The following is a 119,261-nucleotide window of genomic DNA, read 5'->3' as shown; positions in this document are numbered from 1 at the left end:
GGTATGAAAGATTTCTGTCATACTCAGAAAACACATTTTGCACATTGTTTACACACACTAGGCTGTAATTCATTTGAGAATTTACCACATAGCATGGCATGCATATTTTAACAACACTGTGAAAATTCTGTGAAACATCTGTGAAACATTTAGGTCATTTGAACAAAAATAATTGGTTTCAGGTTTCAGTTCCAGAAAGTGTTTTTAGATACTGTAATGTTTAGTTTTGAACATTTTTCCTTCAGTTATGTTTCTTTGAATCTATAAGGACATTTTGTCAAATAGCATGTTTACTTTCACTGAAATAAAACATTGTCAATAGTCGCACAATTTCTTCTTGTGCCCATTTAATGAGTTCATTAAATGCTCAGGATGGTGCCAGTGTTTTACAATGAGTTCCTTTTTGGACCTTTTCATTCATGACACCCACATCATAACTGTGAATGTTTAAATTCCCTCTTTAAACATACTTAGTTTATTACAGCCGTTCTGCATTAAATCTTCATGAAGGCCACTGTTCAACCTGTTAGAGGGCTGTTGATCTAACTACATGGTCTGTAGATTTTGCTACTGGTCTGTGCTGTGTTAGAAGACAGAGTTGTCTTTATTTGCTTCTTTATAAGCCCTGTGATGGACTGGCGATCTGTCCATGGTGGACCCTGCCTCTCACCCATTATCAGCTGAAATTGGCTCCAACCCACCGTGACCTTGAATTGGAATAAGCGGTATAAAGCATGAATGAATGAATATTTCTTTATATATAGTGTGCATCAGGAAAAAGCGGGTATAGAAAATAGATGGGTGGATGGATGGATATAGTGTGCTTACAGCTGACACTATTTCCTCTATACAAAAAAGAAATACAAAGAAAGCAGCAGGGTCTGAAGCAAGAGCTGAAACCTCATAAAGTAAGAAATGACTTAATAAATAAAAAACATGAGTCCAAGTATAGCATTTCAAAAAATAGAGTTTACATTCCATGTAACTTTTATATTAATTGATGGCACATTGTATAAAAGCATGTTTTAAAATATAGTTCTATGAGATGATGGAAGGTTTCTAAACTTATATTCTATGATGTTTTTATTTTATTTTAGTAATATTTCTATTTTTTTCCTTCTCATTTCACAATAATGATTGGGTGAATTGGAACGTAGCCAATTATTCTTTTATTTTTATTTATAACATAAAACATACTACGGAACAAGGAAGAGAAAACGCAAGATATCCATCAAAGAACAGAAGTATAAAAGCTACTAGTGTACAGTTGGTTTCACATGTAGTTGTGCCCATGAGGGTGTGTTGTGTGTGGCTATTAATTTTGGAAATATATATATATATATATATTTAGGGGAGAGGAAGAGACGAAGTAGAGAGGGGTAGATGAGCGAAAGGGTAAATGAATAGTAGAACTTGAGCTCTTCTTTCACAGTGACTGACAAACCATTTCTCATTAAAAGCATTTTTATTTTTCTCTAGTTTGTAATACCCCAGTTCTTAATTGTGAAATGGCAAATTAGTAACTTTCTGCTACACCTGTAATTTAATGTATATGCAAAGACTCAACAGATGAATAAAAAAGTTTTAATAAAATACAATTGGGCGTGAGGAAAAAGCGAGACTACAAACTGCAATTATTAGGAGGAGCAGGACTACCTGTGTTTAAAACACATAGCTTGGATATAAGTAACATTGAACACTGGATGTTGTTTTGAAATGTTCACTGTGGAACAAACACATTTTCAGTTTAACCAATGCTTATGTCAACACAGGCTTCATAACTTGTACGTCACATTTAACTGCAACTTTTTAGCAAGTTTTTTCTTTAATTTTACACCATTACAAATATAATCTACCATTTTACACTGTGAAGTTTGTCACATCCACACAGCAGTGTGCAGTGCTGAAAGGATCACAGGTCCACTGTAGATCTACACTTACAAATATGCTGCGTTTGCTGCAAAGGGTAATGAAAGTAAACATGATGTTCCAATATATGCTGCAAAGAACTGGTGCTGCATTCAGAAACAAATTGAGAACTTAAAATTTATGAATCTTTATTACATGATTAATTCTACTAATACATATTTGATGTGTGGCAGCGTGACAAAGAGAATGCTCTGCACATTCCACTGACTTAAATAATTTCACTTGAACAGCAGAACGAGGCAAATCATACAAAAGGGTAGGTAACAGTTACCATAAAGGTCCATTTTAATTGCTTTATCCCAGTTGTCAAGGTTACAATTATAAAGCAACTTCAGCCAAAGAAAAATAAAATAAATGAAGAACAAAATACTGCTGCGTCAAAGAGTGTCAAGATGTTCCAAGGTGTTCATTAGTTTGCCTCGTCCTTAGAAGCCTCGTCAAAATTTTCAACAAGATCTGAAAATAGAAAGAGGGGTATAGAGAGGTGGAAGACAAAAAACAGCAACAAAAGTAACAAAATAATAATGGAATAAGATATTAAAAATAATTATCAATAAGGATAAAATTAAGTCAACATACAAATAAAACTTAATTACTAAATATGAATTTCCAAAACTATCGAGACTATTCTTAAATACTGATCCAGACACAATGACACTGCATTTATTAGACTAATAAGATCATATATATTTCATGTGATTAGGCATGAAGGCAAACATCCAAGTCACCTAATGTTTCAATAAAGTGATTATTTTAATGTTACAGTATATTACATAATCCATACACATCCTTGTTTAAAAGGAGATGTGTAAATTTGCTTACCTGGAACCTCATCATCCTCCTCTTCAGCAGCAACCATGGGAGCTTTGTCTCCAGCTGGGGAAAGACATACAAACAGCAAATTGTTGACAAACTGCATACAAACCTATACATTGAAACCGATCAGTAAACAGTGTTGTTGGTACCTGGTTTGGGCAGGGTCTCTGCTAGTCTCCTGAGGCTGGTAAGACTGTCAGCACCCAGCTGGTTTAGGATTCCTGGCAGCATCTCTGTGAGTTGCTTGTTCTCAGCATGTCCTGTGATTGTAAATGTGTTGGCAGCCAAGGAAGCCTGAACCTTTGGGTTATTGAAATGGATCACTGTTCCCTGGTTTGTGAACATATTCACCTACAGTGTAACACAAAAGAAGAAAGGAAAGAGAAAGAGAGGCGTTTATGGGTCAAAGAGGATGACGCAACAGCTGGTGAAACTTTTCCCTTTTCACTGAGTAATGGATTGTTTTGGAACTAAAATATTTTTCTAACATTATGATTATTACTCCATTATTAAGTGGAGAACACCCAAACTTGAGCTTCAGTGTCAGAAAGAAGACTTGTCTGCCTTCTTATTGCTGTGCTTTTCAGGAAGAAATTGCTTTACCTCCTCAATGCCAGAGATGTTGTTGACTCCCAGTTTCTTGAGGGAAAACTGCAGCTTCTTGTCATCTGCTGTAGCTGTTCTGTGCACCACCTTCTTCTTCCTACGGGCTGACCCCTACAGAGGGCATCATAGAACAATACATACATCAACTCATAATCCAAGGACTCATGGACAAATGAAAACATTTCCACCATGTTGTTTGCTTGTGTTTACTTCTACTCACCTTGCCACCTATGCGGACCTGCGCCTGCAGTTTGGCGAGCTTTTCCTGGTTCATTATCGACTCCTTCATCTGACACAACACATGATCTTATTCAATACAATTCATTTGGGGAAAAAATGATTTTCACTAGACAAAGATCTGGAAGACATGAACACAACAAAACTGATTTTATTAATGTTGTCACGATACATATATGACGGAGGATTTGAGCCATTTGTGTAAGTCTTGTCTTCTAATTTGACAATCTCCTCTAGATTACTAATAACACTAATAATCTGATTGTGAGGTGAGAATCAGAGAGAAATTTGGAGAATTATTCAAGTCTAAATTTCGTGATAAAAAACAGTCAATTACTGAAACTGTAAGCACCTAATTAGTGCCTTCGATGGAAATGGAAAAGTCCCCCAAATTCCCCGGGTCGTTTTGCACAGCTAACTACCAAGAATTCAATGAAGCTCTAAAATAGCTGCACAGGCTTTAGACTCAGCTTCTTTCTGAAAGGGACACAGGTGGACATCTAACTTAAAGTATGATCAGTTTCTCCAAAGTGAGATCTTCTCCAGACCTTCAGCTTCCAAGTCTGGAAAACTTATTTTTTTTTCAATCCAGCGTCTCAAATTCTGACAGCAGGCTGCTACATAGCCAAACCCAGCTAAACAGCTAACTAACGTTAGCTTAGGCCTCTTCAAACTTATTTCAGGATTCACATTTAACTGGCTATTTCTTAGCAGGTGGCGCGTAGAGTAGCGCATGGAACTGTTGTTTTGTTTACAATATTAAAACAATACGACTCTGACAGGACTTACAAAGGCCACAGGGACGTAAACCCACCTGGGAGTGTGTAAACACGCGGATCACACAGTCGAGAGAGGATCGGAGAAAAGAGTGGGTACCGGAAGTGACGTACTCAGATCGATAATTTTCCGGAAGAGTTCGCCTTTTTAAAAAAATATATAAAACCTTTTTTAAAATGAACCTGGTATCCTCTAATGTTAAACCTGTCCTCTTATGTTTTTAATTTTTTTAATCGCAAATTGAGAAAGTCGTAAACGCAGACATGTTTTAAAAAGATCATCATTTGTAATTTACTTTAGTAATAACTGTTTTAATCGGTCACTTAAATGATTAGTAATAAACTTCTATTTAAGACAGCAGCAAACATAGAAGGCTCGACTCTATTTAAATTCAATGTCAATGACTTCTGTGGACAATAAAGATGTGACGTTCATAACGGAAGTAGTTCCCTAATACTTCATGGTTTGTAGTCATGGCGTCCTCCTGCGCAACGAGAGGCAACGTGATCGCTCATTAACAGGAGCAACTTTTACTTGGATAACCGCTGTCGGTTTTTTATAGTTTCAGAACAACGTAGTGAAAAAATAAGTTTACGCTCCTGGACTTTTCCGCTGAAAGGTGAGACACATCGAGAAGCTGGTTAGCAGAGCAGGCTAACGTTAGCAGGCTAAAGCAAAGAGTTGTGCTGCAGTGAACACGTTGTGTCAGGTATCTGCATTGTAAGCTACATAAGCAACAACGACGTGCACAACTTTAGCTGTAGCGCTGTCTGTTTCTGGATTATTGAGCTCTTTACGGTGAATCAAAACGTCATTAGAGTAATCCGCCTACCTCTAAATAATAAAGTCAACAATATGCTGATGTTGAAGTCAGTTCTGTATGAAAACAGACCGTATCACCCAAGTGCCATGTCTCTTGTTTTGTGTTGAAGGTTATGTTTTTTGTGTTTTTCAGAAATGGCTTCATTTAAACCTACAAAAGTCCAAGTCTACCCTAAACTGGGAGAGAAAGTCACACAAGACACACTGTACTGGAAAAACTATAAGGTAAGTCTCTTCTGTTGTACAGTGCATTCAGAAAGTATTCAGACCCCCTTCGCCTTTTTCTGCTTTATGAAGCAGCCTGATACGTCAACTGTTTAATTATTTTTTTCTCAATCCACCCTCAGTGCCACATAATAACATAGTATGTTAAACAGAATTGTTATAAGACCTGTATGTTGTTTTAACATGTCTGTGGGGAAAATGTCATGTGCTAGACTTGATGTAAGAGCTACGTGAGGCATCTTAGTCTTAATGCATATTTGTCTGTCCTCTCCCAGGCTCCGGTGCAGATAAAAGAATTTGGAGCAATCACAAACATAGACTTCTCCCCTGTGGCTCCACATAACTTTGCTGTGACGGCGTTCACGAGAGTACGTTGGCTTCATTTGTACAAATTCAGATTAATTGTGTTTGCTCAGTTTAGTCAATATTCACTTCATTAATAATTCTGCTTTCAGTCAGTACTTGATGGGTAAGCAATAATAAGTATGCAACATTTGTTGAGATATGTTCTCATTATCATGCTGATTTCTCTGCAGATCCACATTTATGGGCCATTCTCCCAGGAGCCTGTGAAGACGTTTACACGGTTTAAGGACACTGCATATTGTGGGAGATTCAGGTCAGATGGGCAGCTGCTTGTGGCGGGATGTGAGGACTCTGTAGTCCGGCTGTTTGACGTCAGTGGCAAAGTGGCACTCAGGATGTTCAGAGGACACACAAAGTAGGTATTCCACCTGACACTGTGCAATAGTGTTTTTAGCAGTCAGATGCATGTCTTAACACTCAGAAGAGTCACAATTAAGTAGTTTTGGTATCAGCAAATACAGTTGTTTTTATGATACTGTATGAAAACAAAAAAATCACTGTGCATCATTGATCCATCATTACAAGTCGGTGTTCTTTTCAGGGGCACTGTGGGCTTTTGACCCACTGATTTGTACAGTAAAAGACCTTAGGCTGATTTTCATGATGATCCCAGTGATTCTGACAACCTGTGCACTCTCATTCAGGCTTAAAAGCTTCTGGTCATGATGGTGAACTGTTTTTCTTTTCAGGGCTGTACATGTAACAGACTTCACCTCAGACCGTTACCAGATCCTCACAGGATCAGATGACTACACCTGTCGACTTTGGGACATTCCAAATGCCACGGAGCTCACTACCTACCACGAACACACAGATTATATCCGTTGTGGTGTCACAAGCAAACTCAACAGAGATCTCTTCATTACTGGTGAGATAAAAGCTAAATTGGACAAAGGACATTGGTAAGATTTCAGGCAGTTAACTGTTTTTTTTGTTTTTTTAATCCTAGGATCATATGACCACACACTAAAACTGTTTGATGCCAGAGTGGATAAGAGCGTCATAACCATGGACCATGGCCAGCCAGTGGAGAGTGTGCTTCTTTATCCTTCTGAGGGACTCCTGGTCTCTGCAGGTAGTCAGCAGTATGTCATGTTAAACTGGTGGATCGAGGAAATGTGCTTGTTGGAAACTTGTTGCCAGAACAAACAACTATTCGGTTAAGTGTTTAATTAATGATTAGAAATTAATAAAAGGTTTCCTCAGCCTTCCTGGTTGAACCTCTTTAAAATTGAATGGGCAGGGCCATGAATGACAAGTAAGACAGCAGCAGTCCTCTGTGTTCACCTGCGAATTCACTGTTTCACTGTTTTTAGGGGGACGCTATGTGAAAGTGTGGGATCTGCTAAAAGGAGGCCAACCTCTGGTATCACTGAAGAACCATCACAAAACTGTGACCTGTTTGTGTCTGAGCAGCAACGGGCAGAGACTGCTGTCAGCTTCTCTGGACAGGTACAAAATGTTTTAAATTGTTTAATGTATTTGTCATGACAATTGGATATGTACCTCATAAGTAGTTGCATACAAATCTGATCTAACTCATTCTGTTTATTTTTCAGACATGTTAAAGTGTACAGCACAACCAACTATAAAGTGGTCCACAACTTTGACTATGCAGCCTCCATCCTCAGTCTGGCCTTAGCTGTAAGAAATTACATTCCCCCAGTGTCACATTTTATTGTTAGCTTTATTTTTAGTTTTTTTTTAATTTCACATTTTTAAATATAATTACATGCTAGTCAATTCTAGGCACCCAAGATGGGAAAACACCTATAACTGTGAATATGTGTTTCTCTTCAGCCAGATGATGAGTCCATTGTTGTGGGTATGACAAACAGTGTTCTGAGTATCAAGCACAGGAAAAGCCCAGAAGAGTCAAAGGAAATCCCTGGCCAGCAGAGGCAACGGCCATCATATCGTGTTTTTGTGAAGGGCAAGAACTATGTCCCTAAACAGGTAAGCTGTGTTTAATAATTTGCAGTAGCTGAGGTCAAAGGTCAGACTCATGATGTAGTCTGAGTTAGTACTCACTATCAGATGTCCTGACTACTGAATACTACAAAAGTCAAAGTGAGGCTGTCTGACAATGGATAATACCTTATTTCTGACTGTTTTGTTTCTAACTACTGATAATTTACTTCTTGGTTCTGTCTTTTTCTAGGATGATTATCTCGTCAGTAAACCAGTGAAACAGCATTTGGCCAAATACGACAAACAGCTTAAGAAATTTAATGTATCCAAGGCTTTGGATACGGCTCTGGAGGTACATGTTTCTTTTCTTGTCTTCTGAATAGTGTTTCTCATGCACAAGCATTTCAGTTTAGGGGGAATGTTATTTTTGCATTTAGTAATTTACACGTATTTTCTATTTATTTCTAGACATGGCTGAGACAGAGAAAGCCAGAGATCACAGTTGCTGTCATAAAGGAGCTGGATCGAAGAGGAACACTTAAGAATGCTTTGGCAGGAAGAGATGAACAGGGGCTCTCTCAGTTGCTCAACTTTCTCATAGGGTCAGATGCAGATTAAACTTCTTCATTACTCATGTACATTACATTGTACGTTACACAACATCAAGTGTTTCATTGTTCTGTTTCTCCTCCAGGAACTTGGTTGACTCCAGGTTTGCTCCTGTCCTTGTAACAGCAGCTGAGATGATCCTGGACATCTATCAGTCAGTAATCGGCCAGTCAGCAGTCGTGGACCGACAGCTGCTGCGTCTACAGGAGCTGCTGGAGAGAGAAATTGATTACCAGCAGGACCTCCTGGAGGTACTGGGCATGTTGGACACAATGTTTGCCTCCTCCCTCCCTAGAAAGGAGGTGCCATGCTCTGCCCTCAGCAGGTTGAATGGTATGGCTCAGGAAGAAGCAAGTACTTCAAGACCACAGCTTCAAGCCACTTGAGGCTTGTGAAGGGAAAAACTGTTTTAGACTGGACTGAGTGCCTGAAACTTCCATTTGAAACCTCAGACACACATTTCTTGATATGACTACATGTCATAAACTTTACCACTTTGAAACATTTTGGCACAGGTTTTAAGAGAATGACAAACTCACAGCCTGACACTGGGGTTTTTACCCACTGTGACGGGCAACAGGAAGAACATACACTCACTGTATGAACAATCTCTGAATGTGTGAATGTAAAGCAATGTGTTACTTTACATTGGAAGTCTTGTAATTACACTTTAAGTGTAAATGTGTTAAAGGTGTATGTGCGCTTCTCTGTTTGAATGATTTTACTGTGGGTGTCTGCTTATGTGTTTTCATAATATTTGGCATTGAGGAATGTTTTATAAGCAGATAAAAATAAATCTTTAATTTTGCTACAGACTAATCTTTATTGTGCTCAGATAGTTGTTTTGTATTGGTATTGTTGTCTATAATGCTGATATCCACAGAAATACTTCTCATAATTGCTGGAGAGAGAGAATCTGAACAATAAGTTGTTTCTATTTAGTGTAATTCTAGGCAGACATAAGGACAGTGTTTATGCCTCTTATGAAGACATTTATCGCCATTCATTGTTTGTTGATTGCTTGTTTGGTGGAGTAACATTTAGAAACTACATTATAATCTGTTTGACAATTTATGAAGTGTTTATATACTCAATATGAAACATGCGCATTTAAACGTTTTGTTTGTCCTCTGCCTTCCGTCAGAGGTCGCTGTAACCTCAAAGTCTCACATCCCTTTGACTCATAAGGAGGAATTTGCTTTTGGGCAGACGGAAGACAGAAATCACCAGTGGAGACAGGAGGATGCTGTGTCAGTGGAGGCTGCGGCTCAGACTGAAAAGCGACACAGACTCAACGCCATTTCTCAACTTGTAGCTTCAGGCTCAGCTGTTGGCATCAAGAGGATGAGTCCGAGTTAGCGGCTCCTTTTGTGGCTCCATTTAAGCGAACTGTCGTTTTTTCTTTGGCGGAGTTTGCGCTGATCAGGTTGGTACCATCAGTAAATGCATCTTAATTAGCTGCGGAGTTTCTTATATTGACAGTTTGCTGTTAATCCGGCTGCAGCGTTTTAAATATTCTGCAAGTAAATAGGTCGCCCATTAATAATGAATTCAAATCACTTGATTCGCTAAGAAAAGACAAATGATTTCTCTGAAGACAGCCTGGTGTTTGTGGTGTTCAGTATTAATTATCGATAGACTAATTGACCTTTGGTGAAGTTTTCCATATTTTGTCCATATTTTTCTTTGAAAACTGCACAAAGTCCTTTTCCCTTTGTTTGTTCCTTCTTTTCCTTTGTTCACCAGAATATTTGCTTTGATAACATTACAAGGATTTAATAGTAAATATAAATGCCAATAATGCAGTTGCACAATAAACTATTTCTTGAATATGGTTAGGACCGTGCTGTTGTGTCCAGTTTAGGAAGTGGCCATTGATTAAGAACAGATCTGAGCCCTGCAACACTGAAACTCAATCTATTTCCTACTTTAGCACTGACACACATGCAGGAGTGGACTACAGGCTGCCTCTGTTTCAGATCTGGGCATATTTGGAATCTGGGAACTGTCTGTACACACCAGAGCAGAACGCATTAAAATCATTTCTCACATACTTTAGTTTTTGTCTCTCAGGTGTCTGTCTAATGCCTGTGTTTGCAGTTGCTGTGCAGATGCAGCTGAGCAGGAGGAACGTGCCTCTGTATGTGAGTATGTGCTCCATTCTGCAGTCAAGTGCATGAAAAGTGTGTCCTGTTAATCTCAAGAGTTAATTACCCTTCTGGAAAATCTCTGCAAATTGGGTTTGGAATGCAAGTGAGAGATTAGCAGCCTGGTTAATAAAAACTCCAGCAGACAAGTTTCCCATGACCTCACCACTGTTGGTTGAAAATACATGACAAGGACAAAATAAACAGTAAATAATATTCAATATCTGAAATTCAGATTCTTCTCCAGCTTTAATACAATATGTGCACGTTTTTTTTAAAGTTCCCTGAAGTTACTGTATTTGACACTAGGATCAATGAAGCATCATGACAGGTAACTGTCCAATACGGTCCTAACTAACAAGGACTGTACTGGTCTTTGAGTTGAACATTATTGGGTTTTGCTGTTGGATTATTTGAGCATTGAATCAACAGTTTCTTAGAGGAAAAAACAACCTAAGTCAGCAGTGAGAGGAGCCTGGTATTTTATCGTGCTTGTGCTTCTTTGAAGCTCAAAACAGGAATTCATAGCTAACACAGACCTCTACACCTTCAGTCAGTTGTATCATTTCAAATGTTTCGTTTTGCTTTACACTGTTCTGATTTGACATATTTTTAATGCTGTTTTTCTTCTGCTTGTGGTTAAGTAAAGGCAACTAAACTTTAAATGTTGCCACAGACAACACATTATATAATGAAACACCTACTCAGATACTGTTTACTTTATTTATGTAGCAACTTCAATTTAAAATAAGAGGGTGACTTGTAAACTGTAGAAAACTGAGCAATGTTTTAAGAACAGCCCACAGCCATGCCAGAGCAAAATACTGGCTTGCTAAGATAATCACAAAGACAGCGAGTAGTGTTTACTCATGTTCATCATCTCAGCCTGTTAACATGTTTACATTAGCTGACTTCTAATTTCAAAGTCTGTTGGTATCCTTCTTTACTCTGCCTCTGGTAGTCCCCACTGATATGGCCACTATTTCATGGAATGGCCACAGAGTCATTAATGTTCAGCATCTGGTCAGTCTCTCAGAGGCGAGGAGTCTTAATGAGGACAGAGGGGAAGCTGTGTAGACATTAGAACACGTTTGGTAAATCAGATTTTTTCCTCTGTCAAAGGATAGGTGACTAGGGTTAGGGAGAGTGGACCTGAAGGTGGGATTAGCTGAGACAAGGAGACGGGGAGCCAGGGTTACTCACAGTATCTTTGTCTGAGACAGTAAAAAGAAAAGCTGAGCAGTTTTTACAGCCTGTAAAATCAGGCCAGCTGTTGAAGTGCTGCAAGGCTAATAGACTCATGAATAATAAAGAGAGGCTACTTACAAAGACACCCACAACATCACTTAGATTTATGCCATCCAACAATGATCTGAGGTGTTCATTGCATTTCAACTTGAGCCTTTTAATTGACATTTTTGCATTTCTTTCCTTCAACCTGTCTGCTCTACACCTACCTCAGTCAGAAGTTTGATGTTTCCCAGTATAACCCACACAGTGTACCTTGTGTCTGCATTGCTGTCTGGTACAAATTGATATCTTCTACTGTAGATTTCTTCCCCTGAAACTTTTGGATTTTGGTAGAGCACAGTGACTGTAAAAAGCAGGCTAGTGGTCCTGAAGAATGTTTTTTTTTTTTATTAGAGGGGACAATTAAAATCACTGTCCCCAAGTGGCCAAAGGCAATTAATACTGCTTTAAATATTTTAAAGAGAATTTTCACACACCACATTTAGGCAGATCTTTCCGACAGCCTTTGAGTATGTTGATCTTTTTTTCTAAAAGAGACTGTATATTAAAAAAAAGCAGTCATTTTGGTATTTGGTATCAAAACACAGGTACTGCATAGGTGGTAGTATCAACAGGTTTCAGATGATGTCTCTCATTCAGCCATTTATTATCTACCAATTATTTTTGCTGGGGATTGGAGCTGACATATAACATGTTGTACTTTTTTTTTTTTTAAGTCTACCAGTCAGTTTCCATATTGTATTAGTGTGACTGTTTTGCCTTAGATCAGAAGTCTAAAGTGTTCTGGGCTTTTGGGATTGGACAAATCTTTGCAGTAGACACTAAGACATTCCTGTTTTTATTGAGGTGAATGTTTTATTGAAACCTCAAGAGGAATCCTATCAGGTGATTTGGTGTACTTTACAGAACGGTAGAACAATGCATCAACTTAGAGTCTTGCTCTAAATCAAGCTTGTATCTTAGGAATTGAAATGCTTTTGTCATCTAACATCTTTTTTATTTTCCCTCTCAACCTCACCCATCTTTTTTTATCTCAGGGCCAGGCAAAGGTATTTGCTTTGCTGGATGGGTTAGATTCACTGCCGGAGGATGTAGAGGTCTACATTGTTTTGGAAGGATCCACATTGGTCCATATCACCAGGGCTCAGAGTGATGTGATGCTCTGCTTTATAGTGCCAGGTCTGTGCATGTTTCTGTCTGTGTTGGTGTCTTATTGTTTGTATGTTTTCATGTCTTTTGAATAAAATGTTTTTGCATTAAACTGCACATCCTGACTATTCCAGGTTTTCTACTCCTGTCTGTGATGTACCACGGCACAGTATATCACTATTGAATCTTGCCTCAGATACACACACACACACACACACATACACACATACACACACATACATACATATACATATATGTGGTTTGAGGTCTGGCAGGGCGCAGAATCTTATCAGCTTCCTCTCAGGAGGGAAGCAGCTCCATAAACAATATGTCAACATTACTGAGGCTCTGTGTAGGTTGACGCAGGCAGCACAGGATGCAGGCGTGCAAGTACCATTACAATGGTTTTGTATTTTTAGCTTGTTGTTTGAAAGAGTGTATAATATCAATTGTGTTGATTCATATATATCACAGATAGAGGCTTGAAACCCATTTGAGATAGGCACTCACTCACTGCAGACATTCTGTCTGCCTATTTGTTTAATTTTGTAATTGTTTATGCTGCATTGTGTTCCTCTTTAGGACATAACCTGGAGGAAATAGTCTCTGTCCAGGCTTATCTGTGTTCTGAAACCACACCCCTCACCTGGGTGGGTGGAACCTCATTGGAGTATGTCCATGATGATGCTCAGGTACCAAAGATACTGAAATATGCTGCTATACATGACGAAAGTAAAGATTTCATGCTTTTACCAACAATCTTCATGCTATGCAAAATCCTACCAAGACAAATTTAATATTTACTGAAAATATATAGTTTTCCTAAGGGATAAAAATATTTCACTGTTAGGTTATTAGTGTGAAGCAAGTCACTCAACTCATGTGATAAAATTCTCCAGTTCTTGTTTTGTAAAATCAGTCCCACCTCCATTGCATAGTGGCAGTTTTGACCTTATTGTTTTTATGTATTGCTCATTAGATATCACAGATTCTATCTTGTTCATGACCGCCTTATATGCAGGACCTAGCAGAGCACTTGGTAATTCATGGACAATGTCTGACCTCCACGGACCATACGGAGCTAAGAAGCCTCTTCAACCTGGGCAATGAACGCTCATGCTGGGCTATGGATCGTCACGTGGCTCTGGCTATGGCCAACCTGGATATCCCCCAAAACTGGAATGTACTGGGGGGCCTCACTGGAGATGGTGAGAGCAGGATCCTCTTATCTTGCTGAAAGCAGTGTAAAACCAGATACAGTGTTGTCTATAGAAGGACTTATTTTACTTATTTGATTATTTGTATGTCAGTTTATGAACAAATATTCTTGCAGGCACAGTGAGCAAAGTTGACATGTTTTGTCACAACGTCATCTCTCAGCGTTGTGCTGGAAACTTGGAGCCAGTGCTGTCCCCCACTCTACCCCCGTTCTACTTTCTCCACCATCATTCCCATTTTCCATCCTCACTGGGTTGAAATCGGAACTGAACATGGCCACATGTGTGCTCCTGTTTAATTCAACAAAGCCAGTTAAGCAGCATGTAATGTGGTTAATAGAGCCTTTCCATCTGGAAGTAGCCTTAGGCAGAACTCAATAAATCTGAGAGTAAGTGTGTGTTTGCTGCATCTGTGTGCGTGGGTCACCATGTTTACTAGATGCCAATGTCAATTAGTGTAGTGTTAGTGTTTGTGTTGGGCCACCTACATAAATACCAAACTAGATTTAGTGTTAATATAGTTATGGCAGTCTGTTTTATTGCAGTGTCCCCTATAAATGTCGGTAGCTAATTTGATAACACTGGTTATGACATCAGCCCAGCGCTGAACGCTGTATGGGACTTATTTTTCTCTGGTAGTCACGGTGCCTTTGCAGTGCATTCAGCATTTTTAAAGCCACAGCAATAAACATAACAAATTCTCACAAAAATTGATCATGCAGACACATTGATCCACTGTGGTGACCCCAAATGGGAGCAGCTGAAAGGAAAAATTATTTTTACTATTCCTCTTGCTGCATTTTTTTTAGTGTTACAGAGTGATTCGTAAACACTTCAGACATCTCTGTTTTCTTTATACCTCTGTAAGTTGCCTCATGTTGAAAACTGACTGTAAGACCTTTGTGAAAGCTGCCACACAGTGTTTAGTTCAGGGTTGAACTTAACACTGATATATTTATTTTAAGATTATGGTGATTGTATGCTGCATTGTTTCAAATATAAGAGTACCTTTCCAAGCTTACCAGTTTTTGAACGCAGTCCAGTTACCTGGATATAGATTTTGTTGTACTATGTTGAATGGCAGACACAGAAATAAGAAGTTGCCATCAATTTGTTCAAAGGCTTTTATTGCCTTAAAGTGGGTCAGTGGAGCAGAGGGACTCAGTGCTGTGCTAGAGAAGAAATCAGTCACTGACATTTAGGTTAATTATTGAGGAGTGGAGGAGGCGTTCATCAAGGCAGTATTCTCGGTATGTTAGTTTCCTCCTATTTTTCCTCACATTCTGCTGTTGGCTTTTTTTTTTTCTTGCCTCACTGTTGAGCTTCACTACCTCTTCCATTCAGCAGCTGTCTTTGATCCAGCTGCATACTTTTATCCCTGCACGATTACATTTTTTAATGTTACATTTCTCCCTTGATCTATAGAGCACAGCCCTAGAGAGTCTCCCCTCCACCTGGCTGTGCGATGGGGTCTGTGTCACCTTGCAGAGCTGTTGCTTTGCCAGCCAGGGGGGTTGATGGCTGTCAGCCTACCGAACGAAGAGGGAGTCACGCCGCTGCAGCTGGCACAGGCAGCAGGCAACGCCGAGCTCCTGGAGCTGCTCACACAGTAAGAAAATAAGCTCCAACAGGACACTTGAGGGAGAGACACTGACAAATGAATCACTGTTCTGCTGTAACATTATGTGTTTAGTGCAGCACATTCCCACACATAACCAGAAGAGAAAGCTTTCCTTCAAATGTAGAAACAACCCACTTTACACTAGCTGTTACCTCAGATAGTTCATATTCTTTAGAGTTCTTCAATACTGTAAAAATATACACGTAGACCTCATCTCATAGAGTATTTTAAATATTTATTTATATATTTCATTGACTTGGAAAATATTTTATTCCATATTTTTAATGAAAATAAAAATCAATTATTTAAGAATATCAAGTCTATTTTATTTAATTTGTTTTGGGAGTAAATTAACCACCTTGTTGTGATGCAGTCCACCCAATCCTCTAGCAAGTCCTCCAGCAGGTCTGTCCCAGGTGTGGGCAGACCGGTCACGCTTGCTGAGGTTCTGCCATGACACAGGGAACCTGACATTGACCGTTCGACAAAACCTGAGGTGGAACTCAGAGGAAAGCCGGCACGCTGACATCCTTCTGCTCAGAGACCGACTCAGAAATGAGGACTTCCTTAGAGAGGCAAGTGTGTGTGGCCTCTGGATTGTAAATATTTGTTTACATGAGTAATATCTGTAACCATAAAAATGGACAATGTTGTGTTTCTTCAAATTTTTTAATAAATTTGTATTTTACATGAAAAAAAATCCCAGAGGAATCACCTTTTACATAAACAGTTTTTTTAAACTTACAAAAAAAGTTAAAATAAAGTTAAATAAAGCCAAATAGAAATTGTGCAATTAAGAAAGCATGTAGTCAAAATCAGTGAATTTCTTGTCTATATATGTTGGTTTACAACATTTTCTTAGTTAAACATGACCTTTTCTTCCTCAGATCAGAGCCCTTAAGAGAGAACAGGTGGGAACCACCTTAGGGAAAGAAGATCAAATGGATGATCCTGCAGGGAACGGTACCATATCCTTCCTAAACTCTCCTGTTTTGTGGGATTTTGGAGGCCTGATTTAACCAAACAATCCAGTGTTAACTTTTCTCTCTCATGTTATAGTGGTCTGCTCTTGTTTTATCCAGTAGTTTATGAGGTTACTCAGGCTGCAACACTGATAGAAATTGACTGCCCTCCTCTGGACTCTTAGGGTTACTGCAAGTCTATGAAACAGACAAAATAATCAGCAATTGTTGTTTTGCATGTATAATATTTTAGAGAATCACCAGAGTTACTGCATTTTTTTCTGAGGGAGACATTAGGATCAATCATCTGTTCATTCACGAGACAACATGTTGTGTCAGTCTATCCAGATGACGATATGTATGCTGTGCTACTGGGTAAGTAAAAAATTTGACCTGCTGGTGGCACTAGAGATTAAGCCAGCAGATCAACAGTGTTGTTAGGATTCAGCCCTGGAACCTCAGATTGTCTGTACAAAAGTTCATGAAACATCTAACAGTTAGTTGGTTGTTTGGGAATTTCAGGTGGAACCAAAGTGGTGGATCAGCCGAGCTACGCTGCTAGCATGGCTGAACACAAGTTTGCTGGAGGAAATATAAAGATGGTGCCCCCCTCCCTCTCGATCCCTCTAGCTCTTTTCCCCTCGCTGTAGAGCAACACCTTTGCCAGCTGGCACCACTATAACAGACTTGAGTGAATGTGTTTTATGGTGTCATGCTGAGGCACAGAAAGACCTTTGTCAGATTAGAGTTGTTTTCCTATACATTACCACTTCTCAGTGTTGGCCTTCCTTTTTCCCTCTTCCGCTCATGATTTTTACTTGTCTCTCCTTATTTATGCTTCCTATATGGGTTGCTGCCTCTTCCCTCTCCTATATTTCCTGTCTTTATATTTTTATGTGACCCCAGGCTGAGCATCAAACCACCCAAACACTAATTTCTGCGTGTTGCTGCTTTGTTTCTGGTAAACGACCATACACTGCGTCCTTTGATCTGGGACGCACTTGGTAGTTACATGAAAAGAAAGGAGATCAAGACCAAATGGTGAAGATCCCCCCAGGTTATGAAAGGAAAACAAAAAGAAAATTTTACGTCGATATCTTTAAAAACTGACAAACATCTGTGCTCACTTGAGACTCTTTTGAAGTTTAATGGCTGCACCTGAACATGAGCTCTCTTCTCATAGCTCTGTATCCTGTTATCAATGGAGGGAACTCAGCTGCAGAAGAAAATGTAAGTAGTAATGGATTTTCTCAAAATATTTTATATAAACAAATCAATGGTCAAAAATATATCCATGATACATTTATACTCACTTTGTAAAATTTCATTCCACGTTATTTCTTTGCATTTAACAGTTTTGTTCCAGCAGGTGTTAATTAGAAAAATTCCTGGATCTCTTAAGTCCAGAATTGAAAATTCTGCTCCATTCAGAACATCTGCATCAGCCAGTGTCAGGGCAGAAAACAGAGCCATAACAATGACTGCTTCTTAGTGTCCCACGCTGTTTCACTTTTATTGTCAAGGTGTTACAGTTGGCACCTTGCTCGTGCCACTGAATAACTGACTTTGTGAGCGGGGCAAGTGTATTATTTCATGTTTTGAGAGGTGTGGCATGTGCACATGATTCTGGTCATCCAATAGAACCTGTTTTATGAGATACAGATGGTTAGCTAATATTTCTTTGTCTGCCACACACCTAGGTGCTCGCCAAAACACTTGTGTTTTTGTACTTAGCTCAACTTGTTTTTTAGTTTTTGGTGATAAGCTTGCTTGAGGAGAAGGTCTCAGCATGGAAATGTGCATGTGATTTGGTGAAAGGTTTTCTGTTTCTTCACTCAGGACTATGAGGACTCACTGATATTTTGCCTGAATGAGGACGAAGAGGACGATCCATCACAGCCTAATTCTGGTAATGATTTCTTTTAAAACTTCCTCTTTCTAAAAGTTTCTTCCAAGCAGGGCTGCTCTCTCAGAAGCCTGTTCTTGATATTGTTTTATTTTAGAGCTTGTAGTGGGTCAGCTGTAGACCATGTTTTTGTACAGAATGAAACTCATCATTGTTGTTTTAGGTGATGTTACATTCAGAGGACATTATCCAAATAGCTTCCAATCTTTAAGAGAGTCCAAATACAGGAAACATTTCCTTTCCTGGACACAACTTGGAACTGAGCTCTAATCTGTGACTATGGCTGTCTAACATCCCTATGGAGTGTAGGATCACATTTCAGGCCTCCTTGTCTTTCTTGCTCTGTGATCTGTTGGGTTCTTTGGAGTCTTGTCACTGTGAGTTTACAGTGATCGTGGCAGCGAGAGTAAACCTCTTTAATACAACAGCTAGAGAGCTCTCCTGTAGCAGATTCTGAGTCATCCTATTTCTGCCAGGAGTGACAGGAGAAAAGAAATTAGTCCTAACAAAGTGGCTGAAGGTGGATTTACTCTCATCTGCCTCTGGATGGGAAGGGATGGATTTGAGACTGGGAACATCCTGTGGGTTAATTACTGGCTTGTATTGCTGCAGCGCAGACTGATGCCTCAGTGTAAAAATGCTGTGGTTACAGGCTGAGGCTTCAGACTTTATAAGACTTGGCACTGAACAACCACAGTCGTACTGTGGTTGGTGTTGTTTTCCATACTTTTTGGTTTAGCCATTTTGTACTCTGTGTGCGTATGTGTATTTGTTGGCTGGTTAAAGATTTTAACATTTTCGGTGTAGTCTTTGATGGCTACCTGCTTATGACCTCGTTTAATCCCCTCAAGCTCTTTTCGTGGTTCAAATGAATAATATTAGTGAATAATATTAGTCATGTGAATACTTCAGTAATTTAATACCATGTTTGAATAAAAAAATAGCTCGGATTGAAAATGACTCAGGTTTTATTCATGTCATTCTTCCAGGATTACGATGTTTATTTGAGGCTTTAATCATTAGACATTCCAAAGCTGTCAGGTATTACAAGTTACTGGCAGGTTTTTAATTCTTTTACAAAGAAGTGAAGCATATCGTAAATCCAGTCTTTTTTTTTTTTTCCTGTGGTTGCTTGACTTGCACTAATGCATCATCAAATAGACAGACAGAACGTCTGTAAGCCAGAGCTTCAGGAGGAATGAGGAATTTTGAAAGTAGCTGTCATGTTCCCCCTGTCTTCTTGATGTCAGCTCTTTCCTCTTTCCAGTTCAAATTACTGTAACTGCACTGGCATGACTGAAATTAAATCAGCATGTTTTACAGGGTTTTCAATGTAACTATAATTATTCAGAATTTTAAGGAAAAAAGACATTTTGTCTTTCTTTCCATCCTTCCTTCTACCTCCCTTCCCTCCACCTGTGACTCAGACCTGCACCCATACCCCATCAGCATTTTAATGTGAGTTTAGTGAACAAACAGCAAAGATCACTTCATCCCGAGGAGCTATGGAGGTTGTGTTTGTGTGTGTGTGTGTACTTGTGTGTGTTTGCGAGGGAGAATGCAGTAGGGAAGAGCGTTCTGTAGGGGGAAAGGAGTATGGGGATGTGAAAAAAGGGGGTGTTTGTAGTTGAATGGGGGTTGCCAGGGCTTTGCTGAATGCAGTTTTCCAGCAGCTTGTTGAGATCCCGAGGGAGAGGGGAGTGGAAAAGTGTCAGAGTAGGGTATTTGTGTGTAATAGGGAGAAAGGAATAAGAGCAAGAGAATGGGATTTATGAAATAGATAGTTTGGTGGAGTGACGACAGATGACGAGTGAAACATGGAGAACGCTAACAAGAGTCTCTGACCCTGGCTGAAGGATCTAATTGGAGAATGGAAAAAGGATTTAATCTCACACAAACCCTACAAAGGCAGCATTAATGTTCACTAGAACAGTGCCAGCACCCCCATCACCCCTCCCAGTGCGCACACACACACTCTCACTTACACACACAGAAACTACTTTTTATAGTTGCAGTATACCTCTCTTTCCATCCTCTGCATATAATCTGATCTTTTTTTAAATCCTCGTTTATAAACCCATGTTTGGCCTGTCTCCAGAGTGCTATTGTCTGATTTTTCTCTTAAAACCCCTTCACTATCCCATTCTCTCACTCTGTCCCAGCCTACTTGCATTCTTGTTGCTGCAAATGGAGCACTGTACTCATGCAAGTTGGCAAGAGGAGGAAAATGGGGGAAAAATGCATGGAAGAAGAAAACAGCAGCGGCTCTCAGTGCAGTCTCCATGGTGAGGCTGCTGACCTGGCAGCACCCTTTCCCCTGAGCTTGGCTTTGACATGCTAAGATATAGAGAAAACCACAATCGAGTGATCAAGAGGGACGCTCTTCAGACGTGGCATCAGGCATACACGGGCTGAATGGGTTACACTCTAGTGTGTGGATTGTGCAGCTCTTTAGCCCTGGCATATCCATAAGACAGTCATGAACTCGCAGGGTTAATTATTTCACCAGTGTCACCTCCACTAAGCGGTCTGCCCCCATGTTTGTCTTCGCTGTAGGTTCTGAAGTCACTGTATGTCTCTGTTTCTCTCCCTCCTTCAGTCAGTCTTTCCGGCCATCCATACCCTCCTCCCTCCGCTCCTGTCAGCATGTGTTGATCTCTCTCCCTCTCCCTTCGTACTGAGTGTAGTAGCTTAGACACTGAGAGACAGAAAGATTTAGAGACCCAGAGGCTGGCTCAGATTTGACAGACAAGGAAAGAGGATAGTTTGTGATACAACTCAACAAAAGGGACAGAGCCAGAAGACAGGGGTTCGGTTCTGGCTCTGTGGGACAGTTGGTTCAGAGTCATAGAGGGGGAAGGGGAGGTTTTTAGGGGGAGGGGTGGTTGGGGCAGACAGAGGGGAACATGCTGGCTCACTCCTGAAGTGTGAGTGTCTACAGCAGGGCTCTGGAGAAAGAAGAGTGAGTGCTGCAGCTAGTTCGCAGTATGTTCAGCTGTGGGGAAATGAATGTAAACTGAAAAGCTGCTGATTTATTTAAAAAAACATCTTGAAGTGCGTGGATGAAGAGTTTCTTGAAAACAACAAATCATGGATTCTGACTCGGACTCTCCATTCAACTACTCATGGCCTTCTTTTCCAAAGATGAGGATGCGCAGGAAAATGGGGAAAAAAGGTAACAGGTTTATAATTAATACATACAGAAATCCATCTTGCTATTCGGCCATATTGACAGTTACAGTTGTATAGTTGAGTTTTCATAAATATCGACTGGGTCACTTTTCATTTCACATAGAGAAAAATCCTTGAAAGATGTTTTTGACATGTTGACATCTGCAGTGCGTGACACATGGATTCATTTCAGAGAAAATTTCTGGGAAGGCTGCTGGGTGTATACACGCAGCTTAGCACTACATCATGTTGCAGATGGCAAATAGAAAACTTCTCTGCAAACTCCCCTCCTGTGGCAGACACATTTCTCTGTTCACTGTGGAACAATAAAGTTAAAATTAGACTGTTCCCATTACACATTCTTGCTCACAGGCCTCCACTGCAGTGCCGAGTCAGTCAGAGTGAGATAACTGCATGTTTGCCAGTGATGTAACCTGATATCTGACAGTGTGTTGGGGAATGTCAGATGTTCACTCGAGGCTGATTGAGTGGTTTGGGGCTTTTGTCATGGTATGGGCCACACTGTTACACGGATGAATGAACCCCTGCTGAGGAGAAGTAGTCTCATGCAAAAACAAAAAGGGAGGCCCCAGTACTTAATATGTACCTTTATATATCTCTGGGCAGACTCCTGCTGCTGATAATCGATTTTTGTTTAGGTGTCACTTAACAGTCACTGGAGCTGAAGCTCAGTGTTTGTTGTCCGTTAACTTGGCATACAGCTTTGTTGCTTCATTATTAGTCATGGAAGAGTTAAAGTGCATGCTTAAAATAGTGCAAAGTTAAACCAGAGTGGTTTAAACAGTTCATTGCTTGTGTGCAAATGGTGGTCTGTGTATGTTGGGAAGAGAAAGAGAGACAGACAGAGAGGAAGCTCAAGTTACTGCCATGTCTGTGTCATGGCTCGACTCCAGTGATCTTTTCCTCATCTTTCACTATAAACCTCTGCAAGATTATCTCTGTTATTCCTTCGTGATTGAGATTGACACCTGCAAAGTTTATACATGCTGATTGTCCAGGCTGTTGAGCTGAAAAACAGAAATTGCAGCGCTATATAAACCTTTAAACTGACCATGTATTCTCCAAATGGATTTAGATATTTTTAAAAGTCAAAAGCTGAAATGAATCAGCTTCGGTGAAACAGTGCACCTGCAAGGTGAAATGTGATTTCAGGTGTGCAGAGCCACAAGTTTATTTCTTCACTCTGAGGACAGATTGCTGTTCACTCTAGGTTTACCTCTCCCTGGATCTCTCAGGCCGGGTGAAGTACTGAAATATAAACACAATGGGAACTCACGATGTGGTGCTTGGACTGGCTTCTCTGACTGCAGGTGTCATAACTCTGAGCGGGTTTGTAGATTTTGTTAGACAATTGTTTTAATAATTTTAATGGTCTTGGTTGAATACTCAAGTGGAATAATTACCTCTAGCCCTTTTATAAGGTAATAGCAGCAGACTGTTATGTGTAAAATGGTGCTTAGACAGCATTTATATTGTAAAGAAGAAACGGACAAACCTGTTTATACTAATAATAGGCCAGTCAAAATGTTTATACAATTATCAATTTTGTGTTTGTGTTCATGACTTAGTAAACAAATGTTTTTTGTTTTGCTATACAACTTGAGAAAGAACCCTTGTGATAGCCCTGCGTCCCCCCTCTCCATCCTGCTTTCTTCGATCTTTCTGTCCCAGGGGTGTACATGGGTTGAGGGGTCACCCCCTGTGTTTAACTGCCCTGCTCTGGAAACCTGGCCGTGACTGCTGTCTTTGTCTGGGTCTTGTAGAGCTCCAACTCTTTCCGTTTTTCTCTGCTTCTACTCCAGGCGCTGCTACTGTATAGGGTTAGCTCTCACTCAGGGGCATGCTGCGAATCACTTATAATATACCTTCTGTGAACAAAATCCTATACAAATAGCCCCACACACTGTTCTGCATTCCTTAAAAGTCTCTTTGAAATGGCAAGCTGCAGACAGGCCTCTGTGTCTCAGCGATAAAGACAGCTTCACTGGCAAGATTGATTTTGTGCAGCTCTAACTTGTTAGTAATATGAGCTCCCTGCTCCTCTGTTATTCCCCCACTTAACTAATGTTAAACACAGATCGCGGAGCTTGACAGTAATGTTCACTGAGGCGGTGTTTATGTGTCAGAGGTGTGAATGATTAGCCGGTTGCAGCCAGCTGGCTTTGGACCTGGCTCAGAACCTGAATTGTTCAGCTTGTCTGTCAAGGTCTTGATGTGGGTTAGCATGAAACATAATCTGCTTTCAAACAATGGTTTGAGATGCAGGACCTGAGCCCTTTCTGTATTTGATGTTGGATTATGTTGGATGATACATTGTATAAGGCAAATTTAAAGGCAAATTTATTTGTATAGCACCTTTCATACACTATGCAATTCAAAGTGCTTTAAGGTTGAACCTCACTTTGTGCAGGCATTATGGATCTAGAATCCGGTTCACATGCAGTATGAAGTTTTATTGTGGAGCTGAGAGGATCATGAAGAACAGGTTGTAACCCTAATGTCAAGGTGCAATGTTAAGCTACATATGCAGTTTGAAAGCTACAGCAGAATGTCTAGTCCTTTACATTTGATGGAACAGGAATCATCTGGTGTACTCATCAATGCCTGCTTGACTCCCTGTTGCCTCTCAGATTTATTGGACTCACCGCCTACAGGAAGCACAGCCGATTATTGGTCTGATTTATTCTCCTTACCAAATGCTGGACCACTCTTCTCATACTCTGCAGTGCTCGGAGCTTGGAAACTGTGGATAAACTGTGGATTTGTTTTTAAAGAAGACTCTTATTTTAATGTTTGTGTCTGTTTGATGTCTGTTTGAGGAGTTCAAGTGAAAACAGTGACTGCACTGTGATGTTGTATTTTTCATCCAGGTATGACTGGACTTTGGCAGCAAAGGCTACTTTCTAGGCTGGATGGTATCGCCTGTCTATCACAAGACTGACACATCAAGACAGGCAACCAGTCAGTCACATTCACACCTATGGAAAATTTAGGGCCACCAATTTATCTAACCACTAACAGCATGTGTTTGGACTGTGGGCTGGAGTACAAGTAGAAAACCCACCGGGAGAACATGCAAAATCCGCACAAAAGGCCCCAGAATCAAACAGGATTTGAATCCAGTGTTATATTAGTGTGTTTCAGTGTAAACGTACTTTTTTTTCTTGTCATGTCACCTCAGCAGTTTAATTTGCTGTTTTTTTTTTTTTAAGTTTAACTACACTGTGTAGATTAGCATAAATATTACTTTACTGGGTTGCATAAATGTCTCAGCAAAAGTTTGTTGTACTAAGTTTTGTGTTGTGGAGAAGTTCTGCTTTTTACAAAGCAAAATCCCAGAGGGAGCTGTGTGTGTTTTGAGAGCAGGAGTGTTTTCTCCAGTGTAACAGCAGAACCGGGCTACTGCTCACAGTGACTCTACTGTGTTGAAAATGTTCCTGTCAATGCTACTGTGTGCTCACTGGGACATATTTCCACTCACTCACTGCATTTAAAGCAGGGTGGGGAGAAACCATGATTATGGATCCCCAGTAAGAAGTCCATGCACACTCATCTAAGTGTGTGTGGAAAGGGCCGTTCAGACAGACACACATGCAGAGTGCACATATACAGCAAACAAAGACTCGGGTCCAGAACAATGACATGCAACTACCCAGGATGTCTATATCACTTCCTGTGTTTGTGAGGAGTTATTTAGCGTTACTGTAGAAACTGAATGCAATATTGAAAAATTCCCTCTCTCCTTCTCTGAGTGGCTCTGTTCCTCTCGGTAGAGAAGGACCAGTCCATGAAAGAGAGCCAGGCTTCATCACCAACTCTGGCTGCCGCTGCCAGACTGTCAGCCATGATACACGGCAAAGATCGAGTGTATGCCAACGCTATGCTGGTAGACCAGGTGAGTCAGTCTAATGCTGTTTAATGCTGTTTAAATAAAGTAAATACTGTACGTCAGTTATATAGGTTATATAACGTTAATTAGGTAAAAACAGACAGGCTTATATAATATAAAATGTGCCATTACAGGAGCTACAGTCAGCTGGTGGAATGGTTGCTTTTCATTGCTTATATTTCTAACTTTTGTGCTTCAGGTGAATGATGCAGATATTAAATACCATTCTCCAGGGGTGGAGGAGGTTAGCCACGTTCCCCATGTTGGTGGCCCATGCGTGGACTTCTCCATGTTTCCCTCAGGCTCAGCGAACTGCTCCCAGAACAAGCACCTCTCATCACCCCACAGTGGAAAGAGGGAAATCCAAGGCCCTGGCCTGGAGACTCACAGGGAGCCATTCCCTCACACATCTCTCCCTTCTCCCTCTATTGCTTCTCCATCTTTTCCTTGCGTCCCCCAGAGCTCTGCCTTTCGCTTTTTTGAGGGAGCACAGCGACGTCAGGCACAGGCTTGGCTGCCAGATTCTCCTGCTGTGAACCGCAGGGGATGCAGCGTGACAGAGGCGAGCCAGGAACTAAGGTAGTCTGCTGTTGCTTTTAATTATGAAATAAAAAGTCAAACTGCTAACTATTGCATATAATGTTCAGCAAACCTCTGTGCTAATTTGTTGTGTGATCCTGTTGATAAGAATTAACATTCCTATAACTAACCCACAGTAAGAGAATGTGATCTGTTTGGAATTACAGCAGAAGCATTTTCTGACATTTAGTGCAGTGATTGTAGTCATTGAAGGTGCGGACAGTGACAGGAAGCCTAGACACAATTGAGCTGTTTGTGTTGACGTTGGGGAACATTCTTTCCAGTTTCCTGTGCTGCTGTATCTTCTGTATTAGGACAGAAGCTGGGAAAAGGCTACATGGATTTTAAGTCAAATATGTCCTGGGTTTTGCCATGAATATTTGCATTGATCTATCAGAATAATGCAGGTGCATATTGCCTTGTGTTTAAGGATTTTAGGTTGTAAGATTTAAAACTGCCCTCTCCTCTATTTGGAGAAACCATAATCATATCTGACTGAACAAAACTCTGGTTAATGACAAACATTCTGAACACAGTGTGTTTGTCTATAATTAGAAAGTGTGACACCAAGACAGTCAGTAGAATATTTTTCTGTTTTTTCTCAGCTTAGTCCAGTTATGTAGTAGCCATTACTGAATATTTCAGCTGCAGGATCACAAGCTAAGCATGTGTGTGGTTGCATCTTTGTTTGTGTGTAAACAGCCCTAGTCTTGAGTGTGACAGTGGAGAAGAGGACATACTAGGACACTCGTACCCCTGCTTGTCTTTAAAGCAACAGTCCGTCCTGCAGTCCAGCTCAGGAGAGGAGAGAGACTCTTTCGACACTTCACCAGATTTTAACTGCATACACCCTGACAGCATACACAAGTCCACCAAGGTACATCATCATTAAATATGTTATATTCAGTTTTAAGCTGAATTATTTTTCTCCATGTATGTATGTATGTCCTGGATCTCCCCTCGTGTTTATTTAAAAAAAAAAAAAAAAAAAAAAAAAATATATATATATATATATATATATGTGTGTGTGTATGTATATATATATATATATATATATATATATATATATATGTATATAAGGTCAGGAGATTTGAAAGTTTGTCACTGTTCATACTTATTGCATACTTCTATAAATTCATGAAATTACCTTGGATTCAGACAATACAGCAGTTTTCAGATTTCAAACTTCAGTTGACAGATAAACAAGTCCCCTAAGTAAGTTTCCACTGTGTTGTGACGTCTCCACATTTCTTGTTCAAAGGATTAAAGCTGTGAACTTCTACTAACTGAACTGCCTGACCTGGTACTAATTTTTCTGTTTTCTCACCTAGAACCTGGAGGAAGCTGAGATTCGTCTGCGCTCCTATTCCTTCTCCTCCCCCAAGGTGAAGCTTTCACGGCCGCTGCTAAACCGCGATGCAGCCATCACTGACCTAGCAGAAGGTGAGTGAACTTTTACCCGTTTGCCCTGTGACCTCTTTGCTTCCAGGAACCAGCTGAATTGGCGCATGTACCACATGTTTAACAGGGGGAAGACCAGACAGGTGTCATAAATCAAGTGACCTTCCATAAAGTTTGTGTTTAGAGTCAGTTCTGCTTTAACAGAACACCACTAGCCATGTGCATGTTTTGTCCCGTGTAGATGTTGTATTCACCACTTCAGGCTCTATCTCTCGCCAAAACGTTTTTTCATCTCAGCCCAATTACTTCATAGCACATTAACATTAAAAATATTAAATGAGTTTGTGTAGTGAGAAATCAAATTACTGTGCTGTCCATTTTTAAATATATTTGGTCAGAAATTTTAATAACAGTCCTGAGTTATTAAAGATGATTCTTCATTTTAGTCCAAATTGTTCTACCCTGTATCAGTCATTTAGTTCTTGGTGATGAATATGGTCCTGATAGTTTGTGCAGTTTGATGGCAAAATCAATATCCTAGTAATGATTCTTTTTACTGTGGTGAAGGTTTGGAAACTGTTATCTTTGTAACAGCTAGAAAGAGATCATTTTAAGAAACACCTTTCTACTTTGAGGGTCCTGTTTTACTTGCATTCAGGTACTTGTTTTGTTTCCCTCCTGGTTTTTATTTTTTTCTCACCTTGACTTTCATATGTTTTTCCAGGCAAATCAGTTTGTTCTGTCTCTGTAGAAGTTGGCTGGATGTAGACCATTTTGTGGATTCTTGTTTGGTTCTAACTAAATTTTTATTTGGAATGATGGGTTTTAACCACCTTGGCTGATTCAGAATCTATAATAATGTCTTCAGCATTGTAGACATGTGGATCTGGCTTGCTCATTTGCCTGTCGCTATTACTCTACATTACAGAACGGACAGCATTCAGCCTGGCCGAGACACCCAGAGAAAAGAGGTAAAAACCAGTAAATCAGTCCTTGAGCTCAGGAGCTCAGTTCCACTCAGTTGTGTGGATGTTCCCCCCTTTTTAGGCATCAGTGTTGAGCAGGCTCAGATGATTCTGCATATATGTGCATGTGTGTGTGTATGTATCTCTGGTGCTAAACCTATGTTTGGGGTCTGATTATTGCAGTGCTGGGGCCAGAATAGCCCTGAGTAAACAGCAAACTCTGAGCTTCAGACTTCAGAAACATATAGTACTTCACCAGCCAATCATACTGAATTTATATTCTGTATATATTAAAATATGCATTTTGGTTCTAGATTTTAACAGGTGTACTTGATCATCATTTGTGGTGCACGCTTACCATGACATAATTAGCTAATTTTCATTTCATCTCATGAATGCCACAGTCCATATTCATTTTACAGCTTTTCATCTCGCTCTCTCATATGTTTCTCCTGCGTGAATGCATTTTGTTTTGCTAATAAACATGCATTGCTAACAGAGGAACCATTTTAGAAGATCATGCTAGACAATTAGATTATAATGTTAAATCATTAGATTGCTGTATTAAAACATCACATAATACTACAACATTTACAACACCAGTCTAATCAGACTTACAAATCATGTGTTCCTCATAATATGAGTATCCATCTAATGTTAGCAAAATATGGATGTTCTCCTTGCCTTAAGAATGTGCTTGTATTTATATGGTTTACTAAAATATGTTGCAGAAACATCTGTATGACATGTTATGCACTTTAATAGGCCCAGAAATGGTTTCTAATGGACTCTAATCTTAGATGCTCCACATATACATTTTTTTTTCACATTTTAAGTCTCCTGATGAGCTGAAACATAGCAACCTGGTCTGAGGTTTGTTATGTCCATGCAGGATTTTGGGTTTCCGTAAACGGGCCCAGTCAGCAGAAGAGGAGAGCAGCGCATCACTCGAACACCTCACCCTCACAGAGTTCCTCAAAGAGTATGTTTTCACCAAACGATCTCACAGCCATGCATGTGTGGCTTAACTCATTGTGACCGGGTCAGAAAACCATTCCCCAGCTGATCCACTAACCACATGGATTCTTTGCAGCTATATTTGTGTGTATATTTGGAAGTAAATTATATTAACATTTTTAATGTCATATTATAGTATAGGTTTGATGTGATGTTGCATGTATTTGTCTTCTTTCTTTAGGTTCTGTCATTTTTACCTTTCCCTTAGAATGCAACTAGCATAATTAGCTGTAGATAGTTGACACATTATTAATTGCAACTTACAAAGGTCATACTATAAATAGCCTCCAGTAGAGTCCTGAGTAAGTTCCTAGCATGCCAAGCATGTTGTTAAGAATAATAAACTGTACACCAGGGGTCCTGTAAGGCTGTCTTGACATTCTTTCATTCCAGCATGACACCAGTCTGATTATTGAAGTATATCAGAAGTACTAAAATTTGGATTTGTTTTGTAAAGTGTGCATGTTGGACCTGAATGCTGCAGTCTTCCACAGGCCAAAATGAGTTATGGTGACTATTGACTGACATGTTCACACTGAAACAGGATAGAGGATGAGGAGTGGGATAAATACATAATCCCATCTAAGGTTGAGTCAGAGAAGTACAAAGTCAGCCGGACCTTCAGCTTCCTGAAGAGCAGGATGTCCAGCACTCGCAACAAGAGCAAGGTGAGGCCACTGTGTTTCCGGCTAGCTACGATTTCTCCTACATATGTTAAAAGATAATTGAAAATTTTCTATACTTGAACTTTATTTAAAAAGTCAGAGCTAAAAGGCCTGCAGTAAAAGGTTACAGGTCTCTGTTACAAGCTAGGTCTGAATTCCTGTACTGGAGAGCCATTGTCTGTGCATGGTGCCTTTATTTGGTGAAGGAGAAAATTCCCTCTCCTCAGGTCTTAGCAACGGGACACAGTGAAAATATCCTCTTACATAATGCCTAGACCCCACCACACAGCATGAGGAACCAAAACACATTCCATAGTATACGCTTTAATCTTATAAACACATGTGCATGTGTTCAAGAGCATATTTCCATGTAACTACAGACACACGAGGCACATGGACAGTCAAAAAACAAACATGCACTCGTAGACTTCCCTGTAAAGTTTGATTATAAAATAAACACTTCACTGTCAAACATATACACAGAGGAATCCCCCCCCAAATGCCCTTTAAGGATAAAGCGCAGACCTCAACAAAGAAAACAAAACAGCTCACTCAGTCTTCTTATCATCAGCTAACTCCACCATAGGCTTCTGCTACATAACTGTAAATATGTCTCTTTCTGCCTGCTCCTCAGAGGTCTGTTGTTTCTAATCTGGTTTACACATTGTGGCATTAATTGCACTAAACTCAGATAAATGGGTAAATTTAACAGGCGTACTTGCATTTCAGGTCAAGGGGAAAGAGGCGAAGGAGGGAAAGGAGAAGACAGGAGCCGCTAATGGACACCAGTTTGTTCCTGTCTCCCCATCTGGTCCTGCTCTTTGTGTGGCCTGCGATAAGTCTGTTTCTGGGAAGGAACTGTTACAGTGCTCCAGTAAGTATTATGCTGTCAGCACTGTTGTTGTTTTATGTCCTGTGATGGCTGAAATGTTTCTCTTCACTTGTGCTGCCTTGATGTTTTGTTTAGTAGTAGACATAAAATCAGTTTTCTTCCTCCCACAAAGTCAGAATCAGTCGTGAGGAGCGGAGCGGTTTGACAGCCATCTGGAAGCTGAATCCAGAGATGTGGTTATTTTGTTTATTATCAATAAGCTGATGAAATTAACTGGAATGTAATCTGCCTGTGTCTGCAGACTGTTTCCTGAACATCCATAAAAACTGTCGGGAGTCTGTTGCAACCTGTGGAAAGGTAACCAGCGACATCATGCACCTCATTTAATCTCAAAACCATAATGATATTTCAAGTCAAGTCTGAGGAAAAAACTCATAATCATGTTGGTTATCTTACCTGGAGTTTGGAGACTACAAATTAGTTTAAAAAAAAAAGACTATAACTAAAAGATGCTATATTATGGAAAGTCTTAGAGCTTAGCTTATACTGGGAATTAAAAGTCAGGTCAAATCAGGCATAATTCTTGGGTTAGAGGTTACTGACTTGGTGTTTGTGACATCTCCAGTTCAAATCCAGTTTTTGTTGCAGGTCTCTCACTGTGTTTTCTGTCACACTCTGCTGTGCTGCCTGATACAGGCAAAATGCCAAACAAAGAAATAAATCAGTTACTGATGTAGGGGCAGGCTGAGAGGATGTGGATACAGCAGGAAGAGTAAATTCCAACACTTGGTGACAAAGGAACTCGTGGAATGTGTAAAACATCAAAAAACAAATATATAACAAGAGTATATGAGGGGTGGGGGGTTAATATTTTTGCCTAGGCATAAACTGATGCTTGTACTGACTGACGTTATTGTGGTACAATCAAAACAACTTGATGTTTAAAGGACAAACGCTATGATTTACAGCAATTGATGTTAATATGATTATGTCCTTCCCCAGAAGCCGCAGGAGAGGAATGCATTGCTGATGAAAAGCAAAGCCTCGTCTCTCCCACAGAGTGAGTCAGGAATTACAACATGTCCCCTCTCTCCTTTCTCCTCTAGTGTCCTCCCTTGATCTTTGATTCTTTTACTTTTCACCTGTCCTCCCTTGTTTCTCCTGTAGTAGACTAAGTAAACCATTACTCCTCCCCTCCACCCCTTCCCTCTACCCTGTTATTCCTTCCGTAGTAAAAAGTTAAATTTTAATCTGTCTCAGTGGGGGATCTGGACTGGATTGTGTCTGTGTGTATGTTTGTGCATGAATACCAAGGTTGAATGTTTCTGTCTCACTAATGGGATCATTTTATTTTGTATTGTGAACAATCAGCATCAGTTACTACAGTATAGTGTCACAGCTGCAGGCTGCATGCCCAGTTAAAGAGTGAAAGAAAACAAATAAAGACCTCTGCACAGCTTTATAATCCAGTTACTATTGCATCCAATAACTGTGTAGATATAAACAAAACATCTGAATACTAAACAGAGTTTTTAAGTATTTATTTGTAGAATGGGAATGGCTCCAAGGTGTAATGTATCCTCCTTACTGCTCCTCCTAATCCCTTTAGACTCTATGAAAGACAGCTTTCCAGCGTCTGTTTTCTCTTCTTCATCCTCCTCTTCACTTCCAATGCTGGCCAGAGAGAAAAGAGAACCAGTCACCCCTCTGTCCAGATGCCTTTCCATCACCGTAGAAAACAGGTACAGTATGATGGCAGTGTTGTGGGAGCCACACACATCAAAGCTTTAACAACCACAATTTAACTCAACTTCATGTTTTATGTTTTTCTTAATTTATGTGTTTTGTTATTATTGTGTTATTTGTTTTATTTTATTTTTCAATATATGTCCTATAATTGTAACATTCAATAGTTGGGATGTTGGTGGTGGGGGGTGCAGTGGTTAGCACTGTGACCACACAGCACATAGATTCTGGGTTTGAACCTCGTTCGACCCAGGGTCTCGCTGTGTGGAGTTTGCATGTTTTCTCCATGTCTGTGTGGTTTTTCACTAATCTGACTTCCTCCCACAGTCCAAAAACATCTAGGTGAGGGTGGTTGATGCCTGTAGCTGTGAATGTGCGTACGACTGGTTGTCTGTCTCTATATGTCAGTCCCCTGATAGACTGGTGACCTGTCCAGACTGTACCCTGCTTCTTGCCCAAGTCGCCTTATAAAGACACTGAAAACACCAAACTTTACAACACATAACAGCCAAGTGCGACTTCAGCTGTGACTACAAAAACTGCTATCCATTTCACGGTGCTGAAATAAATAAAACCTTAGTTCACATTTGTGCACCCAAAAGGAAGCTGTGTTGTTTGTCTTTGTTAAAAAGTTTCAGATGCACTTCTGGCCTGCTTTGTTTTCCCACAGACAGCTGAGTGATGCATTAGGGGTGGATGGAGAATACAGTGTGACAGCTTGCACTAGCAGCTCATTGTCTGAGGAGGGAACACCAGTCCCAGCGACTCCCCCATCCACTGATCCACCAATCACAGCACAGGGTAAAGAAGAGAGACATACAGGATTTAAATTTCACACATATCACATTAAGAGGCAACCATGGTTCAAAATGAAGATATTGTCTATTCACTGTGTTATCACAGATGCTGTTGATCCCCCTCTACTAAGTGACTTGTCAGCTGCCCTGCTGGGACTTGAAGCAGAGTCATGGAGTCTGGTGGTCAGTCCAGAGTTTTGCAGGCATCATGACAGACGCACCATTAAACGACAGGATGTTATTTATGGTGAAACAATTTGTTCTGGCTAATCATCTATTAAAATTCTGATTATAGTGCTTATAGTTAACTGGAAAAAGTCATGTTATCTAGTGTGGGCTATTTTCAGCCTGTCAGAAATCTTTGTACCCAACTGCCCCCTGCAGAGCTGATGCAGACAGAGCTGCACCACATCCAAACCCTGACGGTCATGTCGGAGGTGTTTAGAAGAGGCATGCTGGAGGAGCTGCAGCTAGACTTGGACTGTGTGGCACGGATCTTCCCCTGCTTGGACCCGCTCCTCCTCTTCCACAGGAACCTGTTTGGAGCGCTGCAGGAACGCCGACAGGCAGCAACCCAACCTGACAACCCTCGGAATTACCTCATCCATCAGATTGGAGATATACTGCTTCAGCAGGTCGGTGAAGATGGATTCATGCACACATATACATACAGATGTATGTGTGTCTATATGTGACGGTCTGACTTTTAGTTCTCAGATGAAAATGCAGAGAAGATGAAGCAGGTGTATGGAGAGTTCTGCAGTCACCACACCGAAGCTGTCAATGTCTTCAAAGAGCTGCAGCAGCAGAACAAAAAACTCCAAAACTTTGTCAGAGTAAGTTCCTGCTCCTAGAGCTCCTCCGCTTTTTAAAACTGGGCTTTTACGGTTTATGTTTTCATTTGACTTTCTTCCTTTATGCTCACAGCAACAGAGCAATAACTCTCTGGTCAGACGGAGAGAGGTGCCAGAATTTATCCTACTGGTCACTCAGCGCATCACTAAGTACCCAGTGCTACTGGAGAGGATATTAAAGTACACTCAGGGTAAGTCACCTCCACTGTGTCCTAAATAAAACTGCAAATCCATGCAACAGTTAAGCTTGATGCAGATTCTTTATGTGATGCACAATGTTGCAACATGGCCTTGATGGTGATTATTACATGAAGGGTAATACGGTTCCACATACTACTGTATTACTACAAAAAAAGAGGTTGTAATTATAATTATGCTATACTAACCACAATGTTTTGAGAATATTATACATTTTTTCTTTTTTTTCTAGACGTCAATTAGTGAAATCATTCATGAAAGCCGTTGTGTGTCAAGCTGCTACGTAAGCAGTGCAGACGTGTTAAACTCTTCTTTCTGTAACTTTGCATGGTACACAATATGGTGTGTAAGGAGCCTTATTTTTACTTTGAGTGCAGCATAATTTCATAATGTACCGTTTTTAATCAACCTCTCTTCCTACAGAGGGAAGCCAGGAGCACTCAGACTTGTCAGGTGCCCTGGCACAGATCCGCAATGTCATCACCGCAGTGGACTTGACTGTGAATAAGTATGAGAGGTGTCAAGAACTACAGGAAGTGCTCTCTCGGCTGGAGAACAAGAGCTTTGCCAAGCTAAAGAATGGCAAGGTGTTTCGCAAACAGGACCTGGACAGCAAACACCGGGATTTGCAGCACAAAGGGCTGGTCTACTGGAAGACTGCCACAGGACGTCTGAAAGGTGTGCACGAGGTCATCTGTGCCACTAGACTTCCTGAGTTTTGAAACAACCAAATAACATGTATTTGTACTTCTCTGTTTTCAGATACTTTAGCTCTTCTTCTCACAGATGTTCTGGTGTTCCTACAAGAGAAAGACCAGCGCTTCATATTTGCTGCTGTGGTAAGCCTTTAACATCATCTCTATCCATTTCTCTCCATCCTTAATCCCATCTTCAACTGGGTTTTATCCACTCCTTCAGGACCAGAAGCCTCCAGTTATCCCACTGCAAAAGCTTATTGTTAGAGAAGTAGCCAATGAGGAGAGAGGGATGTTCCTTATTTCTGCTTCCTCAGTGGGACCAGAGATGTATGAAGTTCATACCACCACCAAAGAGGAGAGGAATGGGTGGATGAGACACATACGACAAGCTGTAGAGAGGTGTGTGTCTGCATATGTGTGTGTGAAGTGAAGTCCTACTTGCTGTATAATCTGTGTGCACCTGTATGCCTTGTTAATGTGTGTGTGTGTGTGTGTGCGTGTGTGTTACTCAATGTCTAACCTACTGGTCTACCTGGCAGGTGTCCTGAGGAAGAGGAGGAGGAGGACCAAAGTTCTGAGACTGAGGAGACCAGGAGAGCTACAGAATTGAGAGTTCAGAAAATCACCAAGTTCCAAGGCAAGAAAATATTTTTTTCATCTGTTAATCCGTCATCATCAAAAACTATAAACAACAGAAAGTCCTAATTTTACTGTGTGTTTTGTGCAGAGACTCTATTGAGTCAGGACCAGCGTATCTGCAACAATCTGGAGGAGAAGTTACAGTTGTATGCTGAGCTTACAAAATTAACCCTCCGCTCACCAGAACCCGTACCACATCGCCATCTGCTGGTACAGGCAGACCCAGACAGTGACACTCCCCGCCAGGCTTCCTCTCTGCTCACAGCTGCACTCAGAGAGGGTGAGAAAGCTGCATGATGTTGCATTCATGCTGTGTATATCAGTTTGAGAATATGTTTTCACAAAGCATGGCTAGCTATTATGACTAGTGACTGCCCTACATAAAAAATAAACACAAATGCGCCATTCTGGCAGACCTTAAGTCGCCAATTTCAACTGCATCTCCTTAATGACTTTTTAATACAAATGTTTTGAATGGGGGTGTATGTTTTTACATGGGACACCCACACACATAGATCTCTTTTCAGGACTGTCTTGCTATGTGCAACATTTACATGTTTTCTGTTATTGTGTATGAATATTAACTGTGTATGGGTTCTTAGGACACTTAAAGTAAATGATGCACTTAATAATTTGTTAGATTTATTAAGCCTTTGCTGCTATGGCAAAGTCACATTATTCATATCTGTGTATTGAGTTTGATTGTGTCACATAATACTTTGCAAAGCTCAGCCCAGTTTCATCATGAGCTCTAATCAGTCAGGAGGAGATAAAACTCCTGTAGGGGGAGTGTAGAAGTCATTGAAATAAATAGATTTTGAACATTTGTTTTAATTAGAATTGTGTACTGCACTTATAAACTTCAGTAAAATTACTATGCAAATATTAATCTGAAAAGGTCTGCCTTTGTCTGCATAGGAAGGAGCATTAAATTGAAACAACAGTGATGGTACACTATATATTGCCATTGTTGGCATTTGGAAAACACTTGTTTTGACATATATTTGATTCTTCTGCAGCGGAGAATCTGATCACCATCCTCCAGGCTTGTGATGGCGTTTCTCTACAGAGTCACAGCTCTCCTGTACAAGGACCGGAGTGCTTCAGATACAACAGCCACGGCAGCAGCATCCAGGAGTCTCCGTCTGAACGTGAGTCACTGATACAGTATATACTGTAATTCTGACTTTGTCCTTTAGTTGACATTGAAGCCCACATGCTTCTTGATCTTTATTGATATGACCAAACTACACCGTGTAATATGTGCTGACTGCCAGTATATATACCATATGTTTTCTCCTTTATTTTGTCTTTAGCGGATTATCTGAGCACACTCAGTATGAGCTCTACCTCTGTCGGGTCAGACAGCGAGTTGACAGGGTTGGACAGTGTGTTGTGCAGCTCTTCGCTCGAGCAGAGAAGAGGAGACACCAGAGCGACACTATTAAAGGTTCAACCGCTGTGGTTCCACCTGAGAAATGTTTATTAATGGATAAGTAATCATTACTGTTCCCCAGTAATAACACATTGTTTCACAGGTGACGGAGAGTGTCCAGAGCCTGACTCAGCTTCTCTATAGTCTGCAGGTGAGAAAAGGTCTCAGTAAAAACCTCAGTGTCTGTGGCTAACTGAATAAGTTAATATCACATTTAACAGGAAATTCTAGGCACAATGTGTGTATATGCATAGTAACTATAGTATTTGGCATTTTATGAAACAAAATTTACTGTAAAATAGTTTAAATCTACTTTTTTTTAACACAAATCTAAATCTAAACAGTTTTGAGAAGATGTATTGAATAAAATGTATGTATAAATGTATTGAATAAATTGGATGCTTTTAAATTCCAACAATTAATATGATAATGCCTGTGGTACTGTACAGGAAGTAATCTGTGTGTTAAGAGTTTTCTTCTCCTTGTGTTTGCAGGCTGCAGTAACCCTCCAGGACAGCTGCTATGAAGTCCAGAAACTCCTTCTCCAGGAGAGAGCCCAGCTGCGAAACTTCCCCTTCCTCCCAAACAGCCTGGTAAAATAAATCTTTAAAAATATACTACAAAAAGGCCCATCCATAACTGTGCATTGGTCGTTTGTCAGCTGGGATTGATTCCAACCTACAGCACGTGGAAGTGGACTGAGTAGTATAGAGAATGGAGGGATGCTAGGAAAGATTCAGCCTGCTTCTGTTGTTATCCAGGAACCAGAGAAGCCGAGGAGTATTGATAAGAAGAAAGAGGGCGTAGAGAGGAAGAAAGAGGAGGTGGACCAGGTGCAGAAACTCCACGTGAAGCTGAAACAGGAGCAGCAGCGCTGGGACAAAGAGTGTCTGACCAGAGACAAACAACAGGTGATCCTCATGCTGCTGTCCAGACTTAAATAACCTGTCTCAACCTGTCTGTCCTCTCTGTCTCTAATAACTACATTTCAGCAACATAAATATCAGCAAAACCAGTTTTTATTCAGATTGAACTTTTCACACATAAGGAGATATGGTTGAAATGCATTGCTGTCCATCACAGCTATAGTTTTCATGTGCTGTTTTTAATATCAGTGTGAAATGGTAGATTTTAAAATAAGCATTTGAATGATTTTATTTAACACCGAAACAGGATATTTTAGATAGCCGTAATATTGAATGGATAATGGATAAATACTTAAACAAGCAAATGTAAAACCTAATTAGCACATCCTAAAGTCCCAAGTCCCCAGTCCCATGGCATGTGCCTTGTGTGTTCACAGACTGAGCAGGAGAGTGTCCTGGAGCAACGAGAGCAACAGTGTCTCCTGGAGGCTGAGCGGCTGCGTTGTGAGCGTGAGGAGCTGGAGGTCCAGCTGCTGGAGTATCAACAAAATCTGGACAGACTGAAGGAGGGCCAGAGAAGTGTGGAGAGGGAGAAGGAGAAGATTGAAGCTCAGCAGAGGCTGCTTCAGAGCTGGAGACACAGTCGCCAGAGCAGCCTGCCTGTTACAATACCACTGGATGGATACGTGGTAAGAGATCTACAGCAAAGTGAGGGCGCAGTAATGAAGAGAAAGACGGGACGCCAACATTGCTAAGCAAATGATTGGTGCTTTTTTTGGTGTTGTTTCAATGTCTCAGGTGTCCAACCACAGCCGCTCAAGCAGCCTGGATGGTAATTGTTCAGTGTACAAGAACGAGGCAGCCTTACTCACGCCCCTTCACCTCCACCAGCCTGACAACAACAATCAGCACCAACGTCTGCTTACTGCACCGAGAAAGAACCATGACGGCCCCGTGCATAGCTCCTGCTATACCACTAACCTTGGCCTCACCGCCAGCCTCTACAACAGCCTCAACACCCTGCTGAGCCAGGCACATGGCAAACAGCGTCCTGACAGTCTGACGTACCCAAGCTACAGTAACAACCACAGCTTCCCTCGGCCTCTGGATGATGCTGTCCACCCATTCAGTAGCAGGGTCACTGCACCGCCACAGAGGACCAACAACAGTAAGACCACTGTTACTGAATATATGAAAATCATACAAGATTGCAAGAAACCATGGTGTGATTATTTTTTTTTAAGTTATTACATTACTGTGAGCTTTTTGTCTTATGTCTTTGTCCAGTCCTCTAAAACATGACTTTTCTGTTGAGTTCCTGTTGTTCCTGTTTTAGCAGATTGCAGCCTGCCACTGAACACACAATCCCTGGGTCCCTGGATGTCAGAGGACAAAGGTCATGGACATTATGAGGACCATCACTCCTCCTCTCCCTCTCTTATGCCCCTCATTCCCCCGCAGGCTTACCTGTCTCTTGAAGGACAGAATGGAGAGGAAGGATGTGAGGAGAACATTGTTTATCTCTGAGAATCATGAGAATCAATAGAGGGAAAGGAACAATGAAGGTTGCCTGACTGACCATTATATACGTTAGTTATTTGTTTGTGTATTTGTGCCTTTGCATCCATCTAAATGTGATGGGTATAATTTAATTTTCTAAGAGCTGAATAATGAAATGAGGGAACAAATGGAAAACGTAAATATTTACAAGGAAATATGTAGTGACTCTGTTCCTGCCACCGTTGCAAGCCATTGTGCCTTTTTGCAAAAAAGCTCTTTGTAAATTGCTTTTGTACTTGTGGTCCCCATGTTTTTACTTCTACCATAACTTTTAGTATCTATTGCACTTGATGGGACCTAATGCAGATAGGACGGACATGTTAATATTATTATTATTACATTATTTTCCCATGAGCACTTAAAAGAAAATGGAAATATTTGAGAAGCCCTTCCCAAACTGTGTATAGAGTACTATTATTTCTCCGTGTGAATTTTAATAATATTTATAAGGGATTGTGAGCATCTAAAAGACGTATAAATATAGACGTTAGTGTATAAATATTAAATCTATGTATATTTTTATGAAAAGGCTACCTATGCACATTATGTTGAAAGAGAAACCTATATTTCTGTCATTTTCTCGCTTTTGTGCCAAAAATCTTGCTGACACTGTAATTGATTTCTGTAAAGAATAGCAGTATGTTTTCTGTTCATCTTTTCTGATAATTTATTGTGTGTAAATTGCTTCATGCACTGTCATAATAATATTTTGTTAAATATTTGTTCTCTTGTAATCTCTGTAATCAGAAGTGTGATCTGCCATAATATTGTGTTGTATATAAAACTATTGTGGCAAGCAGTTAACATTTACACGCCTCTCCTGAGTTTCGGTGTTACGTTATTACGCAATGCTCTTACGGTAATTGTAGGCAGGCAGTCATCAAACCCTCACTCATGAGCTCTCAGTCAGTGTGCACAGTGAGGGACCAGCTTCTCAGTTCGATCAGTTTGTTGTTAGGTTTCAGAATGTCCTTGGTTACCCTGCTTGGGTTCTTTCTGGTATTTTCTGAGGATCACACTGGATGCTGCTTGGACACTGGTGAGTTTGATTCAATAAAATTCTGTCATCTCTCATTTTAAAACACTTCAAATGTTTAACTTTATAAACACTGTGTCGCACTGTGCGCCAGTTTGGCAGCTGCCAAAACCAAGCATCAGTCATTTGCAGGCTGTAAGTGACAAGCAAAGCCTCTTGGTGAGCTGGATAGTAAACCACAGCAGCTTAGTGGGTGACATTAATGAGATCCAGATCAGCCGCACTGAAAACCACATCATTATTTATAGTGTGAGTATGAAAGTTCTCTTGCCTGGAATTTGTGCTATTTAAAGGCTCTATAGTTTCTTACCAATGATTTTGTGGTACTGATTGTTCTACTTTACTATGGTGATGTTATCTGTAATCGGAAACTCCTGTCAAATTGTACATGTACTATTTTCCCTGTCTTGATTAATCTAGGAAAATGTCAGTGCACTGTCTGCAGAGTCAGATGAATACACATGGACATGGACTTCTGATCTGCCCCTGGAGTGTGTTGATCACTCCGTCAGGATTCGCCATATCTACAATCAGTCTGTCGTGAGTCCCTGGAGCGAATGGAAAAATAACTACGGTGAGATTGATGACAATCTGAGCTTTAATTGTCAGTGCCCAAGTAAGACTGAACCACATACGCAGAAGGCAGTGCTGTTTCTTGTGTGTAGTGTTTTACTGATAAGATCATAACATCAAATAAGCAAGTGTTGCTGGTTTCTCAGCATTAGTGAGGCCCCCTGGGCTTTTTTCTTTTTCTCTATTAGTCATAATATATCAGTGTTTCTCATCTACTGCATTGTGAGTGTTGCAGTCATTGTAAATGACTTTGGCAATGAACCCCTATTACATGTATGCCCATTTGGATGGGTACCATTTTATTGTTGACAGTTCTTTGAGGCATTTTTTAGTGTTGTATTTTTACTGCATACTTCACTTGGCTAGTAGTAATTATACATATACTGTAGGCAAAGCCAGCCACTCCTCAATCAGTATGTACTGTAACACTGATCTGTGACCCATAGGAGTCGTGGCAAATGATACGGCCAGGATCTTTCCATTCCAGAGAGTGCTGAGAGAGGGTACCAGTGCTATGTTCTGCTGTGTTCCCCCAGCAGGAGTCAATATCACCAGTATGAACTTCAGTAGCATCAAATACCCTCTTATCAGCATTGGGACCAGAATCAAAGCTATTGCTGTCAGCAACTTGACAATCCCAAAAGCAATCATTAATGCTCGGGTAGTCAGTTGCAGTGGTACAACAGGCGAGGGCACTCATTGCTGGAACTACATCAGTTGTGAGTTTCTGTTATTGTTGTTTTTGTTTATTCTTGATGTTTATTTTTTCCAAAGATTTTATTTTTTTACATTTGTGTGCTGTGTTTCTGCATGCTGCAGTCCCTCCTCACAAACCCAGAAACCTCAGCTGTGCGACCTCAGACATGAAAACCATCACGTGCACCTGGGATCCAGGCAGAAAACGACATTCACATGATCTCACCTTGCAAACACACACTCTTCAGATAGCGTAAGCACATACATTACCAAACATTCAGGATCTCTTTGTAGTTTGACAGATATTTTTTAAAAAATAGGTAAAGTGTTCTTGTAACATGACCAAAAAATGGTTATGTGCAGTGATTAGTGTCTGGGGCTCCACTTGCCATCTATAGTTGAGCAACACTTGGCGCTAGAGTACTATCATGATCTTCAAAGAGTCTAGTGAAGTATTCTGTACTCATACTCATATTTACATGACAGCTTTATAACACTAAGCTAAACAGGGTTACGTGAGAAAAATGATTGTGAAATCCCACTATAGCCAAATCAAACAACTGATATATCACCAAACAACAACATCCTTAAGTTATTAAATTCCAAACAGACAGTTCTGTTGGACGTCTCATGAGTCTCTTCTTATTCCCATCTTTGTTGCTGAAAACAAAGCAACTCAGACCAGGTTCCTGTCAAATGTGAGCCACCATCTTGTACTTTCCCAGCCATCCCACAGCTGGAAGAATACAACATCAGTGTTATGGTGAAGAACAAGCTGGGAGAGGAGACAGAGAGCTACAGCTTCAACATCTCTGACAGAGGTAATAGAAACATAGCCTGTTTAAATGCTCTCAGTATATCTAGACATTGTAGTGACATCTTATTTGAATGTTCATTGCACAAATACTTTTAACAAATGTGTGGATTTCATGTGTGTTTTGATGTTAGTGTCTCCTATTGTGGAAGTGGACCGAGTGATCCCCGGGGTGACAAACACCACTGTGTCCTGGATTGTACAGGGGAACTTGACTCAACTGACCCTGCTCTGTCAGGTCGCTACAGAGCCACACACGACCATTGAAGTGAGTTTAGTTACTGCAGAATGGGAAATTTGACATTTCAGCTTTTATTTGACTTCATTTTACTTCATTTGTGTATTTGTAGGAGCTTATCTGCAAGAGTCTGGATGGTTGCTGCAAAGTCAGACTGGAACATCTGCTCCCCAACACTCGCTACTCTACTCGAGTTCGCTGCTCTGTCAATCGCAGACTGTGGGGAAAATGGACACAGCCTGTGTCCTTCACAACTCGTGAGCACAAAAATGATGTATTATCAGGATAGCACAGTGTGGTGTCTCCAGGTTGTGGTCAAGCCCCTTCCAAATCAAAGTTCACTGAAGTTTGAGAACACACCACACTCATACAAAGTTAAAACCAAAATTTTAACTTTGTTTCATGCCAAGATTAAGTCAGGCAATAAACTGACCTTCAACATTTATGAACCTTGGACATGTGGTTGCATAACATCCAACTTAGCCAACACGACCACTAACAAAGTTTGTTTTACTCTGTTTTTTTTATTTAGTTTTCCTCCTCCCTTTGCTTTTTTACCTTAGTTTAACTCAGACCAGAAACAGCTGAGAAAACAGTACAAGTCCTACACATCACAGAGGTGGTTCAAGCCCAGACTACACCTTCACAGTACAAACAAGTAAACTGGTACTGGATGGTAGTGAATGATAATCTTCATGTGCTTTACAGGTCTGAGTAAAGATCCGTCAGCGATCTTGAACTTATGGAGGACAATTAAGCAGCTGTCCGACCCACACAGTCGTAACGTTACTTTGTTGTGGACTCTGGTGAGACCTGAATCTTGTCTTGTATCTTTATATGTCATAGCACACACACACAGATTGTTTTGGTTTAATTAAGGCAATATATGTTACCATCGCACAATCTTTTTTCCAATTTTCATTTCAGCAAGTTCCTGGTTCAGCAACCACAGTAATCACCCAGGGCTACACAGTTCAGTGGTCACAGGAAGGTGTAAGCAGGACCGAGTGGAAGGACAGTGGCCAGACCCAGGCAGAGGTCTCTATTGGTCAGGGGCAGTATAACTTCACTGTCCAGGCTGTTCTTCACAGTGGCCTCACCATCTCTGATCACATCACAGTCCCAAAGATGGATGACAGAGGTGAGGTTTTATGAGGACATGTGCAGTCATCTGAGAATTATTCAGCTGGACTGTAAAGAACTTTAAAAAAGCTTCTTATGTAAAGTCTTATTGCTGAAAGATTCAGAGGTTGGAGCCAGATGTTTTTTGTTCTTATCCAAAATGTGGCACAATTACACATGAAGTGGTTTAAATTGTGTTTGTGTCCAGAGAACCTCCCAGTAGTGAGACGATTGACCAGCAGCGCATCTGGTGGTTTCAATCTGTCCTGGGCTGAGCAGGTCACTGCCACCTGTGGCTATACAGTAGAGTGGTGCATTCTGGGACCTGCAGTGCCTTTTACTCTGCAATGGATGAAGACATCAAAGGGAGTCAACACTTTATTTCTACATGGGAGTGAGTTACTGTTTGGCTCTTTTCCTCTTGTGGTCACATTAAGTGCATTGTTTTAAGTCTTTCCTATTAATCATTTATTGTCATACAACTTTTATTTTGCAGGACATTTCAAAGCAGGTTGTAGGTATGAGTTTAATATCTCTGAATGCACAGAAAATGGACACAGACTACTGGAGATACAGACTGGATATTCACAAGAGCTCAGTGAGTGTTAGTAATGACGTGTGTGTGTGTGTGTGTGTGTGTGTGTGTGTGTGTGTGTGTCAAAGCCATATATCTTCATGAAGCCAGTTAGGGTGGTAGGGTGGCTTATATTATGTCTCAGAACTGGTGTCTGAGCAGACAGGATGGCGGGACATAGTACAGGAGAACATGGTTAAAAATAAAACTTTTAACAAGATGTGGCAGCTAAGGTTTTGACACAGGATGTTTTCATCAGAAGCTCTAATATCATTCAGATGTCATCTACACACAAGACAGCATCTTTCCTGTTTGTCAGATACCCAAATTCTATTCTTTTTGATGTGAAGATATGTGAATAGAACACTTTCTGTCAGATTAAAACTTTTTCTGTAGATTCTGACGTCAGTAAATTGAATCAGATAGAACATTCTCAAGGGTTCATATCTTTTTAGTTGATTGTATCTGTCTTCCTGTCTAAAAACCACCTTTTTCTTCTCAGAATCTGTACAGTCCCCAAGTCTAGTTGGACCTGCTCAGAGTACTTCCTCATCGGTGACACTGGAGTGGCATTACAATGAGGATAATCCAGCTCATTCAGCGTTCATCACTGGGTACTTGGTTACCGTGCAGGAAGTAGGATCTGAAATACTGCCAGGCCAAGCTGCAAGTGGGTACAGAGGAAAGCGGGCAGTTTTAATAACTCCTGATCTCTTCCAATGTTTAGGAGAGAAATATGCAAACAACTGTTGTGAAAGATGAAATAACGTATCTAAAAACACGTTTAAAGTTAGTCATTAAAATCAATCTCAGATAAACACTTGAGTTATGATGCTGCTCAACACCATGATCCTTTGTACATTTAGATATGTTCAATGTGTCGGTGGAAGACCCTCGCAGGAAGACTGTGACCATAGAGGGTCTGCAGCCGAGCCATGAGTATGCTCTCTTTGTGAGTGCTCTCACCAGTAAGGGGCCTGGACAGCCAGCCAGTATCACCATCAGAACCAGAACCAACTGTGAGCCCAGTAACATCCAGCACAATTATGGAAATTCAACATCATTAACTGATTCAATTAGTTTTCTCTCTTAGACTCTTGAATAAAAAGTTCTCAAATTCCAGTACACAGACTTGAATGTCTTATTTGATTGTAGAGCCTGTTCTTCTTCTGTTTCCTCTGGTAGACTCTGTTCACTTGGCAAAGATACTGGCTCCTATCTTGTTGCTGCTTGGCTGCATCATTCTCCTGTGGCCTCAGAGGAAACTGTGAGTAACTCAGCCTTTATATCTTCACTTAAACACTTCACCTCTCTTCCAATCTTCAACCTTTTTGTTCTGTTTCTCTTCCAGGCTGAAGAATGGTCTGAAGGAGATATTTGTGTATCCTGCTGGAATGAACATCAAAACGTCTGAATTACACACTTTCCTAAACAAGGTATGGACAAACCACTGAAGCAGTAGGAACAACTATTGTGTTCTACATGTAAGAGCCATTTAGTACATAATACATGTATATTTGAAATGTTTTAGGACTATTTCAACAGGATACCTCACAGTCCTCACATTTGACAATTCATTGTTTTTAGGTTACTTGTCACGTGGAGATAGTATATAAGCAAAAATACATACTGTAATTAAAGTTAGTGTTTTTTCAGATGAATTTAAATAGACCATCAGAGACCAACTCATCAATCAACTTCAAAATAATTAGTATAATTATCTAATTTGTTGTTACTAAATTGGTTGTAAAACTATTAAAGGGTAGTATTTGTCAACGTGGAGCTTAATTTTAGATTGTTCTCTTTACTTCCACTGTAAAACTTTATGACACACAAACAACAGGAAGAAAATTCTCACTCATGTCCATAATCCTCTACTGATTTTAAAAAAAAAGCAGAAATAATTTCAAACTTTTATCAGACTGAAAGTAAAATGAAAAAGTTGGACCCTGGAAATAACTTTGATAGCAAACTATATAGCAAATGTGATCCACTTCTGGACCAATTTATCTGTATACAACATTTTGTGCATCTTAGGGCAATAGATGTAACCCTCTTTAACTCATGCTTAATTATTTGATGCAAATTTAAATTCATATAATACCATCTGTGTGTGTGTGCACAGACTGATGAGAGAGTGCTGCATCATAAGGTGGAGGACTGCATCAGCTGTGACATTGAGATCCTAGATACCCACCCTCCCCTGAATGAAGCAATCAATCAAGCTTCATCCATGGCACTATCCTGCGCGCCGCTCCAAGCAGATTACCGGCCACAGTCTGCTGTGCTGCTCTGCACCACACCAGCCCTTCAGCAAATAAAATGCATCGCGAATAGGAGTTACTTTGACCCCATGGCAGGGGATGTGTCTGAGCCACAAGTAACATTCAGTGAAATCAAATCAAGCTTTGAACCATCTGATTGTCTGCAGGAATCATGTAGTATTATATGTGATTATATCTCCAGTGATACTTTACAACTATAAGGTTAAAAACCCAAAACTTCTATGTCATAAATTTCATGTCTCCATTTCAGGAGTCTAATTACTGTAAAAAGAGGCACTGTGGCTTTCAAATGTGGCTATGCTAAGACTTTGTATGTATGCCACGTTTTAACGTACTATAAGTCCATGCAATTTGATTGGAAAAATGCAGCTTGAAGAGTTGGAGTCCAAATCTGCTTTACTGTAAAAGTGCATTAAGCTGCTATGAGGAACTGTAAAGATTTAGCTTAAATAGAAAGGAACTAGAGATGTTATCTCCAGGATGTAACCGGTCCTGCTGACAAAGCAGCTAAACATATCAAAATGAGGAAGAAGACAGCAATATGTGCTTTGTCTTTTCTGAACTTAAAAATGTGCTTTTAAAAATCAAAAATTTATTTGACTAAATTATCGAGTAGAAGGAGATGGTGTCTATATACTATGGTAAATAGATTTATACTACTATTCCATATACTGATGGATGATGGACGATTCAGTCATGTTACTGTAATTCCATTAATCAAAGACAGTAAGAGGGAAAGGTATGTGGTCAGGATTCCTTTGTAAACTTTGAATTAAATTCAATTCACTTGTTATTCCTGTGCTATCAGTTTTACTGTAATATGAAAACTTTAGCTCCCTCTGCTTGTCAGATCATGTCACTCACCCACAGCAGAAATCTCAGAACATTTTGTTCTGTTTATGATTCTTTATTCCAGTGAATATGGAATTCACAGCCAGACATTTGTTTTAACTGATTATGTAATTGAATCATTTGTTTTTATCTTGTTTGTATTCATTTCTTGCTTTATAGTGTAAAATTAACTGATCTGATTTTGACTGTTTACTTCTAGTTTTCTTTTATTTAATAACATAAGTTTACAGTAATGTTCAGATGTAATGCAAATATGTCCAGTGTTTATTTTTTAACCAGTAATTCTTATTTCACTGTTCGGATGATATGGCTGGTGCAAATGAATATCGATTCTCACCCAACACTCCTCCCAGGTTCACACATTCTCGACTTATTTTAGGAAGCTCCACTCTGTGGTTTTGCGTAAGTTGCAGAACTGGTTCTCAAACACGTGTCGTGATCTGGTCACGCTGACACACTCAGCTACGTTTTAGCATGTACCAAATAACATATTGTACAAATACATGGCCGTGTCTATTTAGTCGTCAATAATTTAAGATAAGATAAACTTTATTCATAGCCAAAGGAAATTGTGTGTCCATTGTGTATGTCAGGTGTATGTCCATATGTCCATGACCACATACATGTATCATATAGCAGTCTAAGATATCCTTCTGTTTACCATATAGAATCAGGGATTCACACATTTCTATTCACATGCAGTGAATGTAAAAAATGTCAGTTTATTATAGAGTCAAAGGTCATACAGTAGTTTCAACATCCTGAGTAAAGTCAATAAACCATGTGGAATATAAGAGGATGAATACAAAACAAATCTTTAATTTCTAAATTTCCATAGTAAATGCTGGGTTTAAGGTGATTGTTCTGATCACCCTGACAGTTTTAAGACATTTCCCTCACAAACCTTTAAGTAAAGAGGGCTGCTAATGGAAGGTAAAAATCCTGATGCATCTACTTTAAAAAATTTTAAAGTTTACAAAGAAATCTTCTACCAAAATTGAGAATGTTTAAAACTGTCCCTTTGGTGCAAGCACACACTATATATATATATGGTACATATATCACAAAGCTCTCCATCATCACACGTACATGTAGTTTGTTGTTCACTGAAGTCCCTTAGTAGTGCAGAGTTCACAGAACAAAATAATTGTATTACATTATCACATTATCAAGAAGTCTTCTGCCAGCAGCAGATAGTAAATTTGGCAGTTCTTTTTTGGATTGGATCTATTGCTTGGGTCTTTTTCCAGGATCTTCTTTAGTGGCACAGTGTCACTATGTTGCTTTGCTCCAACTAGGGGCTCAGTCTGATCTTAAGATCCAGAATAACCTGCTGGTAAGCCTGTGTTCACGATTAATTCTTCTGTCGTACCCTTACCCTCACCTTACTGTTCTTTCTGAAAGGGAAACACAAACGAGATGACTGCAAATGATAAAACAGTGGCATGGTTTCATCTGAAGTGGGAGAAGTGCTCATCTGTCTGAGGTGAGGCATTTGATGAGCTGGGATACAAAGTTCAGACATGTGACACTGGAAGGCAGTTGGAAAAAATAGCAGTTTGCAAAGAGTGCTGTGTCAACAAATTCAAAATGAAGCTCCAGCAAAGTCAAGTTAGGGCCAGTGTTTGCTGTTGTCTTACCGTTGGGGTGGTGACACCATGCACTTCCAAAGGACGGCATAGAGAGCAAGTAAAAAGGCAATGAACACGGTGGCTGCTATTGCACCTAAAACACAAAACATACATATTTATTTGCACATCAAAACACAAATAAACATATGCACATGTCCTACTAAGCATGATTCACACTATGTTGTTTCTTCTGCAGGGAGTACTATAGAAATGATTAGCTTGAAGGCTGTTTATTCCTATTGAGCTGAATGAACCAGTTCCACTACTCTAAAGAAAAACTTTGCTGATCTGTAATGCTCATATGCATATATGTGCTCCTGAGTTTCCAATCTATATTCACTGCATCATCATATATCAAGTGAATTCCCCACTCTGCAAGAAACAATTGTGCCTTTTCAGTGCTTTAGAAATGTCCCCTTTCTGTCAAAGGTTGCATTTGTAAATGTCACCTGTCAGAGCTCTGCAGAATAATATCCTGCAATCACAATATCGCTGATCATTCCTGACCATTACTCACATCTGAGGAATTTCACTGCTCAACCAAAAATTCATGTCTGGCTTTAGTAGAACAGATACTTATCCTTGAAACACTACAATTACATACAGTGTCTGATCCTGACCAGCAATGAGGTGTATGTCAAACAGAACTGTAAATAGTTGAACCTCTTATCTTATGTCTCTATGTGCAACAGCTATTTAGGTCACATTTTTCTGAAATTGTGCTACATGAATCTTTTAAGATTTCAAGTTTTTCAAACTTAAATGTCCCAAAATGGGATGAGTCCCAAAATGGAAACATTAGGGATACAAGGTCACTGCAGTGCAAAGGTTCTCTGGTACAAGGTCTTTGTTAGCTGTTGACTTAAGGTGGTACATCTTTTTTTAAGGGTCCCATTGAGTCTGCAAAGACATCAAATGGTGCTCACCAGGGATGATTCCACTGGTCCTGGTCAAAGAGGTCTCTTTGCAGGTGGGACAAGCATCAGCTGCAGTTGAACCTTAAAGAGGAAGAAAACAAATACCTGCAAACAATGCTAAGACAAAAGACTGGGTGTATGATAGATGTGCTGTTGATTTAACTATGTGGTCAGATTTGAGTTCTGTCTACTCTAATGCAACACAGCCACAGTTTTCCTCCCCATTATGCTCCTCTTAAGATCCCCACACTGACAACACCTGCAGCAGGAAACTTTTCAAACAGAAACTTTATTGTGTGATAAGCTTATTTAGTACTGTTTAGCATAAGCAGTCTCTGAAATTGGGATTGGTTGACACATACTACTAAATGGAATTCACCTGAGGTGGATTAGTCATGTTTGGTATTGTAATCTGATTTTGGCATATCAAAGCTAAGGCCTTCTGTGTGTGTGGTACTGACCTTATCCACGTTTAGATTTTACATTGCACTGTGACAGTGGCTCAGCTTTTTACTAGAAACTATTTAGTAGAAATAAGAAGCACAAGACACCAACTAGAAATGACAATATTCTACATATGCATTTGAATCAGGATCAGCTGTCTAGACCTCCTGCCTAGACCTCCTCCCCTGTGAGCTTCTGACTACAGCTCATGAAAATAATAGACCTCACCATTTTTCTGCAGAACAGCTTGTGAAAGCTGCCGTGTAACATCTGGGTCAACCATCTGAAAATGCAGCAAAACAATCTTGTGTGAACAGGCATAGGAGAGCATGTGGGCACCGACAGGACAGGACACAGCACTCCAGCCCTGGGAACAACTGTGCAGCTTAAAATCGGCCACTTCATACAATTACACTGGTTCAGAACAGGGAAAGAGGGAGAAATAGAGAAGGAAAACAAGGTAGATCAACAAGAAACTACTTAAATGTGGAAATCCTGTTGCAGGAAGTGCAACATCTGAAACATGACAGGAGGAGAGAAAATTATCAAGACAACTCAGAATACATGGTCCACATGTTCCCAAAACACCTGCGTCTTGAAAAACCTTGTTCCTGCAGCTGACAGTGATAAAAACTACAAGTCCACGTTAAAACCATAACGACAAACTACATACGCGGTTTGATAAGCTTCGGTTTGTCAGCCGTGTTAAAGTGACACTCACATTGCTGCTCTTAAGAAAATCTGTTTTAGCTTCTCACCTTCGAGCTGTTTCCACTGACAGAATCGCTCTTGTTTTTCGCCTCCGTCCACATTTTTGACGTTGTGCGGTCAAACCTCTTCACTTCATGCCGTTTTCCTTCACACCTCAGCTGTGCGCCAAGACGCGTGTCCGCTGCTGCGTTCAGGTACTTCTTTTGGAGCTTGTACTTTACACTTAACAAGAACCTGAGGTGCTTAAAGGATACATGTAACTAAACGCCAGTTGACTAAATTATGTTTGTCCTTGCTCAAGACCTTAACTTTCTAAGTTTGCACAGGTAAGTAGCCTACACTCCACTAGGGTCTTGCATGGATGCCAAGTGGCCCCCAGCTGATTTAACACTGTAGTCAGCAGACTCGCCCTGAACAAGTTTCACAGGATGTCTCGTGACAGCTCACAGCCACTCACTCCGGTGCGTGAAACAACAAAATATGGCATACCAGAAACCTTTTTTTCTGTTTATCAAAGCAAACAATCAGTGTTTCAAAAACTAAATGTTAATACAGACAGAAAAAAAACTCTTTATTGTTTAATCAGGTTAAATTTGCAGATCTGTCCAGGTGGAAACCTTTAATGCTGTTTAATACACTGGTCAATAAGATGTGACCCACAAATACTGTAGCTCCTTCACAGATCTGACAGAGCTTCAATTCAATACCTAATTGGAAATTATGAAAAAGAATATTAAACATATTATACCACCCAGGGCAAGCTTCGTATGGGAATTAGTCTCATGAATAGCATTCACAAAAGGTCAATTTAAAGTCCTTTAAGATAAATATGTCCATGTATTCTCCCTATAGAGAAACACACAACAGTCAGCAGAAATATTGCACAAAAGTTTACATTGTAAAAGCAGAAAGACATAATGCACATCAGACACACACAGGTAGGCACTCAACACCAATGCAGCCTGCAGATGTTACACATCAGCAAATCATACACACTGCAGAAAGAGAGCAGATTAACATCTAAAAATGCAACCAAAGGCATCTCCGTCCTAGACTGATCAGTTGTTCCTATAAAATAAGACATTTCTAGAGTCAGGGCTAAATACCAACAGCGCCCACACTAACAAGAAAAAAAGCTGCAGAGTGTCTTCAAAAAAGTGTGGGATGTGAAACCACTCAATTTATAATATCAATTGACACGACTGTTCGAACTTTACACCAGTTCTGGGAGGGAGCTGACTAGCACACAACAAGAGGCCTGAGAGTGCAAGGGCACCAGAGGGTCCCTAGAATCACCGCAGTCTCAACACATGGTGAAAAAGTGGCAGTGATTCCAGGTTTGAGGTGCAGACCAGCCCTGCACTTCAGAAGTCTGAGAGAGCTTGGAAACTCTGTTTGCTTGAGTGTTGCCTAGCAGAGTGAAAAGCATGGCTATGGTACACAGATAACACAATGATTCAAACTACACAGGGGAGGTTACGCAGCAATAAGGCTGCATCTATGGAGAAACACCTTTCTAGATTTTACATCTAATCTGCCACGTCTCATCAGCTTTAAGAAACATCGTCACTCTGACACTATCATCCAAAGTGGGAATGTCTAAGATTTCCTTTCATCACTATGAAACTGAAAAAAATTAAGAGGTCATGTCACTCAATCTATTACAGCAACAATGATTTAAAATTAAAACAAAACAAAACCAAAAAAAAAAAAAAAAAAAAAAAAAAATCACTGTAAAATTCTGATATCACATGGCAAAGCAGTCACTTACTGTCCTGCATCACATTAGAGTTTGTACACTGACCTCAATACTGAGGCTCATATGAACAGCAATGCAAATAAATGTAACCACCTACTGGGCATTAAATGTTATGCCTGCAGGAAAAAAACGTGTGAATTCACGAGATAAGACTGTGAGATTGTCAGAATTGCCTTGAAGCAGAAGCACAGCTGTGGTTAATAATTGTTCAAAAAGTGTAGGAGCTGAGGTCAAATTAATAAAATCAGGTTCAGTCTGAAGAGCATTAAATGGTTTGAAGACAACAAATCACTGATACACAATGTCACACTAATATGTCCTCAGCTGGTACTGAAACACCGCACTGTTTACCCTTTGTAAGGTTAAAAACATTTCAAACGTTACATCTTCCCCTGACCAAGCCCCATCAGTCCTTCAGCCCCCATCAGTCAGAATCCAGACAGGTCACATTGGAGTGGCCACCAGTATCCACCCTTTCTGGCTCTCATCCTGGCACCCAATCCCAGGTTGGACAGGGTCTGCTCTGTCCTTTGTGTTGAGAGCTGGTGGTTGGTGCATGATGGGAGTTGTAGGAAAAGCAGAAAGGCAGAGAGAGGCAAGTCCACCAGGACATGGCAATGATATCACATGATTTCACAGCAGGAGTTTTGTTTCCGTGCCTGTGGGGTTAACATGAACATGCATGCGCATAGTCAGACATCTGAACAGTGACTGGTCAACAGCTTTCCAGTCCATAATAATAAGATGAGTCATCAAAACTTACAGTCTTGTAGAAGGCTTTGGACTGGTTTCCCAGGTGCTCTGACTTTGCCACAAGATCGTCCAGTTTCTCTCCTCTCTCCAACAGGCTTTCCATGGTGTTGTGCTACAAAAACACAATATTTAGGACATGGTGTAGTGTAGTGTAAACATTTGACTCAACATTTCAGCCTGTGGTTAATAATTCAGTGCATCTCCATAAGTCTCAGCTTATGGAGACCAGTTTACCAAAATGATCTTCGTCTCATCGAGTTCTGCCTGTACTTTAGTCATTGCATCTGCTTCCCTGGGGTTCTGGGAAAAAAACAAACAGAAGAACAAACTGTCTGTGTACTGCTATTGCATGCTAATCATTTGGCAGCATTTCATTAACAAGCTCTTTGATTGGTCAAAATCCTCCATATTTACATTTATTCAAGCACAAATCTTAATACTATTTATTCAACAGTGTCAAATGATGTAATAAGTGCATAAAAATTTGGCAAACACAAAGGCAGTCATTTGAATCTGCTGCTGTTCTACATAAATAATCACAGTCATCAGATACCAGATACCAGGGCTTTCTGACCTGGTATTTAGAAAGGTGAATATCCAGGGATTTGTAGTTTATGGTTTCAGGATTACCAGAAGGCCAGTCTATGCTGTCCACTTGTCTGGAGAATTCCTCTAACACCTAAAACAAAAAAAAAAAACAAAAACAAAAAAAAAGCAGGCAATCTCAGTGCCCAAGTTGCCAGTTAAATGGACTAATTATGTGCCTCTATTTACAGATTTTTGTACCCACTTTGTCCAGCAATGTGAAACAGACTCTCTGTGGGTATTCAGTATCTGCGATGACCACAGCACCCAGGTTATCATTTCTCACATACACGTGGCACAGGTACTCTGAAAGAAAGAGAAACAGTTATATAAGATATGAGCTAAACAAAAGTAAGTAAAAATGGAATTTCCCACTCAGGCAAACCCAGAGCCATGGTGGACTTCGTTCACCTTAGATTTTCAAATAAAAGTCAGCAAAATTCTCCATGCTCAGACTGAGTCAAACTGGTTAAAAGTCACTTCCCTAAAATTGATATTACTGTTTTAACAAGACTGAACCTGCTGATCTTTACCTTGTTCCTTTACAGAGGCACGGGTTCCTTGACTCGTTCGTTCAACAATCAAGGCACTGGTGAAGGTCATGAACTCCTGAACACTAAACAAAGCAAAACAATAATGTCATTTACAAAAATACATAGAAATAATCGGACAGCTTGTTTGCTACACCTGGCCCTGTGTTTGGCAAAAGGTTTAACATCACATTTGCTGCAGATCCGAAAGATCCAGCTACGGTTTAAGTATTTTGGTCGGTCAGACGATCAGACTGAGGCACCTGGAGCGCTGAAAGAAGCTGAAGGAGGACAGGTCGTAGGCCGCTTTGAGGAGGTTGGCTTTGGTCGCTCCTTTGTAGAGGACGCTGAGGCTGTAGAGCTTCATGCTGACACCGGATCAGTTCTGGTCACTCGGTCACAGCGGAAACGATCACACACCTGGTGATCCGATCTGAAAGACGACAGAAGCAGAATTACAGACCGGCATTATCCCGCAGACCCCGCTAAAGGAAAGAAGAGCTAGCTAAGAGCTACAGCTAACCGGCTACTGTTCGTCATGCCTCTACAGAATTTGTTAAACAGACAGCGAGAGGTGTGAACGTACCACACTTTGATTATAATTTTAAAAAGGCTTTAAACTTTTCTACATTTATGAAACCAAGTCCAACACACTGCTAGCCACAACAGCTAACGTTACCTGGTCTTCGGGAGGCCTCACTAACTAACTAACTTACCAGAATTCTCCGCGGCAAACGGCTTGATTTCCGTCAAAACAACCCAATTAACTCGCTGTTCCTCATAAACCGAAAGTCTTAATAACACACAGCGACTTAATCAGTGTCGTTAATGCTACGTAATAGTTTTCAAAAGACAATTTAGCGACCAGTTAACACGTCACGACCCAAACTGTCCAACAGGATATTGACTCCGGTGGAAACAAACACGGCCCTACAGTTCTGCAGTTCCTACGGAAGAAGCAAAGTATTTACTGTACTTACTAAAAACTGTTTAAAGGTAGACGGATCATAGGGAGATCTTTCACCACCACTTAATATAATATAATTCTGAAACAAATAATACTAACTCATTATAAAATAATAGCAGAAATAAACTGTTGGCTGCAGCCTGAGTTTCAAGGTACATTTTCTCTGAAAGCCAGACTTCTGTGTATTGTCTTTTCCCATTTTATTGACTATTTTAGCACAATAATACATAAATGTCAGACCAGAGTTATTTATGTACTGATGTGTTCTTTCTATGAATTTATAGTGTTGCACAAAGCCAAACAATACAGCTGTAACCATATGTCAAGTCAAATTCCTTGTTTGTGTGCACAAACCTGGCCAATAAAGCCGATTATTATTATGATATAAAAGTGTTAAACAGTTTAGTGGGTCTGGCAGTCTCTCAGCTGTTTTGTCTACAAAAACATGCCATCCTCAATTGATGTCTTCCTTGGTAATCTTGCTCCATTTAACAATTTCCTCCTGGCCACTTAACTCAGAGGTAAGTGTTTTCCATGGTGGAAGTGTGCCTGTAATTCATTTCCAAGGCAACATACTGAAATCATTTCGGCATGGAGACCACTAAGCCTTGTGCACATCTGTTGACAGTTCAACTGCACCAAGGGGAAGAAATTATTTTTTCTTTCCTGGATCTAGTGTTTGTTTTGTTAAGATACTGAAGTAACAATGTCATAAGAAGTTCAGCGAGGTTGTTTGCTTGTTTTTTCTTATTTTTTTTACTTTAAAACGCTCCATTTCAAACTGGTGATTTATACTGGAATGAACGTTTGGATGGGAAATTCATTGTTTTTCTTCTCTATGTTACTGCTGGAGCTGACGGCACATTCAGTGCACCAATGGGCATATTAACAGGACCTGATAACTACAAGAATGACAAACTTAGAGATTTTTACGCAGCATATCTGCAACAATTAAGATGAATTTGTATTTTTTTTTCATGCAGCATCTTTAAATTGTTTCGTATAATGAGTGCAAAGCAGAAGTATCCTCTTTTTCCCCTAAAATATCTGGAAGATTATCCATAGGCTGTTCATTATACCTCTGCCTTGTTTTATTTTAGTGTTTACCGGGTTGGCCTTAAAAATCCTGCAGAAATGGAAATGTGACTGAGACTGGCTACTAAATGTTATGTAGGTCAAATGTGTTGGGGAAAATAATAATATTAGATGAAGTTCCCATGAAAGGATAACATTTTGTTTACATTCTATGCATGGACACTGCATTAAAACATCATAACAGCAGAAACAGGAATCTCTACAACTCCGGGGAAGAAAAAGTGAACCAACACTGCAGAGCACTGATGTTCGGAAGGACCTCATTGTGATACGATGGATAAGGTAAAGAGAAAACATAAACTTTAGATTGAGTTCATGAGAATCAATGATGCATTTTACTGATGTAGCTATACAAGTTAAATATACAAATAATAACCTCAATTTATTTCATAATGAATATTTAGACACTCCAGAAATACTGTTAATCGTCTAATAAAATGTTTTTTAATTTTAATGTAAAAATTTCAATCACAAATCTCCACATAGAAACCACATGTGCATACATACTACCAGTCAGTACAAGTAATACAAACAAGTCAGTACAAGTAGAAGAAATGCTATGGTTTACAGCAAGTCAGTGCAATGTTAGTGCATGAACAGTGATGAAAAAGCATCTGTACAATCTCCCAGAAAGGTTCTATCAGGTTTTTCTCTTCTGGCTCCTATAAAGATAGTTAAGCAAAAAGTTTACCAATTATCTATTGAAAGATGCTGTGCCATTTTAGGCTATATGAGTACTTACTGTGAACATCAGCTTCAGCCACTTCATGCTGATTTTTTCTGAAATTCAGTTCAGTTTATCTGGTCACTAACCTTTATACAATCCATTTAACAGCATCACAAAGATCAATTTCCATTATAGTCCATCCAAAATGCTGCACTTACAAACATTACAACCACACAAATCTAAATAATCACCCAATAAAAATGATGTTTTGATTACCTTAAACAATAAGGCAAAGCTGTCTTCTTCAACCTTGTTGCTTCCATGAAAGCAGCTGTGTAGGCAGAAAAAATTCAATCCCTCAGTGTTTCCAGGAGGGGTCAGTTGACTGAGATTAGAAGAGAAGAAGAAATTAGAAGAGACTGACATTACTTGACTCTGACTTGCTGTCATGGTTGATTTGGGATCGTCTTTCTTTAAATCTGAGTTGCAGACAAGAAAAGAGTGATTAGAAATCCAGACCAAAACAATAAAGCTATAAAAATCTAACTTTACAAAAACTTTAAGACTCCTGTCATCTTAACATATATGCACATAAATTTAATCTATAGCAGAGATCCAAATGTTTCTTTCACTTTGACCCTTTTGGTCAATGTAATTGGGTTTACCTAAAAATCCTACGGTCAGGTCACTAAGGAGGGAGTCAAGGTACCAGCAAGGGTCAGAGTTAAAAAAAGCTCTAACCTCTGGTCAGACAAACTACTGAAGCTGATAAGCAGAGAAGGCCTTCACCTGCAGAATGCTATTGTTAGCTTTGGAGGTCATTAAACCCCACTGTTGCTAATTTTAGACATGTTTCTAATTTTACAAATAGATGCGTAACCCTAAGGTCTGAAGTTCACACATTTAGCAACCCTGGGGTATTGCAAGTTGCTCTTCTGAATAAGAAATATGAAATTATTTATAGAATTATTAAAAACAAATTAAAAAATTCATCTTCAAGTTTGTTTGATATGTCATGCTGGTGAGCTGTGAAATCTCAGGTGGTTGGACCACATGAAAGCCAAAAATAATTTACCAAACATGTTTATTTTTGAAATTCTCTCTGTATTTTTCATTTATTATTTTATTTTTTAACAACTAAAACCTCACTGGTCTAAAAAGCTTTCTTTTTCAAAAGTGTCCTGGCAAAGATGGCAGAAATTAATCTGAATTACAGATAAACTGATTTCATTGTATGTACAGCACTTTATGGTCAGCTGTATGGTTTTTGGAAATATCCTATATAAATAAAGTGAGTTAAGTTTTGTATTAAAAGCATATATCACAATTACATTAGAGTAGAGCTTTTGTGGTGGCCTTGATTACTAGCTTTCATAAAACTATTTAAAATGTCACAATTTCCAAAACAAACAGCGCAGAATGTTATTCATAGTGATTAATCATTTGATATATTATATAAATGAGGATCTTACTTAGTTAATAATATTTAGATGATTATTTGAGTTTTGTTAATAAAAGAATAAAAATAATTGCATATATTCATTCATGATTTTGTAAAAAATAAGTTATACATGAAAAATAGATATATGTACTATATAAATCCACCCAAATGCTCTGAGCATTTAAAATGTGCATAAATTCCAATTCTTCCATTTTAGAAATTAGGTCACAGGGAGTTTTGCTTATCTTATTGCAAACAGAGGCTTAATTTCTGTACACGTGTGTGTGTTTCTGTGATCTTACATCAGCAGATGGGGTGAGGTTAGCAAGGGGTGGGTATTTACATGTGGTGCGTCCTGCCTACTGCACATTGGCATATAAGCAGCCGAGACTCTCATTCAATCATAGTCACACACAGGGAGTACACACGCTCACCACAAACACACAAAGAAGCTCACTAAGACAAACCCTTGAAGATGCCGTGTGTCAGCTCAGACCTTGACCAGATGATGAAGATTCCTTGTAGCTACAGCTCTGTGGTTGAAAAAATCCTCATGGTAAGATTTAAGAAATTTGTGTTTTTATTCCATGTGACTGTTGAATTAACACCAATCTTTACACTGAGGCTGCTCCATATTGTTCAGGAAGACACTCTCAGGGAGGAGTGTGATTTTATTAGACATTCAGATAAACCCATACTTTGGTTGTATGTGGAAACTATGCAGCAGAACTTAGAGTCTATACCACATGATTTCATTCATCAACATAAGTGAAAGCTCCATCCCACAACATGGTTTGCCAACATTGTCCAGGGTATATGGTGTAAAACTTAGAAAAAGTGTGTGTTTTCTGCAGCCACTCACCTGCTCTTCTCTCATCTCACTGCAGGTAGAACAGATCCTGTCAGAGTTCAGGCTGAATAAAGAAGAGCTGAAAGAAATCATGAAGAGGATGCAGCGTGAGATGGACAGAGGACTGTGTTTAGAGACACATGAAGAGGCCAGTGTCAAAATGCTTCCAACTTATGTCTGCTCCACCCCTGAGGGATCAGGTAAATAATCAGCCTTTAAGATGAATTTTGCCGCTTTTCAGATCAAGTCCTGTGAATGTTATTGAAGCATAGACTCTTTCCTCCACAGTAAAAGACTGTGTTCAGATGTGGTAAACTATGTGTATTGTTTTGTGGTGACAGAGGTGGGAGATTTCCTGGCACTGGACCTTGGGGGGACAAACTTCCGTGTGATGCTGGTAAAAGTGGGTGAAGACGAGGAGAGGAGCTGGAAGGTGGAAACGAAGAACCAAATGTACTCCATTCCTGAAGATGCCATGACAGGGACTGCTGAAATGGTTAGTAACTCCAGTATTTACAAAGCAATTCTTTTTAAGCATGAATAAGAGTTTTTTCATTTGTAAGTGTCCACCACCAATGGTCTGATGAGACTGCAAAAACTGTAAACGTTTGGTTTTCTTGAAACACTGGTGCAGTGTTCACGTTAAACCTCTCACAATAAAAACTGCCAAAGTCATTACACAGTTTTCCCATCTCATAACCTCTCTCTCTCTCTCTCCCTCTCTCTCTCTCTCTCTTTCTGCAGCTGTTTGACTACATAGCAGAGTGTATGTCAGACTTTTTGGCCAAGCATCATATCAAGCACAAGAAACTTCCACTGGGCTTTACATTCTCTTTTCCTGTACGACATGAAGACATTGACAAGGTACAATGTTAAACTGTTCATTGGACATAGTGCTTTTATTAATAGCCAGATCAAAATGACCTTCATCACCCTTCCTCCCAGTGAAAAACACCCTCTTTAATTTATTTTATTGTATAATATAAAATCAATACATTTTAAGTTTGTCTTTTTTCTGTCCACAGGGAATCCTGCTCAACTGGACTAAAGGTTTCAAGGCTTCTGGTGCAGAGGGAAACAATGTTGTGGGTTTACTCAGAGATGCTATCAAGAGACGAGGGGTGAGATGCATTTTATCACTTGTAATAATAAACTCTAAGATATTTAACAGCTTTATATGTGCAGATGATTAGAACTGCTTTGTGATGGTTTTCATTCAGGACTTTGAGATGGATGTGGTTGCCATGGTAAATGACACAGTAGCCACCATGATTTCCTGCTATTATGAGGACCACAGCTGTGAAGTTGGGATGATAGTCGGTAAGTTGTATGTGCTCACACATGCTCTCATGCACTAATAATATTACCATTCCTATATGTTTACATGAATGTCTCTGCTTTTTCACCAGGAACCGGCTGTAATGCGTGTTACATGGAGGAGATGAGGACTGTAGAGTTAGTAGAAGGGGATGAGGGGCGGATGTGTGTGAACACAGAGTGGGGAGCTTTTGGCAACCACGGGGAGCTGGAGGATTTCAGACTGGAGTATGACAGAGTGGTGGATGAGACCTCAATTAATCCTGGATATCAGCTGTGAGTAAAACCTCCAGTCAACGTCACACATAGGAAAGTTCCTAACTTATTTGGCCCAACTCTATATTCACAGCATGAAAGTCTCAGTGTTCGTATATTGGTCACCAGACATTCGAGCTTTGGATGTTTGAGAGTTCGAAGCTTGTTTTTCTAATTTAATCATTCTTTGGCAATACTCGCTTGACTGTCATCTGAGGTTGATAAGCTACCAGCTGTTTTTCCTGAGGATGTTTGTAAATGGCCAGAGTCCTTATACGTCAGTGGTCAGTCAGCAGCTGGTGGTGTCAGATTAATGATCCCTCTCTCTTGCTTGCCATAGTGCCCGTGGGCCTAATGGCTATTTGCACTGGCAGCCCATTCACACAGACAACTGCTGAGCCCAGCCTCATTCAGACTCTTTATCACTAACGTGCATAGCCTCATCCCCTCTCGCTCCTTCTCGGCCATGCAGAGAAAAAAAGTTGTTTGCTCATGTGCTCAGTGACGCACGTGTCATTTCTGTTTCTTAGATCACTTCAACAGCCTCTCTTAAGTTCATTTTCTCCACCCCTCCTGTCATTATTTTTCTCTTTTTGGTCTGACCAGTCTTTTATTTTTATTTTTTATGCCTCCTGTAGATATGAGAAGCTGATCAGTGGGAAGTACATGGGTGAGCTGGTCAGGCTTGTTCTGATGAAGCTAGTGAATGAAGACCTGCTGTTTAACGGTGAAGCCTCTGAGCTATTGAAGACACGTGGAAGTTTTGAGACACGCTATGTCTCGCAGGTGGAGAGGTGAGCATCTATGAAGCCTAAACAACAGCATATTTCAAATCAATGATGTATTTTTAAAAGCTAAGAAGGAAAAATCATAAACCAGTTGTATTGCATATGCTGATGATACAGATATATATATAACAATGTTGATGGAGCCTATGGGGAAGCTATTTGGTTTGATTTACCTATAGTTGTTACTTACTGCAGTATTTGATTTAAAATTTGAATACTTAGTATAAAAGGTCATCTTTATAAAATATACATTAAACAGTATTAATATATTATGAACGTAGTGGAATCATTTGCAAACAGGATAAATATAGTATATAACAATGAGAGGTATAATTCTAATTGTACCAATTTCCATTTTTTAGTGACACTGGGGACAGAAAACAGATCTACAACATCCTGTCAACACTGGGCGTTCTGCCATCAGAGCTCGACTGCGATATTGTACGTCTGGTCTGTGAGAGTGTTTCCACTCGCTCTGCTCACATGTGTGGTGCAGGACTTGCTGGTATGATCAACCTAATGCGGGAGCGACGCAGCCAGGACTTCCTGAAGATCACAGTCGGGGTTGATGGATCTGTCTACAAACTGCACCCATGGTGAGGAATGACATTTGAATATATTTGTTTTAAAAAGCTAAAGCCACCCTAATACACAATGTTTTTTATTCTCCAATCCTAACTGTTCAATTGAAGACAGATTCATGAAAAGTATTGGTCATAGTTAACAAACAAACAAAACAGGGTCAGTTACCTGAAGTATCATTGACAGTAAATGAAGTAAACAACAATCAAGTAGCAGACAGACATTGTAGCAATATTCAGCAATCACCTCAAGAGAAATCCATTGTCCATGTTTTGCTCTTGTTTAACTGAACTTTTATACAACTTTCATGCAACTCCCCAAATCAGCTTTATTTTAGTAAAGGAATTAGACCATTTCATTACTAAACGATGGAAGAGACAGTGAAAAATTAGATCAGGACAGAAGGAAATTTCACTAACACTGTTTCTCTATCTCAGTTTCCGTGATAGGTTCCACAAAATCGTCAGGGACCTCACACCTCACTGTGAGATCACATTCATCCAGTCGGAGGAGGGGAGTGGTCGTGGAGCAGCGCTTATCTCAGCAGTGGCCTGTAAGATGGCTGCAAGCATGCTGCCACAGTAAAGTGCACTGAGCTGTCTCTCTGAAAGACAGAGATAAGGCCTGAACTCTGATCGGAGACCACTAATAGCCTACCATCCACAGATGGGGCCTTTTTTAAGCTCCAGTCGGCAAACAGGACACTCACTGCTGGAAGATGTGTTGCAGACAGTATTTTGTAGTATTAAACCAGCATGTAACAATTTCAGTATTTATGAACTTTAAGAATCAGTTTACTATTGCGCCCAAATTATTAGGTGGCGTCAAAGCTTATTTAAAACACATGCTTCTTATGTATCACTGCCTGTGTTTGGGTTTGGGTAAGGACTAGCCAAATGGTTTTAAAATGGTTAATGTATTATTGATGATATTGTATATTAGGATCTGTGCAAATAGACTAATGCACAACACAAGAACTGTTTTTTAAATGCTGCTGTAAATCATGACTACATCATATTCGTTTCTTTGTTGTGGAGTAGTCTAACCTGTGAGTAATGAAATATTTGGCATTGTACATTTTATAACTCCATGTGTATTAGCCAGTAGTTTGTGTTTTTCATATGTGCTTGATGAAATATGCTTAACTGTAAATAAATTTGTTGAATTTAAATGTATTTTTATCTTTTATTTATTTTATCCCTCCATGTATTTAATGCCATGGCTAAACAGGATTAGCAAATGGTGAACCTGTAAACAAATCATGAAGCTGTGGTTTATTGACTTAAAAACAGTATCAAGAGAAACAGTATCAGAAACACCATGAAAAAACTGAAGCTAGTGGTGTAATAGCCCTAATTATGTTCTATTAACGAAGTAAATGTTGTAAATCCAATAATATTATTATAATATTATTGTTGTGGATTTTTTGCTTTCAATGCAATAACACACTAGAAATCTGATCCAGAACAGCTACTTATACATTTATCTCTTCCTACAAATATAATCCACATAAATTCTGGTCATCATTATATTTAGTTTTGTAATAACCCTTGAGTAATGGAATGCATTAGAGCATAATTACAGGATAACTTATTTCTATTTACAAGTAAATAACCTGAAAATAGAATGAGATTATTGTTGACCACTGAAATAGATTTGCAGTTCAACAATGCCAGTTTTTGATATCCAGGGCAGTAACTTTAGATTGTGTCAAATAATACTGAATTATTTGGCCTTTACCCTTGATGAACATGTAACTCATGAAGCTGGAGCTAGTCTTTGCTGGGTCAGTAGTTTTTGCTATTGTCTTGGTTGTTCAACTCAACTGTATTGGTCTTAGGGTCATGGTTTGAATCCCGTTCAAACCTGGGACCAGTCTCTGGAGTTTGCATGTTGCTTAAATGGATTTTTCCAGCTTCCTCCAACAGTCCAAAGATTTGCAGTTTGGGTTGGCTAATTGGTGACTGTAAGTTGCCCATCCATCCATCCATCCATCCATCCATCCATCCATCCATCCATCCATCCATCCATCCATCCATTATCTATACCCGCTTAATCCTAACCAGGGTCCCAGGATCTGCTGGAGCCTATCCCAGTTCTCTTTGGGTGAAAGGCAGGGGTACACCCTGGACAGGTCACCAGTCCATCACAGGGCGCAGTATATTCAGTTAGGACAATCTTGCCACAACTGTGACTTATGTTCAACATTCACTCAGTCGTCAGTTATTATCTTGACCTCTGAACAGGAACTACATGCGTTGGAGAAACTGTGAAACGTCAGAGGTCACTTTCCCCTGTCTCTGCTCTCCCTCTGGGCTTTTTATATTTCTTTTTTCCAGTCCAGAGGAATCCTGGCTGCTTCAACTCTTATCAGGTCCATTGAGTGACCCACAGAGAGCAGTCATGGCCATGTAAGGGACTCTGCTGTCCACCACAGACTATTATAGGAGGGTCAAAGATAAGATGGGTCATACATAAAACCCACCCCAGCATCACACCTCGGCTGCTTGTCCACATACAATCACTGAGACATGGTAAGTAAGTCAGTGTTTCCATCTTGCAATATTTTCAGCCAGTAATAACACAAAAAAGAAAAGAGGTCAGATCTTAAAAACTCTAATGTAGTCTAATTAGGATTTTGTGTATTTACAAACATCTTTCTGCTGTTGTGAGAGTGGGGGTTTCGTGTACTTCAGAGCGATTTGTATGTAGATTTGTGTACAACCTGAATGGGTTTTTGTCCATCTTCTCAGGCAAGTAAGAAAGCTTCGAACAAGAGACAAAGGGGAGGTCAGAAGTCTTGCTCCAATGTTTTCTCCATGTTTGAGCAGTCTCAGATACAGGAATTTAAGGAGGTACAGTGCTGTATCTTGTCCTGCTGTTACACAACTGCCTTTAACTTTCTTTTCTTGGAGAAAACAGAAAACTGATTTTCACATTTATGCACAGGAATGCAAATACCCAAGCAATTAAACCCCTGTTGCACCGCATTTCATTTTATGTTAGAAACGTTAAATGTATAACAAATTTTAGTTTGATTTTCTAAAACAGATGTTGGTTTTTGTACAACCTATATTTTGTTAACTGCCATAATTACACTTGGCAAAGAATGCAATGTAACCTACATTATTACATTCAGATAAGGAAGAAATCATTTTGATGAACTGTGCAGGGTAAATTATCTACTTTCAGGTGTTTCTCACTAGCCTTTTATGAATGTTAACTGGCTTGGTTGCACTTGTGAAAACAATTTATCCTACAGGCATTTGGCTGCATTGACCAAGACAGAGACGGCGTTATCAAAAAACAAGACTTAAAGGAGACCTATGCACAGCTGGGTACGTTTTTTTTTAACCTTTAACTCTTTTTCATTTTTACCAATTAAAAAACATAGAAAGTGCACTGAAATCTCTGCAGCTGTAACCTGCTATTCTTACTGTACGCAATCAGTGTCTCAGTGTCTTACGTCCTTTTGTATGTATTGTTTGTTTGTTTGTTTGTTTGTTTGTTTGTTTGTTTGCATGTTCCAGGGAAGCTTAATGTCAAAGATGAGGAGCTGGAAGAGATGCTGAATGAGGGGAAGGGTCCTATCAACTTCACTGTGTTCCTGTCTCTTTTTGGGGAGAAGCTGAACGGTGAGAACATTTCAGTTTTTCAAACTAATGTTTGAGGGTTTTGTAGGTGTGTGTGTGTGTGTGTGTGTGTGTGTGTGTGTGGGTGTGTGTGTCTCAGATGATGCCGGATGTCATTTTGTTTTCCTCCAGGTACTGACCCTGAAGACACCATACTTGCTGCTTTCAAACTCTTTGATCCCAACGGGACAGGTTTTGTTAATAAGGATGAGTAAGTCTTTTTAAAATTAGCTTCCATGTCGTATATATTTTCTATATTAGCCACAACATTATCTTATTAATCGTCTCTTACATTTTTTTCGCCTTGTTAATCCAGGTTTAAAAGATTACTGATGAACCAGGCCGATAAATTTACAGCAGAGGAGGTTTGTATTTTCTAATTTTTATATTGAGACAAATAATTCTTTCTGATAAACATTTTCACTGACAGATTGTCATTTCCTGAAACTTCAGGTGGACCAGGCTTTTGCTCTTGCTCCCATTGACCCAACTGGAAACATCGACTACAAGTCGCTCTGCTACATCATCACACATGGAGATGAAAAGGAAGAATCCTAACAAACGATGTATCAGGACAGGACATTGATTCATTCACCCTCAACGGCAATGAATGCTGCCATTCTGGTGGCATTAAAATGCTTAAAAATGTTTGAATGTTATTGAGAATAAAGTGGTGTGGTCCTCAAACGTGTATTTGTTGATTGCTTTGCTTTATAACTTGCTGCATCATACAAAGAAAGGGTCTATTAAAATAAAAAGACAGGAGAAAATTACAAGGTTCAATAACACACTCAAATATATTTTAATATTTGATTCAGATTAAATCCTGTGGGCTGCTGGACTTTGTGTCCTGTACACTGGTGAAGCTGTGACATCTACAGGAGGGATAAACTCCAACGTGAAGGCTCAAAGCTTGTTTTTCTTGGTCAGTAGCAGGTTTTATAATGCAATATTTTTCAGACAGACAATTTCTAACTATTTAACAGTAAAGAAGCTGTCAGCACATGGATTCCTCACATTCAGAGAGGCCTCGCTGCTCTTCCATTCTTTTCTGACATTGTTGCCATGGATACAACAACAAACACGTCCATAAACTCCACAGCCACATTTTCCTGCTCCCACAGCAGCCAGCCTCTCAACAACAAAAGGGACAAGGAGTGTGTGTGATTCTGCAAGGCAAGCTCCTCTTCCAGCACCTTTCCAACACCATCCGAATGACTGAGTTCCTTTTTCTGAAATATGTAGTTTTATTGGCAGGGATGCCTATTGCATCTGGAGCTGCAGGCAGGGTGGCTGTAGGAGTCAATACAAGCACTACAGAGACATCAGATGGACTGGGGCAGAAAAACGACTCCTATCTGCAACGGTGGGTAGATTTTGGTACAGGTACTAAAATATAGTTATTCGTTTTGACAAATGATTGATGCACAATGTTTGATACAAATGAAAACACTGTTACAGCTTTCCTGTACATTTTACAAAGCACATATTAACAAAGACTTAACAGATGGGTCATATACTACAGTATATGACCCATCTGTTAAGTCTTTGTTAATATGGCTCAATCTGAAATTATGTAGCGTTACTTCTCAATTTGATATATTCCAAAATAGGCCTAGCTAATTCAAAAAATGTGCCATTGAAATGAAAAGAATCTGAGTTTTGTGTGGAATCATTAAATTTACTAGTTACCTCCATTTTGTTTAGTCCCACAACCAGCTGATGCCTGTAAAGGGTGACATTGCCAGTTTTCCAGCTGATAATTAAAACTGGTTACACATAAGTGATGAAACCAATATGACTAAGCTAGTCTAAATTTAAAATAGCCGAACAAACACAAACAAAAGACACATGGTATAGGCAGAAAATGCCAAAACCTTTGCCCACATGAAGGCAACACCACAGCTGTTAGTGAGCACCTTTATTGGCTTTTATTGCTGAGAGAGTTAAACAGTGCCTGATTAAATCAACAGTAACTCGTTTGTCATCTGAGCTGTGCAGAAGTGTGTCACTAAACTAACTGACTCATAAATATTTCATCACACCACTTGTTTTTCCTGGTCCTGTAGTGACACGTCGTCACATTTTAAAGAAAGATGAGAAGCACAAGCTTGGGGTGTGATTGGAAATAAACGAGCTCCAATTAAGTTTCATGACGATCATATGTAAACTTATTTCATTGTTGATATTTGCAGATATCAGGAATACAGAAAAAGACAGAAAAACAAAACTGACTTTGTGCAGGTAAGTACATAATCAAAAAGAGGCTCCAAACCGATTGATTTAAAGACTTAGAGGCTGCTGTGACTCTTTTCATGAGATTAAATAAAACTTGTTTCTTACACAGAACAGGCAGGACAATAAAGTTCCAGGTAACAATGAGAATAAAGGTAAGCACACTGATAATATGAAACAGTTATGTAAGTGTGTCAACATTCACATAATTATAGTGAGTGAGCTAAAATTGCTGTTCTAATTTTAGAGTTCAAAGAGGCGGGTCCACAACAAAACATCAGAGAAGAGAATCACACCATACAAAAACCCAGTGGAGAGCCATCCAAAAAGTCTCAGCTGTGCCTTCTCCTTTAAGGTTGTCACGTCTCACATGGACGTTTACTGAACGGGCCCTTCACATAAAGTGTTTAAGTGCCAAAACCTTGTGCCCTTTGTGTCCAAGCTTTACCTCTGCAGTTCTGGGCAAAGGGAATATATGCTCAAACATTTCCAGAAACCCTGTGTATGAAGTTTCCTTTCTGAATAACAAAACAAGCTATATGTCTGTCAGTGATAGATTCAGTGGGAACACTGTTAGAACAGGTGGGCTTTTTAATGGAGAACTATGTTACACAGGCACATATCAGTATTAATTATTGTGCAGTATAAAACTGCCAGATCTAAACCACAATTACCATAGTTTGTTAATCCATTCTACATACTAAATAATGTCATGTTATGTTATAAAACAGTATAACTACGAAGTTTTTTTTGTCTCATATACTCACAGTGACCATATTCAAATCTATAAACTAAAACATATTAAAAAAAAAAAACAAACCCAAAGCCCATGAATGAGTCAGCTGACTCTGACAGTAGGTACATCTATGAATCTAGTTTGTTTAACTAGTGTGTCTCTCCAGTATTTTCTCAGCATTAATATCAATCACACTTTATATCTTAAGCAGCAAAACAAACAAAACATTTTCCCTTTCACAGTCTCTTTTTTTTTTATTAAAGTTCAATATTGCACTTTTTTGTCAATTACGTTAGCTGTACCAAAGATATCACAGCCTTTGTGTAAGTCTGCTTGTCAGTATTCCATGTTGGATCCAGTGAAGGAGAACATACTACAAGAGAGAGGCCTTTTTCCAGTGTATATTCTCCGAAAAACGTGAGGATTTGTCCATCGTCCATGCTGAGGGTGTCAATCACTGTTGCTGCCGCTGTCATCTCTCACCACCAGGGTGCTGTACTTCTTCTGCTGCTGCTCTTTAAATGTTGCCTTGACCTTTGCTCGCTTCAGGCCTCCATCCCTGCAGAGGCAGTCAGGTGGAGACAAGAGAAGACAGAGAGTGGTCATTCCACCACATGTGCTCCACTGTTTGATCAATGTCAGTTTATCTTTCATGACAAAGTGGGAAACTTGAAATTTAAAGCTGTGATGTAACACAATTACTTATTTGTTAAAAGATGGTCCAGTTTCTCAGCCACATATTAAAACTGACTGAATTTTGAGTGGAAATTCTTTATTTAAAAGTTTAAGACAAGTGAAGACTCTGGGTCTTACCACTGTAGATCCACCAGCCCTCCCTGGTGAGCGATGGCTGACTTCACTCTGTTGGCAAACTGGACAGCATCTTCTCCCTCCTGCCATGTTTGAATAAAGAAAAACCTCAGTTTACGATGATGTGCGTTTCTGTGTGTACATATGAAGAGGGTGTGGGTGGCCTCTATACGTGATTTTAAGCATGCGTGTGCTCATGAGCTTCAGCTTCACCTGTTGGTGCATAGCTGGCAGGTACCAGACGTTACAGACGAGAGCCCAGCTGGTCATCATCCTCAGCAGGTAACTGACCATGCTATATTTGGAACTGTTCCAGAAAGCATCTCCAAACTTTAGATCATACTAATCAAAGTGAGAAATAAAAAGAAATACAATGAGTAGTAGTATCGTAAAAGTATGAAATCCACAAAAAAATGACTGGGATACAGGATGTGACAAGAGACAGGGCTGAAGTACCTTAATGGCTACTGGATATATTGTACCTCCAATTTCAAAACTTCCCTTCTTAAACATCATGACAGATGTGTTGTTGACACAGGTTCCTGTAGAAACCAGACATCAAGAGATTTAAGGAGACTTAGCTGTGCAAGCCAAACCCACATTAAACAGCATGTTTGTCATGTTGGGCCTGAGTGCCATCAGGCACTGAGCTAAAATAACAAGCAGCACTGAGGCTTACCTTGGCAGACACAAAGACAAACATACAACTGGCATGGATTAAGTAACGCTATCGTTCTACATGACTTTGCTTACCCTCTGGAAATATCAATATAGGAAGCTTTGTCTTGTCATTCACATGATCCTTCAGCCTGGAAGCAGCACAGAGAGGTAATGGAAACCTTTTCTACATATTACACCTTTGAAGAGTTTTTTTTACATCTGGGACAATGCATCAAACATCTGGAATGAATCTGAATCTGTGTCTTATGAGACAATGGAATCCAAACTATATGAGTCACTGTTCAGTAGCAACTTTCCAAAACATATCTGTTCTTGTTTGGATACAGAAACACTAGAAGACTTTACTGCCAGGAAAGTGCCAACCTCTCTCAGCACCAGAGCTGACACCGAGAGAAAACACGGGCAAACAAAACATGCAAAGACAAGACTGAAAGCATGTTGGGTTAAGCTGTAGAAAACTGACCTTTTAGTCACTAGGTGGCGATCTTTCATCTCTGCTCTCTCAAACCAGACATGAGGACAGCACCTCACCATGGCTCTCTGAACAACTCCCATCAAGCCTCCATGGACCTGACCCACCTGCAAAATATATTTTGTCAATGACATGACCATGTAATTGTAGAATTACAAAAATTAGCTTTATAGAAACGTTACACACCATAGCGTAACAGCCATCGTTGCAAAGAATCACTATGTCAATAGGAGAAGTGTGATTGGCAACACAGATCCCTCCTTTTTTGGGTTTGTTCTCCCTGTGGTAGTAAAGATATGAAGTTAAGTTCAGGAGATAAAACTAATCTTGATTTTTATTAGAAATTTACTGAGTGAAAAGGTTTCAGTACCTGTTATGATACTGGATTGCAGCAGAGAGTCCTCGAGCACAGATTCTGTAGCACATGATATGGACCCATTCACTAAGCCAGGACTTAACCCTTAAAGATAGACATTAACACAGATGAGAAGGGAGACGTTTATTTTAGAATAAAACTGTTTAAAAATGTGTTTTTCACAGTTTTTGGATTGTTATACTTTGCGTTCACCTCCAATTTGGGAGTAATCCAACTGCAGAGGTTCCTATTACCAACCAGCTCAGGCCGATGAAGGCCAGTGTTATCCTAGAAACAAAGTCAATAAAAACTGATACACAATAAATTAATGAACAGTCAGATCAAAATGAAAAAGATAAGAGGCCCGTGGAGGCAGCAATTTTATTTGCAAGCCAAACAGCTGAAATTTACACTGACTAAAACTCAGGAAATACTAAAGCCATGATCAGATGGCATATTATTGGAGGCATACTTTTAGTGTAGCACCAATAATTTCTGGTCAATCCATTGCTGCCAAACATTAGTGAAAAGAAACAAGTTAAGAGGTATATTAAAAAAACAAATTTTACAGATTTAATGATCTCCATTTTTATATTTTAACGACACAAACGTCTATCTGTCTAACACCTTGTACACCTTGACTTTATCTCAGACAGTCTCTGTGTAACTCAAAGTGAAGGACAGACTCATTTTGCAGTCAGCTCAATTCAGTATTTGTGTACCTGAGTGGGGCAAGAATGCAGTATCTCACAAATATGCCAAGGCCATAAACCAGTGTCAGCTTCAGACTGATGTAATGGAAATCATTGCTGGTGCGAGTCAGTAGGTTCCAGGACACCAGCTCCTCTGAAGTGAACCGCTGGGTCACCTAGATTTTGATATTGAATCAGTTATATCAGACTAGCGTGACAGGAACACAAACTCTGCAAAGCCAAATTGGCCATCTGCCTAACAAACCGTGTTCTTGCTAGTAAAGTAAAAATGTACCTCATCCTCTATGATGCTTTCAATTCCTCTCCGAGTGAAATAGAAGCAGTCGCTGAACGTAAAATCTCCTCCCACGGGGGGTTTGGGCCGACTCCGTCTCAGTTCCTCTAACTCCTTCTCCATAGAACCATCCTCCCTCTGGATGAGACCTTATACACACATGCACGCAAACACACACACACACACACACACACACACGCACGCACGCACGCACGCACGCACGCACGCACGCACGCACACAGTCAAACTCGGTCATCTGATATCCAGTTATCTTAGCAGAAATCTAGAAAATCTTGTCATGTCTGTTAAGGCTGTGTTGATGGTATTGAATAAAAAAATAAATCAAAGCTTATTCAGGAAAGTATTTAATGGAAGGACACTGTAAGAAGTAGCTTATCTGGAAATGTCTACACCACTGAGCTGTTCAGACAGCAGTTTTAAGTAATGAGGGCTGCACTGCATGTGATGATGGTGAACACCATCCACCTAACAGCTCTCAGGAGTTTGCCACAGATTAGGATCTACATTACCTGATAACTCAGTGAGCAAAGTCCAAAACCCAGAGCAACAGATGCTGTAATCAATATTCAATCAAAATACCTTATCACTCCTATCAAGCACCTCCAGCTCTTAGTATTTAAAGCAGACAGTAATATACAGTGACACACTGTGGACTTTGCAGAGGACAGATTGCTAACATTAACTAACAGGAAGGGATACCACCCTGACTGATAAAGACTTGAGTAACTGCAGCTTGCTGCCTATCATAAAAGTTCCTAAGGTAAGCAATGCTACTAACAGCAAACTAAAACCAAGGTCAGAGGATTTACATCCTGTAAGCATTTTTTTTATCTGCAGGGGAAACACTTTCTCCACTATACAGGTTAATCAATGCCTCTTTTAAAACTGTCATTGCAACATGCATGCCCAGACTTGTAATAATAAAATGACTTGTAATAAAGTATGTTATGAAATCCAGTATTGCAGCATACATACAGGCCAATCTGTCACTAAACCCTCTTTCACAATAAAGGATATGGCAACTGGATTTCATTATTAGAGTGCCATTACTACAAGTACCGAGTTTGTCTGGAACACAACCTAAATCTGTCTATCTATCTATCTATCCATCCATCCATCCATCCATCCATCCATACCACCCCTTGAAGGTTTCTACTTACCGTTAGATGAAGAGGCTTTCAGCGTACTTTCAACTTCATTTGCCTTCTGTATCTTCAGAGTGGCCCACTGCAGAGGAGGACAGACAGGAGACACTCATGACCTTCTCTTATAGGAACCAGTGGAGGTGAACAACAGTATACCTCAGTAACAACGGTACCTCTAAGGTTTTGACCAGGATGGTCATGTAGGTCTCAGAGATGCCCAGTGAGAAGCCAAACATGGCTGGGATCATGATGAGGCTGATGATGAGGTAAAGCCAGATCCTCAGTGCCCATAGGGCTCCTGCCCAGAAATCCTCCATCTCCTTGCTCCCTGAGGTGCTCGAGTGCAGCCCTGAGGCTCAGATGTGGGCCTAGTCCTTTATGGGCAGATGGGGGGAGGGTCGACAACAACAACAACGACCAGAAACACAACACAAACACAATAAAACGCCCCGCTTAATGTAATCAGCAGCAGAAGCCTCAACAGGTCACAGCTGACACACACTCCGCACTGAAACACGGACTAGTACCAAGTTACCACGTGTGTTCCTGCCAATATCTCCGTGAATAACTAAACTGTAACAGGACTCTTCTATACTTAGACCACCACACTGTATAAAACACCAAATGATTCCTGCTTTCTGCTGTTTCCAGTTGCAATCTGTTCAAGTTACAACAGCTCACCTTACCGTCAAACTTCAGTCCATGTCCTGCGCTCCTGAGGAACACCTCTCAGGGTTGAGGGCAGACAAACACGCCTACTTTTCACTGGCGCAAAGTTCACAGAACAGCGCCCCCTTGTGCACAAAACGCAGAGCGCAGACACGTGGAACTGGGTGATTTTCTTTTTAATGGGTGAAACAATGGGTGTATCTATGTAGCACCTTATACGGGAGAGCTAAACACTGAACCTTCCAGTATTTTCCACTATATACAGAATATAACAGAATATAAATTATTGTTGACTGCTCACTTTTTTTTTTTTTAACTTTTCCATGAAAGCAATTTGAGTCAACTCTACCCACTGATGAAGACCATGGGGTTTGGCTGAAAGCTCCATGCGTTTTTTTGTTTTAAGATGCAACAGCTTCATGATGAATGTTACTCTGTGCATTAACTTTGTTAAATAATCTTTCTCTAAATGATCGTTCTCAGTTTTCCTTGTCATTTAAGAACATCAGTGGCTAAAACAGTGACACCACTGTAACACAACACAGAGGAGCCTTTATGAGAAACGTGGCCACAGACTCTCTGTGTTAAAGCCTCTCTCTCCAAACTAGGACCAACAAAAGGACCTGATTCTTTTCCAGGTTCAGACATTTCACAGTCTGTTGCACATTACGGGAGTGGTAATGCATTTTAATAACATGCAGGAAAATATGCCCTATGATAGTGAAGCTCCCGTCTATAATCCCTCAACAAACATTATGTGACCACTTTGATTTAGTGAGTTTTATCTTTATATATTGTTAGGAAATCAGACCCATAGCCCGAACCTGCGTTTTTTACGCCAGGAAGACATTCATTCTGTGTAGCCAACACACTCTTGTCTTTGAATGTTAGGGAGTGTAACTTCCAGTCAGGCAGTGTTTCTTAGGTCTAAATGAACAGTTTTTAAGCTTCCACACAAAGAGCTTACTGCTGTTGCATGTAAGTTTTTACTAGGTCACACAAGGGGAACACCCCAGTATGGCCCTTTAATGTTATTGCTGCTTTCTTGCAGGGAGGGAGAGGTTAGTGAGGACTGAGAGTCATCCAAAGCTCAGCTGCCAGAATCTGTGTGTTCTGTGTTTGTTCAGGTATTTTTAGCAGGGCCTTATTTTACAAAACACACTTCTGAGAGATTGAAAAAAAAAAAATCAGAAACTTTGACTGTTTAAAAAGCCGCAGCTCCATTATGCGGCAGCATTACATGCAGCCAAGGCTGCAGCACTTCAAAATGTTTTGATTCAAAAATAACTAATTCAAATCCTCACTGACTCATAAATGGGTCTTTGGAAAACACTGAGGGCACTCCAGTACTCTAAAGAAACTCAAAAATAATCAGGCCTAAAACTATTGGGTTTTATCATATGAGGGTCACGTTTAATGCAGCATAATCAAATAAAGTGTTTGTGATTTGTTTACACCTGTTGATTTAAACGGAAGAATAAACATTTGATGTTGAATATTTCAGTTAGATTTTACTTAAATATATTGTTCACGTGTCAAAGTATTAGATGATCAGTCAATAAACGCCAAGTTTGGCTGTTGCAGATATAAAGCTCAGTATTTACATATCTGAATAATTTCATCCCTCCATTCATAAAGGTTCAGCCTGGAGCGTTATGCTGGACAGGCAGCAAACTGTCTTGCATTAACGATTTGATGACGAGCACTGCCCCTCGTTCCTGCAAACGAAGTAGACACTGGCCCAAGGATCACTCCTCCCCTCCTTCCCCCGCAGAGCCGGAGCTTTCTCCCTCTTTAAACCCTGATCTGGCTCAGTCTTCCTCCGTGCACATTTCCCTTCGTGAGGGGAGATTTCTGAGCGTGTTCATGTCATGACACAGTGTAGTGCAGACTCGACGTGGTCGCACCTAACGCCACAGGAACTGCGGTGCCCAAGACTCTTTCCCGGTGCTTTGAGTTTAGTTACATGAAATATGCGATGTTCGCAGGAATGGCCGTTTTTCTCTCTGCTACACTTTGTTTTCATTTTGGCAGCCGTCCACGGAGAGTCCTCCCAAGAGTCTGCTAGACTCCTCTCCCTCTCTGCAGAACAAGGTCAGTGTGGTGCAGTGGTTGACTAGTAGACGCTGCATTTCTATGCAAGTTTGAATGCATGACTGTGAAAGTTAGTGCGGCTAAGGCAATAATCAATATGCAGACTTTGAAGTAAAAGGAAAAAAAATTTCAGCTGTATGGACTTTATTGTATTCACCTCCACTCTGTAGGTCCCTTGTCCCAGTCAGAGTCAGATCTGTCCATTGTCCACCCAGTGAAAATCAACGCTGATGGAGGCTTCATCTCCCATTCTCTGTCTCACCACTTCAAGGGTGAAAGAGTCAGGCGTGACCTGCGACCCCTCGCTTTGGACGGACAGGTTTACTACAAGGTCCCCTACAAGGGTCGAGCTTTAGTGTTCAGTTTGACTGCAAACAATCACCTGGTTTCAGATCACTACATCCTGGAGAGGAGGCACGGCAGTGCCAACAGGACAGAGCATCGTCTCTCTGAGAGGAGCTCCTGCCACCTCCTAGGCACCGTGGAAGCCCCTGATGTACAAGGAACTGCTGCCATCAGCACCTGCAAAGGACTGGTAAGGAATCACACTGTCTTACAGCACACACACGAGGGCGAAAAGGTGAATTTTAACCTCAGCGTCATACAATTGATTGAGGCTTAGCAGTCCCCCCCATTATGCCTTTATGCATAGAAGGTCATAGCTAGTTGCTTGTGGCAGAAAGGATTTTTGAAGACACAGGAGGAAGGGGGCACCGTCTGATGAAGCTGGTATGTGGGTTCTGTCAGCCATAGGTTGCTAAACAAACCCTCACATCTGACGGGCCCTGTGTTAGCGTGCCCTTCAAAGACTTCCCGACACTATTTGCAGAACGACTGTGCTGCAGACCTGCTGCTGCTTTTTCAGCCAAACATGAGCCCCCTTCTGTCTTCTTTGTCTTTCAGAAGGTTTTCTTCTTTACTTTCACACACTCTCCTTCGTTTATTCACATCATTGCCTGTTCCCACAGAAACTCTTTGCAATTCTCCCTCCACATGTTGGCTGTGTAGTGTCACTGTGTTCTACGCTGAGATAAAGCTTCAGTAACAGATTCTGGCACATTTTTATAGACTGAAACAATAAGGTCCGACAGATGGAAGGACAGGAAACAGGGCCATATTTTTTCTTCAGAGAATTTGTGTTGTTCTAAACATGCAGTGTTTCCAATCAATTCTATAGCTCAGCTACAAAAGAAAAGAAAGACAGCTGCACAGCAGAAAGAGGCCAGAGCAGCTCAGCATTTAAAGAATTTTAATTATTAAAAGAGATTTATACCACATAACATATTTCTGGCGAATACCTGGCGCACTCATAGCTCACTGAGTATTTATATTGAATTTTTAAGACCTTTATTTGCAAAACAGTTTCACTCTTATTTGATTTGCACCAGTGTTTTGCCACAACAAAATAGGGAAGGAGAGTGAGGAAAAAGAGGAAGTCCCTGCCTCTGAAATAATAATATGTGTCAGTTTTAGTCATGAAGAATGTGTTAGTGTTTGATTGAGTCACAGCAGGAATGCCTCTCCTGCAGAGTCTTGCCCCCTGCCCCTGTTATGTTTGTGAGGGTTGCACTGCCTCTTCCTGCCAAATTTTGTAAATGCATTTCATTTGTTACAGCTGACTCAGAACAGTCAGCCAGGTGTGCCATAATTTATACCTGACCTACTTTGCATGCTGTCACCACAATGAAAAAACTTATGTCACTTTAAATTCCTCTTATCGACAACCTTCTGCAATCCTGAACATCCCAGTCTGTCCCTTCTCTCCAACCTACCAATGAAACCACTATCTATTATCTATTATACAGCTTTTCTTTTCTAAAACCATAGAGAGGCCACTAAACAGTAAGACTCAGCCAGATAGATGTGGGACTGGAAACCCTGCCAGAGGCTGTGGAGGTCATTCACACTCAGGAGACAGATGGACTGCTTCAAAATATGAAGACACGATTATAATTTGTATATGTAGCACAAAACAGAAGCTATTAATGGCTAAACAGGAATACAGCCAAAAATAATAACGAACTTCCAAATATGCATTCTTGCCCGGAGCTATAGTTACATTTATAGGCGACTGAGATGCTTTTCTGTCGATAACCTGAACTGTCATCTTTTACAAAATAATTCAGGTATGGCTGATTTACTATAACCTACATTCATGGCTTTGTGAGGACCAGAGTAGCTGGGTGGAAGTTGTTGTTGCTGACCTTTTCTGTTGCCAAGAAAAACCTTTAATTCAAGCAAAGCCAAAGCTTTTTCAGTGGAGTCTGTGATAAACCCTGAGGCACAACAAAAAGCAAGAACATGCAGGTTTGGAGTCATTATAATGGTATTTTCAACACTTAAATGCATGTTTCTTTGCAGCTGAAACATTAAAATGTCTTTATGGGCTGAAGAATAAATGAACTCACAGGTAGAATTATCCTGTGGGGAGGGAAAAAAAGTGAAGCAACTGTAGTAAAACCTGTAATTGTCAAGAAATAGTTGAGAATAACTGCAAGTTTGTTTGATAGAAAATTGTTGTGATTAATCATATTGCAGCAATAAGCACCATCTGCCCCTTACCTCTCCTCATGCCCCACTAATCACTGCTGAGGCCAAGGGTCATGCAACAGCAGAGACTTTATTTCAGACCTAGTTGGCCAGCACTACAAACCCACAGAAGCAGGAAGCATAAGTAAAGCACTTCCACATGGTCGATGTATTTAGAACACAGACCTGTGTTATGGTAACCTCCCCTGGCTCTGGCACCTCAAGCCCAAACATGCTTCCTCTAGGTCAGAGGAAGGGGATTAATGGAGAGGAGGAGCAAAAGGCCAGAAGGCTGCAGGAAGTGGCGAAAGTGAAAAAGTAAACTGCCACATAAGTGTGTTTCACCTGGCAGAGAGTTCAGGATTTAGAGCAAAAACTGTGCCATGAACTAATCCCATTTTCATTCATTCAAAGTCCTAGTTGGCCAAGTTTGTTGTTTGTTGAGCACAGACATCACACAAGATCTGTACATGGTAATTTAGGGATCACAAGTAACACCATAACCACACTGTACAAGCAAAGTCGCAGGCCGTGTTATACAGTAGGACTGTATTTGGTATGCAGATCATACAGATCATGTAGAGCAAGAGTCTGAGGGTTTGGATGGGCCTCTCTGAAGCATTCCTTCTTGGTTGATTTGCACTCCACCACCTGCTTTTCTCTGTTGGGACTCACTTAGATAGTTAACACTGAGGAAATCATAAAGGAGATGACATCGATGTTTGATAACAGAATACTAAAGAACTTGTTCAAAAGATTACCCTTACATGTTTCATACATCTTTACACAGTTAGTGTGTTGTCTTGGAGTGAGATGATAAAAATGCCAAACAAACCTCAATCTGATATCATATTAATCCAGTTAAACAGAGTATGTGGACGAGGTACAGAGCATAGGGCCTATGGGGAGCTTTCCCAGCTGACTGTAGACATATCAGCCTGCATGCTTTGTTGATGAGTCTATCACTGCTCTGGGACCTCTGGCTGAAAGCCACAGTCTGAGTCAGTACTAGAGAACCCTGTTTCAATATTTGATTTAATCCGAGACTGAACAAAAATAATCAAACCTGACACAGAAGACTTTTGTTTAACATTTGAAATCTTATGTATATACAACAGGCCTGAACAGCATAGCTGTATCATTTGAAGCTTCTGTCCCAGCTTGTGGACATTCAACTTTATGTTGCAAGATTTCTTGTAACGGGTGGAGTAATACAGACTTTCCAAAGGGACTGCTGCTCCAGATGTGTACTTTCTGAACTCCCTGAATGCTTAAATGGGGTATCCATTCTGCTGAATAAATATAAGTGAACCCCATGTCCCAATAAACACATGTAAAGCTATATCCATCTGTTTGGCTTTTGAAAAATGATGTATCCCTTTTTCTTTGTCTTTTGCAAGTTGGTTTAGTAGGAGAGACAGAACAGTCTGGGCTTGTTTGGACTCAGCTTGACACAGAACTCACTCTCACACACACACACACACACACACACACACACACACACACACACACACACACACACACACACACACACACACACACACACACACACACCAAACAGTGACCTGGAGATGTAACATTCATAATGTGTACATTTACAATAAAGTCTATTTTAACATTACCTCCTTTTGTTTGTCTGCATGTAAGTTTTTATGTGATGCACTTGTCTGTGTGTCACCAATCAGCAAGTGAATAGTCTGTACCAGCAAGAACATGCATGGCATACTTAGGAAAAGTTGTTGCACTGCTGCTGCAGCAGACAGAGAATGTGCCTCAGGGAAGGAGAAAGGCTCATATTCAGGTCTGACGACTAAAGATGGATTCCACCCTAATGGAAATTACTGAGGAATGGTCTCTTTGGCTGAGTTTACAAGGAAATAACCACCCTCTCACCTTTTAAGTGTGGGAATTGTTTAAACTCTGCAATTTTTGGTGATTTGTTTGTTGCACTCATAAATCTTATAACAAAAAAGCATGGTCATTAAAAGGCTGTAACTTTCCTGCTTCAGTCAGTCTGAGAATGCATATTACCAAGAGACTTAAAGCTGCATTAGGTAAGATTTGGGGATAAAATAAATAATCTTTTAATCTCAATTACAATTTGGGCCTGGGGTTAAGTAGAACACCATTCATCATATTTGGATTTTTATGTCTTTTCAGTGCACATGAAGCATTTGATTAAAATCTCAACTTGGTCTGTCCAGTAATTTCTGCTCCATGCATGTTCCTTTTTATTTTTTATTTTATCCACAGAAAGGCTTCTTCTCCCTGCCAGAGGGACACTATTTTATCGAACCTGTCCAAAAATCTCCAGATAGTCCTGCAGGGACTCCAGAGCCCCACATCATCTATCCAAGAGTTACTACAGAAAGTCACAGAAAAAAACGTAGTCTTGAGTCCAAAGAGACACCCAGCCCCTGTGGAGTTCAAGGTGTGTATTTGTACATGTGTATATTTGTAGGATGCTGCAGGTGTTTGTGTAATTGCACATAAGTGTGCATTTTTTTCTGTCTGCACCTGTGTAGGGTTAGCCACAAGTGTACTGCAAGTAATATCCCTAATCTATGCTTTAGATGCTCCAAGTAACTCCCTTCAGGTGGAGAGGGAGAGGGAAGAATGGGAGCGGGAGCAGCTGAGGGGGGAGGGTCAGGCTCAATTCCGTTCAAAGCGCTCAGTCAGCAGAGAGCGGTGGGTGGAGACCATGGTGGTGGCTGACTCCAAACTCATCGAATACCATGGCAGTGATAATGTGGAGTCCTATATCTTCACTATCATGAACATGGTGAGGGCTTAGAATTAACTTCTGACTTTAGATTTTCTCCTATCCATGCTCACCTGTAAATATCTAGTAATGATGTAACTGTTTACAGGTGGCAGGGATCTTTCATGACGCCAGTATTGGGAATGCCATCCATGTCGTCTTGGTGCGCCTAATTTTGCTACAGGGAGAAGAGGTAAGCTTGCCTCGAAGAAGCCTTTTAAGAAAATTTCATAGTTTTATCAATTTTGTTTTGGCAGTGCAAACATTACATGTGGAACAAAAGAAGCAGATGCACATATATGAAACATTCCTCATAACGGAGTAGTGAAGAAATAAAGAAAATCTGATAATCTCATTTCTTTGACCCTGCGTCAGTGTCCAGCTAAAGGTTCAAGAACAGGGATTTAAGTCCGCTGCTCAAAGGTTTGTAGGCTGTAATTGTGACAAGCTAGAAAGGAAATTCAAGGACCTATCAGAATGACCTCAAGAACAATCCAAGTCTTGTTTGCACCATAAATATGTGAGATGATATTGCAAACTGGTAAGGCCCAAAGATGATCAAAAGGCCGAATGTATGTATGTATGAAATGTGCAGAATGTTATTTGTAATTCTGCTGCCTGTTGCAGAAAGGATTGAAGATTGTTCATCATGCAGACACCACTTTGGCCAGTTTCTGTGCTTGGCAGAAAAACCTCAATCCCCAGAGTGATACACACCCAGCTCATCATGACCTGGCAGTGTTGGTCACCAGGCAAGTAATGCACACATATATATGTGTAAATCATCAGTTTTGATATACATAACTTTAATGGAATGAATGAACTTTATTCTTGGATGCTATCCCGTCTTACAGTGAAAATATTTCCCTGTGTTTCCCCCCAGAAAAGACATCTGTGCTGGAATGAACCAGCCCTGTGAGACTCTGGGTCTGTCTCATCTGTCTGGGCTGTGTCAGCCACACCGCAGCTGCAACATTAACGAAGACTCAGGACTACCTGTTGCCTTCACCATCGCTCATGAAATGGGCCACAGGTCTGTGTGTGTGTGTGTGTGTGCATCTGTAATGTACATGCCTTCTCATAGTCTCATAGTTGCATGAAGAAATTGTGAAGACATTTTGTCTGGTGTGGGTGTAGATCATCTGATAACGACAGGAGAGTTAGATTTATTTGCGGTTATGGGTTACTGACACAGAAAACCTTTTTTTTAAATCACATTTTTCTACTCTGGTACATTTTCGAGTTGTAGCGTCAATGCCAGTGCAAACAGAAGACAAGAGTTTACAGATATTATGTCCTGCTGAAAGTTTGTGCGCACAGTGTACATAGTTAACAACTGATTATGACGACTGTGTGACTGTACTGGATGTATGGAAGAGCGGCCCTTCATAATTTAAACAGAGCAGAAAAAATGTAAAGGAACCAGTGATTTGGCTTAGATAGAATACTACTTAGAATACTCACTAATGTAAACATGTACAAACTACCTTAGTACATATCCTGTTTTGGCAAGAAATGAATGTTTCTGCTTTGCAAGAGGAAATGATGTAAGTCTTGTGCAAACAAAAGTGATCAAATAAGTTTGGACATTAGATGTATTACTTCAACATGAGACACGTGCTGATGAATGCATCAAGCTCTTTGCTCAGAGTCACAGTCAGCTTTTTGCAAATCCAAGAGTCTAAGGCCTCCACCCTGGCAGCCAGAGCATGAAGACCATCTATTTTTGTGAGACATTTCTTTGTCTAACTGGTCTTGTCTGTTGTGTTTGAATGCAGTTTTGGAATTCATCATGATGGCCAAGGGAATGACTGTGAGCTGGAAGGGAGGCAACCGTTCATTATGTCCAGACAGCTGATTTATGACCGCTCGCCTCTTACCTGGTCATCCTGCTCCAAAGAATACATTACACGCTTCCTCGAGTAAGGCTAAGTCATTTGTTTTCTCTGACACCATTAATAAGTTCATTCACCTGGTGTTTTTCATACTGTTTTCTTTATGGGACAAAGTATTGTGAAAAGTAATTCTGCAGCAACTCTTTCTGGATGCAGATTTGAATTAACAGCAGGTTTGCTGTGTGAAAATCACTGAGCAGCGGAGAGGATAAATACAAGATATGCTCTAAAAGTGAATTTAGCTGAAATTAGAAAATCTACCCCTGTGACAGAGCAGTGATCTGTTCGGATTGGCTAAACCCCTCCCCTCCCAGAGGTCAGAGGTCATGTTTGTTGAGCGCTGGCCTGTGAAACAGCTTTGCTAGTTGTCTGCGTAATAGCTGCCCTTAGGCAAGTCATTTTCTTGGATTCTTGTGTTTGGTGTCATTGTTGTGTTTAATGCAAAACCAGGAGTTTAAAATGTGTAGTTTTTTTTTAACCATTTTTTAAAAATTTGTAGCCATAAGCATGAATTTATCTCAACCAAACTCCTCCCTGAGATCTTATTCTGTTGACCTTTCAGATTCTCTCTTTTTGTTTCACTTCAAGGTGTTTTGCACAACTACTACCCCTTCTTGTCCCGCCTTTCTTTTTCTGTCTTTTTCAAAAGTTGCACGTTCAGTATCACATCTGTGTTTTTCTGTCTTAGTCGGGGCTGGGGTTTCTGTCTGGATGACCGTCCTTCTAAGAGGGACCTAATCACACCACTGGCTCGCCTCGGCATCCGCTACACCACACACCACCAGTGTCAGCTCCAGTATGGTCCAAATGCTACCTTCTGCCCAGAGGTTGATGTGAGTATTGTACACTCTTGAATCTAAAAAAAAAAAAGTAGCCTGTTTCTCAGCCTTGTTGTATGGTCTTTCTTTCAGAACGTTTGCCAGATTCTTTGGTGCTCAGTGAACGGCTCCTGTCGCTCCAAACTGGACTCACCTATAGATGGCACTCGCTGTGGACCAGAGAAGGTGGATGGGGCCAGTTGCTTTGTCTTGTTGGGGTTTGGTTTTCATTTGCCTGGGGAAGAATATGGTTAGCACAACACATGTGAGACTGGTGGTGTAGAGCCTTATGTTTTAAATGTGTCTTATTACTAGTGTTATTTCAGTGATCTTACCAGCATTTTCTCTGTCAGTGGTGCATCTCAGGAGAGTGTGTGATTGTGGGTAAACTCCCAGAGACGGTGAATGGAGGCTGGGGACAGTGGAGCACCTGGTCTCACTGCTCCAGGACCTGTGGAGTGGGTGTTCAGTCAGCAGAGAGGGAATGTAACAACCCTAAGTAAGAGTTGACTCTAGAGCTGCCTCATCATTTCCTTTCCTGCAGGATATTGGTCTTCACCAACCTGCTAGTGATCACCTGCTTGTTTCAACATGTCCCACTGTTTTCCACAGACCACAGTTCGGGGGCAAGTACTGCACTGGAGAAAGGAGGCGTTATCGGACTTGCAACACAAAACCCTGCCCGCAGAATAAACCAACCTTTCGAGAGATGCTGTGCAGTGAGTTTGACTCCGTGACCTACCACAATGAGCTCTACAAGTGGATTCCTGTGGCTAACCCATGTAAGTGCTCAAAGACTCAAATATACAATTAGATACTAGATGCTAGTAGCCCTTGTTTGTGCTGTCCTTTCCTTAAAATCAGAAGATGCAATTGTAAGTATCATCCAACAGGGGGCAGCATTAGCACTGAAAAACTCTATGGGGCAACTTCCTTATCTACTTTGATGGAGCATATAGCATTTGTGCTGGTTTAATGTCCTTTGCTATATTCATATCTCTGTTATTATATTCAGTCACTATTTATATACAATAAATTATATTTTATTAAATTTGACAGCATGTCAGCACTTCATTTGAATTAAACTGCAACCTTTCTTTTCCTCTGTCTGTAGTAAATCCCTGCGAACTGCATTGTCGACCTGTCGGTGAGCATTTCTTAGAGAAGATGTTAGACGCTGTGACAGATGGAACACCCTGTTTTATGAACAACAACTCCAGAAACATCTGCATCAATGGAGTGTGCAAGGTAGTGTGGCTGGGTAAGAGACTAAAAGAGACTTGGGGGTTAGTGTGGAGGAGGGTATGCTGCAGTGTAGCTACAGTTTAATAGAGGGAGGGGATTTTGTGTGCAAACTTCCATCTCATGTTAATCTGATAGTTGTGTTTTGTCTGTAGGAGGTAGGCTGTGACTATGGCATTGACTCAAACGCAATGGAAGATCGTTGTGGAGTGTGTTTGGGTGACGGCACAAGTTGTGAGACCGTCTATAAGTCATTCGATGAAGAGGAAGGCTTTGGTGAGTTCGACACAAAGGATATTTGAAGCAAATTAAATTATCTAGACATAAGAAATAATGCAGTTTAAACATTATACTAACACAAAACAGACATTATTCTGTTTATGAGGGAAAGCTTTGATGTACCTACCAGAAGAGAGTGAAAAAGCACAGAATTTAAATTTCAAAGTTCATTAGCATTACACCACTGTGTTGTTTTTTTTGTTGTCATGGCAGCCTTGTTGTCCACACTTCACTGTGCAGCTGTTTGTCCAGCTATACTTGGCTAGTGTAATGTGTGTGTGTGTGTGTGTGTGTGTGTGTGTGTGTGTGTGTGTGTGTGTGTGTGTGTGTGTGTGTGTGTGTGTGTTGCTCAGCATTAAAATACCATGAAGACAGAAAACTCTCCTTTCTCTCCTCACTCTTTTTCTGTGTGTGTTTGCCCCACACAGCAGCTTTTCCAGAAAACCAGCCCAGATGTGTAAGACTTCAAAAGGCTTAGGCCAAGGGCAAAGCTCCCCCTCCTTTGCACAAACAGAAACACACACCTTCTCACAAACATCATTAAACTCCAGACACCCACTCATAGCAGCTCTCGAACCCCCCCCATCTGCACACAATAAAAAAACAGACAGGCGTGCCCCCCACGCTGAATATGCACACGTAAACGCATACATACACACATGCCAACTAACCCCCCAGACTGAGCCCACTCTCTATTAAAGATCAGAGAGAAACTGTCTGGTAGTCTGGATGTGAGTGTGGCAGCACCCATGGTGGGCCATCCATTACTTGCTGTGACTCTGACTCCCCTCCCGACTCTCCCAGGGTACGTCAATGTGGGTGTGATACCTGCGGGGGCACGGGACATCCTGGTGAAGGAAGTGAAGGAGGCAGGTAACTTCCTGGCTCTGAAAAGTGAGGCAACAGAGGAGTACTTCCTCAACGGCAACTACATCATCCAGTGGAACGGGGAGTACAAGGCTGGTGGAACAACGTTCTACTATGAGCGCAGTGGGAATATGGAGAACCTCACTGCTCCTGGACCCACTCAGCACCCAGTCATGCTCCAGGTAGGCCATTATACTACAAAGGTTCTGTGTGTTTTGAAGGGAGTGCAGGGTATTTATTTTGAGTGTTTAAATGTAATGTTTAATCACTGTATATGGAACAGAGAAGGGGGACAGACTTCAAGGATAGCCAACCAATCAGAGTATATATGTTTTTCACATATGACCTATATATATATTTACTGTATGTTTCTGGGTGAAGGATAAGATAGTAATTAAAGATCTCTTTTTCAAAGAAATTTGTAGAAATACGTCAAAGACACCAGATACTGTAAAAACACTGATAATGTTTTTATTTCTTATAAATTTGTAATTCTGACTGACTGAGCCTTGAAAGGGTACCATGCATAATATTTCATCTGGATGTCTAGTTGCTGTTCCAGGAAAAAAATCTGGGTCTAAAGTACGAGTACACAATTAAGAAAAGCAAAGACACAGAAAATGACATCATCAAACCTCTTTACACTTGGAAGCATGGGGCGTGGACAGACTGCAGCACCACGTGCGGCTTAGGTTGGTGTTGCATTTGACAAGAAAATTCTCCTTCTGTTAGTTTGTGGTAATTCGAAGGTTTCAGTGTTCAGTGTTTTTGGCCGTCTGCTTTCTGACTTCCCATGTGTTTAAGGTGAGCAGCACCAGCCTGTGCGCTGCATTGAGGTGGACGTGGGTGTAGTGGATGAGTCTTTGTGTGACCCAGACAGCCGTCCAGAAGAAAGACACAGAAAATGCAAGAATATGGATTGTCCTGCAAGGTCCTTACTTTCAAATGGCCTTTAATTATTTTCTGTCACTATTCGGCAGCACTATTACAACCTCAAAACATATTGAACAATGATTTTTAAATATGCAGACATTGCACTGCTGTGATAATATTTAAGAGCTGTCATGTTGTCTACCATGTGGCTACCATGGATACTCATAAAATAAAAGTAAAAATCACTGGTTTATCTACATTTTCAGAGGTTTTTGATATTGTATTTCCTGAGTTGAATCAACATTTTGTTATTGGGTGTGTATAATATCATTTATAGAAAAACAGTTTTCCTCATAGCAAGGTGTTATAAAATGTATTTTTTGACTGTAACAATTTGGCAACTCAGTTAATATATTGTCAGTTTAATTTTTAAATTATACCCCATTCACTGTTAGAAAAAAGATGACAATGATGTCCTGCTCACCAGGTGTTCACATTTTATTCATGAATTCCACCAAATCGCTCCTATCGGTCTCTTTGCCCTCTTTTGATCTCCACTCCCTGTCCCTCAGGTGGTGGGTTGGGGGTTGGCAGCAGTGTACAACTACTTGTGGATCAGATGGAGTGAAGAAGCGAACTGTGCTCTGTGTCCGCACAGTTTCGGGGGAAGAAAGGGTTCTGCACCCTGTGGAGTGTAGGCATCTCCTTAAACCCAAGCCTGTGGTGCCGTGCAACAGAGATGTACCCTGTGGACAAGACTGGGCTGTCGGCAACTGGGAAGAGGTAAGCCATTTTCAGTGATTTTTATTCTTCTCTTTATTTTTCTTCTCCTACAGTGTTACAGATCACAGACCTTCCTTATATCCCCCTTATGCTAATACCTTCTTTTATTTCTGAATTATTTCATGTGTTTTTTTTTTTTCCTTGCAGTGCCCAGTCACATGCGGAGGAGGGGTTCGCTCACGCACAGTCACATGTGCACTAGCACCCAAAAAGCCCTGCAACCTCTCAACCAAACCTCGGTCCAGATCTCTGTGTGCCCTGCAGAGCTGCCCTAACTCAAACCTACGTAGACGACCTGGGCCTGCCCCTAAATATCGCCGTACCTACCCTCCTAACAGCCACCCCAAGAGGCATCATGGGTCACCTACCTGGGCTCCCATAGGCACCACAGCCACAGTTGCACCCACAGCTGCTATCATAGTGAAAAAGAAACCAACCACCACGTTCATTCCTATCACCACATCCCTTTCGATGGAACCCACAATCCCTGAAATCAGTGACACAGATGAAGATGAGTCCAGTGTTATAGTGTGGAAAAATGGGGAGGAGAATGTAATAATTCCCCGTACCAATCATACTAAAAATGGTAAGAAAGCAACTGATGTGGAAAAAGAAATAGGAAAAGAGAGTGAGGATGGAGAGGAGGGAAGTACACCAAATGTGGTGATGTACACTCCAGGATATGATTATGTTGTTGAGGACAGGACTACAGAGGAGGAGGAAGGGATTATCGACCTGGATGCATTTACCACAGCTACATCATTCAAAAATCCTCTTAAATCAGCCACACCGACACCACATATCACACCCACTTTACAAACAGGTCCACCTACCATGCATACAACCAGAGCCCCCACCACAACTATTTACTCCACCCCACACACCAGCACTGAAACATGGACAAAGACCACCCAGCACTTATCCAACACCCAGACCACCTCACATTTGAATCCATACAGCCCCTGGACACACAGGGTTCCCCTCACCACCCACCTTTACAAGAGCCACTCAGTCCCATCAAAAACGGACTTACCAACAACACAAGCTTCTTCCACAACTGCAAGAAAACTATTCACCACTGCAGCATCGCCCAAAGTTAAGATTATTAAACTGAAAAAGCCTGCTGTGACACCCAAGAAAAACAATTCTGCCCCTCGTGCAAAAAAGCCATCATTCCGGTCCAAAGGCAGTCGCCCCAAGACCCAAAACCAACAACCAGAAAGTCCCAAGAGCAGCTCTGCCAGTGACCAAAGCAACCTGATGGCCAGAGAGCCAGTCAGCAAGGATATATTCTGGGTAGTAGGAAACTGGAGTGAGGTGGGTGCAGACATTTTATGAGCATTGCAAACAACAGTTTCTTGCCTAATTCTTCTTGCATGAAAATGTTTTTGCTAGTGAGAACTGAAAATCCTCCTCAGATGTTTGAATGAAGCTTCAAGTTCGTGAGCTTTTTGGAGTTGTCCAAACCATTATCCTATCAAAAAACACAAAAGTGTAATTCACATGAAAGGATAGCTTTCAAAACTGGCTGCTTTGCAAGTGGTTTAAAAGTAGCAGAAAATCGGATGTTGTGGCTATGGTTTCATTTTCATGGTGTAGTTTGCACACATGTAGACCTGCAAGAATTTGTGGTTGTTCTTTTTGAGATTCCTAAAACATCACGATGTCACAAATGTGTCTTTAAACACTTTGTCACCGAAGTATATCCTTAAACCCGAGCTCAAGTTTTAATCAGAAAATACCCTATCTGTCTTCAGTGCTCAACAACATGTGGGATTGGTGCAATATGGCGAACGGTCACGTGTAGCTCTGGAAATGATGAAGACTGTGCCAAGATGAAGAAGCCCGAGCCGGCACGCACATGTCACCTGCAGCCCTGTGCCACCTGGCAAAGTGGCAGCTGGAGCAAGGTGAGTAACATTAGATTTCCTCCAGTCAGTTAGTCCAGTATTTACACTAATTACTTGTATATTACACTTAATTCTTAATTTTAATTCCATTGGTTTGTCTGTTAGTTTTCCAGATCATGAAATGAATTTGTTTCTCTTGCAGCTCTTACTTGTCATGTATTGCTGAATCATTCATTGCACAGTGATATGATCCACAGTGTCCGGGCACCTGTGCAGTGGCAGGAAGGAGGTACCGTGATGTCCAGTGTGTTGATTCTCAGAGTAAACGTGCCCTCAGACCTTTTCACTGTCAGGCTGTGTCCAGCAGACCCCTCAGCACCTTGACATGTCCCCCCAAACCCTGTATGACCTGGAGCACATCACCCTGGGGACCTGTAAGAAAATTATACACACAAAAAAAGCTTGTCATACATTTTTATAGTTTAAAAAGAGTGATTTATATTTTTATGAATATATGTGAATATATGAGTTTCTATCTTACACAAAGCAATTTTAAGCCATGCATAATTTTTCTTTTATTTGCATAGATTTTGACATATCCATCCTTAAAATTTTTGCTACCAATATTGTTACATATTTTAAAAACTGATCTGCACAGATGGAAATGTACAGATATTGGCTTTTGTTCTGATTTCAGCAAAAAAGCAGATACTTCCCTTAAATCCTTGTGTTTACCTCAGTGCTCTGGCAGTTGTGGCAGTGGCATCCGAGAGCGTCTGGTGTACTGCCCAGAGCCTCATCGCTGCAGCACCACGCTGAAGCCAAACAGCACAGAGCCGTGCAGTCTGAAGCCATGCACTCGATGGAAAACTGAGCACTGGAAGGAGGTCAGTCACACTTGATTGAGACTGATTTTAAGGCATTAAAGACATTTCTAAATGTTGTTTGCAATAAATGAATAGGCCTATAATAGTCGTGGGAGAGGACTAAATCATTGTGTATGTTTGTGTGCAACTTTGCAGTGCTCTGCGAGTTGTGGTGGAGGTACACAGCAGCGTGAAGTCGATTGTGTGAGTGAGCAGGATTCAGCTGTAGTGCCAAACAGCCTTTGTGAGAAGACTTCCAAACCAGAAACACTCAGGAAGTGCAATATGCAGGAATGCAATACCAACACAGGTCTGTATGCAACCCTCTCTGTATGTATGTTTGTCTGGATGAAAGGAAGGTTTGAAAGCAAATGCACTATCAGCACACACACCAAATTTCTATGACATTATAGTTTGTCTTTTTTGTGCTCAATCTCTTCATTAAAGTCATTCTGAATAAACGTGACCTTTCCTATTGCCTGTGTTGCAGTGTTGACGTATCACATCTAAATCGTGTTCTCATGCAGGTCCAGTTTGCAAAAGGAACACTATGTCCTCTCGCTTCTGTGACAAACTGAAGCTTTTGGGTCGCTGCTCCCTCAGGTCAGTCCAAAGACAGTGCTGCATCACCTGTGGGCCATAGCCAGGATTACACGTATAGACACATCCCAGCTGTAGTAATACTTACTATAACCTCATGCAATATTGGGATAAAGCCATGCTATCCAAAGGCTGACATGTCCAAACCAAAGTGCTAATGTTGTTGGGTTTTTGTTTTTTTGGAAAGTGCCTTGAGATGAATGTATTGATTTGGCGCTATACAAATAAATTGAATTGAATTATTGACCACAACACTAGAACAGGCACAATAACAAATATCAAATATGGGTCAACTAAGATCCTTTCTTTTTCTTTTTCTTTTTTTTCGTACCTTTTCCCAATGAAAAACCTTTGATAAGAACCATGAATAATAATGTTACTATATGTTTAGCCTAATGGTCAAAAATCCACATTGACGAGAACCAAAATTGTTTTTATTATTAAACAAAAAAATAAGTACATTTATTAATATGTAAAATTCTGGTGCTTAGGGAGAACATGCAAAATCTCCCATAAAATGAATGTAATGTGAATTTATTTGGTGCAAAGTGAAATAATAAAATAATCCAGAAGCACGATTAAGAACTTCCAAAAACCTTAAGTAAAAGCTACTTAGTAAAAGAAATAAGTGCTTATTTTCTTGAGCCAAAGGTGCTTTCATAATATAAGTGCTAGTGATTCACAATTTAACAGTTAAATTACCAACTATTTTTTATTTTAAAGTGAACTGGTAATACAGATTGTAAATCACATTTTTGTGACCTCTATTAAATTAATAGCAATGTGTTTGTTTTTTTTTTTGTTTTTTTTACTCAAATATTTTAATTTTTTCTGCTTGAATTGTGGTTTTGTTCTCAGAGCTGGCACTGTGTGTTTACATTATTCTGGGTACAAGTTTCTGCTTTAGTCATTTACTGATTATCAATGTTAAAATCAAATCAGCTGCAGAACCTGCACGGGTCTGCAGTCTAACCTGTGGTGCTCCTCCTCTGGTGCAAGATGAGAAAGAGGTGTTGCAGGTCATCCCCTCTCAGGTCCCTCTAAAGTTGGCTGCTGTGTTTATTTGATGTACAGGTATTAGCGTTGTCACTTATGGTACATCATCTTGACTGATCTGTCCTTCACAGTTCTCCATCAAACAATGTGATGACAAAAGATGTTTGTGACAAAACTGTTCTGTAACTAAGATATTAAATAGAATTTGCTCTAATGATGCATGTAGTGTGATTTCTAATATTCCATTTGTTCCAACATTATTAAAATCCATTATTCAGTATCGTGTTCAGGTTTGAAGCCTGGGACCTCCTGGCATAAAATGAAGCTCATAGTGTAATATTCACAGCCAGAGCATTGCTCACATGCCACAGTAATAGTGTAAATAAAAGTTATATGGCACAGCATACCCTGCTTTGTATCATGGTCTCATGTATTATGACCTTTTACATCAACAAGGTCATTCTTGCCTAAGAGTCCCTGAGTCAGCTGGCTGTGTAACACCGGAATCAACAGCACCAGGCTCTGTTTCAGGGATCGGGTTCAGCTGGCCCAGTTTTCCCAGGCTCCTCTGTACCAGATAACTTGACACAGATGGACGTTGCCCTGCTCCACACAGCTGCTGCTGTCATTCAAGCCAGAGACCAAGAGTTAGTCAGCAGTAATGGAAGGCGTAACACAATACTCTAGAGTATCATGTCCTAAAAACCAGCAGTATGTCCGTACGAACGTTTGGAAGTTATCATGACGGAGCAAACACGATCCAGTTGTATTACCTAACTGCATCTCATCTTGTTTTGTCATCGTGTGTTGCTTAATTTGTGTAGTTGCAACACAGAAAGAAGTGATTGAACTCAAAATCAGGAAATATCAGAGAACATCTGACTGTGGTGGCTTTAGCCTTCATAGCAGTGAGGTGATATAAACAAACTTCTTTTTTAGCTCATTTATTATTTAATTAAAATTTCCACACTAGTATTTTAGACAATTTCCAAAATGTATCCTTGATTACCTGACACAGCAGAACAGGGTTAAAAAAGGAATCTGGATGAAAAATGTTCAAGTTCATTCAGATGTAAAACACATGATCTTTTACAAACAACAAATATGGGCGTCATACGAACGTTGACCTACCTCATGGCACAGCTCATTTTCAGTTGTTCTCAAAAAACTCTAAGTAACTGATGACTAGTTGTTCTCTTAAAAGGCCAAAAATGCCCATAAAATTACTCTTAACAACCTGCACAACACAATTCACATGTTCTAAAGCCAAACAGTTGTGGTTTGGTTTCAAGAGTCAAATGTTTACTCCATTATCTATATATTTTCCAGACTTCCTCTGCACAGTGCCAACAGTAGCAAATGTATTTTGATTCCAGAGCTTTATGACATATAGTAATAATGGACAGAAGGTGCTCGATTGGCTTAATATTATGGATGCAGACTATATGATATTTTACAAAACCAATGTTCAGATCATGAAATAATTATTAATAGATAAAATAACCAGATGGCTGCTTTTGGCTCTCCGGCAAATTAAATAACTCGCACATACAATATACTTAATTACACTGATGTGAAAATATTAAAATTGTCTGCAACTTTGCCTGCGACCCCTAATAGATCCAGACATATTAATGGGAATGACAAAACGGCTGACAGATATTTTCACTTTATGCTCAGTATTACTACACTAAAAAGTCTGGTTGTAAACCAAGTGTGGTTGTTACCTCATATTTCCCTGTGAAAAGCAGATGAGGGTTCAGTGAAGACCGGTTGATCCAGTGTCTGATCTGTAAGTAAATTCCTCTGCCCTGCTGAAACTGACACTCAGCAATGGAGGTTGATGTAAGTGCCTGTTCAAGACGGCAAAGATAACATGACAAACAGCTATTGATCACTGTAAAGCAGGAAACAGCAACCTCATCTTGTAGGTTACCAGACACCTCTCAGCACAAGAACCAGGAACACATTAAATATTTATTTTTGATGAGCAACAGAAAAAAGAGGCCTCCAGTATGAGCCAAGCATATCTTTGCAAGTTATCACATTTTCCTGCACTCTGTGAATAACTTTAATTTACCATTAAAGGGGAATGTTCTTTAATCTGGCTGCTTATCCCTCACATCCCTGCATAAACTCGCAGAGAAGCTGGTGGAGGAATTCACGCACCAACTGGCTGTTGGTTTTGGAGGGAGAAGTCCAGTCTGGTGGCTCTCATCTGGACCCCATCAAGTTGCAAGTCCCCAGGCAGGCAGACTGGCATCCCTATACCAGACCTGTTCCTTTATTAAAGCCCCAGCCTCCTCTGACCCAGTACACACAGATTGGGCCCCAGGGAAAGCAGACAGAGATACACACATGGTTTCCATAGGTCAGTTTGGTTGTTTGTGAGTTGTGTGTTTGATTTCCTCATAGACCACATATGGATTTGAGCTTAAGTAACTAAAAGTGAGGACCTTTTCTTCATAAAACATCTGCTTAATGATAGTGTACTAGAAGGGAGAGGCCAATACATTCACAATGAGGCCAGGCAAAATCAGAGACACATGACTTTAATGAGGTGAGTTTCCACAGTTCAACTTGCTAATGTGATACAGTGTTTAGTAGAGAAAACAGTGCTGGTACTAGGATCCACCTGCTGCCACATGGATCAGGATTTGAAGACAAATATGGAAAAAAAAAGAGTTTTCTTCTGTGAATCTCTTTGTGAATTTCATTTTTCTTTTTGGCAATTGAAACTGCATGAAATTTCCGGACTTTACGTTGCCTTTACTGTAATTATGTTTTTGTTTTTGAGAATTGAGAAGAACCCAGCTAGAGCCACAGCCCGTGGGGAGGGATCAGAATCACATTTTGTCTGTTCTATTTCCTATTGTTTTGATCTTTGAAATGCAATTCGGGAGATAGATCTATAAAGATACACTAAATGCTAACGCTCTGGAGCAGGGAGGGAGATGAGACTATCGCTGCACCCAGCAAATCTCACTTATATTGCGTTTAGGAGGGAAAAAAAACACAGACACGGTTACATTTACAAAGAATTTGCTCCTTGGCCTCTAAGGACATCCTGCATGTACAAATCTTGTGAGTCTGTCAGAACCACTGCAGGCCTACACCCCTACACCCTTCATATGCACCTACAAAGGACATTACTGTTACATCGAGGTTTCATCTGCACACTTTTTCTCTTCAGTCTGCTCTGAACTATGATCTGAGAATTTGACACAATGTGAAAACATTTCTTCACAACTTTGTATGTATTTATGTTTTGCTGCTATAGTTTGTGAGCTTTCAAACTGCTTGTGGAAAGCATAGAGTTTTGGGCTTTAATTGTATGGTAAGCAAAAATACATGAAATGCAAAATGTTAACAAGGTATTTAGCCATATAAAATAATGTTTATTTCTGTTTTAGGAATCTGCATTATTTTAAGATGTTGTCACTTACATTGTTTCAACAAGTCAAAAGCACTAGAACATGGATAAATTATTTATCTAAAAGAGATCTAAAATATTTGTGTAGTCAGTGTTACTGTGTTTGGTAGTCCTTTTGACGAGAAACAGTGACATTACACACAAATAGTGGATGGTAATTTGAAATAAATCTATATTTGATTTATAATTAACGATACACAGTGTCCAAATCCAGTGCATTTAGGTTAGATGATCATTTTAGCAAAGCAAATACAATAATTTCAGCAACAATAATCAATATAATTGATGTTTCCTCCTCCCAGCTCTGTTTTCTTTGCACCAATTCAGGTTATCAGTGGGAAGGGACACCACAAGGGAAGCACTGATAAGATTGTTTTGTTTGTATCCCCAGATAAAGCCATGCCAATACCAGAGTTAAGAGCTGACTGCTGCTCTGGCTGTGGATCGTTGACAGACATTAAAGCAGGCACTAAAAACTGGAACTTAAAGGAAGGAAAGCAGGGAACAGCACAGACACCAACATTAAAGACTCAGGGATCAGGAAGAATAGATAAGACTTCCAGCAGCAAGTTTTGTTTATTACACTGGATTGTTGAAACTGTCACTATGTGGTCCTTTTACTAAACCTCCAATGTTCTTAGTAGTATTGAAGTGCAGCCATTAAATGTATAATCTATGTTTGAATTGTCTCAGAACATGAAACTCTTTCTTCTAACTCTGCTTCTCTGCTCCTCCTCACATATATATTTAATTGGTTCAAATTAATAAGAGATAATGTCTTTATGTGGAGCTGGCTCGTCAGTATATTTCATGATAACAATGAACTTCCCGAATATTTTGCATATTTTGCATTTTCACAGCACATATGGAACATTGCCGCCTTGTCTGCTATGACATTGTCCATTGCTGTGCCTTGAGGAGCAAATGATGCATCGTTCGTAAAAAAAGAGTCTCATTGGCTGAGGGCCACTCAGACACCTGAGTCACAGAGGAAGGCAGAGGTCTGTTAAGTGAAACTGGAGAGCTTCACTGTGTTACAGCGCTGCGGGAGAGATAACACATTAAGATAAAGTGCCTTGAGGGAAAAAGAGAGGCCTTAGCAAGATGGTCGCGATAAGTCAGCATCCAGAGAGGAACCGGCTACAGTAACTTAATATGATTTTTATCTGAGGAGATAGAGGAGGATAACCACTTGTCAGGATTACCACATCTTAATGAGTAACAAGTGGATCCATTTCAGTTTGTGATACTTCTCCCATTCACACTCAACCATGCAGGCAGACATATGTAGTGGATAGCAAAATTAATGTAAGACCCTGAGGGTGAAATACTGAAGATACATTTTCACATCCATGCGAAGAAAAAGAAGGCTGAACTTTGATTAGTAGTCATCAGTGTATTCTGTAACCATTAGCACCTCTCAGATACACCCTGCTATTGCTTCACACCCACTCTTATAAGTTGAATTTGCTGGCTTGCAAACACGCACACACACGCACACACACACACACAAACAGTGCAGTACTTGCTCCCATATGTGAGTAAGCTGAGTAAAAGAGGGAGGGATCAAATAACTAGCAGAGACACAGCTACACAAAACACAACACACAGTCATTCTCTGTTATCACCCTTCAGGTGAGGAGATCACACCAGGAATACTCATATCTAGGAAAGGAGGTGAACAACTCTGACTCAGCCCTTAGACAGAAAGACCTCCCTAGACCGTTACCTCGATGCTGTGGGAAGGTGGAGTCAGAGGGAGGGAGTGACATGAGGACAGAGCGAAAAGAGCAGGGCAGCAGTAGAGGACAGATGGCTTATCTGACATCAGCCATGACTGACCAATGTTCTTCTTTAAGTCCTGAATCCTGTTTTTCCTCCTCAGAGTGAAATCTGACAATGCTTTCCTGCACATGTGGAGTGCAGCATTGTGTGGTGCACCTTTTTTGATTTCACTGGAACTAAGGATTTTTACACATCAGACCTTCTCCCTGGATATCTGTGAACTTTATAATTTTGGATTTCGTCTCTTTTTTATTTTTAAACTGAGCAACTGCCTGGAAACAGCCAAGAATACAGATCCAAATTTCATGAACAATTTAGAAAGAATTAGAAAACAGAAAGAAGGTGGAAAACAGGTTTGTTGCTGGAACACACACACACTAATCAGTGTATTGTTTTTCGTGTAACCCTAATTCATTCAGGCTGATTTATTTTCCAAAAGAGATTTGTACTCTAGACTGATCAGCCTGAAACCTTTGGTGGAAACGATGGAGAAAATAATTCAGTGGAATATCAGCCTGAAACTTGTTGACTTGACTTGTTGATCGGTCACTACCAGTGAAAAATAATTCAGAGGGAAATCTAAGAATTTCACATAGGTGTTGAAGAATTTGGAGTCAGAGGCAGAGGGACCGTCTTGCTCAGTCTAGACTGTGGAGGGCTCCCCTTCCTGCCCTCCCAGCCTATCCTCGCCCCCAGCAGCATGTCCCAGGCTTTGAGGCTGCCTCTAGTCCTCCACACAGCACACTACCATGATCAGATGGGCTGCTGGAGGGAGTAAGGCTGCGTCTGCCTCATCCTGCTCTAGGACTGGGTTAGTGGCTCGTTCTGGCTCTGGGACCAGACTAAGATCAACAGCACTGCTTTCCTCTCTGTCTTTGCCTTTCCTCTTGGCCCTTGTGGTTTTTTCCTTTTCCTTACCTGGTGTGGCCTGCCACCGGCTCCGTAGAGAAAGACTGAGGTTCACCAACCCCCAAGCTCCCATAGTTTCACTGAACCTTTCTGAGACCGAGCTCGTTTCAAAGCCCAGGGCCACAGGGGGCCACCTGGGTCGGACTGGGGGACCGCAGGGTAGGCATGTGCGCAGCTACAATCACCTCCAAGGGGATATACGGAGAAGGAAGCTGTTCTCTTTCCAGAAGTTCTTCCTGAGGATTGATAAGAATGGAACGGTCAATGGAACCAAAAGCAAGGATGATCCCCTCAGTAAGTAAATCAATCAGTATCTAAATGTAACAGCAGAAGGCAAGAGAATGTTTAAAGTGGCCTGCTACAACACTTATAAAGAAGTTTACTTTTAATGTTTTCTAACCAAAACCTCTGACAAGTCTGACATTCTGTCGAGGAACTTGTTTATTCTACACAACAAAAAAAGCACCTGTTGATTGCTTTAAGTCTAGGATATTTCTGGCACTAAGAAACCCACTTAAAATGTCGGTTTATTCTAATTTCAGAAATCTGGAGTATGCTCTGTTGATAAAGACACTGCTCTTACGCAAAACACTAACTACTTGTATAGACTGGATGTATTAACATGCAGCTTGGCTTAAACAGTGAATTAAAATTAAAACACGGATTCTTTGTTCATTTCCTGAGACCACTGGTTGGTGGTTTGGATAAAGCACTCCCATTCCCATTAGAGTCTTTTTGTTTTAAACCAGACATCCCACTGATATCTCTCCTGTCCAAACACTCAGTACAATGGTGGTAGCTCTCAGATGGCTTAAAAAGACGCAGGGGCAGATAACCAGCCATTATCAGGCTGTCTTCACAGGCCAGGGTAAACAGCACTGATATTAACCACAGAAAAAAAAGGACTGGAGCAGGGGGAGGATATGGATGTCAGTCTCATTGATGCTTTTAGTCTCTTGCTGCCTCTCTCTGTCTGTGTCTGTCTTACTCTCCCACTCAGATTGCCCACCTGCCAGCCAGTGTTAAGCAAATTACATACCTTCAGTCACAGATCAGACATTTGTTTAAAGCAGTTTGACGTGCACACTCAGAGAAACACGTCTTTAAAGTGATTACATGTTGTATGTTTCGGCATATCAGTCAGTAAAATAGCATCCTCATTAGTCTCTCAGCATTCCCACCAAGCTACGTGTGTGTGCCTATCAGCCAGCAGGCACTCACACGCTCCAGTGGGTGTGTGATGATATAACAGCCAACAATGACACATGTGCTCTCTTATTACTGACACACACGTACACACACACGTACATCTATCTCCTTCAAATGTGCTCTTTTTCTCCTTCCCCCAACCCCATAGCAAGTGCATATGGTGTCTTTAAACCTGGTGGGACAGCTATACCACACATTCAATCAGACTTAAGAAAAACGTTTGTTTTGACAAGGTCATGACAGAAGCACCTTTATTTATGTAGTGTTACATTGCGATGCCTTTCCTGTCACCATTGTTCAGTTTCTTTTAAATTGTAAATTGGATTCACATGTTTGGAAAATGGCGTAGCTCACTGTCTACTGTGACTCAAAAATTCAGATTTTTTTTTAAGTTGCCTGTTTCAAAAGTCAGTTGGAGTTAGCATGAATGAACTGAGCATCTGGGAGAGAGGTGAAAGAAAGGCTCTCTAGAGGTACAAGTTCATGAATGACATGGCTTAACATAATTATGGCCGCATCAAAGCCATTTGTCTTCTGTATCAATGGTGGTGCCATCAAAAAGCTGTGTCCTGAGGGGGTCTGGGGACACTGTGTGTGGATTATGTGCCCTCATATCAGGTTCACATGGTAAAGGATACTACAGAAGAACAGCTTCAGTCTTTGCTCTGGCCCCCGGGGCTAGACATGATCCCAGCACTGACGTCCTTTGTAGACCCTTGATGGTCCCTTGAAGAGACAAACTTTTTTTTTCATTGAGTGGCATGCTTTTTCCTGATTCAGTAGTTGCAAAGCAAAGAAATATGGGATGTAGTCTAAGACATGCATTGGTAGTGAAGGCTTTGGTGCTGCCTGTGGCCCTAACTGTCTGTTAACGAACCCAGTATCCAGCCTCCCACAGATTTATGGGCATGCCAGCCTAAAACTGTCCCACATGGCTTTGCAACCCGCTGGGAGCCTGTGCTGAAGTTACAGAGAGACTGGGAGAAAGGGAGGCAAATAATATTAAAGTCATCTACAAGCAGCTACCTGCATGGCCTAAGTAGGTAACTGAAATATCTGTTTCATATCTGAGGTCTTTTATATGTAGACATCGAGCAAATCTGAATGACTAGTGAAATATTGCTAAATAAGACTCAGGCAAAGGCTTGGCAGCAAAATAAGATGGTTAATTATCCACGGCCTGTTGAATTCATGGGTGTGTGTGTTTGTGCTCGCCACAAGTGTTTCTGTGCAGTACAGGCCAGACAATGTGTACAAGATGCTTCTGGACATGGCTCAAGAAGTGTGTATATAAAGTATATGTTCCTGCGTGTGTGAGTGTGTGTCTTTATGCACATTCATCTCCTTTAAGCAAAGAAGTGGACAAAAACAGATGGTGCCCTTATAAAGATTTGGGGAGAGAGATGTATAGCTTTTCTCAGAGGTTCAGAAAAGGCTGGATATCCCTTCTATGTAAATACACTCAGTGTGGTCCTTATCAGTGTTATTTCTATATATCCTGATTTATGCCTCACTCCACTCCATTTTTCTGCACCGGAATGGTACCCATCAAATTTACATTTTAATTTATCTGCCCAAATGTTGTTATGTGCATACCTGAACAAAAAACAAAAAATAAAAGAGAAAGAATAACAATACAAGTAAAGCAAGTGCTTTTTGGCATCCCACTGTGGAAAAACCACCTTTAATTCACGATGGTATTGTGTGCCAAACAACGCACCATTTACTGTTGTAACTCCAAACAGAACAACTCAAATAAGCCACACATTAGGAAAAAGCAACCAGCATGCGAAAGAAAATCTCCTGTCTCCTCAGCTGGACCTGGCTGGCTCAATTCAGGCAACATTTTACATATGTGGTTTGTAGAAATTGTCCCATACAAACCATTGTTTTCCCATTTAAAGACTATTGTTGTAACCTGAAGAGCAAAGTTTCTATTATACCATTTTCCCATACTTCCCATACTACAAGCTTATTCTCTGCTTCTAGAAAAAGCTGATCATTCAGCAGAGAACAGTGACTGGAGATTATAAAGTTTCACAGCCAGGTAGAGTTTGCCCATTTTGTGCACATTCACCTGCTACAGCATTAATTAAATGTGTGTATATTTGTATATGAGTGTATTAGTGCATGTGTGCGCGCGTGTGTGCATGTGTGTATACAACCTGTCTCGCCCCTGCCTCCGGTGGCTGACTTTGATCAGTGATCATTACAGCCTTTCTAATCCTCACTCCACCCCCAGTCTCACTGTCATGGCTCCTCTGTCCTCCTCTGTTCTCCTTCCTTTCATCCCTCCCATGTTTACAGAGCAGCCAGAGACTGCCATAGATTGTCTTACATCCTCACTCCATACCCGACACCCGATCCCGTACAGAAACCAGTTCCTCTCAAATCTTCAATGGTCGTTGTGTCACAGTCCTCAGCACCGCCTTGCCGCTTCAGACCTCACTGCCCCGAGGTGCCACTGTTTGAACTAGAAACTGATACAGTCAGGACCTCACAGATGAGGAGAAAAACTGCTGTATTTTAGAGAGAGGGATTGTTCTTGGGGGCACACCTGCATCCTCCACTGTCCACTCATGCATGAGTCTGGCAGCTTCAGAGGCCCCCCAGTCACCAGAGAGTGGGTCTGACAGTAGAGAAGGCTGCCACATAAACAGTCATCAGACAGAGGAGGGGCTGCTGATCTGATCAAAGGATGTCATCCACTCTGTGGAGTTCACACCCCCACAGTGAAGTGTGTCTGGGTGTGCATGTGTGGATACACATATGTGTGCTTATCGGGATGAAATAATGACAGCTCACAGGAAGTGGGGAAAGGAAGTCAGGGAGGGAGGCATGAAATCAAACATGCCATGGGAAATGGGGAGGTTCACTCACACACATGCACACACAGCAGCAGAGGACGAGACAAGTGGGCTCTGTGGTCAAAGGACACATTAGGAAGCTATATCTCTCTGGCTTCTGATACTGAGACCACACAAATGACCACAGCTGTCTGAAGCAAAAGCATGCCCCTGTTAACTGAGGTATAAATTAGCCCCTCTAATAGCCTGTGAGAAACCTGAATTATTTGTAGAGCGTTAGAAACCATACCAAACAGAACATAAACAACCTGCAAATCTCTGCGGTATCCACCTATTAATTTTCAGACTAAATGTTCTGCACAGCTGGAATCGGTTACACAGGTGTAGGTTGTAAGAAAAAAATGTGAAGATAAAGACAACTGTGCTCAAACAATAATCGTGACCGTGACCTTCCCTCAGTATTTTCCACCATGTAAATGCATGAAAAGAGAATGCCATATGTTTTTATTCATTCTACTCTCACACGTCTGTAAAAATTCATGGATTTATTATGGTCTCTCTAGATGTGTAAGTGGTTGGCCTGTGACTGCTGCCTGAGTGTTAACTGTTCTGTACTCTTATCTAAGACAACTATGAGTCAGAGAGCAATTGTATCACATTTACTTCCTCTATCTATTGAGTTTTGAGTTTTGCCTTTGTAAACTGAGGAAAAGTTGTTTTTTCTATGTCAGTTTAGCTCAAATTGGTCGGAGTCATATACTTATTAAATCCTTCTATGTGCAAAAATGACACAGGATGGTCATTTAGATTGTTGACACGAGTGATGTTCTGTAACCTTTTTTTTTGCTGGATTCTAGGTATTCTGGAAATCACATCGGTGGACGTTGGGGTGGTGGCCATCAAAGGGCTGAACAGCAACTACTATCTGGCTATCAGCAGGAAGGGAGAGCTGTATGGAGCGGTTAGTAGCTAAGTCAGAGGTCAATTTGGATGATCCAGAGAGAGATTCTTCTGTTCTTATCAAAGGAGGCCTTATCTTTACTTAGCTGCTGGGTCACCTCTAAATCAACAAGTTAAAAGTAGTGAACGCATCCAGTGTGCAGTAGTTTCATCTATAACAAAACATTCACTGTAGATTAAGATGATACCTACTGTTTTTCCAGAGAGAGTTTGGCGTTGACTGCACCCTGAAGGAGCGGATCGAGGAGAATGGGTACAACACGTATGCATCAGCCAAGTGGAGGAACAAGAAGCGGCAGATGTTCGTGGGTCTAAATGTCCATGGGAAGCCACTGAGAGGGAAGAAAACCCGCAGGAAGAACACGGCCACCCACTTCCTTCCAATTATGGTGTGAACTGGAGAAGCCCACTGAAGAGAGGGAGAATATGCACTGGACAGAGAGGTTTTCAATACTGAAAAGTTGTAAACTAAAGACATTCACTAAGAAATCTCTCACTTTGAAACAAGGCACTAACACTGTTAACACAAAATATGGTCTCTGCTCCCGACTTTGATTGAGATCATGTTCTTCATTTGGTGGGAAAGGGTGAAATCTGTTTTGTGGCATGGGACGAAATGTTTATCCGTTTTTCCGTGCCAAAGTCTGCACCTGGGGAATGTGTATAATGTGGAAAACACAGAATATATTGTCCCAGCTAATGAACTGTAGATGCAGATATATCTCAACATATTATTTATAATCCATATTGTCCTGTGAGACATATAGGGGAGAGATAGTAAATGACTACCGTAAGACGAGGGAAATGATCCATCAGTTTATCATGACATAATTGAAGATACCACACATTTAAAGCAAATGCTGATACTTAACCACTTTGTTTTGACTGTATTGTAATGATTTATTTATTTTGTGAGATATTTAACTAGAGGGGAACACTTACAAGTCAAGCATTCCTTCACATTCTTCACTTTTTATAGGGACTATTATGTGAAAATAAAATGACCATTTTCTCCACTGCAACATTATGATCTTTCTTGCTCCGTATGTCAAAGACTGACTGTGCTGGCAGGGAATTGGCAGGAAAGTGGCACATTTTTGCATAAGTAGCCAGAAACCCTGGTGAACGTTCAGGTCATGGTAAGCCTATTCTTATCTGGCTCTCTGAGGTGGGAGGCGGCCAAAAGTCAGGCAAGCCAGATATTCCATGTGGCAACCATTGCACTAATGATTAGTTCCCAAACAAACGGGAAACATACAAGACCAACCACAACAAAAATGGGAGGGAGATAACTTCCCTGGTATGGCCTGTAGATAGTGACATCATTTCCTAATGTTAGCCCATTGCTGTGGAGCTGCAACATTCCCCGATTACAGGAGGCTTTACATTTTAAAGATAGCTGCTAAAGCACCTGCTAATAATATCAGCAAAAAACTATGTAAACAGCTTTTTGCTGTTGGTCTGAGTGACTATTGCCTGTGGGTTTCTGGAGGGCCTTGGAATTGCATCTAAATGTGTGTGAAAGAGAACAAATGTGAACGAGAGCGAAAGAGAGATCTGAACTGTATCTGACCACCCACTTCCTTGAGTAATCATCTACAAACACACTAATCAATGACAGCTGCCTCAATGCCAGATCTCTAGACCAAAGGGACAATGTTGCCGCCACAGGCTTCTGGGCCACATGTTCTCACATGTTGCCTCTCTGAACATTTATTTCAGGACAGACGTGACAAATTAGCAAAGACGAGGAAACTGGAAAGGTGTGAGAAGGACCACGAGTCGTTTGCTTTATTTCTATATTCTTCCGAGTTGGTCCGTGACTCTAGATTGGGGGAGAGAAAACAATAAAGGTGATCTAAACTGTTGAAAAGTTACGGTAAATGATCCTTTTAGTAGATAGTGGACTGGCAGTGCAATACACCATGACAGTCAGGGCCAATGGCAACAGATGGAGAACTATTTCAGGATAATGCCTGCACCTGAAGTGATTGTACAGTGTGTTGTGGCTACTGCTCCCCTGAAGCCACACTGACAGAACTCAAAAGTAAGAGTTCAGCTGAGGGCGTCTTGTGATTTCCAGCTGAGTTAAGTAAATTTAAATGTTTTATTTTGGACTAAATCCCAAGCTTTTAAAACATTTTAAAATGGTTTTTATTTTTAGCTGGTCTTAATGCTATTCTAATTAGGATTAAAAAGACATTTCAGAGGAAGAAGAAATTTGTCAGTGGCGGAAAGAGCACTGCAAGCAGTAACACTGTATTTATGCCTTAAAGATACAGCATAAATCATGCGTACCACTTAGCATAAGATTAGTAGTAACCTGGTTGGTGGCCATGAATCTATGCTTTTTAGCTTTCAAAACATGTAGTGATCCCCTTCTCAACACCAATCCTAGTCATTTGTCATCCTGTGCATTCCTGAGATTTGTAAATGTTTGAACTCCCTCCAAGACACTGGGATGGAGAGAAAAACAGCAATAACAGAAAATAGGGGCAGTAATCTTTTATCAAAGTGGGTCTCCACTGTTCTTACGCAGGAATTCTCTGTGGCATAATGTGATCCAGCTTTGGGAAACAAGTGGAAAAAGACTGGAGGCCAAAACAACTAATGAATACTTACACTGAGAGGTCTGGTGCAACACATGTTTGTAAGTGGGCAGCTACCGAGTACGCTCCAGGAGGAAGGCTCTTCTTGTACAGGTCCAGAATCTTCCCTGGGATGGATGGATATTTAGCTGATATATCACTTAGACATAATTATCCACTGCACTGAGGCCGTATGCTTACTATTACTATTTATACAGTCTAAGCACAAAATAAGTTTTTGGTTTTTAAAGCTATTTTTTGTGTGTAGGCAAAACAAGTTACTCTAAAATAAAAATCAAGAGATTTAGTATTTCTCCTGTCCGCACAGAAAATGATTTGAAACAGCACTCAGATAGATCATGTATGAGATCAAAGGTATGAACTATTAATAAATGAAAAATCCCCAAATACTTGAGCATTCCCATTTCTTGCTATTTTGTACTTCTATTAAATTTGAGGGAGGTAATATTATATATAAATCCATTTTCCTCTTCGGCATTTTACAAAAAGTTTAAAGAAACTGTCCAGCAAACATTAAAATGAACACTAGCTTATGGGGCAGTAGCACATGAAAAGATCAGCATTAAGAATCCAATAATACAATGAATAATAATAAAACACATATAGGGGTCTCTTTTATAAGGTTTGATGTAGCCTTCTTTTAGGTTTTGATTAGTTCGTATAGGCTGCTTCACTTTGAGAAAAAGAAACTCCTTCATGGATTTAATATTTTCTCTATATTTTCTTAAGTAATAAGCTCAAAAGAGAGGGATGAATCTGGAAGGAAAGAAAAAAACATATCTCAATACAGCCCCTACAGCAAAATTATGAAACTGTGGTCTTTATTAGTTTATTCATGTAAAAAAATTAGGGCATCATGGTGGTTGGGTGGTAGGCACAATTGCCTCACATCAAGAAGGTTCCTGGTTTGAAACCCATCAGGGACCTTTCTGTGTGGAGTTTGCATGTTCTCCCTGTGCTTGTGTGGGTTTTCTCCAGGTACTCTGGTTTCCTCCCACAGTCCAAAAACATGTATGTCAGGTTGATTGGTGACTCTAAATTGCCCATAGGAGTGAGTGTGAGTGTGTGAGGTTGTTTGTCTCTATGTGGCCCTGTGATGGACTGGTGACCTGTCCAGGGTGGACCCCTGCCTTTCACCCAAAGAGAGCTGGGACAGGCTCCAGCAGATCCCTGGGACCCTGGTAAAGGAATAAGAGGGTATAGATGATGGATGGATGTAAATAAGTTGAATCCTCCTGCCATCACTGACGATCACGTGCTGTAGCCTCGTATTTTATGGCTGCGTTTCAGCTCCAGGCCACTAGAGGGAAACAGTTCATTGTTTAGATGAAATGCTGTCATTGCTAATCGGCGACAGCGAGTTTGTTGTTAAAGGAAGTGTCCAAAAAAAAGGTGTGTATATACAGTGATACTAACGGATCGAGAAAACTCCACTATGAAAGAGAGATAGGGCGTGATTTGCTGTGTTAATCCACGAGGCTAAGGAGAAGACAGCGTTTGGGTCGGTGGGCAGCATTTCTGCGGTATTTTCAGATGCTGCTTTGAGAAACGAGACAGTCATGAACGAGAATTTCGACCGAGCTCCTGGAGCAGGGAGGACACGTAATTTTCCAGCCGAACATGGGGTCGTCGGTGCAGCCGGGGATGGAGACAGGACAACCAGCCTCTTCGACCGAAGGGAACCGTTGAGACAACCGCGAACATGCCCTCCTTTTGCCGAGAACAACACTGGCGCGGCCGTGGTCGATCGAGGTAGGAAGTCAACAAAGATAACTGGGATAAGGTCGCTAGTTACACATGGATGAAGCTCAAATGTCGATGTATGATACACTCACTAAAGGCCAAAAGTGGGATAGCCTGGATTTAATAACAGCCACAGATTTAGTGCCCCCTCGGTTGTTATTAGCTAAGTTAGCTAGCTGCGTGCTAAATGCCATTAATGTTAACTTTAGCATTTGGCGTCGACACATGCACCTGTTGGATTGTTCATGTGAGGCAGCGTCTAAATAAAGCAGCCACTCGGATGTCACAAAGTTTAAATAGCTGCCGCAGTTTGGGCTGTGAGTTTGTAAACCTGAGTTTGTAAAGCTCACGGTCGTCAGAGCTAACGTGACGTTAGCCACGCACAGCAGACTGGAAGAACCAGTTTCACTTCTGAGCAGGTTGTGGCGAGGAAAGAGGATGATGAGCAAGTTCACTGCGTTTAGGATCCGAAATATCAGCATCTGTAACTTACTTCTTTATGTTGGACTTGTGTAGAGCAGCTCATGTTCTGCCATGATTGTTTATTCAGTGCATTAATAATTAGCTAGTCACTTCGGGATATGTTTTTGTTACTACAATTTCATTTGTAAAATAAAAGCATTTGTGGTTAACACTGTTGCCTCACAACAAGAAGGTTCCTGGTTTGAAACCCATCAGGGGCCTTTCTGTGTGTAGTCTGCATGTTCTCCCTGTGCTTGTGTGGGTTTTCTCCAGGTACTCTGGTTTCCTCCCACAGTCCAAAAACATGTATGTCAGGTTGATTGGTGACTCTAAATTGCCCATAGGAGTGAGTGTGAGTGTGTGAGGTTGTTTGTCTCTATGTGGCCCTGTGATGGACTGGGGACCTGTCCAGGGTGTACCCCTGCCTTTCACCCAAAGAGAGCTGGGATAGGCTCCAGCAGATCCCTGGAACCCTAAATAGGAATAAGAGGGTATAGATGATGGATGGATGGAAAAGCGTTTGGTTTTCGTATTACTTACATTCACACATGTTGATGTTAGAACAAAACAGGGCAGTGATGTAGTGTACATCATCCTGCTGCTGTAAATACTCAATAGTGCACTAGATCTGTGGCTGAAAATAGTCCCCAAGAAATGCGTTATTGATGCCTGTTTAAGCAACAAAACCACTGAGCCCTGCCTCTTAGGAAAATTACTTTTTAGAAAAGATTTTTATCGTCTGTCTGTTTTTAAAGATTATTTTGGTTGGAATGTTTAGTTGCCAATAAAATAAAATACAAACTCTTGTCATCTGTAATGTTGTTCAAGTACTGTCTCTTAAAGTGAAGCCTGAGAACATATTTCTTTCTCAGATTTTAAAAGAGAAAACAAACCCCATCAAAGTGCACAAGCCAACAGCACGTCTGCCTCCAGTGCATGTGATGATGTGGATTCCTTGGTCAAGTCATCAAAGCTTTCAGCCAATGCTCCAGAATTTGTCCCCTCTGGATTCATCCCATATGAAGTAAGAAGAAATTTTACACCAACACTGATCCTGATATTCTTCCTCTTATTTGTTGTTTTCAAACAGCATTATATGATAATGGTTCACTTAGTTTCCACTGTTTGCCTCTAACTAAGGATCAGTAAATGATGTGTCTGTCATTATTTTTGTACATATCAGAATATCATATAAATTCAGATTTGTAAATATAAGAGCAATAGAAAAACAAGTCCTTTCCTGAACCATTGACACTTTGCAGCCCATTGTATCGCCAAAAGATTCAAGGGTGAAAAGCTCATTTCACACAGTGTTTCCTAGTGACACCTACTGGTAAAAAATATTAAGAGTAGGCAGATCATAAATGATCATGTACCACTGCTGCAGCATAAATATTACTAACATTACTATGTGCTACTGCTGAATCCAAGGATTCTTGCAGATTAGTATGACCCTCAGCTGACACAGCTGGAGTCCCAGTATAATATCACATCAGTGTTATATAATAAATTGGTGGTTTTTGCATTAGCATGACAAAATCCTCTGTTTTTATTGTGATTTCTGTGAAGGACCCCTCTTGTGGTGATGACACCGTAAATTATTACGTTGAACCAACCTTGGCTGATATGGTCACAGACTTCCTAGGACACCTGAGCTCCTCACCAGGGTCCTTTGACTCGGATATTGGATCCATTACTGACACGCTTAATTATTGGGTTAATACTGAAGAGTTGCTGGAGGAGCTGGTGGAGCTGATCTTCACACAGGTTTGGATATAAACATCATTTTGTTCTTTATAAAAATATGCGACATTAAACGTCTCTCAACACAGCCTCCATGTTGAATCTATATATGTATGCATGTTTCTGGCAAAGCACCCTATTATGTAACATACCCCACTCACTGTTAAATTTTCTTTTTCATTGCAGTCTACTGCCATTCCAAACTTTTCTTACACGGGTGCCAGGCTCTGTAACTACCTGTCCCATCACCTCACCATCAGCCCACCAAGTGGCAACTTTCGTCAGCGGCTCCTGAAAAGGTGATTTTTATGTTTGGTTACATCAGACATAGACAAAATCTTATGACAAACATCAACTGGAGTGTTGCAATAGCATGACTGTTTTTTAATGGATGATGCAGAAGCAGAAAATGTCAGTCTCACAAGGGCAATAATACAAATAGTCTGTGCTAGAAAGTAACTAGTTATTCAGTGAGCCATACTGTAATAAGGCCAGCATGAAAAGCAGCATGAACTCTCATTGTTCAGTCAAATTGTCATAAAAAGGCAGAATATTGTGTCATCTAGATGTCGAATAGAGTATGAAGAGAGGGATGTAGCTGTTCGGGGAGATCAGGAAACGCAGAAGAAATTCCACTCTTTTGTGCTCTTTCTGGGAGAGCTCTATCTTAACCTGGAGGTAAGAAATTCTACCCATTATTTCTGACCTTCTGCTGTAGGAATGATAATATAATGGTTTGTTTCAGACATTATATTATCATTCCTTTAGTCCTGTATGCATTTATGCAATCATTTTAGTAAATTTACAGCGTCCCCTAAGGACACTGAGGAAAATATTTCAGTGGACTTGGCAAAGTGCTCTTGCACATTTTGCAGACCAATGTGTAAAAACAAATCAAAATAAAGACGTTTTATTTATGGCTAGGATCACCTTGTCAGTTATGGTTGTTTTGCTGTCAGATGTTTATAATGTCTGGTGTTGCTGATACTGGTGTGCTTTGTTGTGTTGTCTTCACTTCTGCAGTTTATGAGCCATATATGTATATGTTGTAGATTTGCAGATTGGTATTGTGTTATTCAGTCATTTGTTGTCATTTATGTCAGTCTGACTTTCTTTGTTTTAGGTAAAGGGCAGTAAAGGACGTCCAGAAAGAGCACACGTTCTCCTTGATGGCCTGAATGAGCTGATGAAGAGTCTGTTCTCCAGTCCTACAGATGGAAACCTCATCTGTGCTGTCAAACTGCTTAAGGTTTCAAGGCTCAATTAAATGCATTTACAGATTTGCACTATGCCATCCAGGTCAGTCTGTTGTTCAGGAATATAATGAGAATTTGTGTTGAATTTACAGCTAACAGGCTCTGTGCTGGATGATGCGTGGAAAGAGAAGGGACAGTCACACATGGAAAATTTGATTAAAATAATAAAAAATGTTGTACTGGATGCCACCTGCAGCAGGTTTGTATATCAGTGTGGTCTTTTTTTTGTACTGTTGCTCAAAGTGTATGTTTAAAAAAACTTTACAAAGATTTATAAGATGCTTTTATACTTGAGATGCTGCAAATGTGCAGAGTGCTAATGATTTTCATCATCAAAAAGCTTCAGAAGAATAGATATTTTTTTACAAAAAAGTATATGCTTCCAGTTTCAGAGCAAATTGTAGCATTTGTAATACACAATCAGTATCAGAAGCATGTACAGTACCATAATTCAAAGAAGAACAAATTCAAGAACCTTCTAATATGAGTATCTTTCTCCTCAGGGATGTCGGACAGATGCTTCTAAAACTAGTTGAGCTGAGATCCAGTGACTGGGGCAGAGTTCGTGCTGCCGCTGCAGCCAGTGATGCTACGCCGGACAATGACCCAAATTATTTCATGGTAAATGTTAACTTCACCATACTCCCAATTTTTCTTTCATTTTTATTCTCTATTTTACATTATCTATCTGTTTGTCATATTTGTGTACTTTTTTCCTGTAAGAATGAACCTACATTCTACACAGAAGATGGCAAACCTTTTACAGCAGCAGACCCAGGTGAGCCAGTGTAATCAGCTGCATTCAGCCAGTCACAGGCACTGACATGCAAGATCATTTATGGGTTTTGACAAAACAAAAAGAGCACCACCAGAAATGTCTTGTTTCCTCAGAGTTTCTGCAAACACATAAAAAGCTTGAAGACTAAAAAATCAAGAAGGATGAACTTTTTTTTTTTAAATAAAATGAAGGCTTTGTAACTCAAATGATCTGCTTTATCAGTGGTACTAAAGGGTGTTCCTTCTTATGTTTCAAGGCAAGGGATTCAAGTTCATAGTTATTATCAATTACATGTGCAGTTTAACAAGGTTGTTTTAAAATACTAGTAATAAATAATTGTTATAAATAGGCATCTTAACTTCACTCAACCTCACAGCTCCTAATACCTCAGAAAAAGCCGTCTGCTCCTACTTTAAATGGAAGTATATTGTGTATTTGTGATTCAGCCCCTCGTGTGCCTGAATTTTCCTCTTTTTGCTTCTATAGAATATGCTGAGAAATATCAAGAGATCTTGGACCGGCAGGACTATTTTCATGATATTTATGGAGAGAATGGAGATGACTTGTAAGTACAAATTGTAGGAATGAGTCATACACTGTTAGCTCACAGTCACCTACTTTACTGGGGGACCTTTTGATGCTCATGGCTATGGATGCCATTCAAAGATATAATGGTCCTAGCTTAATCCTGTAAATTGAACAATCAAAATATTTCAAATACATGTATATAGCTTCTTTGTGACATTTCTTTAAATCTAAAAGCCATGCAACCACACAGCAGCTTCATATGACCACTACTGACCTGTGGGGCCCTAAGCTTGGTCAATGTGGTTGGCCCACAATGCAAAAGGGTCAACTATGGATCAGGTTCAGTTTAGTCAGCATTTGTTTGAGAAAGAGGGCTTAACTTGCTCCTGTGCCCTCTCTTAGAATTGTGTTGAGTTTCACATATCATACACACACACACACACACACACACATATACTGTGTATATATATAACAAGTTATTGCTCTTCTCCTTGTTGGTATGCCTAGGCTATTAATGGATATGCAAATCATTCATACATCTATGACCAGATTTGTCTTAAAGGTCTGTTGCCTGTAAGTTGGTAATTCTGTTGTATTCACAGATATGACTTTGAAGACGAAATGGAGCCTGAGATGGAAGAAGATTTTGAGAATTTCTGTTTAGAATCGGAGAGGAAACGGCAACATTGACGTGAGAATGAAAATCTCATGAGGTACATACTGCATTTTCCCACTCAGCTTTCTCGAGGAGAAAGGAAACTAACAGAAGAGAAGTTCAGATTTTTATTATACCGCAAATACACATTTTAACATGAATCCTGTTTATAGTTGCACTTTTTTTTCAGTCAGTGTTGATTAGAAAATGGGGACAATCAATGGAGTAATTGTGTGAAATGGTTAGGTATTGCTATATTATTATAATTTTTGGACATTGCATTCATTTTTTGTTGTTTTGAATTGTTTCAGAAACTTTTTTCCTTTATGCCTAAACTAACTACCAAGAAGGAAAAGGTGTGCTGTGGAGTTTTAGTTTTTTTTTTTTTAAAAGTTAATCAGATGTGTGTATAAGTTGTTAAATACTAATTCATGCCTCATGCATAAGGCACAGGCCAACACTTGAAAATTAATATACACAAAACAACTTTTTAAAAATTCCTGAGTCAGCATTGTAATAAAATGCAAGTCTTACGTACGTTACTCAAAATCCTGAGAATGCAGAGTATCCAAAACCAGACATATTTTCCGAATGTAGCTTTATCTGCTGTACACATCTTGTAGTTTGCAGGAGTCTGTGTGATCTAATTAACATGCAAAAAGGATTTTTTGTTATCCCAAGACTGATCGACTGTTTACCAGCAATCTGTGGTATCCATAAAAAAGAATGTTGTTTTATAGTTTGTAAATACTATTTATAGTATTGTTTGCCTGCAATAAATTCTTTATAATGTCAGATGTTGCTGATTTGTGAGCCTTTTTGAGTTAAAGGGTATACAAGTGAGCTACATTCTGTACATTCTTGTATAGTGAAAATAATTTGACATTAAGTGACTTTACTATGGTGACTGTGAGCTCAGACACTACTACACGCTGAGTCACCAGCTTATGGTGCACTGGAACAGCTTAATAAAAATAGAACAATTATTTTTTAGGATTGAAAATGTTATTCTGTCCATCCTGTTTACTTGTTACCTGTAATTGCCTTAGAGCTTAATCAGAGCTGAATTTATTTCAAAAGAAACCTGTCCATATCTGCTCCTAATGAGCACATGATTAGTGTGTTTCCTGACTAGAAATAGTTTCTATACAAACTGCCATCACCTGGTAACTTAAGTGTCTGCACAGCAGGCTCTTTACAAATTAGTGCACATCTTTTGTTTGATTAGACCCATACTTTGCAGAGTCACCTGGTGTCACTGGGACAGCACTATAACAAAGTTCAGAAATGTATGTTGTTTAAAAAAACCAATGCAGTATCTGTATTGCAGCCTGTTAAAAATGTCGATTTTATTATTAGCTTTTGCTGCCACCTAGTGACTAAGTTCAGTAATTTTGTGAAAGTCAGCAATCATTTATTGAGAAGAAACTGCATCAATGATTTAACTTCGGTCTTTTGACACTTAAGTGACGTAATGACAGTTTGTCTTTAGTTTTAGTAAAAAATGAACTAAGAACTAAGGGTTATTCCATCATGATATCACTAATTTATCAAGGTTTAATTTATTTCTATGCTACTGGTTTAGGTTAGTGTGAAAGAAGTGTTGCAAACAGTACTAGAGGAACCCCATTCTGTACACCTCACATTATGTAATTCTGATGAACCAATTGTGGATTGAGTCAACAGAAAACAGAGTGGTTAACCACCGAGACTCAGTTCTTGCTTTTAACATTCTCATATTTTAACCATCACACGATTTAATTTGTTCAAATTGTACAAGAGAACACAAGCTGCTACCCTTTCGTTGGTTCAAACAGCCATGTTTTCCATATAAACAAAAGATAAGCGGCCTCTCTGTTACCATGTCAGATATTTGGGTGTTCGAAATGGCCTTGAAAATTCTTAGTGGTTGCCTGAGTTCAGTGCAAAACTGCAAACGGCCATACCATGACAATCACTGAACCTCAATGACACTCCACAACTATTTCTCTTGCTGCAGTGCAATAGCTTCTTCGTGAAGATCTCTGTTGAAATTGTAAAGACTTAAAGCTTAGATTACATATAAAACATGGCATCTTTCACCATGACACGGTCTGTGTTTCTTTCATGTGTGCCAAGAACACTGTAGTGAGTCCTCCATGGGCAAGAGCAATATAAGACGCATGGCAAACAATGGCAACAGTCCTAATGTGAGCTTTGTTTATATATGTGATATATATTTTTATATGTGACCGCCCTCTCCCAATGTTTGTGAAAAATAAGTCTGTCATAGAACATCACTTGAAGAAAGGTCCCATACCATCGAATTTTAATGTGAGATATCTTGTTTTTAGTGTTGCATTGTATTTCAGAAGTCAGTCTTGTCATGAACTTTATGTAAATTGTTAACATCTGTCACTTGTTACTACTGTAGACAAAAGACTTCTGTTTTTTTTTTTCTACTGTGCCAAAATGGAAACCTCTTCCAAAGGGCAGAATCCAGTTTATGGGCAACAAGCAGTTGTGGCACTTATCTAGGCCACAGGATTCTCAAGGCGAACAGTTCTGTCATAAACATTATATATCTGCACATTTGGTTTTTCATTGTTTCATTATGGCAAAACTGAAACTATACATTTTCATGTGAAGTGTGTGTGTGTGTGTGTGTGTGGTTGTGGCTTTGTGTGTGTGCATATGCTTCGTCATGCTGAAGAAGTACATTGCACCTAGCTGGTATCTTAATTAAGCTTGCCAGCTCATGATGTGCAAAAGATTTCTCACGTTTAGAAAGAGCTGCATGTTTTCCCTTTTTTTGCTCCTGTTTAGGATTTCTTGGTCTCATGTTAGAAAATGCACCTGTGCAAATCCAACAGAGCCTCTTTACAGGTTGAAGTGAAGCCATTGGTCACTTTACTGGATATTAGTTTTAACCTCTAGTCACATTACCACCATGTCTGTGCAGACATGGACTTGTGAGACCCTCTGAGCTTGCTAGGTGTGACTGTCTGGCTCACAATGCAACAGGACTAACCAGGCCTTATATTCCCATTGGTCAGCAGATGGGTGTGAAAGAGGGATTAGCTGTGTGTTGTGATCCACTCAACCAGAATTGTATGTGTATTTCTGTATCTGTATTCATGTTTCTGCATTGAACTATATAGTTTGTTTTCAGACTTTCTCGTCAGTAACAAAAGCATTGAAACAGCAATGTGTTTCTTTCTGGGAAAGAAAATCTGTGACTCTGAATCCCTACTGTTATATATCACTTTTAATGTAATAAGAAAATACCTTTATATAATATGGGTGAAACAATTGTTTACTATAAATAGGCTTGTTCTTAGATTATAAATGATTTTCCAAACATCCAGACTAACTTGAAATGATTCATGTTCCTCCTCAGTGGGAATTTTTAATGACGTGCCCACACTGCTCCATTATGTAGGGGCCTGACAGGAAACTAGACCACTGGCTCTGCTGTTTCAAGATCCTTCCTTATATTGTTAAACATAATTTTCCTGAATAAGTTGCCTAAAACCGCTGGGTGTTCTGAGGCACGGTGGTTAGTGAAACAATGTATACAAATAGAGGAATGCAGTATCCTGTTAAAGGGGGAGAAATGTAATGTAGTTTGGTTTGTATATGAAACATCAGCATTGACATTCATTCATTCACAACTTTTTTTATTCCCATAAAGAGTGAATGGTTCTCAAAGCAAGTCTTCAACACAGATACCAAAAAAACAAAAAAAAAACAAAAGCTTTTTCCAGGAACTGCCCTGTCACTACCACACAAATGACTGAACTTACTCATTTTATATTCTTAAGGTGTTCCAGCTCACCAGATGATTTACACACCAATCATGACTATACAAACAGAAGAGCTGTCCTAGAGGTTCAGCTGCTGAATAAGGCTATGCAGAGTTTTAGCCAGGCTGCCCAGTAACTGAAGAACTGACATAAATGACTCACATAGCTGAGGGTCATGAGTCTGTGGCCTACCTGCCTCCCACAATGTATCTGTACACTTATTTAAAATTGCATTTAAAATAGGTCATTTCCTGCTTCAGTGTATTTTCTCCTTCAAACTGACTGATAATATCAGCCAATAGGTAAATGAATTGAGTTTCAGTTGCTTTAGCAAAGCAAACTCTATTGTTAACTATCCGAACAAGGTTTACACGTGGTCAGTACTGTGAAATGCTAAAGTTCGGCTACTTATACTATAGTTCATAAAGTGATTTTACATGACTTACACTGAAAGGGTGAGGACTCTTTTTGTTATTAACCTTCAGGACACTTGGCTTCAGCTAAACTGGCCACAGAGAAGGACAGAGATAATGTACCGTTACCTGAGAGAGGTAACAATGTAATGGGCAATAATATTACTTTATCTGGATTAACTTTAACTTTAAAAAAATCATGTAATTAATTTCTCTACAGTTGGACACTGCAGAACTAAGAGCTGAGCTGTGTTTTTAGTGCTCAGTGTCAAAATAAAGGGTCTGATTAGTAAGTGTTGACATATCAGGCCAGTGGCAGCCTTTTAAAGCAGTAGCACACTGTTGCCATTAACTATATTAACATTAACATTACTAATTATACTCACTAGTATTGTCAGGTAAAATTATTGTGAGCATGGAGGTGAAAGCAGTTAAAGGAGTGCAACTTCATAAAGTTGAGGCAGAAAGTAAAAGACAAATTGCCCAGGCTGGGGTTGTACTTGGCTACTTCCAGATGTGCAAGTTTGAGTAGGGCATTCCTGTGGAAGACAGTTTGATTCCCAGTGAAGTAGATAAAGCTTACAGCTAATAAGAAAATGTCAGAATTATTGCAGCGGGGGCTAA

General features: G+C 40.3%; 11 protein-coding genes and 1 long non-coding RNA gene across 18 annotated transcripts; 8 read left to right on the top strand and 4 right to left on the bottom strand.

Moving 5' to 3' along the window:
* Window positions 1-1,570: 1,570 nt before the first annotated feature.
* Window positions 1,571-4,469, bottom strand: LOC113139410 (transcription factor BTF3-like). 2 transcript variants are annotated; one of them, XM_026322598.1, is made up of 6 exons: window positions 4,403-4,469; window positions 3,572-3,640; window positions 3,349-3,462; window positions 2,895-3,096; window positions 2,752-2,805; window positions 1,571-2,385 (listed from the first exon to the last, which is right to left on the bottom strand). In XM_026322598.1, exons 2-6 carry the CDS (start codon window positions 3,638-3,640, stop codon window positions 2,339-2,341), a joined length of 486 nt encoding a protein of 161 aa, XP_026178383.1. In that variant the 5' UTR covers window positions 4,403-4,469; the 3' UTR covers window positions 1,571-2,338. The 2 variants fall into 2 exon arrangements, with proteins under 2 accessions (XP_026178383.1, XP_026178384.1); XM_026322599.1 differs by having other exon boundaries at window positions 4,378-4,414.
* A 346-nt stretch (window positions 4,470-4,815) lies between these two features.
* utp15 (UTP15 small subunit processome component) lies at window positions 4,816-9,106 on the top strand. The gene is made up of 12 exons (XM_026321543.1): window positions 4,816-4,984; window positions 5,321-5,412; window positions 5,688-5,780; window positions 5,949-6,133; window positions 6,468-6,646; window positions 6,728-6,853; window positions 7,095-7,230; window positions 7,338-7,422; window positions 7,579-7,734; window positions 7,940-8,041; window positions 8,158-8,291; window positions 8,384-9,106. The coding sequence occupies exons 2-12, from the start codon at window positions 5,323-5,325 to the stop codon at window positions 8,682-8,684; spliced, it is 1,587 nt and encodes a 528-aa protein (XP_026177328.1). The 5' UTR covers window positions 4,816-4,984; window positions 5,321-5,322; the 3' UTR covers window positions 8,685-9,106.
* Window positions 9,107-10,382: 1,276 nt separating this feature from the next.
* On the top strand, window positions 10,383-41,153 carry LOC113138701 (rho guanine nucleotide exchange factor 28-like). Of its 3 annotated transcripts, XM_026321360.1 has the most exons (39): window positions 10,383-10,442; window positions 12,734-12,875; window positions 13,428-13,537; window positions 13,867-14,053; window positions 15,488-15,671; window positions 16,057-16,258; window positions 16,571-16,646; window positions 17,829-17,875; window positions 18,485-18,554; window positions 25,517-25,638; window positions 25,832-26,211; window positions 26,914-27,088; window positions 27,543-27,654; window positions 28,541-28,583; window positions 29,470-29,559; window positions 30,139-30,262; window positions 30,989-31,133; window positions 31,393-31,448; window positions 32,094-32,151; window positions 32,701-32,833; window positions 33,508-33,638; window positions 33,741-33,881; window positions 34,019-34,269; window positions 34,345-34,470; window positions 34,562-34,679; window positions 35,110-35,364; window positions 35,449-35,525; window positions 35,605-35,783; window positions 35,924-36,021; window positions 36,112-36,303; window positions 37,043-37,174; window positions 37,340-37,473; window positions 37,562-37,609; window positions 37,953-38,051; window positions 38,220-38,369; window positions 38,762-39,013; window positions 39,123-39,492; window positions 39,661-40,923; window positions 41,015-41,153. In XM_026321360.1, the coding sequence occupies exons 1-38, from the start codon at window positions 10,383-10,385 to the stop codon at window positions 39,849-39,851; spliced, it is 5,460 nt and encodes a 1,819-aa protein (XP_026177145.1). In that variant the 3' UTR covers window positions 39,852-40,923; window positions 41,015-41,153. The 3 variants fall into 3 exon arrangements, with proteins under 3 accessions (XP_026177145.1, XP_026177143.1, XP_026177144.1); XM_026321358.1 differs by lacking the exons at window positions 10,383-10,442; window positions 12,734-12,875; window positions 13,428-13,537; ... (2 more) ...; window positions 16,057-16,258; window positions 29,470-29,559 and having other exon boundaries at window positions 16,602-16,646; XM_026321359.1 differs by lacking the exons at window positions 10,383-10,442; window positions 12,734-12,875; window positions 13,428-13,537; ... (5 more) ...; window positions 18,485-18,554; window positions 29,470-29,559 and adding an exon at window positions 21,465-21,726.
* LOC113138705 (uncharacterized) lies at window positions 17,769-18,186 on the bottom strand. Its single transcript, XR_003296482.1, has 2 exons — window positions 17,959-18,186; window positions 17,769-17,861 (listed from the first exon to the last, which is right to left on the bottom strand). It is a non-coding gene; the product is annotated as an uncharacterized LOC113138705 (long non-coding RNA).
* A 1,045-nt stretch (window positions 41,154-42,198) lies between the features above and the next one.
* Window positions 42,199-48,307, top strand: osmr (oncostatin M receptor). Its single transcript, XM_026321361.1, has 13 exons — window positions 42,199-42,212; window positions 42,313-43,010; window positions 43,138-43,271; window positions 43,354-43,498; window positions 43,950-44,047; window positions 44,169-44,382; window positions 44,572-44,757; window positions 44,860-44,961; window positions 45,440-45,607; window positions 45,804-45,956; window positions 46,123-46,204; window positions 46,289-46,373; window positions 47,063-48,307. Exons 2-13 carry the CDS (start codon window positions 42,950-42,952, stop codon window positions 47,420-47,422), a joined length of 1,788 nt encoding a protein of 595 aa, XP_026177146.1. The 5' UTR covers window positions 42,199-42,212; window positions 42,313-42,949; the 3' UTR covers window positions 47,423-48,307.
* Window positions 48,308-52,323: 4,016 nt separating this feature from the next.
* On the bottom strand, window positions 52,324-56,304 carry ykt6 (YKT6 v-SNARE homolog (S. cerevisiae)). The gene is made up of 8 exons (XM_026322081.2): window positions 56,121-56,304; window positions 55,668-55,837; window positions 55,408-55,490; window positions 55,080-55,180; window positions 54,864-54,968; window positions 54,524-54,589; window positions 54,300-54,401; window positions 52,324-54,195 (listed from the first exon to the last, which is right to left on the bottom strand). The coding sequence occupies exons 2-8, from the start codon at window positions 55,769-55,771 to the stop codon at window positions 54,160-54,162; spliced, it is 597 nt and encodes a 198-aa protein (XP_026177866.1). The 5' UTR covers window positions 55,772-55,837; window positions 56,121-56,304; the 3' UTR covers window positions 52,324-54,159.
* A 3,656-nt stretch (window positions 56,305-59,960) lies between these two features.
* gck (glucokinase (hexokinase 4)) lies at window positions 59,961-64,441 on the top strand. Its single transcript, XM_026322080.1, has 10 exons — window positions 59,961-60,130; window positions 60,462-60,624; window positions 60,766-60,920; window positions 61,169-61,288; window positions 61,450-61,545; window positions 61,645-61,744; window positions 61,834-62,017; window positions 62,635-62,790; window positions 63,147-63,380; window positions 63,804-64,441. Exons 1-10 carry the CDS (start codon window positions 60,050-60,052, stop codon window positions 63,949-63,951), a joined length of 1,437 nt encoding a protein of 478 aa, XP_026177865.1. The 5' UTR covers window positions 59,961-60,049; the 3' UTR covers window positions 63,952-64,441.
* A 1,430-nt stretch (window positions 64,442-65,871) lies between these two features.
* myl7 (myosin, light chain 7, regulatory) lies at window positions 65,872-67,597 on the top strand. Its single transcript, XM_026321494.1, has 7 exons — window positions 65,872-65,900; window positions 66,120-66,221; window positions 66,629-66,704; window positions 66,897-67,001; window positions 67,131-67,209; window positions 67,315-67,363; window positions 67,452-67,597. Exons 1-7 carry the CDS (start codon window positions 65,898-65,900, stop codon window positions 67,554-67,556), a joined length of 519 nt encoding a protein of 172 aa, XP_026177279.1. The 5' UTR covers window positions 65,872-65,897; the 3' UTR covers window positions 67,557-67,597.
* A 2,606-nt stretch (window positions 67,598-70,203) lies between these two features.
* On the bottom strand, window positions 70,204-75,201 carry agpat9l (1-acylglycerol-3-phosphate O-acyltransferase 9, like). 4 transcript variants are annotated; one of them, XM_026322086.1, is made up of 14 exons: window positions 75,127-75,201; window positions 74,614-74,814; window positions 74,456-74,522; window positions 73,275-73,423; window positions 73,010-73,155; window positions 72,501-72,575; window positions 72,303-72,392; window positions 72,119-72,212; window positions 71,924-72,039; window positions 71,533-71,588; window positions 71,236-71,321; window positions 70,993-71,121; window positions 70,783-70,862; window positions 70,204-70,528 (listed from the first exon to the last, which is right to left on the bottom strand). In XM_026322086.1, the coding sequence occupies exons 2-14, from the start codon at window positions 74,755-74,757 to the stop codon at window positions 70,420-70,422; spliced, it is 1,341 nt and encodes a 446-aa protein (XP_026177871.1). In that variant the 5' UTR covers window positions 74,758-74,814; window positions 75,127-75,201; the 3' UTR covers window positions 70,204-70,419. The 4 variants fall into 4 exon arrangements, with proteins under 4 accessions (XP_026177871.1, XP_026177872.1, XP_026177873.1 ...); XM_026322087.1 differs by having other exon boundaries at window positions 75,122-75,181; XM_026322088.1 differs by having other exon boundaries at window positions 74,614-74,808; window positions 75,127-75,175.
* Window positions 75,202-76,931: 1,730 nt separating this feature from the next.
* LOC113139108 (A disintegrin and metalloproteinase with thrombospondin motifs 12-like) lies at window positions 76,932-93,751 on the top strand. Its single transcript, XM_026322089.1, has 24 exons — window positions 76,932-77,203; window positions 77,374-77,738; window positions 81,986-82,163; window positions 82,306-82,514; window positions 82,603-82,686; window positions 83,121-83,245; window positions 83,377-83,526; window positions 84,272-84,415; window positions 85,077-85,221; window positions 85,300-85,392; window positions 85,560-85,705; window positions 85,819-85,988; window positions 86,321-86,454; window positions 86,604-86,724; window positions 87,532-87,776; window positions 88,145-88,286; window positions 88,399-88,525; window positions 89,040-89,250; window positions 89,398-90,567; window positions 91,008-91,160; window positions 91,358-91,534; window positions 91,841-91,987; window positions 92,123-92,276; window positions 92,494-93,751. The coding sequence occupies exons 1-24, from the start codon at window positions 77,083-77,085 to the stop codon at window positions 92,607-92,609; spliced, it is 4,827 nt and encodes a 1,608-aa protein (XP_026177874.1). The 5' UTR covers window positions 76,932-77,082; the 3' UTR covers window positions 92,610-93,751.
* Window positions 93,752-99,529: 5,778 nt separating this feature from the next.
* On the top strand, window positions 99,530-105,060 carry fgf10b (fibroblast growth factor 10b). The gene is made up of 3 exons (XM_026322047.1): window positions 99,530-99,983; window positions 104,563-104,666; window positions 104,869-105,060. Exons 1-3 carry the CDS (start codon window positions 99,530-99,532, stop codon window positions 105,058-105,060), a joined length of 750 nt encoding a protein of 249 aa, XP_026177832.1.
* Window positions 105,061-108,626: 3,566 nt separating this feature from the next.
* On the top strand, window positions 108,627-115,234 carry paip1 (poly(A) binding protein interacting protein 1). Its single transcript, XM_026322386.1, has 11 exons — window positions 108,627-109,026; window positions 110,352-110,503; window positions 111,049-111,246; window positions 111,409-111,521; window positions 111,789-111,900; window positions 112,346-112,471; window positions 112,571-112,677; window positions 112,982-113,099; window positions 113,202-113,256; window positions 113,743-113,821; window positions 114,387-115,234. The coding sequence occupies exons 1-11, from the start codon at window positions 108,834-108,836 to the stop codon at window positions 114,472-114,474; spliced, it is 1,341 nt and encodes a 446-aa protein (XP_026178171.1). The 5' UTR covers window positions 108,627-108,833; the 3' UTR covers window positions 114,475-115,234.
* The last annotated feature ends 4,027 nt before the right edge of the window (window positions 115,235-119,261 follow it).

This window comes from Mastacembelus armatus, chromosome 9 (genome assembly GCF_900324485.2).
Source record: "Mastacembelus armatus chromosome 9, fMasArm1.2, whole genome shotgun sequence".
Classification (NCBI taxonomy): Eukaryota; Metazoa; Chordata; class Actinopteri; order Synbranchiformes; family Mastacembelidae; genus Mastacembelus; species Mastacembelus armatus.
Note: the sequence above shows the minus strand (reverse complement) of the source record. Positions and strands in the feature narration are given on the sequence as shown.

What these genes read in the sequence shown, in the direction of transcription:
- LOC113139410 (XM_026322598.1), bottom strand. Translation starts at nt 3,640, where the DNA reads ATGAAGGAGTCGATAATGAACCAGGAAAAGCTCGCCAAACTGCAGGCG. An exon ending in AGGTCCGCATAGGTGGCAAG is followed by an intron (nt 3,463 to 3,571) that starts GTGAGTAGAAGT and finishes TGCCCTCTGTAG; the next exon opens with GGGTCAGCCCGTAGGAAGAA. An exon ending in AGAGACCCTGCCCAAACCAG is followed by an intron (nt 2,806 to 2,894) that starts GTACCAACAACA and finishes GTCTTTCCCCAG; the next exon opens with CTGGAGACAAAGCTCCCATG.
- utp15 (XM_026321543.1), top strand. Translation starts at nt 5,323, where the DNA reads ATGGCTTCATTTAAACCTACAAAAGTCCAAGTCTACCCTAAACTGGGA. An exon ending in CTTTGGATACGGCTCTGGAG is followed by an intron (nt 8,042 to 8,157) that starts GTACATGTTTCT and finishes ATTTATTTCTAG; the next exon opens with ACATGGCTGAGACAGAGAAA. An exon ending in TTGCTCAACTTTCTCATAGG is followed by an intron (nt 8,292 to 8,383) that starts GTCAGATGCAGA and finishes TTTCTCCTCCAG; the next exon opens with GAACTTGGTTGACTCCAGGT.
- LOC113138701 (XM_026321360.1), top strand. Translation starts at nt 10,383, where the DNA reads ATGCCTGTGTTTGCAGTTGCTGTGCAGATGCAGCTGAGCAGGAGGAAC. An exon ending in AGCTTCTCTATAGTCTGCAG is followed by an intron (nt 37,610 to 37,952) that starts GTGAGAAAAGGT and finishes TTGTGTTTGCAG; the next exon opens with GCTGCAGTAACCCTCCAGGA. An exon ending in GCCACAGAGGACCAACAACA is followed by an intron (nt 39,493 to 39,660) that starts GTAAGACCACTG and finishes TTCCTGTTTTAG; the next exon opens with CAGATTGCAGCCTGCCACTG.
- osmr (XM_026321361.1), top strand. Translation starts at nt 42,950, where the DNA reads ATGGTGAAGAACAAGCTGGGAGAGGAGACAGAGAGCTACAGCTTCAAC. An exon ending in GCCTGTGTCCTTCACAACTC is followed by an intron (nt 43,499 to 43,949) that starts GTGAGCACAAAA and finishes TGTGCTTTACAG; the next exon opens with GTCTGAGTAAAGATCCGTCA. An exon ending in CCCAAAGATGGATGACAGAG is followed by an intron (nt 44,383 to 44,571) that starts GTGAGGTTTTAT and finishes GTTTGTGTCCAG; the next exon opens with AGAACCTCCCAGTAGTGAGA.
- ykt6 (XM_026322081.2), bottom strand. Translation starts at nt 55,771, where the DNA reads ATGAAGCTCTACAGCCTCAGCGTCCTCTACAAAGGAGCGACCAAAGCC. An exon ending in AGCTTCTTTCAGCGCTCCAG is followed by an intron (nt 55,491 to 55,667) that starts GTGCCTCAGTCT and finishes TGCTTTGTTTAG; the next exon opens with TGTTCAGGAGTTCATGACCT. An exon ending in GTTTCACATTGCTGGACAAA is followed by an intron (nt 54,969 to 55,079) that starts GTGGGTACAAAA and finishes TTTTTGTTTTAG; the next exon opens with GTGTTAGAGGAATTCTCCAG.
- gck (XM_026322080.1), top strand. Translation starts at nt 60,050, where the DNA reads ATGCCGTGTGTCAGCTCAGACCTTGACCAGATGATGAAGATTCCTTGT. An exon ending in ATGCTATCAAGAGACGAGGG is followed by an intron (nt 61,546 to 61,644) that starts GTGAGATGCATT and finishes GTTTTCATTCAG; the next exon opens with GACTTTGAGATGGATGTGGT. An exon ending in ATTAATCCTGGATATCAGCT is followed by an intron (nt 62,018 to 62,634) that starts GTGAGTAAAACC and finishes TGCCTCCTGTAG; the next exon opens with ATATGAGAAGCTGATCAGTG.
- myl7 (XM_026321494.1), top strand. An exon ending in AGATACAGGAATTTAAGGAG is followed by an intron (nt 66,222 to 66,628) that starts GTACAGTGCTGT and finishes TTTATCCTACAG; the next exon opens with GCATTTGGCTGCATTGACCA. An exon ending in TTTTGGGGAGAAGCTGAACG is followed by an intron (nt 67,002 to 67,130) that starts GTGAGAACATTT and finishes GTTTTCCTCCAG; the next exon opens with GTACTGACCCTGAAGACACC.
- agpat9l (XM_026322086.1), bottom strand. Translation starts at nt 74,757, where the DNA reads ATGGAGGATTTCTGGGCAGGAGCCCTATGGGCACTGAGGATCTGGCTT. An exon ending in GAAAGCCTCTTCATCTAACG is followed by an intron (nt 73,424 to 74,455) that starts GTAAGTAGAAAC and finishes TGTGTGTATAAG; the next exon opens with GTCTCATCCAGAGGGAGGAT. An exon ending in GCAATCCAGTATCATAACAG is followed by an intron (nt 72,213 to 72,302) that starts GTACTGAAACCT and finishes TTACTACCACAG; the next exon opens with GGAGAACAAACCCAAAAAAG.
- LOC113139108 (XM_026322089.1), top strand. Translation starts at nt 77,083, where the DNA reads ATGCGATGTTCGCAGGAATGGCCGTTTTTCTCTCTGCTACACTTTGTT. An exon ending in GCACATCACCCTGGGGACCT is followed by an intron (nt 91,535 to 91,840) that starts GTAAGAAAATTA and finishes TGTTTACCTCAG; the next exon opens with TGCTCTGGCAGTTGTGGCAG. An exon ending in AAACTGAGCACTGGAAGGAG is followed by an intron (nt 91,988 to 92,122) that starts GTCAGTCACACT and finishes GCAACTTTGCAG; the next exon opens with TGCTCTGCGAGTTGTGGTGG.
- fgf10b (XM_026322047.1), top strand. Translation starts at nt 99,530, where the DNA reads ATGATCAGATGGGCTGCTGGAGGGAGTAAGGCTGCGTCTGCCTCATCC. An exon ending in AAGCAAGGATGATCCCCTCA is followed by an intron (nt 99,984 to 104,562) that starts GTAAGTAAATCA and finishes GCTGGATTCTAG; the next exon opens with GTATTCTGGAAATCACATCG. An exon ending in AGGGAGAGCTGTATGGAGCG is followed by an intron (nt 104,667 to 104,868) that starts GTTAGTAGCTAA and finishes CTGTTTTTCCAG; the next exon opens with AGAGAGTTTGGCGTTGACTG.
- paip1 (XM_026322386.1), top strand. Translation starts at nt 108,834, where the DNA reads ATGAACGAGAATTTCGACCGAGCTCCTGGAGCAGGGAGGACACGTAAT. An exon ending in CGTCAGCGGCTCCTGAAAAG is followed by an intron (nt 111,522 to 111,788) that starts GTGATTTTTATG and finishes TGTGTCATCTAG; the next exon opens with ATGTCGAATAGAGTATGAAG. An exon ending in AGCTCTATCTTAACCTGGAG is followed by an intron (nt 111,901 to 112,345) that starts GTAAGAAATTCT and finishes TCTTTGTTTTAG; the next exon opens with GTAAAGGGCAGTAAAGGACG.